The sequence below is a fragment of the Leptodactylus fuscus genome, chromosome 6 (assembly GCF_031893055.1).
Source record: "Leptodactylus fuscus isolate aLepFus1 chromosome 6, aLepFus1.hap2, whole genome shotgun sequence".
In the NCBI taxonomy this organism is placed as follows: Eukaryota; Metazoa; Chordata; class Amphibia; order Anura; family Leptodactylidae; genus Leptodactylus; species Leptodactylus fuscus.
The window spans coordinates 94,244,679-94,388,857 of NC_134270.1; the positions used below are offsets into that span (position 1 = coordinate 94,244,679).

General features: G+C 43.8%; 1 protein-coding gene across 1 annotated transcript; it reads right to left on the reverse strand.

Annotated features, from left to right (window-relative positions):
- Positions 1-26,253: 26,253 nt before the first annotated feature.
- KCNG1 (potassium voltage-gated channel modifier subfamily G member 1) lies at positions 26,254-111,276 on the reverse strand. The gene is made up of 3 exons (XM_075276819.1): positions 111,166-111,276; positions 61,605-62,409; positions 26,254-27,037 (listed from the first exon to the last, which is right to left on the reverse strand). The coding sequence occupies exons 2-3, from the start codon at positions 62,361-62,363 to the stop codon at positions 26,279-26,281; spliced, it is 1,518 nt and encodes a 505-aa protein (XP_075132920.1). The 5' UTR covers positions 62,364-62,409; positions 111,166-111,276; the 3' UTR covers positions 26,254-26,278.
- Positions 111,277-144,179: the final 32,903 nt, after the last annotated feature.

The window sequence follows — 144,179 nt, forward strand, 5'->3', positions numbered from 1 at the left end:
CCTGGGGTGTCATAGTGGACTTGGTGACCCTCCAGACACGGATTTGGGTTTCCCCCTTAACGAGTATCTGTTCCCCATAGACTATAATGGGGTTCGAAACCCGTTCGAACACACGAACATTGAGCGGCTGTTCGAATCGAATTTCGAACCTCGAACATTTTAGTGTTCGCTCATCTCTACTTATGACCTCTGAGGGAGACCCAGCTTTCTCACACTGGGCCCTACATTATGCTGCAAAATTTGTTGGTAGTCTTCAGACTTCATAATGTCATGCACACGGTCAAGCATTCCAGTGCCAGAGGCAAAGCAACCCCAAAACATCAGGGAACCTCCGCCATGTTTGACTGTAGGGATTGTGTTCTTTTCTTTGAAGGCCTCTTTTTTTTCCTGTAAACTCTTTGTTGATGCCTTTTCCCAAAAAGCTCTACTGTTGTCTTATCTGACCAGAGAACATTCTTCCAAAATGTTTTTGGTTTTCTTAGGTAAGTTTTGGCAAACTCCAGCCTGGCTTTTTTTTATGTCTCTGGGTAAGAAGTGGGGTCTTCCTGGGTATCCTACCATACAGTCCTTTTTAATTGAGATACCAATGGATAGTACGGGTTGACACTGTTGTACACACAAGGACACAGGACAGAGGTTGAGTCAACTTTAATCCATTTCAACTGGCTGCAAGTGTGATTTAGTTATTGCCACCACCTGTTAGGTGCCTCAGGTAAGTAACAGGTGCTGTTAATTACACAAATTAGAGAAGCATCACATGATTTTTCAAACAGTGCCAATACTTTTGTCCACCCCCTTTTTATGTTTGCTGTGGAATTATATCCAATTTGACTTTTTGACAATTCTTTTTGTGGTTTTCCATTGAAGACAAATTAAATGAAGATAATAATACCAAAGAATTTGTGATTGCAATCATTTTCTGGAAGAAAATGAGTATTATCTGACAGAATTTCAGGGGTGCCAATACTTTTGGCTAACACTGTATAGTATAGGCAATCTAATGATTGCAGGTTCAAGGTGCCTGTGGTATGAGAATGTGGGACTAAGAAAAAAAATAACATTAGATGCCCCTGCATCACAAAATGCCCAATTAAAAAAAAAAAATAGCAGGGAGAAATAAATAGAATTTTAGGGTCTTTTACCACGCCAAAAAAACTAAAAACTTAATGTATTCCCAAAACTGGTTTAATGAAAACTACATTAATAAAAAGTGCTAAAAGCATCAGACATGCCCACAATATTTTAACTAAAAATATATCTGGCCCTGCAAAAAAAGATGCCCTAAGCATCACCATACATGTAAAAAATATTATTAAAAAACATTGTGGATCTCAGAACATTACAATTCCAAATAAAGGGTTTGTATTTGCAGAGTTTGGGATTTTTTTAAAGGGTTAAAACATATATAAAACTATATAAATTCGGTATCACCAGAATTGTACAACCCACAGAATTTAGGTGACATGTCATTTTCACTGTACAGTGAATGCCTTAAAAACTAAATGTGCAGAGTAAGTCATAAAAAAGCAGTATTTTTCCAATTCCACCCCATTCTGATTTTTTTTTTTAATTTTCCAGTACAGCACATGAAATATTAAATGGTATCATTACAAAGTACAATTTGTTCTGCAAACATGAAGCCCTATGTCTCTGAGAAGACAAAAAATTATGGGATTTAAAAAATTTAAATTGAAAAATGTTGGAAGCAGGAAGGGGTTAATATCTGATGTGAGGCTAGTGCATAGGACACAGGGGCTGAGGGACTGCACTTCCTGATAATCTGACAAGCAAATTATCTACATAGGAAGAGACTGTACTCTTCTGGTAATTTTCATTAGTAAAAGTGTTTAAAAAAATAAATAAATCTGGTTCTTATAGGGGACACTTCTGATAATGTCAGGAAAAATGCATACGTCTGTATTATTCGTGTAAACGCCCAGGTTAAATTGTGAAACAATCCTTCTACTTACTTAATAAGTGAAGACTTAATCAATATTCAGATCATTTACTTCAGTTTCCCATAACTAAGAGCTCCATAAAGGATCATACCTCAGTGCCAGACTGTCTCACTGTCTGGCATTGACCATATATTGTCTGTTCACTAGTTACTAGGAACACTTCGCTATGTATGAAAAAGCAGTATCTGTATTCAACCCTGACCTGGGGAGTGAGCAATTTCCTAAACTTTTCAGTTGTGCAGAAAAAATGGTCAAAGCCCAAAGTAGCAAAATGCTGTGGAAAAAAACACACAGTGAAACCACAGTTTTTCTAGCATTTTAATTTATGGACGAGCACTATTAGGAGAGGAGGCGTTCCTCACCGCTCTCAGTACAGTGCTATAGGCTCTGCTGTGAGGAAGGCCGTTCCTGACTGACTGTGAAGAGCTACGGTACCGGCACCGATAGCTCTTCACCTGGGGCACAGATTGTGAAAGCCGATAGTGTGCTGAATTCGGTGCACTGTCGGCTTTCTAGCGGTATATAAAACCGCATGTGCCCCAAGTGATGAAACGTCCTCTTTAACTTTGCTATTACTGTACTGGTACTATATATTTTGCAAATATATGGGACGTTTTTGAGTTAGGAACACGTGATATTGGAAACAGCCCTTTTACCCGATCTGAGACCAGCAAACTATGCCATGCCACCTCTATCTGACCATACAAGTACTCACAGTTTACTTGAACTAGTGGTCAATGACATTGAGAAATTACTGTTTCATAATTATACTTTGGGTTCAACTCTATCTTCGCCAATAAGCCTTCTGATAAGGTAGGGGGTTTGGTTGTTTTTGATTATTTACAATATTGTAGGATGTGTTTAAATCTTTTACAAGACAAATCTGATCATAAGGTTGTGGAGAATGACTCTATTCTGATTTTCACTAATGAGCTATCCATCATTCTGAGAAAGGCCCATGCTAGAGATTTGATAGATAAAAATTTGTTTTTGTTTCTTAACCCTAGAACACCTCAAATTGCTACTTTCTATTCATAAGGGCACTTCGTCTCTCAAGGGACAATCAATCGTCTCAGGGGTGAATTCCCTTACAAAATATATTAGCCTATTTATGTTGACTACATTTTTAGGGACTCTTTTCCCTCATATGTGAAGGATAGCATGGATCTCCGAAGACTGGATAGCATAATAGTTGAGTCACATTGTTATTTGGCCAGTATTGATGTTGAATCATTATATTCACCTCATAACATCGGTCTTAGGGCAACTGAGTTGTTTTTGAGAAGCTGAGGTACTTATTTTTTGGATCATAGCTAGTGATGAGCAAGTAGTTGTCAGGATACGGAGTCGCCGCGGTCTCCTTGCTGCGCGGCGTCTCCCTGGGAGACGTGTTCGGAGTTCTATTGGGTGTGCTTAGGTCATTAAGAGTTAATCTTTTCCTTGCTCTCAGTCTCCATGTCATTAGCCATCAGGTGTGTTTTTCTGCTGCTATTTAAACTCCACCCAGGGATGGATCCTTGCCAGCCATTCACTTTGGGTTTCCTGGTCCCCCTGCTCAGTCTGATTCCCTGTCTGTTTGTATTCCATATGTTTCTTGGTTTTTAGACCCGGCTTGTATTTTTGACTATCCCTTGTCTTTTGATTTGGTACCTTTTATTATATCTCCTGGCTTGACCTCTTGCTCGTCTGACCTCGCCTTCTCTTCTGTGTCTTGCTGGGACTTGTGGTCCTCCCTGGTTACATGCTGTTTAGTCTTTTGCTTCGCATTGCATTTACACTGTGATTTCTGTTTAGGTGTGACCCCGTGACTCCAGTCCCTAGGACTTTCAGGGCCTCCTCTCCCCTTATCCTAGCCGCCGGATAGAAGTGTAGGAGCCGTGGTAGGCGCACTTCAATTAGGAAGTGCATTGGTCTGCCTCATCTCAGATATTACAGCATAGTTATAGCTGCAGGGCCTGCGCCCCCTTTTGTCATTAGTTGCACAGTGTTGCTTTCCCAGCTGTGTCACTTTAAACTGCCTGACCCTGACTCCAATCCTTACAGTAGTATTTGATCGAATACCTCGCTGGCATAGGGATGTGTGTAATCAGCCGAAAACCAAAGGGTTAAATGCTTTGAATATTCGATGTGTTTAACCCCTTGGTGTTCAGCCGATTACACACATTCCTATGCCGGCGAGGTATTCGATCGAATACTACTCGCTCATCACTAATCATAACCATTTTGTCTTGTCATTATTGGAGTTTATTATTAAGCCATAATTATTTTTTGTTTGACGGTAAGGTCTTCTACCATCTCCGGGGGATTGCTAAGGGGAGCCCTTGCGTCCCAGTTTTTGCAAATCTCCTCCTAGGCTGCTGGAAGGACCAGTTTCCCTCTAAAGAGACATTATGGAACCAGTATATCATTTCCTGGTGTTTTTATATTGACAATATTGTGATTTTGTGGTCAGGCTCTAAAAATCAATTCACTGACTTTGTGACTGCTTTAAATCAGAACCATCTTGGGCTAGGTTTTATGTATGAGATTAATGTACAGACCATTGCTTTCCTTGATTTAAAATGGTTAAAAAATGTTCATTGAGGAATATCCTCAACCTGCTTCTGAAAACCCACTTCCTCAAATAGCTTGTGGCACTGGAGAAGCCAACATCCACCAGAGTTAAAATGTGTGATATCAAAAGGTCAACTCCTCAGATTTCGGAGAGATTTTTCCACCTCTGAAGAATTTATGACCCAATCAAAATCTCTTTTTTCATGGTTTATGAGCAAAGGTTATCCAAAAAAGATAATTAAATTGGCTCTCCCTCATAAATATGAAAGAGATAGGAGTGAACTTCTTATCCCTAGAGGATATAGTTATGACCCTTATACTTGTAGAATTATTGGTACTTCTGATGATCATACATAAAAAAATCTTTACCATATCTTGACCATGGATGGTGACTTTTCAGGTGTAAAAATTACCTAGAAACCCTCTGTAACTTTCAGGAGAGGTAGTAATTTGAGGGAGCGATTAGTACATAGCCACTACATAAGACCACGATCTCCTGGATTCTCTGGAGGGATTATATGACTTAACAAAGTGATGGCTGTATGCAGGGCCGGCTCCAGGTTTTTATAGGCCCTTGGGCGACAGAGCCTCTGTGGGCCCCCTTGTAAAGGAGGGGGGGGGGGAGTCGAGACACTGTGCGTTGCAGATGAAGCAAGTGACGTCACGCAGGAGTGTGGCGTCACCAACGCCATACCTCCCAACTTTTAAAGAATAGAAAGAGGGGAAAAATGTGCCGCGGCAAATTTGGCTCCACCCACTGTTATGTTGACTCCACCCACTCATTCATTTATCATGTGCTCCCACACAGTATAATCCTCCTACAGTCACCCGTAAATTATATGCCCCCCCTCCATCTCTCCCCCAGTTTCATATACACCCTTCCTCTGCCCCCAGTTTCATGTCCCCCCCTCCACCTCTGTCCCCAGTTTCATCACGTTCTCCCTCTTCATCTGCCCACAGTTTCATGTCCCCCGTCTCTGCCCCAGTGTCATGCTGTTCCACCCCCCATCTTCCCCAGTGTCATGCCGTTCCCCCCCTCCCCTTCATTTGCCCCCCCAGTTTCATTGGGCCCCCTCCATCTCTGTCCCCAGTGTCATGCCATTCCCCCCTCCCCTTCATTTGCCCCCCCCAGTTTCATTGGGCTCCCTCCATCTCTGTCCCCAGTTTCATGCCATTCCCCCCCTCCCCTTCATTTGCCCCCCCAGTTTCATTAGGCCCCCTCCATCTCTGTCCCCAGTTTCATGCCGTTCTCTCCCCACCCCCTTCATCTTCCCCAGTGTCATGCCGTTCCCCCCCCTCCCCTTCATTTGCCCCCCAGTTTCATTGGGCCCCCTCGTTCTCTGTCCCCAGTTTCATGCCGTTCTCTCCCCACCCCCTTCATCTTCCTCACTGTCATGCCGTTCCCCCCATCCCCTTCATTTGCCCCCCAGTTTCATTGGGCCCCCTCCTTCTCTGTCCCCAGTTTCATGCCGTTCTCTCCCCACCCCCTTCATCTTCCCCAGTGTCATGCCGTTCTCCCCCTCCCCTTCATTTGCCCCCCAGTTTCATGGGCCCCCTTCATTATGTTCCACCTTAATATAATACAAAACAAACACTTACACTCACCTTCCATCGTTCCCCCGACGCTCCTCTCTCCGCTCTCACACCATTCACATAGACGATTAAAGCAGGAGCTGTGACAGCTCAGCTTCTGCTTTAAAGCCGCGGCCCGGCTTGCGTGTGTAGGCGCGATGTGATGACGTCATCACGCCTACACACGCAAGCCGGGCCACGGCTTTAAAGCAGGAGCTGAGCTGTCACAGCTCCTGCTTTAATTGTCTATGTATTCAGCTCATCGGCGTCCGTTGGACGCTGATGAGCTGAAATCGGGACAGGCAAGTGCTGGGGCGGGCAAGTGCCGGGGGGCCCCCAGAGGCTCTGTGGGCCCCGGCACTTGCCCGACTATGCCGTGCGCTGACGCCGGCCCTGGCTGTATGGCATGTATATGTCTCATACCAAAATAGTTAAAAAGCCTTGTTTTCCAATTGCATGATTTTTATAACTGCCATAGTTGTGGTGTTATATATTTTGCCCAGTAAACTTGTCCTAGAGATTATATTGGCAAGACGAAAAGGAAGTTTCAGAGGAGGGTTAGGAAGCATATAAATGATGTTCTGCATAATCGTGATAACACTTTATTAAGACGTGCATGAATTCCATAAGTGTGACCCCAAGACTTTGTATTTTATGGTTATTGAACAATTTGCCCCTCCTCCTAGGGGTGGGTGGTGACATTGATTGCTGCTTGTTACAAAAGGAATGCAATTGATATATTCCTTTAAATTGTTTACCTTTTGGCCTTAACGAAGCATTGTCTTTTGCATGTTTTCTCTGAATATGACGATATTTGTTAGTCTATCTGACTTTGAGTGACCTGCAGTGGCGTAACTACTGGGGTAGCAGCTGCCACAGGGCCCAGGACATTAGGGGCCTGGCGACAGCCGCTACCGCTGCGTCTTTTTTTCGTGGCAACGGCTGGGATCGGTAAGTGACCAGGCGCGGGCCACACAAACACTATTATACTCGGGGGGGGGGGGGGGGTGTCTCATGAGAGGTGAGAACAAATAAAGCAGTGTTACTTACCTGTCGGGATCCAGGCAGGCTTCAGACCTACTTCTGTGTTTTACTAAGCTGTGAGGCTATGACTAAGGGGTAAGCTTATCCAGAAACGCGTAGCCAGTTCTAAACAATGGGTTTTTAAAGCACTTTAGTGTGTCTTCACTGTCATGTTTGCAATGTATTTTGTATACTGGTTTTATATGGAGAATTAAAAGCTGAATTTTAAAGGATATTCCAGGAGTGCGGACCAGAATTTTTCTTTTCAAACCTGCATTGGATTTTCAGCTCTGTTACCTGGCCGTGCACCCTGAAGATCCTGGTTCATTACGGTGTATATGGTGAACCACAGCCTTATTTTTTTGGATTAAAGGTGTTTGCCCATGTTTGTCAGCACTGGAACAGATCAGATAATATGCAAAGGTGTCTACACACTGAGAGTTAAATGTGTCTACACAGAGAGATAACAGCCCTGGCTCAGATAAGGTTCTGCTAAAAGCTGTTTGATATAGTATTGAATATAAATTCATAAGAGTCATGAAACCATGTCATATATTTTAATCGAGGTTACAATCTATCTGTGAGCCAAATTTCATTCAAATCCGTTCAGCAGTTTTTGCGTGATTAAAGGGGTTGTCCCATCACAAGGATCCTATCTATACTGCTTGTTAATATGAATGTAAGACTTTTCCTAAATACACTGCTTCAGCAAAACTGCTTTGTTTGTCCACTATATCACTTTATTCATTTTTTTTTTTTTTACACATCCCTTGACTTATCTGGTCATAATTCAAGTGATGTATCTGCTGTTCTGAGGGGGGAGGGAGGAGGGGCTAAGTGCACGGGAGCGAGCCTGGAGGGGTAGTTTACCCTTTGGGGGGAAGGGGCCGCCTATACAGACCCGGCATCCGCTGTAATAGAGAGGCGGATGCCGGGGAGTGTTAGACGCCGCCACAGATAAGATAAGATATTCCTTTAATAGTCCCACAATGGGGAAATTTCAGTGATACAGTTTCATAGATGGTACAGTAGAATATAACAAGAGAGAAACACATACAAGCTCATGGCAGATAGAGAAATCCTATGAATCATAGCAACTAAAACGAAAGAAACACAGACACACTGCAGGATCATTTAGTTCTCTGTGCGGAGTGATGTTAATAATACGGCCGAATGTGGTTGGAGGACACGAGGAGGGGTCGCAGCATGTAGATATAACAGGCAGAAAAACATTTTTGCAGAGGTGGGGGACATATGCAGCTATCATGATAACATGTGGCAGTCCCTTTGGTAGGTGGTGAGATCTCCTGCTCACAGCTGATAGTTCGGTATCTTGCATCAGCACTATTGTCCATTAACCACAAAAAAAAAAAAAAAATGCCCCAAATGTCCTTCATCACAAGCCCTCCTCCTCCTCCTCCTTCCCACTGTGTTCTACTTCCCCAAAGAAGTCTGAAGCCATCCAGGTATACATGGTGCTGCTCTCTTGCCATGCTTCCATAACTCCTGGGGTAGGTGGGTGATGGTAGGTTTCCAGGCTGTAACAGAGTCCCACGTGTCCCCAGTAGAAGAAAGAAATACCAGTCAGCTGTAGCATCTTCACACATCAGCAATAGACGCCAAAAATCATCTCATTGAACGAAGAAGTCCACACTTCCATGTAGGTTTTCCTCCATGCCGCATGGTGTCCTGGGGGGATGGTAATAGGCACATGTGTAGACACAGGAAACCAGTTGAACCAGGTCTTGAGTCCATGCTTTACAATAGAAACAAAAAACTCCACAGGGTCTTCCATTCGATTTATAGCTGCTAATTCATAGTGCTAGATTCTTAGTTACAGGATTTTTGAAGACACAGAGAAAAGAGTGAGAAAGGAAAGATAAGGTTGCTCCCAGCTTGGAGCTCTGTATCGAGGCAGCCACTAAGGGCGCCAGGAAGAGGAGGAGAGTCACTATGGTCTGATGCCAGCAACATCGCTATGCTCCTGCCTTGCATGACGCCAGCAGCGGCAGGAGCGATGCTGCTATTCCGGGGGGGGGGGGGGAGTGGAATAACAGCATCGCTTCTGCCGCTGCTGGCGTCATGCAGGGCAGGAGCATAGCGATGTTGCAGGCATCTGTGCCGGCGCCTAACACTCCCTGGCATCCGCCTCTCTATTACAGCGGATGCCGGGTCTGTATTCGCATTGTGAAGGCTAGACTGGTCTCACTATCTATGAGCGTGCACGCAGGGCCAGCGGCATCTCGCCGCTGGCTTTGCATATGTAACCCCGCCCACCAATGACGCAACAAAGCAGGAAGACAGAAGATTTTACAGCAACGAAGACTGGTGAGTATGCGACGTGGGAATACCCCTTTAAGGAACAAACATACAAACTTTCACATTTATAATATAATTTATTTATTTATTATTATTATTATTTATAGGTCTGACAGGTTTCCGTCTTCTGCCAGCAGAAGACGGAAACCTAAGTACGGAGACTGAACGCTGGTATGAACCCAGTGTAAGTAGTTCCACAGCATGGGGGATGCACAAGAGAAATCTTGAAGACGTTTTTTTGAGGAGGGGATGAGAGCAGAGCGGAGTTGGAGGTCATTGGAGGATCTGAGGTTACATGTGGGCAGGTAGCAGGAGAATAGCGGGAAAGCGGGAGAATACTAAAATATTTAACCTCTCTCTTTCTTCTGGAATCTTCCCATCCTCCTTCAAGCATGCTGTTATAACTCCGCTATTGAAAAACCTTCCCTGGACCCGTCCTGTGCTGCTAACTATCGACCTGTCTCTAACCTCCCCTTCATCTCTAAACTCTTGGAACTGGTCTATTCTCGTTTAATCCGCTATCTCTCTGCTAACTCTCTGCTTGACCCCTTACAATCTGGTTTCTGCGCTCTGCACTCTACTGAAACAGCTCTCACAAAAGTCTCCAATGATCTCCTACTGGCTAAATCCAATGGTGACTTCTCTCTTCTTATTCTTCTGGACCTCTCTGCAGCTTTTGACACTGTTGACCATCAACTTCTCCTCACTATGCTCCGCTCAGTCGGCCTCAACGACACTGCGCTCTCCTGGTTCTCCTCTTATCTCTCAGACCGCACTTTCAGTGTATCATTTGCGGGCTCTGTTTCTTCCCCTCTTTCCCTTGCTGTTGGGGTTCCTCAGGGCTCGGTCCTAGGCCCCCTGCTCTTTTTCCTCTACACAGCTCCCATTGGACAAACCATCGCCAGATTCGGCTTCAGGTACCATCTTTATGCTGATGACACCAGTGACTGTCTTTCTGCTGTCTCTAATATCATGTCCTCGCTCTGTCTGAAACTAAATCTCTCTAAGACTGAACTACTACTGTTTCCACCATCTAATAGATCTGTCCCTGATATATCCATTGCAGTCTCAGGCCTTACTATAACTCCTAGGCAGCAGGCCCACTACCTCGGGGTCATGTTTGAAGCAGACCTTTCCTTCACCCCTCATGTTGAATCACTCGCATGTTCATGTCACCTCCACCTCAAAAACATCTCCAGAATACGCCCTTTCCTTACCAGAGAGACACTAAAGACACTTATTGTCTCTCTGATTCATTCTCGCCTTGACTACTGTAACTCCTTACTAATCGGTCTTCCCCTCACTAAACTCTCCCCTTTACAATCTATTCTGAATGCAGCGGCCAGGCTCATCTATTAGTCTAGATGCTACAGCGAGGCCTCTGGTCTGTGCCAGTCGTTACATTGGCTGCCTATTCATTATAGAATAAAATATAAAGTTATCACCCTCATCCACAAGGCTCTCCATAATGCCGCACCTCCCTACATTTCCTCCCTCATCTCTGTCTACCGCCCAACCCGTGCTCTCCGCTCACTCAATGACCTAACACTTACATCCTCTATTATCAGAACCTCCTATGCTCATATACAAGACTTCTCCCGAGCTGCACCACTTCTCTGGAATGCTCTACCCCGGACAATCAGATTAACTCCCAATTTTTACAGTTTCAAACGCAAACTAAAGACACATCTTTTCAGACAGACCTATCACAATTTCTAACGTAAACCCTTCCGTACTATATATAGAATCCCTAAAATTTAACCTTCCTCTGTCCCCGCTCCCACATTACCCCACATGATATGATGTCTTTTCAGGCTAACTTTATTTTTTCAAGCTCCATCCACATGTTACAGGACACCACTAGTGACGGCTCATAAAGTTTTGTTTGTGTAATGACAGTAACCTCTATTACAAATTTGTCTGATTACTGTATAAGCAATGCCACCCCTGCTACCTCTTGTGTCACCTCCTCTACCTCATAGATTGTAAGCTCTTGCGAGCAGGGCCCTCAGTCCCAATGTGTGAAATGACGTTCTTTGTTATGTATCTGATTGTATTTGAACCCTACAAATTGTACAGTGCTGCGGAATATGTTGGCGCTATATAAATAAAATTTATTATTATTATTATTATTATTAATAGGTCAGAGATATATGGAGGGGACAGGTTGTGAATGGCTTTGTATGTTAACGTTAGTAACATGAACTCAATTCGCTGGGCAACGGATAGCCAGTGGAGGGATTGGCAGAAGGGAGCAGGCGAAGAAGAATGGGAAGGGGGGGCGAGGTGAATTAAGCGAGCAGCACAGTTTAAGGTGGACAAGGGGGACAAGAGTGTTCGCTGGGAGTCCATGGAGAAGGGTGTTGCAGTAATCGTGGGAGATTATGAGGGCATGGACTAACAGTATCTAGGGTGAGGAAGGAGTGGATTCGATGGATGCTCTTGAGTTGGACGTGGCAGGAAGTGTTGAGGGTTTGAACGTGTGACTTGAAGGATAGGTCGGAGTCCAAGGTTATGGTTATCCCAAAGCATCGGAAGCATCGCAGACTTCATTAGTTCAATCATGTGATGTGATACTTTTGACATTTTACTCCTGTGGGCGCTGACAAAGTGTATTACTTTATAGAAAATGACAATAAAATTATCCTGACAAGTTTGTGGAAAAGTGAGGAAAAAATTGTTAAAAAAAATTATTAATTAAAAAAATGTTAATCTATAAATAATTTGTTGATTGCCATCCAAGAGTTGTCCATCCTTAGATATTATCCTCAAGAACTGTCTGTACTATAATGCGGATATCAAACACTGAGTGTCAGCACACAATAAAGCCTTGATTGTACTAAAAAAGAAAGATGGATGGCAGTAAAGGATGCAATTTTAACAAAACTAGCAATATTACTGTCTGAAATGCTAACATTGTACACTGGATGGCAGCACAGTATAGGACAGTAATGAAATTGGGACTAATATACCACTGTAATATTGAAAATAAACACTAAGAGACAAGCACAAAATGTAATATGTGGACATAGAAGATAGCTGTGTATATAACATTCTTAAATTGGGTGGTGAGGGACATGGCAGGTGTCAGGTCGGTCATTACTTAGATAATTTTTTATGCCTCTGTCCTGCTCACTCCATTTGAATCGTTTTTTCTTGGCTTTGTTCATCAGAGTGGGTTGCTGCATGGTTTGGGGTTCCCTTGGCACTAGGTAAGACTGAGGGCCTGTCTTTGTGTTTCAGTTTTTTAGGTATTACTATTGATAACATGAGGATGGAATGTCAGTTGCCCAATGACAATCTGTGTGTTTTAGAACTGTTCCCTATTGTAGTGGCGATAGAGGTATGGGGTGATCGGTTTAGGGAAAGGAAGGTGTGTTTTCACTGCGATAACCAGTTGGTTGTTATGGCCATTAATTCATTAACTGCTCCTCCTCCAGTGGTGTGTCTTGTCAATGGTTTGTGTGTGGCATCATGAGTTGGAGGACCTTCAAGGAAATTTCTGGTTAGCTGATGGTGTCCACCTTAATCTGGTGTGGATCGCGTTGTGATCCTTGGGGCTTCAAGGCAGAATTGAACATGCCTAATATATGATTGGGGGTGCGCATATTTGAGGTGTCAAGGTGGGGGGTCCTTGGAGTTGGTTGAAATTCCGGGGGTGCGGAAACATTGTGGTTAGTTTTCCCTATGATTAACTGTAGTATTGGTCTTGCTGATTTTCCGGTGCCTGCTGGGTGGTGTTCCGAGGAGTTTATATGTGGGTTATATGTGCCATCTGTGTGTTATGGTGCTCCTGAACCTGTGGTTAGTGGCTTGGGTAATCAGTTTGGTGGACAGATTGGCGGCCAGATTTATATACCTCCCAGGATGCATTTTTATCTCAGGAAGGTTGGGTAATACTTGGGGGTTATTTGCTTATTCATTGGTATATGTTTGAAGTTCTTTATTTGTTATGGTTGTTTTTTATAAATATGGTTAATGACATATTTGTATTGTGTTTTACTTAATAAAATGGCTGCTGTGGCCAATTAATCCAACCCCCTGTTTTTTTGTCTTTATTCACGGGATGTGTACATTGGTAACCAACATCCTCAGTACCAATGTCATGTAATACTGAAAATGAACATTAGGTGGCAGCATAGGATAGGATAATGTTGGAAGTGAGATTGCTGTGCTGTAATAAGTGGAATTAATGATGGTGAGGGGAAACAATGTGATATTGTTGGAATTAAACTTTAATACATTGTAATACTCTAATGGCCACAACAAAAGAACTTGATAAAGCACTGATTTAGTGTGATTAGCATGAGTTATGGACTAAAATTGAATAGGACTTATTTTACAGAACCTTGGTGAATGCTACACAGTGTATGGATTAGTAGGCCCTGTACACTGTGGCTCTGGCAAAGAGCTAATCAGCCATAGTTCTGGAGTTCTTGTGAGTTTACTATGACCCATCATAAGTGTATTATATTAGTGTATATGGGACTAATGAGGCGAGGTGAGGCGGTTGCCTCAGGCGGCACTTTTAGTGGGGCTGCAATTTGACTTTTTTTCTTTTTTTTTTTCTTTCTAAACCAGCCCAAGACAGGTCGCTCTGAAAACATAACTGAGCTGCCCTGTCAAGGGCGTAACTACCAAGGTAGCAGCTGCCACAGGGCCCAGGACATTTGAGGCCCGGCAACAGCCATTACCGCTGCGTTTTATTTTTTCTTTTTAATAGGCAGTTACCGGGCCCTAGTTACTTACCGAACCTGGCAGGGGGCAGGATCGGTAGGTGATGCCACGGGCCCCACAAACATTGTTATTATACTCGGGGTCTTTTCAGACCCCCGTGTATAATAATCAGAGGCTCAGGAGAGTTAAGGGAACATAAAAAAAACACTGTTACTTACCTCTCCGGGCTCCAGACAGACTTCGGGCCTATTTGTGTAACGTCCCTGACGTCACATGATTGGGGCCTGCGTCCTGGGTCATGTGACATCCTGAATATCATTGAAGATGGCCAACACCATCGAGTAGTGCAGTGGAGCCAGGGAGAAGCAAGTAACAGTGTTTTTTATGTTGGTATCCCCCTCGGTCTCCTATTATTATACTCTGAGGTATGAAAAGACATTGGGGCATAATACTGTGTGCAAGGGCCATTATAGGGCATAATAGTGTGTGTAGGGGCCACTATGGGGTATAATACTGTGCACAGGAGCCACGATGAGGCATAATACACTGTGTAGTGGTCTCTACGGGGCATAATAGTGCGTGCAGGGGCCACTATGGGGCATAATAGTGCGTGCAGGAATGCGGGCGGAGGGGGGTCGGTTGGGGTCTTCGGCGTAGATCAGGGGGGCCCCCATGTCAGAAGTTCACCACGGGGCCCGCAATTCCTAGTTACGCCACTGGGCCCTGTCCTGGGCTGGCTTAGTCCTGCGTCTCCTCTGCGCAGGCGGTAATGATAATACGTCATGACGCCTCCTGTGCTGAGACGCAGACATCTTATTGACGGGTGAAGAGGCAGCAGCGGCTCCATCAAGGGATCGCAAGGTAGGTGAGTAAGGATACTTTTTTGTTGTTTTTTTAATAGGCCACTACCTGCTGGAGTATCCCCAGCAGGTAGCGGCCTATTTCCCTACTTTCCCGTTCCTACTCATGGCTACCTCCCACTTCCCCTTCTGCTATAGGATGCAGAAGAGGGGACCAGAAGTGGTTGTGAGCAGGCCCGGGCCCGCAAACCCCAACAACTTCCACTATTATTATACTCCGCACTCTTTTCAGACCCCTGAGTATAATCATTGGAGCCCCAGGGGAGGTGAAGAAACATAAAAAACAGTGTTACTCACTTCTCCTGGATCCGATGTTACTCTTAGCAGGCTTTGGGCCTTTATGGTAATGTCCCAGACGTCACATGGAATGTCCACGTGACGTCTGGGACATTACCATAAAGGCCCGAAGCCTGTGCTAGGAGTAACAGCAGATCCAGAAGAGGTGAGTTAGCGACTCCTCCTTCTTCAGCTGCCTCCTCCCCTTCTCTGTCGTCTTCCTTCTGTGTCAGCTCCGACGCCTGCGCAGCCGGCTCTGTCAGTGAGACACTAGTAGAGCCGACTGCGCATGCCGGTCAGCGGACAAAATTTTTGAGGCCACAATTGCGCGCACGTGCAGTAAGCTCCTTGAAGTCTTCGCCAAACAGAGAGTACTGCGCATGCTCAGTAAGGTCTGTACAGACTCTCCGAAGCCTGGATGACTTCACTCGCGGGTCGAAGGTCTGTACTGACCTTACTGAGCATGCGCACAATTGCGGCCTCGAAAATATGGCCGCCGGCCGGCACGTGCAGTCGGCTCTGCTAGTGTCTTGCTGGCAGAGCCGACTGCGCAGGTGTCGGAGCTGATGCAGAAGGAAGACGACACAGAAGGGGAGGCTGCAGCTGAAGAAGGAGGCGTCGCTGGAGAGAGTTCTCTGGCAGCATTGGAGACGCCCCCATCGCTGTTTGAGCGCTGGGGCCCGCCCCCATTGCTGTGAGAGAACTCATTAGAATACCGGTAAAAACCGGGATTTCTAAGGAACAGCTGAGACCATGTCTAAAGGTAAGAGACGAATAGCCTTTCTAAAGGCTATTCCGACGTCTAAAGCAGAAAAAATAGCTATTTAGTGGTAGAATCCCTTTAATTAATTTTTTTTCATACAATTTTTTTTTCTACTTTTTTTTAACTTTTTCATGTGTCCATTTAGGACACTTGAATCAGTTGTGGGTGTAAACTGTTGCTTGGGCACACAGTAGGGCTCAGAAGGGAAGGAGCACTGCGTTTTTTAGCTTTTTGGGGTACAGATTTAGAGGGACTTTCTGGGGGCCATGTTGCTTGAGGTGACTGTAAACTTCATCTTCTCACCGGCAGGATCAACCAGGTATGTGGGGGCTCCGGCAGCCTGGGGTCACTGGCCAGACCCCAGGATGCCTTTTACTGATATCGGCACCCCCCGATCTCGCCACAGGGGGTGCCGATCTCCACCTATAGTTGGCGGATCCCTTTCGATCGCGCCGTGATGTTTCTCGGCACGATCAAAAGGGTTAAAACGTCCAGTTGGAGTGGAGTCCGACTGGACATTATTGAGGGGGGGGGGGTTAGGTGTTAGTAGCACCTAACCCCTGCCCCCCCCCCCCCCCCACCAAGGAGGTACCTAAAGACCGGACATATTTCGGCAATGGTCCAATCTTTATGGCCGGCGGTCCTTATGTGGTTAATGTCCCCCTCCAGCTGCCCCCAGTTTAATACCCTCCTCCAGGATTGAATGTCCTCCTCCAGTTGTGCTCAGGTTAATGTTCCCTTCCAGTTGCCCCAGTTTAATGTCCCATCCAGCAACCCTCACAGTTTGTTGTTCCCATCCAGCTGAATCCAGTTAAATGTCACCCTCCATCTGCCCCTCCCCAGTTTAATGTCCCCCTCTGAATCCACCCCAGTTTAATGTCCCTCTTCATGTACCCCCATCGATCTGCCCCCAAAGTGTAGCAGAAAAAAAATATACAGTGATACTCACCTCGCCCCAGTCCCCTGCTGTGTCATCAATCTCTGCTCTCCTGGAAGCTTCATGTGCGATGTGGGTAACATCATTAGATAGCACTAAAGCTCCCAGGGCTGGATCTCCCAGGGGCACAGTGGTGAAGCAGGGAGCGGACACCACTATATTCAACTCATCTCTGTCCTCAGGTGATTAGTTGAAGCCGGGACATACTTCCCGTCGATCAGGACAGGACCCGGAATCCAGGATGGTTGGGAGGTATGTGAGCATGGCTCAGTGGTTAATAATGTTGCCTTGTAGCGCTGGAGTTCTACCGTGTTTCCCCGAAAGTAAGACAGTGTCCTACATTCTTTTTACCCCCAAAACTATGTCTTACTTTCGGGGTATGTCTTATATTAGAAAAAAAATGACAGGGGTTGATGGATTGAAGCGGCGGCACGCGAGGAGTTAAGCGGTGGCCACCGACCGCTTCCATACATTGCAATGGGAGCGCGCTATTCAAATAGTATTCGTTCATCTCTAACTTCAATTGTAACTTCTTACAATTGAAGTTAGAGATGCGCGAATACTATTTGAATAGCGCGCTCCCATTGCAATGTATGGAAGCGGCAGGCAGACTTTGCCGCCGGCCGCCGCTTAAAGGGATTCTACCATTAAAAGAAGTTCTTTCCTCTGACCACGTCGGAATAGCCTTAAAAAAGGCTATTCGTCTCCTACCTTTTGCCATAGCCAGCGCCGCCTTCTTCCTGAGCTGCGTCCGCCCCTTCTGTGTTGTCTTCTTTGGGCGTCATGGATGCGAGAGCCTGTTAGAGCCGACTGTGCATGCGTCATCCATGAGGCGGCCGGCGGCAAATGTCTTACTTTTACTTTTAGACATTAACTATGTCTTACTTTCGGGGTACGTCTTACATTAGCCCACCCCGCAAAAGTCCCACTACGTCTTACTATCGGGGGTGTCTTACTATCGGGGAAACACGGTAGGTTCAAATGTAACAAGGGCAATGCCTGCAAGGAGTTTGTATGTTCTCCCAATATTTGTGTGAGTTTCCTCCAAGACTCTAAAGACCTACTGATAGGGAATTGTCAGTACTATGTTTGTAAAGCCCTGTGCTATATGGTGGCACTATATAAGGCTTGGTTCACACATCAGTATGCCATCCATCCGTTTGAATTCAGTTTGACACTTTAAAACGGACTGATACACATACTGATTGCATACTGACACCTTTTTATGCTGATGGCAAACGTTCTCCTCCCCTAGAGGACAGATAAGGGGATTAAAAGTAGAAAATTGTCAACAGAGTAGAGATAAGGACATTTTTATGCTGACAGCGTTTGCTATCAGCATAGAAAGGTGTCAGTATACAATCAGTATGTGCATCAGTCCGTTTTAAAGTGTCAAACTGAGTTCAAACGGATGGATAGCATACTGATGTGTGAACCAAGCCTTAGTAACAAAAATAGTAAAAGGGTAAACCTTTCATCAATGTCTATAATGCAGTTTCTACAAAAATGCACTACAGGCCTGCTGTGGCTCTACAGTGTTGATTTTTTTGTTTTTGTGCACGCCTTTTATTGACCACAAGGTGGCAGTCATCTTTTATACAACTTCAAAAATATGACAGAAGCTTGAAGCTTGCTGTAGAAGTGTCTACAAACATTGTGTTGTGCTTAGGTAAAATGCAACATAAGGTCTGAGTAACCGGGGTAAACAAAGCAATAATGGTCATTGTGAATAGAGAAAGCTGTGGTTTATTTCATTACTTAAAGGAGTTTTCCGGACAAAAAGTGTTTGTTTTTTTTAAATATCTGTTAGTGCTAATGGGTTAATAAATGCACCAAATACCTTTAGCTGTGTTTTGAGTGATTTCTGGAAACTCCTTGTATCTCTTGCATTTGTTTACATCAGTGGTGCCCAATACGTCGATCGCGATCTACCGGTCGATGGCAAAGGAAGTATGGTTCGATCGCGTGACATTTTTTATTTTTACTTTTTTTTGTTTGAACCAGCGCAGGAGAGCTGCCGCACTCCTTGCGCTGGTTCAGTCGTTTATGTTTCAGTGTAGGCGGCGTCATCACTCCGCCTATGCTGATATGCAGATGTCTGCCAGGAGAAAAGGATGCGGCGGCAGCAGCAGGAGCATCATCATCGAGGTCGGTAAGTATGAGAACTTTATGTTTGTTTGTTTTATAATAGGCCGCTACCTGCTGGAGTATTCCCAGCAGGTAGTGGCCTATTTGCCAACCTCCCCGGACCTGCTCACTGCCGCCCCCACTTCCCCTTGTACTATAGGCCGCCAGTGAATAGGCCCGGGCTAGGCCGGGATCCCACTACCGCTATTATTATACTCAGGGGTATTTTCAGATCCCTGAATAATAATTGGAGCCCTACGGGAGACATAATAAACAATGTTACTTACCTCTTCGGGATCTGATGTCAATCTGACAATGCTGTGGCCCAAGCCCCGCCCACTTTCCCCACCCACAAGAAGTGGGTAGTAGATCTTTTGACTTGGTCATTTTATAAGTAGCTCGCATGCTGAAAAAGTGTGAGCACCCCTGGTTTACATGCATCAGCTTCCTGCTATGTAACTTCCACACTAACCCCTCTCACCCTACTCCTCCCCTCCTTCCTCACTCCCTCCTATCCATCATACATCCCCTCCCTGTCTCTCTAGCTATTCAACCCTTCTCTACCTACCCAGCCTAAACCCTGACCCATATTATATACTTACCCTCCACACTTCTTCCTGTAAAACGCCTCCTTCTTTTGTACCGATTCTGTCTGTGTTCTTAGCACTACACAAGTGCTTGGAGAAGGAGAAGAGCATGCACACTGCAGTATCAATACAGAGTGAGGGGCCGTCTCACCGGAAGAAGTCTGGAGGGTACATCCTCTGCTCTCCCCCAATGTTTTCTATTGTAAATTCCTCTTAGAATCTTTTAGCAATATCCCACTATGTGATATTTCATCCATATGAACAGTGCAAGCAGCGAGCTGTGCTACAGCAGATTAATTCAGTGATCACAGCAAGGATGGCAAACCTGCTTGTCATTATAATACAAAGCTTTTCTCAGTCTGGCAAACAAACCTTCATACTTATTGTTACAACTGTCATATAAACCTCTCCCTGTGATAACCAGTTATAGAACATCTGTGTTTTCCAATGACTCATTCTACCCCTAATCCTCCATATGGAAGCTTCTGCACAACAGAATATTCTGCTGCAGTTTAGGATGTTCAAAGGGAATTCACTATAAAAAGTAGCGGACTGTACAGACACGCAAGGAGAGGCAAATACACAGAGGATGCTTAGGTTATATCACCACTTTATTCATCACAATCCAGGTGACTACGTCTTTATGGACAGATATCTACAGATAACATTATATAAATAATATAATTTATGGCAAAAATATGATTTCAAACACAATTTTTTATGCTTTGAAACAAAATATGCTATATTAAAGCTATTGACTGGTAAGTCTTGTTTCTGAGTGTTGTTGCTTTTTAACATGCTTATAGTGTACCGCCATCTCTTGTGACATTTCACCGTTTAAATGCACATGTAAAGCGTAAATAAAAATTTAATAAAATAGATTTATTTTTCTCCATTCACATACTGGGCTTTTTTGACAATACTACTAGTTTGCCATACAAATAGATGGTGAATCCATGCTGTCAGATGTGCCCGAGTAACCACTGACTGTTCTGTATTTGTATTAAGGTATATTTAAAAGATAACTTCAATTGTATTTTTTTTTTCTTGCTATTGAACCGAGGGGCGTTTGGTGAAAATTTATGTAACATACTTTATTAACATTAACTTCCTAGTCATAGAAAACAGAGGGTTAACTACTAATCTACTTAACAATCCTCTGCTTTCCATAAACATTTGTATTGCTACTGTAGACGTAGCATTTGACAAAGACGGTGGCGGTCACGTCAAATGACTGTACATCTGTTGTTATACCACCTATAAAAATGCTTAGATTCCCAGCTTTCATGTGTTTCAAATAATGCAGTACTAGCTTATAAATCAACCAGAGATCTAAATACACAGTTGGATATCGTAGCTTTATACGTGGCTGCATATATATGTATATATATATAAATCACATTCCCAACTGTGTCTTTAACTAGGCGATACATCCAGTCTTCTTATAGTCAGTGTTGTATTCTTTGACGCATATGAAAGCTGATAATCGAGGCTTTCATAGGACACCAGGAGCATATACGTGGTATAAAAACATACAACCAGTTGAAATGACTATCCCCCTTTGGCTCTACAAACTGGATTGAGTACCATTGTGCAGACAGACTCTCCTAGTGGGAACTTTACAGCCTGTTTTCTATTATAAGGAAGATACATAGGTTCATAAAGTATATTACAAACATGTTCCCAACACAATAGAAAAAAATAAAATGGGAGTTGCACTTTAACTTTGGATGTGACTGGAATTTAAGACATGATATAATTCAATACCATTACAAAATAAGCAAAAGATTTAGAAGTCTCTTAAATTGCAGCTCAAAAGGCAGTCAAGGTTTTGTTTATGGCTTAAATAATTTCTTTTCCAGATACAGTATTAAAGGGAGTCTTCCACCACCAAAATCTCTCATAAGCCGCTGTTGTAGAGGCTGTTAGTTTCCTAGTGGAAAATACCTTATTTGTGTCAGTGTTATCTTGCTGTTGTGCATATGAATTAGAGTTGAGTTCACATGAGATATTTGGTGTTTTTCTTGATTCTTCCATTTTTATGCCTGTAGTTGTTGCACATCAAGACCTGTCAATCATGTTAGGTGGCAGTACTAGATGGTGACCACAGGTGAATATATATGCTCTGACAAACATGGCCACTTCATGGATACACCGCACTGGCCATTTCCATACAAATTAAAAGCTCATTCTCTTGGCAGCAAGACTGCATTTGGCACATAAGGGCATGCTCACATGTCACTTACCACCAGCTCCTACATCATCACATCATCAAGTGATTTAGAATTTCCTTTAATATCACTTTGGGATGATTTAGGCTAAAGCTCCATGTAGCGAGTTGTGGAAAAAAATGCTGTGGAAAAGACCGCAGTGAAAATGCACCGCTGTTTTATCCGCAGTGTTTTTCAAAAAAAGTCCACAGAGTTTTCATCTGAAGACTTTCTATTGTATTATACCTATACAGAAAACGCCAGCATTTCTGTAGTATAATTGATATGCTGCGATTTCAGCTGCAGATTTCTTTCTGCAATGGGTGGATTGAATCAGCCAGAATCTCATTAACTTTGCTGGTACGGTAAAACATAGCATTTCTACATCGCAGGGCCTTAGCCTAAAAGGAGACTGTCACCAGTGCCCAGCATATCAATTCAGCTCCAACTGCAGCAGGTTGATTCAGGTGACCCTAACCTAAGATATTACTGTTTTTGTATATGGAATAGCTGCTTACCTTTGTGAAGCAACAGCAATGCCTTCATTGTTCCAAATCTGCAACATCTTGGCAACAGAGGCAATGATTCACAAGCGGAAATCAATGGGTATCTATTTGCAGGCTGAGTTCTGGTGACAGACTCCCTTTTAGTGACACGATAGAATAAGCGTCTATATTCTAGTAACAGATTTCCTTCAAATGTGCACAAGTCTGCAGAAGACATTGCCACCCAGATTATATATATAAGCTATTATGTTGTAAATAGCTTGTGTGCAGATCTCCTGAATGATGATTGTTATGTCAAATGATAAAGTGCTTGGCGATTTACATAGTAGAAGAGGTTGGATAAAGACACAGGTCCATCAAGTCCAAACTATATCCCTACAGCATTGACTACTGTGTACATCAAAGCATAGTAACTACTGTATGTTCTTAGATTTTCTAAACTTCACAGATTGAATATGATGAGAATTGTTTCCATTATCATTAGAGTTCTCAGATTTGTGCACCATAACTCAGTTCACACTTCAAATGCAATGCTGGTTTCAATCAAATGTGCACCTTTTCAATTTTACAGTATTCTGTATATGTAAATGTATTCTAAACAGTGGAGTCACAGTGTAAATGCATTCATTGTCTTCGTTGCTCCTATTTTGCGTATATTTTATACATTAGAGTTGCAGTCCGTGGAGTCACAGTAGACATAAATTTCTTATCCATGTGACTGCTGGAGTAGCATATCAGCGCCACCGGAGGTACAGAAAAAATGTGTATTTCACCCTGGGAGAGCAGGGTGGAAGAGAAAAGTCTCTGGAAAGTTGGGTGGTTTGCAGAGAAGTGGGTTGTTAATAAGGTTAATGGTTATTTAGAAGCCAGGTTTAGTTGGAAGTTTAGAATCCAGCAAATAAGTTGGTAAACCTTCACATAATGCTCACTGTCTGGGGAAGACAGGCTGTATGAGGGGCTGTAGGACTCAGTGTGTTTGTGGAGATACTAGGTAGTAGGCTCACGGTCTTGTGGTGAGGGACACTGAATGTGTCAACCAAGAGTTTCTGTTGTACTGTGATGTACATGCTGTGTTACAGTGAAAACATAAGAATAAATCTGGTTAAGGTCATTTTGGAACCAAATTCACTGTGTTGGAGTGAGAATTTATTGCGAGTTTTCTGATGTGCTATCCATCTTGATGAAGAGATGGCGATCCCTTGAACTAAAATAACCCCCCAATTGTCACAACCTGTAGTGATCTTAGGTTACAGCTTGTTTTATATGACAGAACACTACTCACTGTTTTGCTGGTTATTAATTGATACAACCAGCAAGCTTATAGACAAACATCCCTTCCAAGACAGTTTAGTTGAGCTCCAGTAGATTTATACATCAGATGACTGAAAAGTATCCAGTGTAAAGTTGACACCTCTGAGTAGCCACTAAACCAAGAGAAAATGGCAGGAGAATTTAAGCTACAGAATTATGAATACATATTACAGTGAGTCTACCAACTCCCCCAAGCATACATAACTGTCATCAACCGTGTTTAGACTCAACAGTTATGTACAGATGTAGCAAAGTCGCTGCAGCATAATGTCTTATCACAGAAAACAAAAAAACAATGAAAAGTCATTGGAAAAACATTTTTTTCTGAATTGTGTTTCAAATTTTTATTTCCCTGCAGTTTAACCAATTTGCAAAAGTTTGGGTTAACTCAGCTATATCTGGACTCCGCTTCTGTAGATATGGAGAAAAACAACATAAATTTATTACGTATATTAAGCAGCTGGAAGTCCTTCAGCCCTGGGAGCACTGCTCAAGTGATATGGGCGATGTCATAAGCTTTCTATGCACAGAGTGGTCCAGGCTGGAGATGGTAGGGGTCTGAGGTGCACCCTCTGTCTCATTTGCATAATATAAGGAAAATGTTTGTCTTTGTACCGTGTTAGCCAGTGGGTAGGAAATATAAAAAAAATAAAAACTTGAGAGTCTTCAGTAGTTGATACCTTTTTTAATGGCTAACTAATAATGATGGTAGATTACAACGTTTCGAAGCTCTCGGCTTCTTCTTCAGGTATATCTAAAAACAATTTCTGAAGGATGCATATTTATGTACAGAGGGACACATAGGACTAGAATTCTAGGAGGGAGGGTAGAATAAGGTTATTGGTTATACAACTAAACAATTCATCAGTTTGTGATGTTCTTATCAGTTCACAGAGTGTCTTTATGGCTGGCTGTCTCAGTTCAGTGATTTCTGTAGGATGCCATGAACCCATGTGACAGATTCATCCCTTTCTCGAGAGTGTCAAACAAGGTCATAAACTTGTACTCAGAAATCCGTCTCTGTTTCCTGGATTTAAAATTCCCTCTTAAAACCAAAATTTTCATGTCATTGGTGATATTATGATCTTCACTGCTGAAATGTTTTGACACGGGAAGGTCCATTCTTTGTTCTCTAATTGTATGGTGATGTGAATTAATCCTCATTCTAAGCTTCTGGCCCGTCTCTCCAACATACAGATTTTCAGTGGAACATTTGGTGCATATTATTAAATACACCACATTAGGTGTGTTACAGGTGAACGTACCTGGGATTTTATATTCTCTGTTAGAATTTGGTATCTCTATCTTGTCGATGGTCATTATGTGAGGTCAGGTTTTGCACCTTTTCTGTCCGCATGGAAATGTTCCTGTGTTAGTTGAAGATGATAGTGAGCTGCTAAAAACCATATTCCTGAGGTTTGGTGGCTGTCTATAGCAGTAGTGGATGTAATTTGCGTGTGATTCCTCTAAGAATCTCCAGGTGTGGGTTATATGTGATGACAAGGGGCACCTGATTGTTTTCCTGTTTGGTATTGTAGTTTAATAACTCCGATCTTGGTATTCTTGGTATTCTGGTGGCCCTGGTGATTTGGTTTGGTGATCCTTCAGAAATTGTTTTTAGATATACCTGAAGAAGAAACCGAGAGCTTTGAAACGTTGTAATCTACCATTATTAGTTAGCCATTAAAAAAAGGTATCAACTACTGAAGACTATCAAGTTTTTTGATTTTTTCATTTGCATAAGACTTCAAAGTCATTTTTCTCCAGATTACCCAAAGTTACATACATAACAAAGGTGTGTTTATCACTGCAGTGCATTCTGTAACACGGTAGTGGCAACTCAATATGCTTGGGGGATGAGGTAGACTCTTTAAGATGCATTCATAATTCCTTTAAAGGAAGTCTGTCACCAGAAGCCAGCATATCAACCCATCCCCAAAGACATATATAGGTTAGAGTCACTGGAATCAAATTGTGTTCTCCCCTTGTGAATCAATGCCTACATTGTGTCTCTGCAGCAATGGCAACACCCTCATTGCTCCAAAGAGCTAATTTGCATATTGACAATAAAATCTAGGTCTCAACAACAGAGGCATGGAGTCACACCTTTTGATTTAGGTGACTCTAAACTATCTGGGTTTTGGGGACTGACGCCCTTTAAGACAATAAAATGGGTGGTAATTTAGGATCAATTGAAGAGACAGAAAAAAATAGAATGGATTTGAATTTACAAAGTGACTCAACTTTTTATGCATTTTCACATATACACAAACACACACACACATATAGTGTGTGTGTGTGTGTGTGTGTGTGTGTGTGTGTGTGAAGACTTTAATCTTTGTGTTTGGATTACATTGAATATTGGTAAATTATGACAGTTCATCTCAAAAAAGAGGAAACAACTTCCATAAGCAGGAAATGCGTTGGACAGTTGTTTTTATTGACCATGTGAGCGGAGTACCTGGCAATAATCAGTATCACCATTGGAAGCAGCAGATGTGACTCTTAGTTTCCAAAGCAAGTGGACAATCTCCTAACTGTTTAGATCGTTCATAAACCATTACTCCAGCTCTAGCTATGTATTCTGTGTTGTACCATATCAGTCCTTTGCCTCAGATGATGCACTATCAGAAACAATGTCACTTCCACGTGACAGGTTGCCAAGCTGAGTCTTGTTCAGCAGCTGAGCCCTCCGGCAAATCATTCTCTCCTGTTCCTGTTTCAGCTCCACGTATGATCGTGAGAAGGTATGGAAGATAGATGTCACTGGAAAGGCCATCAGTAAAATTCCACTCAGAATGCTACTGAGTGCTACCACCTGACCTGGTATGCTCCTGGGCACCATATCACCATAGCCAACGGTAGTCATAGTGATTACTGCCCACCAATAGCAAGCAGGGATACTAGTGAACTCCTGAGAGTCTGCCATCTCGTTCTCAATCAAGTACAACAAGGGAGCAAAAAGGGCAATGGCTACACAGAGGAAAAGCAGCAATAGACCAAATTCACGGGTGCACCGTCTGGCAGTAAGGCCCAATGTCTGCAGACCCAGTGAATGCCTGGCAAGGCGCATAACATACAGAATCCTCAAGGCACGAAGTATGCGCAGTACAAGGCCTACTTTATCCAGATAAATGTTCCCTGATCCTGGTTTCTTCTGGCCCACAGATGTGTTGTCCACGACCAGTGTGATGTAGTAAGGCAGAATGGCCACAATGTCTATGAGGTTCAGAGGCTGCCTCAGAAATGTAAACTTGCTGGGAGCTTGAATGAATCTCAAGATAAACTCAAGAGAGAACCAACCCACACAAACCGACTCCACTATGAAGATGTTATAGCACATGCTGGAACATTCACCCTGCAAAGAACAAAGAAACAGTCAGAAAACAGAGAAAGATACCGTGTAAGAATTACCAAACATAAGTAATGAAGCATACTGCCATTACAGGGGCTCTAGGTGCTTACTAATAGTTACTGTGCGGTAACACTGACATAGCGGCAGATTCTTATCTTTTATGGACCAGTCTTGGTTGCATTCAACTATGTGACATTATTTTGACAAATCTGAGAGAATTCTGAATAAAACCAGATACTCGGACAACCTCTGGGTCAGTAGATAGTCAACATCAAAAATAACAGCCACATGTAGACATATATACGTAAGTGAAAGCACTAATGGATTACAGGTTTTTCCTTTCTTACTGACTGTGGGGTAGCCTGCAAAGAGCAATGCCGGTAATGAGGAAAAGCCGCTAATCAATCGTAAGTGAAAGAATCAGCAACCTCATCCTAGACTTACAGCGCTACATCGTACATTACAAGGTAACACCTTTCTTGTCGCATTTTCACACTTTTAAGTAGCAGGACCACAGCAGCCATTAACTATAAAAAAAAATAAGAAATGTGTAATTGTTGTGAATTAGATGTTGTCCTTGATTGGATTCAAACTCAGAACCCAATACTGCAAGGTAACAATGCTAACCACTGGGCCACCATACTGCCTGATAGGCCAGATGAGTGATAAGTCACTTTGTCTGTATCCCTAAATCTTTTTCACAAGTGCGACACTTCGGGCCTTAGATTCCGAGCAATTGATCGAGTTCCATCGGGCCCACGGGCTGGTCAATGGAAGAAGAGGGTAGCTCAGCTGGAGAGCCAGTGGAATTTCAGACTCTGCACTGTTTCTCCCAAAGTTCTCAACGACAGCGTAAGTTTTGCGCCTTTTCTTTAAAATATTAAGAGAATTGTCTATTTGTCTTTGGAATGCTTTTTAGGTTTGATGACCTTATTGGTCTGGTGTATTGGATGCACTAAGTATGGATTTCTTGTCTGGAATATTTTTAATAGTTTTTATTACTTTACTAATTGTTTTGTCTTATTTGTTCCATTTACAGTTTTTTTTCGGGATTGCTTTCGTCTCTCCAAATTTGTACCCCCAAAAGAAAAAAAATGTATAAAACTTAACCTTAAATATATCTGATTAAAATGTTAATATCCACTTTTGGCCCCCTGCTATAAATGTTTTCTCTGGGTTCTAATAACATAAACCCTATTCAAGGTCACCATTCACTCTGTGATATGATTGCATGAGCAGTATATCATATGGAGACTAGCAGGTGGTTAGGGTCGTCTCAACGACAAATATCAGACTAGCTGGCACAGATATAGTTTTATAGGTAGGAGATATCAATATCCTGCTGTGATTTAGAATTAGGCACTATAATTTACTCTGGTTTGGGGTGGAACAAGGGAATCGGCAGGTGAGCTAAAACTGGTCTGAACTAGTACATGGGAATTAGCACATAATTAACTTGGGCTATCAGTGTGACACTCACCTAGGAGTTCTTGTTAGGGGTTAATCTGCTGGAAGAATAGGCTGAAGATGACGCTGCTGACGAAGATGAAGGCGGCGCTGGAGAGAGTTCTCTTGCAGCATTGGGGATTCCCCCAGTGCTGTCTGAGCGCTGGGGCCTGCCCTGAGTGCTGCGAGAGAGCTAATTTGCATACTGACAAGAACCAGGATTGTAGGCGAACGGCGGCACGGAGAAGACAACGAAAGGTAAGAGAAGAATAGCCTTTCTTAAAGCTATTCCGACGTGGTACCTAGAAAAAATTGTGTGTGAATGATAGGATCCCTTTAAAATCACAAACACAATTATTACATGCAGATTTCATCAGCTACATGTATGTGTATGTAGACAAGAGAAAGTGATATGTTCCTTTCAATGTCATCTAGTTATCATTGTTAAGCAATGGGGGTAGTGCTCTCAAAGTATATAAAGTGTGGGTTCAAGTGTATGATAGAGTCAAACATACAGCCCCCCAACATAGATAATGATCAAAGAGTCCCAAATTTTGTATTTTATACTAGTACTAATACAACTGCGGTGGCACTGTACACGTCACATCAGCCAACATACATAAGCATAAGTTGCTCACACTCTTCCTAGGTCCATGATGGTCTGTATTTTCTATTTCAAGATGTCCCAACCATTCTTGGTCCCCAGCATGACATCCCGCCAGCATGGCATCCTCTTGGTCTTCACTCCTAGTCACTAGCAAGGCTCCCTCTTAAATCCCTGGTCTCCGAAATGACTTGCCCTCTAAGTCCAGAGTCCTAGCATGGCTCCCCTCCAATTCCTAGATCCTAGTATTGCTACCCTCTCTACTTTTTTCTTTCACTACTAACCTTGATAATAGTTATTGACTTTTCACTGACCAAAATCCAGATCTCTAAGTCTCATCTGAGCGAATACTATTCAAAATTCCCTTTTTTCGAATAGCACGCACCCATAGGAATGAATGGACGCAGCCAGCATGCAGGGGGTTAAGCCGCCGGCTGCGTCTGCATGCTGGCCACTTCCATTCATTCCTATAGGTGCGTGCTATTCAAAATGGGAGTTTCGAATAGCACTCGCTCATCTCTAAGAGCCTCAATAATATCCATTCTGTGGTGAGGCTTTATGAAACTCATCTGTTTTACATTTCCCTGGGTTATCCTGGCAAAATAAGGGCTGAAGGCTCATTTGTTTAGCTATTTTGCAGGCTTCTTAGTAGCATGTTACATTTGTGTGGTTTTTTTTTTAAAAGGGGTTCCTGAAAATTTACAGAGAGAAGTGGGAGGAATGCAAAATCATTCACAAAAAGGGGTAGATATTGTCCCAGCTACCATATTTTTGGACTACAAGACACACCACAGATATAGACAACAAAAATAGGAAAATATTACTTTCATTTTGATGCTGATTAAAACTTTTTGGGTGGTCAAAGGAAGTGGAGAGGTCAGTGTCACTCATTTTACTGGTCTAGTCTAGTGGCGCCTTTGTTGATATTCCAGGGTAGGTGACTTAGTGTGTTCTCATTGTTTGACCTCTATAGCAATCTTCTGTGGTACATGTAAGTAAATGTCTCTCCTGTTATGTTTCCCAATATTGCTCAGTAGTATCTGATTGTCCTACTTTAGCCATTTTGCTTTACTGTATGTGATTTTTATGATTTAAAGTTTTTTTTTGACATATGACATTATGCACATAGAGCTCTGCAGTAAACATACAAACACAATTCTGTAGTACGCACTATATTCAAGTAAAGCCCTGTAGCACGCACGCACGCACACTCTGCTGCTACGGCAGTATATAGTTGTATGAGGGGGAGGGCTGTGTTCTCACACAGTCTTGTTCATGCTGAAATAAATGTTCAGATTCCTTTTCTTTCTTTCTTTCTTTCTTTCTTTCTTTCTTTCTTTCTTTCTTTCTTTCTTTCTTTCTTTCTTTCTTTCTTTCTTTCTTTCTTTCTGATCTGACATCAGGACTTTCTCTGATCAGGTAAAGATCTTTATCAGTGCTGTTTATTATCATTAGCAAAGAGGTGGTTATGAGTGAGACACTTTCTAGCAAGGTTCTTTTTTGCCAAGTAGTGTGTCTTATATTCTGAAAAATAAAAGGAAGAAGAAGGTTTCTGAACTTGATGGATGACACCCAGGAGTTTTTATATAGACCCCCGACAGGTCTATTTGGGACACGAAGTAACCCATAAATCCTTATGAACTTGTAGTTTTGTCTCAGAACATTTTAGGCAAATATTGTCTTAAATAGGCAACTTTGTGCATACTCCCCAGTAAAAACAAAACAAAAAACAAGTTTGCTAGAATTCTTAATGAAAAATCAGGAGAGTCTTGGCAAATTTGGAACTGCTGCCAACTATGTGTGTTTGCATGAAGAGCAGTGGCGGATCCAGGGTTTGCTTTTATGTTGACTCCGCCCATTCTCATTCATTTTTCATGTGATTCCACACAGTATAATCCTCCTACAGTCACCCGTAAATTATATGTCCCCCCCTCCATCTATCCCCATTTTCATATACACCCTTCATCTACCCCTAGTTTCATGTCCCCCCCCTCTATCTGTCCCCAGTTTCATGCCATTCTCCACCTTTATCTGCCCACAGTTTCATGTCCCCCCCCCGTCTCTGCCCCAGTGTCATGCTGTTCTCCCCCCCTCTATCTGCCCCAGTGTCATGCCGTTCTCCCTCCGTTCATCTGCCCCAGTGTCATACTGTTCTCACACACACTCACCTTCCCTCGTTCCCCCACAGCTCTCTCCCTCATACACATATTGTAGGCGCGATGTGACATCATCACATCGCAACTACAAATGCCGGAGCTCAGCGTTAAAACAGGAGCTGAGCTGTGACAGCTCCTGCTTTAAACGCCCATGTATTCAGCTCATCGGCGTCCGTAGGACGCTGATGAGTTTGAAATCGGGACATGCTGACCCAGGGCCGGCTCCAGGTTTTTATGGGCCCTTGGGCGACAGAGCCTCAGAGGGCCCCCTTGTAAAGGAGGCGGGGGAGTCGAGACACTGTGTGTCGCAGATGAAGCGAGTGATGTCATGCAGGAGTGTGGCGTCACCAACGCCATACCTCCTAATTTTTAATGAGTAGAAAGAGGGGTAAAATGTGCGGCGTGCTCTGCGTGCCGCGGCAAATTTGGCTCCACTCACTTTTATGTTGATTCCACCCATTCTCATTCATTTATCATGTGCTCCCACACAGTATAATCCTCCTACAGTCACCCGTAAATTATATGCCCCCCCTCCATCTCTCCCCCAGCTTCATATACACCCTTCCTCTGTCCCCAGTTTCATGTCCCCCCTCCATCTCTGTCCCCAGTTTCATCACGTTCTCCCCCTTCATCTGCTCACAGTTTAATGTCCCCCGTCTCTGCCCCAGTGTCATGCTGTTCCCCCCTCCCCTTCATTTTCCCCCCAGTTTCATTGGGCCCCCTTCATCTCTGTCCCCAGTTTCATGCCGTTCTCTCTCCACCCCTTCATCTTCCCCAGTGTCATGCCGTTCCCCCCTCCCCTTCATTTGCCCCCCAGTTTCATTGGGCCCCCTCCACCTCTGTCCCCAGTTTCATGCCGTTCTCTCCCCACCTCCTTCATCTTCCCCAGTGTCATGCCGTTCCCCCCTCCCCTTCATTTGCCCCCCAGTTTCATTGGGCCCCCTCCTTCTCTGTCTCCAGTTTCATGCCGTTCTCTCCCCACCCCCTTCATCTTCCCCAGTGTCATGCCGTTCCCCCCCTCCCCTTCATTTGCCCCCCAGTTTCATGGGCCCCCTTCATTATGTTCCACCTTAATATTTAATACAAAACAAACACTTACACTCACCTTCTATCACTCACCTTCCATCGCTCCCCCGACGCTCCTCTCTTTCACTCCAGTCACATACGCGATGCAGGAGCTGTGACCTCAGCTTCTGCTTAGCTACGGCCCGGCTTGCGTGTGTAGGCGCGATGTGATGACGTCATCGCGCCTACACACGCAAGCCGGGCTGGAGCTTTAAAGCAGGAGCTGAGGTCACAGCTCCTGCTTTAATCGCGTATGTATTCCAGCTCATCGGCGGACGGACGCCGATGAGCTGAAATCGTGACAGGCAAGTGCCGGGGGGCCCCCAGAGGCTCTGTGGGCCCCGGCACTTGCCCGACTGCCGAGCTGACTGGGACCATTTTGTTAGGGCGGGGCCCCGGGCGGTTGCCCGGCTCGCCCGGCCCTGGATCCGCCCCTGATGAAGAGTAACATTATTTCTGCCTATTTTATTAAGATAAGATAAGATAATCCTTTAATAGTCCCACAGTGGGGAAATTTCAGTGTGTTTCAGCTGCATAGTAATACAGATACATGGTAATACACAGTAAATATTACAGAAGTAGTAGACACACATATGCTGAGAAAGATATACTAGGAGTCCATAGCAGCTTAGGAACAGAGAAGAAAGGAGGAGGACAATCATAATCATTAGTTCTCTGTGCGGAGTGATCTTCGCTTGGTCTGATGTAGATTATACAGCCTGGTCGCGGTTGGAAGGAAGGACTTGCGATAGCGCTCCTTCTCACACTTGGGGTGAAGCAGACGGTCACTTACAGTGCTGCCAAGTCCCATCAGGGTCCCATACATGGGGTGGGATTTGTTCTCCCGCATGGAGGTCACCACAGACAGTATCCTTACCCACCACCTGTACTGGGTCCAAGGGGCTCCCCAGGACAGAGCTGGCCCTCCTGATCAGCCTGTCAAGTCTATTTCTGTCCCTGGTTGATATACTGCTCCCCCAGCAGGCTACACCGAAAAAGATGGCTGAGGCAACCACAGAGTTGAAGAAGGCCCTAAGAAGTGTCCCCTGGACTTCAAAGGCCCTCAGCCTCCTGAGCAGGTAGAGTCTGCTGTGGCCCTTTCTGTGCAGTGCCTCCAGGTGATCAGCCCAGTCTAGTTTATTATTGAGGAGCACACCCAGGTACTTATAGGTCCTGACTAACTCAATGCATGTCCCCTGGATCTCCACTGGGGTCGGAGCACCTCTCCGTTTACTAAAGTCCACCACCATCTCCTTGGTCTTCCCAGCATTAATCCTGAGCTGGTTCCGCTGGCACCATTCAACAAAATCCCGGTTTAAGTCCCTGAATTCCCTATCGTCGCCATCAGTGATAAGGCCGACTATAGCAGAGTCATCGGAGTACTTCTGTAAGTAACAGCTGGAGGAGTTGTGCCTAAAGTCAGCAGTGTACAGTGTGAAGAGAAATGGGGCAAGAACTGTACCTTGTGGTGCCCCCGTACTACAGATCACAGTGTCAGACACACAGTCCCGGGCTCTCACATACTGAGGGCGGTTTGTCAGGTAGTCTAGGATCCAGTTGGACAGGTGATGGTCCACACCACCAAGGTTCAGCTTCTCCCTCAGTAGCCCTGGCTGAATGGTGTTGAACGCACTGGAGAAATCAAAGAACATTATTCTCACAGTGTTCCCTGGTTTCTCCAGGTGAGAGAGAGCTCTATGAAGAAGGTGGATGATGGCATCATCTACCCCAATGCCTGGCCGGTAGGCAAACTGGAGGGGGTCCAGAGCGGAGCTCACTAGGGGGCGTAGGTGTATCAGGACCAGTCTCTCTAGGACCTTCATCAGGTGGGATGTCAGTGCTACGGGTCGGTAGTCATTGTAGCCCATCGGGTTGGGTTTCTTTGGGACTGATACCACACAAGATGTTTTCCACAGTTGAGGTACCACTCCCAGCTTTAGACTCATATTGTACATGTGCGTAATAATACCACACAGCTGGTCACTGCACATTTTAAGAACTCTTGCGCTTATCCCATCGGGTCCGCCGGCCTTGTCTGCCTTAATTCTCTTAATTTCCCGACATACCAGAGACTCCTTGAGGATCAGACATTTGGATTGCGATTTACTGCCAGTCGGTGGGGGTTGGGTCTTGGTGTGTGAGGGGAAGGGGGTTGCTTGTGAGGGGGGAGTTGGTTTGGAGTCGAATCTATTGAAGAACAGATTAAGCTCATTAAGCCACTTCCTGTCTCCTTCAATCTGATGAGCTGCCATTTGTTGTTGTTTATGTCCGGATATCACCTTCAGGCTGTCCCAGACCTTTGAGACTCTACCCTCCCCCATCTGTAGTTCCATCTTCCGCCTGTAGTTGGCTTTTCCTTCTCTGATCAGTTGTCTTAGTTGTTTCTGCACCGCCCCCAGGCCATTTTTGTCCCCAGACCTAAAAATTCGCTTTTTCTCCTTAAGAAGAGTTTTAATCTCAGAGTTGATCCATGGTTTGTTATTGGAGAAACACCTCACCTTCCTAGTTGGTACCGTGCTGTCCACACAGAAATTAATGTAGTCCGTTATGCAGTGTGTGAGTCCCTCAATGTCCTCTGGAAATGAGTCTTGAAATACTTCCCATAGAGTTATATTAAAACAGTCCTTTAGAGACTCGACACTTCCCTCTGACCAAATCTTCACTGTACGGGTAACCGCCGGTTCTCTGCGCACCAGTGGAGTGTATGTGGGTCGCAGATGTACCAGGTTGTGATCTGATCTGCCTAGGGGTGGTAGGGCAGATGAGTTATATGCATCCCTTACATTGGCAAAGAGCAAGTCCAGTGTTTTGCTGTCTCTTGTATGGCAGGTTACATACTGGGTGAAGCCTGGTAGAGTGGATGCTGGGGAGACGTGGTTGAAGTCTCCAGACACTAGGAGCAGGGCATGGGGGTGAGATGATTGCAGATCGCTCACAACCGCATGGAGGACCTCACAGGCAGAGTCAGCTTTAGCAGAGGGGGGGACATAGGCAGCTAGTACGATAACATGTGATAGTTCCCTTGGCAGGTAGTAAGGTCTCATGCTCACGGCTAGCAGTTCAATATCCTTTCCACACATTTGTTTCTTAACTACAACATGTCCTGGATTACACCATCTCTCATTCACAAATATTGCGACCCCTCCTCCCTTGAGCTTACCGCTCTCCAGTGTTCTGTCCGCACGAAGAAGTTTGAAGCCCACCAAGGAGGCGAGTGTGTCCGGAGTGATTTCAGTAAGCCAAGTCTCTGTAAAAACCATCATACTGCACTCACGAAACTCCTGTTGATGTCTGGTCAGTGCTGTCAGTTCATCCATTACTTGTATTCTGTATTTTTTTAAACACTTTTCTGCTCTCTGGACTCTATTTCTAGTTCTCAGTTGTTCAAGCTAGTGGGTGGAGCAGGGCCAATTCTAAGTATTCTGCTACCGGATGCTCCTATAGCCAGCTACTGACCTGCACCACATAGAAAAGCTCATTACAGCAGGTATTTCTCTTGGTAGAAGGAAGGATGGACAGAGCACAGCTGAAGCCTTTACCTCTTCTCTCTTCCACCTCCTAGCAGAAGGGAACAGACATTTATTCAAAATATGCAAATAGATAGTCTGGAAAACTGAGGACGGCTCTGTCGCTCCAAACTACTGTACCCCACACTGCTTTAACACCAGTGCAAATGGGAGTACAAAAGTCCAGGTGAGATTTCAGCAGGGCTCTCTGGCTTTGTCACTCAAACAACGGAGGAAGGTTTATTAGTGCAGGGCGGTGCATAGTAGTTTGGAGCAATGATCCTCAGTGCTCCAGATTGCTAATTTGCATATTCTGAAATAAATTAATATATCAGCAATGAAGGAGCTGATTTTCATGAGGAAAAAGGCGTTCTATTCAGGTGAGACTGACCTATGTGTGTTCCTGGTTTATTATGATATAAGCTGGTGACAGACTTCATTTAATGGAGTTATGCAGTTTCTGTTATTAGTGGCCTATTCTTAGGATAGGACATCAGTATTATTGGGCATTCACATGTGTTACGCACGTTAAACCCATTGAAGTCAATGGGATTCTGTTTTGCAGCGCTGATTCTTACACAAGTTATCGTGCAAGAACCAGTGCCGCGTTACACCGTGTGAATGCCCCCTTAGATCTGCAGGCGTCTGAGACCCAGGCCCCCCCGGATCAGCTGCACTGCGGCAGTGTGTTTCTCAGTATTGTTTACATGCTGACCTGAGCAAAACTTGAATGGGACAATACTGCAGGATCAAAACCTGCCGCTACAGTTTGTACAGAAAGTGAGTAGAATAGCTCCCAGCATGTAAACATGGGGCTTTAGCCTTAAGTGGACAAGGACTCATAGTATAGACTGCTTCCCTGTATTAGTAGCTTTCACTATATTTAAGTTTACATAAAGCAAAAATGAGACAGTATTATTGTTAGTAATATTTGGACACAATGGTAAAAGAAATATCTATTAGTATGAGGAGAGACTGAGATTTTGCACATCTCACCCCAGTGATCATGCACATGGCAGGGACATATATAGGATTATTTTATCCTTGTCAATATTTGACATGTAATTCATTTCTTTACAGTCAGATAAGACCTGTGGCTATAGAGGTCAGTGAGTGTGTACATGTGATTAAATATGATTAATGTTCATATCAAATTTCCTATGCCTTGTTCGATGTGTTAGTGATATAACCTTTGTAGGCTGCTCATTGATTGCAACCTCCATACTAAAGGCTGAAGGACATCAGGTCACATCACTGCACATATCATCTTAGGCAGGATGGTTTACAGAAAGTTCAGTGTAATGTCATATCATTTATCAATATCTCAGGGTTCAGGCAAAATTATTTCTTATTAAAATACTGGTATATTTACATCACATCACAGCTAAAGTGCAACCCAACCCTCCCCCCAATTCTAAAGAGACACGTTTTTGGCTTACAGCTGCCTGATAAAAATACAGCTATGTTTTATTGCACCACTGTAGACCTTTCTTTTTCTTTTTCTTTACAGACATCTAAATACTTCTGTGTTAATAAAATTATTATTATTAAATTCAGATTTATGGCCCCTAAAATCCAATAGGTAATTATGTAAATACTGATACTTGGTGACTAAGGCAATGGCCATCACACACAATCTGACATCTCTGGTGTTTAATATGCTGTTCTAGCCACATACTGTAAGGGTAAAATTAGGGGTCACCTTAGGTTATGTGAAATATACATATATTGCACTTATACAGACATGTTGTAAATTCCTTGTGCTTTATAGAAGTGGAATAAACAAATTATATGTGTAGTTTACAGCGGATTCAACACATATTCCACATATACAGTGTAAACAGGCAGATGGTAAAGTGGTAGAGGGCAGGTACATTCCACTGAGATGGTTAGTATCTACAAGGTGACTGGCTGGAGTATGGGACCAGGAGTTAGGTGTTGTTGTAAACTCAGGCCGATACTCCAGTCCTGGGTTTTGCTGGCTGACTCAAGTGGTCAGCTATAAAAGCACTGAGGTTGCCCATGGGAAGGGGGTGTGGTCGTCTCTTGGAGGAGAAACCTGTTGTACACACTGCCCTGTGTGTGTGTCTGGAGGATAAAACCTTAAAACTCACCTTGTGTGTGGGTGAGGAAAGCCTGAGGACTTACCTTCTTTACATCCTGAAGTAAGGACTGTTTTGTTGTTTCATTTTTGTACCCTGCTGAAGAAAGCTCCTTTATGTTATCCTTATGCTGAAGAAAGCTGTTTTTGATTTACATTCTGTGGACTGTGTGAATTGCCTCCAATAAAACTGACTACAACTGAGAGCTGATATCCTTGCCTCCGTGTGATTGACCTAGCAACTTACCTTCTCTGAAGGTCCCGCATTTACATATGGTGGAGGATGCGGGCAGAGACTGTTGCTAGGGGCAACCACGTGTGGGAGTTAAAGTTTCCAAGCTGTGAATGTCCTGGGTGAAGGCGGCGACTGCAATAAAGCCAAACACTGAGACCATGGACGAGTTGGTCAAACAGTTGGTGCTGGCCAATGCGCATCAGCAGCGTTCCATGGAGGCAGCTGAGAGACGGCAGCAGGAGACCAATTACTTGCTAGTGGAGCAATTGGCAGCTCTCACAAAAATGGTGACTGCACAGCAAGTGGTGTCTGCAAAGGCTACAAGTTCGGTGAGTGATGTCCGGAAAAAAATACAGACTACACTACAGAAAATGACTGCTGAGGATGATGTGGAGGCGTATCTAACTGTCTTTGAACGGGTTGCAGACAGAGAGCAATTGCCTGTGGAAGAGTGGGCTGAAATACTGGCTCCATACCTGACAGGTGAGCCACAAAAAGCCTATTATGATCTCTCTGTGCAGGACTCCAAAGACTACAGCAAACTAAAGGCTGAAATACTCGCTCACTTGGGGGTCAGTCTAGCAGTCCAGGCCCAGCGAGTACATCAATGGACTTTTTGCCAAGAAAAGCCCCCACGCTCACAGATGTATGATCTCTTCCACCTGATTCGTAAATGGTTAAAACCAGAGACTCTTACACCTGAGGAGATGGTGGAAAGGGTGGCAATGGATCGCTATATACGTGCCCTTCCTGTGCCAGTGCAGCGCTGGGTTGTGCAGGGAAACCCACAAGGTGCAGACAGTCTGGTGGACCTGGTGGAGAGATATTCCACTGCTGAGAACTTTGTCTTGTGGCCAAGTAAGGAGAAATCTCCTCTGGTTAACCCCAAAGTTCACGCTGAACCCAGTAAAAGGGGGTATAAACCAGGGGGAGAGCGGAGACAGATACCTTTGGAAAAAAAAATGGAAGAGCTGAAAGTCCCTTCTAAAATGCAGCCACACCAAATAGTCTGCTGGAGGTGTCATACACCAGGGCACATAGCAGCACATTGCTCTGTGAATACAGAGCCCATGGACTGTAGTGTGGCTCACCGCTATTCCCTGTTTGCACACCCTGTCTGCAGTGCCACACCATCTCATCCTGACAGAACACAGATGTGCCAGGTGTCTGTCAATGGGGACATTGTAACTGCGCTTCTGGACTCAGGAAGTCTGGTAACCCTTGTTAGAGAAGGACTTTCCCATGTATTGTGTGTCCCTGGAAAAGGGATGGGAGTGAAATGTGTACATGGGGACATCAAAGACTATCCTGTGGCTCAAGTGTTTATAGAGACTGTGTGTGGTAATGTCTCCCACAAAGTGGGCCTGGTAAAAAATTTGTTGTATGAAATGATAATAGGACAGGACTTTCCTCTGTTTTGGGAACTCTGGGAGAGAGTGACATCTTCCCCTGTTACTGAGCCTACCAAGGTTGAAAGTGTGTCTCCAAGGGCTGAACAGGTGCAAGACGGTTTACACTCTAACTTGTTGGAGAAAAACAGTCCTGCACCTGACAATTTTCCTCTAGCAGTTATGGTAGGAGATGAGGCTGAGTCTGCAGACTCTGAATCAGCCTTGCCAGACCTTGAGGTGTCAAGGGTTAATTTTGGGACTGCACAGTTGCAAGACCCTACCTTAAAAACTGCATTAGAAAATGTGACTGTTCTAGAGGGTGTTCCCCAGGAGCCAGGGGCCGATCAGAGGTATCCTTTCTTTGAGGTACATAACAATCTGTTGTATCGTGTTACTAAAGCTAATAATGAGATTGTGGAACAGTTACTGGTGCCAAAGCCCTACAGAAAAATGGTGTTAGACCTGGCTCATTCTCATGTATTAGGGGGACACCTAGCTTCAGATAAGACCAGGGAACGGGTCTTTCAGAGGTTCTATTGGCCAGGATGTTATAAAGACATTGAAAATTACTGTCGGTCTTGTCCCACTTGCCAACTGAATGCTCCTGTGTCTCATTTCAGGAGCCCTTTAGTACCTTTACCCATCATTGAAGTCCCATTTGAGCGGATTGCCATGGATATAGTCGGGCCATTGGTAAAGTCCGCCAGAGGACACCAATACATCTTGGTAGTTCTAGACTATGCTACCAGATATCCAGAGGCCATCCCTTTGAGAAACCCCACAGCCAAGTGCATTGCAAAAGAGTTGTTCCACATATGCACTAGGGTGGGAATTCCCAAAGAAATCTTAACTGATCAAGGTACACCATTTATGTCTAAGGTCATGGGAGAGTTGTGTAAGATATTGAAAATCAAGCAGATGAGAACGTCCGTATATCATCCACAAACGGATGGCCTTGTAGAAAGGTTCAATAAAACCTTGAAGGCCATGTTAAAAAAGGCTGTGGAGAAGGATGGAAAAGATTGGGATTGTTTGCTGCCATATTTGCTCTTCTCAATTAGGGAAGTACCACAGGCCTCTACAGGGTTCTCCCCATTTGAGCGGCTATATTGTAGACATCCCCGGGGTCTCCTGGACGTAGCTAAAGAGACATGGGAGTCTGAGGCCACCCCATATAAAAGTGTAATTGAGCATATAGCCCAAATGCAGGAGAGAATCTCCCAAGTAATGCCCATAGTGAGGGAACATTTGCAAAGGGCACAGGAAGCTCAAAGAAATGTGTATAATCGTTCTGCAAGAATTAGAGAATTCAGTCCGGGTGATCGGGTTTTGATATTAGTGCCCACTGTGGAGAGTAAATTTTTGGCTAAGTGGCAGGGACCCTTTGAGATCCTGGAAAAAGTTGGGGAAGTAAATTATAAAGTGCACCAACCAGGCAAAAGAAAGCCGGTGCAAATTTATCATATAAATTTGATTAAGCCCTGGAGAGAAAGGGAGTCACTGGCCGCACTAGTCTGCCCTCCTGTAGCTACTGAGCCAGAATGCCATAAGGTGACAGTGGCTGACACGTTATCTGGTTCACAAAAACAGGAGACCAAAGAGTTCTTGCAACATAACAAAGATATGTTCTCTAGCTTGCCAGGTTGTACTACTGTGATTGAACACGATATTGTTACAGAGCCACAGGTAAAAGTCAAGCTGAAACCTTACAGGATTCCTGAGGCCCGTAGACAGGTCATCTCAGAAGAGGTTCAGAGAATGTTGTCATTGGGAGTGATTGAAAAATCAAAGAGTGAATGGTCTAGCCCAATCGTATTAGTTCCCAAGCCAAATGGTACCTCGCGCTTCTGTAATGATTTCCGTAAACTTAATGAAGTTTCAAAAATGGATGCTTACCCTATGCCCCGGGTGGATGAACTTATTGAGAGGTTGGGTCCAGCCAGATATATCACCACTCTGGACCTCACTAAAGGGTACTGGCAAATCTCTTTGACAAAAGATGCCCGAGAGAAAACTGCCTTTTCTACTCCCGATGGCTGTTTTCAATATGTTAGAATGCCATTTGGTTTGAAAGGAGCCCCGGCCACATTCCAAAGAGCAATGGATGAAATCCTTGTTCCGCACAAGAGTTATGCAGCGGCCTATTTAGATGACATTGTCATCTTCAGCCTAGACTGGAGCAGCCATTTAAGTAAAGTTCAGGCTGTCTTGGATTCCCTTAGAGAAGCAGGGTTTACTGCCAACCCAGAAAAGTGTGCCATAGGCATGGAACAGGCCAAGTATCTGGGCTATGTTGTGGGGAGAGGTATGATTAGACCCCAAAATAATAAGGTGGAAGCCATACAGAACTGGCCCCGTCCACTCACAAAAAAACAAGTGAGGGCTTTCCTAGGGATTGTGGGGTATTACAGGCGATTTGTGCCTAATTTTGCTAGTATGGCAGCACCTTTGTCAGATCTCACAAAAGGGAAAAAGTCGGTGATGATTCAGTGGTCACCAGAGGCCGAAAATGCATTTAGCAATCTAAAAATGGCGCTCTGTAGACAACCAGTACTAGTGGCTCCAGATTTTTCAAAGGAATTTTTAGTACAAACAGATGCGTCAGAGGTCGGGTTAGGGGCTGTCCTGTCTCAGGAAGTTAATGGGGAAGAACATCCAATCATGTACTTGAGTCGGAAATTGAACACTGCAGAGAGAAACTACTCTATTGTAGAAAGAGAGTGTCTGGCAATAAAGTGGGCTCTAGACTCTCTCCGATATTACTTGCTGGGTAGAAAGTTCAGGCTCATCTCAGACCATGCCCCGCTTAAATGGATGAGCAAACACAAGGGCAATAATGCCAGGGTAACAAGGTGGTTCCTGGCGTTACAGGATTTTGATTTTGTGGTGGAACATAGACCAGGGAAGGCTCATTGCAATGCGGATGCCCTGTCTAGGATCCACTGCCTCTCCGCTATAGGTGCCCAGCCCGTCGGCTTTGGGCAGAGGGGGGGGATATGTAAACAGGCAGATGGTAAAGTGGTAGAGGGCAGGTACATTCCACTGAGATGGTTAGTATCTACAAGGTGACTGGCTGGAGTATGGGACCAGGAGTTAGGTGTTGTTGTAAACTCAGGCCGATACTCCAGTCCTGGGTTTTGCTGGCTGACTCAAGTGGTCAGCTATAAAAGCACTGAGGTTGCCCATGGGAAGGGGGTGTGGTCGTCTCTTGGAGGAGAAACCTGTTGTACACACTGCCCTGTGTGTGTGTCTGGAGGATAAAACCTTAAAACTCACCTTGTGTGTGGGTGAGGAAAGCCTGAGGACTTACCTTCTTTACATCCTGAAGTAAGGACTGTTTTGTTGTTTCATTTTTGTACCCTGCTGAAGAAAGCTCCTTTATGTTATCCTTATGCTGAAGAAAGCTGTTTTTGATTTACATTCTGTGGACTGTGTGAACTGCCTCCAATAAAACTGACTACAACTGAGAGCTGATATCCTTGCCTCCGTGTGATTGACCTAGCAACTTACCTTCTCTGAAGGTCCCGCATTTACAACAGGCATGCAGTAATTCCACATATACAGGGATGCAGTAACTTCCCTGTGCTTCATAGATGTGAAATGAACAGGTTGTATGTGCTGTGTACAGTGGAATCAACACATTTTCCACACATGCAGATATGTAGAAAAATAGTGTATGATGAAATCCACAGATGTTACACATATTCAGGCATGTAGTGCCTTGTGCTTCATAGGCATGAAATGAAGAGGTTATATGTGTATTTTACCGTATAATCAACATATTCCACATACAGGCATGTAATAAATTCCCTGAACTTGGTAGATGTGGATATACAGTATGTGTAGTTGATGCAAGGTTCACACTAGCGTTCAGTTTTCTGTTCTTCAGGTTCGCTGGTGGACCCAAAAACCTATGTGCTTAAAAACCCAGCTGTTACCCGACGAAACCTGCAGGCCTAATAGACTATGGTGGGGTCTGCCCAGTGTCTGCCTGAAACCATCAGAGAAAAGTCCTTGCAGGACTTTACTTTCCACATATTTTAAGCAGAATGGGGGATGGAGTTTCTAAACAGTCACACAACGCTAGTGTAACTGCAGCCTTACAGTGGGATCAATACATATTCCACACTTATAAGCATGTGGCAAATTCCCTGTGCTTCCTAGATATGGAATTAATGGGTTATATGTATAGTATATGATAAAAATACAAATATATTCCACATATACAGGCGTAGTTAATGCCTTGTCCTTTGTAGACGTGGAATGAACAGGTTATATGGCTAGTAAAATCAATACATATTCCACATATACAGGCATGTAGTAAATTTTCTGAGCTTTCTAGATATGGAATGAACAGGTTATATGTATAGTTTATAGTGAAATACACACATATTGCACATATACAGGCATGTACTGTATTTACTATGCTTCGTAATTTTTATAGGAATAAATAGCATTGTTCAATCTTTTTGTCATGCTCTTTAGTATATCCCATTTATCAAGCACTATGGAATAAATAACATACTAATTTTATTTTAGGCTTTGTACAGATGTGACAATATCAATTTTGTGTTTGCTTTATTTTCATTAACGTGAGAAGAGAGTCTATTTTTATTCTTTTTATGTAAAACTATTTTAGTCAGCATTGACCACAGCTTATTAAGGGGTTAACTGACAAGTATTCTTTCTGATTGATAATGGGTGGGGGTCATGAACAAAAGTCCATAGTACCCCCTTACTTAGGTTTAACAAAAGTTACAGGGGCTGAAGAATAATAAATGGATTTTTGTACTCACTGTAAAATCCTTTTCTTATTGTCTTCATTGGGGCGGAGAAAGCACCATGGGTATAGCCCTGACCAATAGGAGGCTGACACTAGGAATAGCAAAAGATGTCAGCTCTGTCTCTGAGCTATAACCTCTCCATAGACACAATGCTAATCAGTTTGTACCACAGAGGTAGGAGAGAGAAATAAATAATACAAGAAAACAAAGGCGGGGTTTGTTTCAATGAATACAACAAGATAAGTATTTTACCATGAGTACAAAAATTCATCATTCTTGCTTTTTTCATTGGGCTGGATGCACTTGGAGGAGAGAGGTCTAATGAGACCTCTGTTTCAGTAGGATTATCTGGAGAGAAGCCTTAAACTTTGGACCATAGGCCCTGAACAGTCAAGGCACTGAAGACTGCACCCCAGCCGGAAAACCTGATGTTAGTGGAGATCATCTGCTAATAGAGGGGAAGAAAGGTCTCCCCCCCCCCCCATGAGATTCCTGAGGAGGAGAGCCACCAAAGGGGCACATTGGATCAGAGAGCCAGAATCTTGGATTCCACTAGAACAATCTTGCCCTGGTGTGAGTCAAGGACCATGCCCAGGAATTCTGTTGTGGTGTGCTGAGAAGGCACAAGGCAGGACTTTGTCTCACTGATGAGCTATCAGAACAGGAGAAGGAAGTCCAAGGTGATTGCCCATCTTGGAGGGAGCTTTCACCATATTTGGAATCACGGTAACTCCTCTGGAATGGAGGATGGCCACAAGGGACGTCATTACCTTGGTAAATACTTTGGAGGTGGGGACGGAGAACAACAAACTGAAAATGATGAAAGCCCACCTCAAAATGTAGAAACTGCTGATGGCACAACATGATGGGAATATGGAGTTAAGCATTGCAGATGTTGATGGATGGCAGGAATTTGCTGATCTCCAAGGATGACACCACTGACATTAGGGACTCCATGAGGAACCTGCGGACATGGACGAAGCTATTGAGCCCCTTCAGGTCCAGGATGGGGCATGACCAGGTTGGAATAAAAACCCCAGAAATGCTCTAAAGCTGGGTCGGAATAATGATTTCCTGCCACTGAAGTGTGGAGAGAGCCTGAAGAAAGGTGGCCTCTTGAGCAGTGAAATAAGGCAAAGTGGAAGGAAAAAGGGAGGAGAACTGAATGGAGTAGCTGGTCGACACCACCTCTTGGATCCAGAGGTGCCCAAGGAGAGTGGAGGAAGGTCTTCATCTAGAGGAGGGCTTAGAAGAGGGTTGCCCGGAGGACTTGGTGCAGGACTGCCAGGCAGATCTGTGCTTAAAAGAGGGATTCTTGGAGTGGGAGTGCCAAGAAGACTGTTCTCATAATCAGATATGGCCAAATGCCCATGATTGGGGAAGACCAGAGGTGGGCAACAACTGTGGCGGAAGGAGATGTCCTCTTGAGAAGTAGGATTCGGGCCCTCTGAGATATATAACATATCTCTGACCATATGGATGAGCTCCACAGATGTCACAGGCGCCCTCAGGAGAAACCGATCATGCAGGGGGAGTCAAGGTTCAACTTGTCAGAGTGGAGCCGTGAGCTATGGCCCTATCCCGGAACACCCAGAGGAAAGGGAGGAGGACAGTGACCTGTAGGATGATTTCCTGGTCCTTTGGCGAGGACGACTCCTGGAGCGAGGAGGGCACCGGGGAGGGGCCTAGAAGTTGCCAACTGAGTGGCGATGTTGGAAGAGCAGCTGTTCCAAAGTTTCTACTACAAACTAAATCTGGTTAAGTCTAGCAAGGTCGCCTATGGCCCAAGCAAGGGATGCTGGCTTAGGTGGAAGGCAGAGAGAGCAAATGGGCTCAGCCTGAACAAATGGGAATTTTTTTTATTACAACAGGAGCACGCATAATCCAGGATGGAACAAGGGGAGGATTGGGTCATTGCTGGAGGACAGGGTAGAAGGATAGACTGCCAGACCTCCGGAGAGGTGCGATCCCCATACCACTGCAGGAGGCTGCACAGAGAGGTTTCCAGGTGTTGTGTCACACAATGAAGGCTGGAAAAGTGAATGAAAACTGCAGGGGACTGAAGAGGCTGTAAATGGAGCAAAAGAAAACAAACTGGTGCAGCTCAGGAAATGAACAAACAGGAAGGAAAAGTATAAGGACCTCCCATAAGATTTCACGTGTCCACGGGATTGGAAGAGAGACAAAGGACCTCCTCTGGGCCAATGAGGAGGCTAGGAGGAGTCCTTCAAGGGGACAGGTAGGCCTACATGTGGCCTAGTCCCCCGCGAGACCAGGAATAAAAGTGGTAGTTGGCTACACCAAGTCCTGTTGGAAAATGAAAATTCCATCTCCAAAAGGCTTGTCAGCAGAGGGAAGCATGAAGTGCTCTAGAATTTCCTGGTAGGTGTGCTGACTTTGGTCTTGATATGACACAGCGGACCTACAGCAGCAGATCAAAAGAAAAGAAAGAGGACACTGAGCAGCCACAATAGTGTAGTATTTTGGAAATTGCAAAGATGTGAAGTAAATAAGTAAGCTGTAGGACCAGTTGGCCCCTCACCTGATTGGGTTGTGAAATTGTCACAACCTCAAATCTAGGTAGGATAGAAATACAGGTGGAGGGGGCAGCAAACACCACTGACAGCACTGGACACCAAAACCATGGACAACCGGCAAAGGATGAGAACAACAAACGGTCAGGGTGGTGCACTCCAGTCACAAAGGTTGAACACGTGGAGAACAGAATGTACCGCTTTATTAGGAGGCGCAACGCAGAAGCGTTTCAGACAACAAACCGCCCTTTCTCAAGAGCATAGAACTAATAAAATAAAAAAAAAACATACAGAAAAAACACTTGCACTGTCTATGGAAACTTCAGAAGCAGCTTGGATTGTGTGCAACCTCTCTACTTTTCCTCTAGTAATCTGAAAACACATTTGACCACTAAGAAACAATCCATAACTTTTTGATGATATCCTGATTTATTGAGATGCACTAGTAGAACACTGAGGGCCCAACCATATATACTTTCCTAAATGTCTGTGTTGGAACCACATGCCCATTTTTAATGTGTGTTTTTTTCTAAAATTTTCAGCCGTTATTCACTGATCCCAAACACTTTAATTAAATTCTTTAGTTTAAAACATGCACATGGGTGTAAAAAAATCCCTCCAAAAGACTTGAATTGGTCAGAACAATAAAAACAAAGTAATACTGAAGATAAAAACAGATGTGAGTATCAGCACTTAAACTGTAACTCCCTTTTTTTTTTCTGCTGTTGTCGGGGGGTGTTTGGTGACAATTTTTATAATATATTTTATCAATTCAACTTCCTTTTTTCTTATAAAACAGATTGTAACATTCTCCTTAGCAACCCACTAACTGAGTTATGCTAGAGAAAGTCCATACACATTTGTACTGTGAATATGCAGAGCCACAGCATTTATCAGAGGGGGAGAGTAGTCACTTCAAAGTAATGCCAGACAATTAATCAGAAAATAACCAAAACTGAATGTCAACCAGGATAACTGGCATGATTTTGCTCATATTGGTTATTTCAATTCAGTTATTACAATATTTGCACGGTTCTACATGCAGTTTTCATTTGGACTGGAACTGCACTTGAGGTCTCTTCAGTCTCAGGAGTATAATGATCAGAGGTCCAGGGAGGTGATCAAACAAAAAAAAAAAAAAACACTCATCACCCATCCCTACTTCATATCTCCCAACCATCCCGGATTGGGAGGTATATCCTGTATTCAACTCCTCTGCATCCGGAGAGGATGCAGAGTAGTTGTATACAATGGTGAAGCAAAAGTGGACAGGTCTTGCTTTACCACTGCTTCCCTCTGCATGCTCTGGCCCCAGGAGCTGTAGGAGCGATGTGATGAAATCACTCACATAGCGCCTGCAGCTCCCTGAACACTCCTGGAGAGTGTATCTCCCCAAGGTTTCTGACATATTTGTGGTCCAGTGCGGGTCTTGAGTAGGCCTCAGTCCCAGCTGTGGGTCATGGGCTTGTTACTAGACCATAAAAGGCTGCAGAGCCTGCACTTCAGGGCAGATCCTGGGTCTGTCCTGAAATACTGAGAGTCTGGTGAAACCGTACTGTACTACTTTGTATGGTTGGTAGTAAGCCACACGTATAGTTAGAATCATACTGTTTAGTTAGTGCTCAGACGAGCAGGGTTTTGTTTAATGTTTTTGCCTAAAATTAAGGCTGTATTTTATTTTGCTTATTTTGTACCTGAAGTGAAGGTTTATTTATTTTGCTGTTTTTCTAAATAAACCTGTTGCACCAGATATTGTGTCCCTCTCTCTGACTGGTTGGGTCTGCACCATTGTTGCTACCAAACTACCCTCCCCACAATATGTGTGGATGAGAGAAAATGAAATCTCATTCACTTTCCTGTAACTGTAAAATGCTGCATTTCTATTCCACCAAGTTTTCGCAATAGCCAAAAGTGCTGCATTTCTGTAATGTGTGGCTTCAGGCTTAGTCTACAAATAATGGTATTGCTATGGGCTATTTGCCTCTAAGTATAAGACTCCTATAGAAACCAGATTATATTGTCAGTGGAATTGATTCTGTTGGAGAGGCTTAATGCTATAGATTAAACCCTACAAAAAATAGAAGCTGTAGAAATAATAATTTTCTTTTAACTTGTGGGTTGTAATTATTTACCAGGATGAAAGTGATGTTACTAATGGCAGACAGCAATTAAGCCTAGATGGAGTGAGATCCACTCATTACAGCCATGCTCAAACCAGTCTCTAGTGCCAATATCTGCAATCACGTTCTGGCACCAGAGACAGTTGTGTCTTTCTAGTCCTACATTATTACAGTAATAGAACAAAATATTGGACATTGGCCGCTGTGTTTAGAAAATACATGAGCTTCTAACAGAAGTAAAGCTGCGTTTACACAGAAGAATATCAGATACTGAAAACTATTTTTCAAGCAATCATTGTTAATCAGTAGTTGGAAAAATTGCTCCATGAAAGAGAACTGTCATCCTTTTGTGAGAGCAGACACTGTAAAGAACATCTCTATCTATGGGGCAATTATTTTTGTTCCAATTGTCATGAATATCAACACTCATTTGCCCCACCAGTGTACGTGTGACCCTGGATGTGATCTTTAAAGGTGGACTCTACGTCCACACTCACCTATCGCAATAGGCTACAAAGGAGTTAAGTCACCCCAACAACTGCACATCCACACAACTAGCTGCCACCACGTGCTACTTACAATAGATGAGACACAGTTATATCCAGACCACTCACACAGTGAAGCTGTAACACACTGGTAAAGAAATAGGTAACAAAGGAAAGTGGTAATGACTCTCTTCAGGATTGTGCGGATGTTTGGAGCTAATGACCACCTTAAATTTTAGACTTATAGACAAAAAAGTACAGTGCTTACAGAAAAAAACTGAATAAAAAGACAAAAATACAAGTGAACATTAAAAAACAAAAAGGGAATCAATTAGAGGCCAGTCCTACTACAAGCCTGGCCATGGAGATCGGCAGGAAGTTAAGCAGACCATATGTCCAAGTATCTGACCAAGGGGTTCTATCCATCATCCCTTTTTGAAGAACCCATAATTTAGCCCCCTTTTTGGAGCCTCCCACCTCCATCTGTGGCTGTCTAATTACATTGTCCAAGTCAAGAGAGACATACCTATTTTAGGAATATGCTATAACTCTGTATGGGTTCCTTACATAAGTATGATATGCCTGAGGGGGCCTTCCCCCTGGTTCTTTCCCTATTTCTGGCCCTGCGTGGCTGCCAAGCGGGACCTTGGGCGCTTGGCCCTTTTTCTTTGTGTGATATTCTTGTTTTGTTTTTGACAAAAAATTTAATAAAAGTTGATTACACCTAAGTATGATATGCCTGGCAAGTGATGCAAAATGTTTTTACAAGTACAGGCATACCAAACAAAGATTAAATCGGACTTTCTGTCCGCTTGTGAAGTCGGACATCTTCACTTGCGGACAGGGAAGGACGGGCACGGAGTGCAAAAGAACGCACCTGATCGCCATTTAAATAAATGACAGGTGTCACGGACACAGCTAGTGTCCGCTCCTAATGTCCGTGACAGATTTTGAGCGGACACTAGGAGCAGACACAAACGGTAGTGTGAATGCCCCCTTAGAAGGACTGAGAGAGTAATCATCAAGCTGAGTTCATAACAGGAGTGTAAGGAAACACCAAAACAAGTATTAGTAGAAAGTCAGACTTCAAGCTAAGAAGTCACAACCCAATCAAAGTCAGATACTAAGGGGGGTTAATCATGAAAACAAACCAAGAACCAGGAATTAGTAGAAAACAAGTCTTTCTATAACAGGATAAAGAGCCCAACTGCATAAGAGAATCACTGGAAGATGACTGAGGTTCAGCAAAATTTAACCATATCCCACTCTGTGCAGTATTAAGTCATGCTGAGTGCATAATAGTGTGGCACTGTAATGCTACAGGCATAGGAACTGTGCCTGTGGCATAACTTCCAGCACTTGGCTGTGCTACCATAAGGAACTTATGTGTAATGCACTACAATACTTCACTGACAAGTAACAATGATTTGAACTTGTCACTTTCAAGCTCCATATCTCACCATCCACTACAGCTTGGAACATGAGACTACCATCATTTTACACACAAATTTGATATCTCATACATAAATTTGACTTGCAGCTATTTAACATGATTATAAATACAGCTTTTTCTTCAACTCTGACCACAAGTGTTCTATTAGGTTGAGGTCTGGGGACTAATCCAGCCCCTCTACTTCATTGTTATTGAACCATTTCTTTGCTAATCTCAATGCATGCTTCAGGTCGTTGACCTGCTGGAACAGTATGTGGTGTTTTTCATACCCACAGTACTCCAGCTTACAAATAAACTCATCTTGTAAGATACCTACATATAGCTCAGCAGTGAGACCACCATTGATCCTGGTTAAGAACCCAGCAACTTACTCTGTGAAACAACCGCATATCATGAGGCCTCCTCCACCAAACTAGACACTTCCTTCAACTTCTCGATTTGTAAGCCCCCTTTTCCCTTGTTTCTTCCAGAGCCTGTTGCATCCATCAGAGCCCTGTCTATTGACTTTCGTCTCATCGCTCCAAATGACCCGTTCTCAATCTTCTACTGTCAACTTTTTGAACTTTTTTTTGCAAGTTCGAGCAGACGCTTTTTATGTTGATATTGAGGTCAAGATTTCTTCACTTTTTTCAAGCCACCATTCCAGACTTGAGTAGCATTGGTTGCACGGTACTTGCATGGTTATCTGTGATCACATTATTACAAAGCATACGATCCATCTTCACTGCTGTGTTTTGTCATGCCAAAACTTATAGACCTTGTGATGAGCAGATTTTGCCTGGACATCCACTTTTTGGCTTTTGAATGGATGAATGAATGGACTTCATTTCTTATTCTTCCAACTGTCAGGGAACTCACATGATGATGCAGTATTGGCAATTTTCCAAAAGATTATTGATGAGCTGGATGATGCTGTTTCTCTAACTGGGAAATCTTCATGATTCTTGATTTTAAACCAAGGACCTTTTGCTTGGGAATCAACCCAATAACATACTGAGCGATTAGGGAATTTGAGAACAATTTGTAATTTGTAGTATGCAAGAAGAAAATTTTTTTTCTACTACCAGGAACAACACAGTAACAATGCAGTTACATGACAAAAATCTGCATAACTTTTTGCAGGTCAAATTTATGTATGAGATAGCCAAGATGATAGTATATAAAATGATGGTAATCTCATATTCCAAGCTGTAGTGGATGATGAAATATGAAGCCTGAAAGTCAAAAGTTCAAAACATTGTTACCCTTTTGCTCATGTGTGTATGTATTGCAGGTTCAAGTCCAAGTAAAAAAAGAAAAATTAAAAAGTTTACAATAAAAAATAAAGAAATAAAACCCACCTTTTACAGTTAATAAGTAGCATTATTTATTCTGTATGGTGAACGCCGTAAAAAAAAAAATAAAAAAATACTGGAATACGCATAATAGCGTATTTTGAATTTGATGCCTGCAACATGTTGCAAAAAAGGTTGGGACGGGGCAACAAAAGACTGAGAAAGTTAAGGAATGCTCAGAAAACATCTGTTTAGAGCATTCCAGAAGTTAAGAGGTTAATTGGAAACAGGTGAGTGTCATGATTGGGTATAAAGGGAGCATCCCCAAAAGGCTCAGTCTTTCACAAGCAAGGATGGGGTATGGTTCACCACTTCGTGAACAACTGCGTGAGCAACTAGTGCAACAGTTTAAGAACATACAATTTCAAGGAATTTAGGGATTTCATCAATTACAGTCCATAATGGCAAAAGATTCACAGGACCTGAACAAATCTCTGCAAGTAAGAAGCAAGGCCAAAAACCAGCATTCAATGCCCGTGACCTTCAATCCCTCATCCCACACTGCGTTAAAAGCCAATATTATTCTGTAACTTATATTACCATTATATTGGCTCATGAACACTTCAGAAAACAATTGTCTGCGAACACAGTTCGTCACTACATCTACAAGTGCAAGTTAAAAGTCTACCTTGCAAAGCAAAAGCCATATATTAACAACACCCAGAAACTCCGCCAGCTTCTCTGGACCTGAGCTCATCTGAGATGGACTGACGTAACATGTAAAAGTGTGCTGTGGTCTGACCCATCCACATTTCATATTGTTTTTGGAAATCATGGACGTTGTGTCCTCCAGACCAAAGAGGAAAAAGATTGTCCAGATTGTTATCAGCGCAAAGTTCAAAAGCCAGCATCTTTGATGGTATGGGGGGGGGGGCTAGTGCACATCTATCAAAGCACCATTATGGCTAAAAGGTACATACAGGTTTTAGAGCAACATATACTGCCATTCAAGTGATGTCTTTTCCAGGGACATCCTTGCTTATTTCAGAAGACAATGCCAGGCCACATTTTGCACATGTTACAACAGCGTAGCTTCATAGTAAAAGAGTGTGGGTACTAGACAGGTCTGCCTGCAGACCAGACCTGTCTCTTACTAAAAATGTGTGGCACATTATGAAGTCAAAATACGACAACTGTTGAGCAACTGAAGTTGTACATCAAGCAATAATGAGAAAGAATTCCACCTACAAAGCTTCAACAATTCATGTCCTCAGTCCCCAAACACTTATTGAGTGTTGTTAAAAGGAAAGGTGATTAGAGATGAGCGAACACTAAAATGTTCGAGGTTCGAAATTCGATTCGAACAGCCGCTCACTGTTCGAGTGTTCGAATGGGTTTCGAACCCCATTATAGTCTATGGGGAACATAAACTCGTTAAGGGGGAAACCCAAATTCGTGTCTGGAGGGTCACCAAGTCCACTATGACACCCCAGGAAATGATACCAACACCCTGGAATGACACTGGGACAGCAGGGGAAGCATGTCTGGGGGCATAAAAGTCACTTTATTTCATGGAAATCCCTGTCAGTTTGCGATTTTCGCAAGCTAACTTTTCCCCATAGAAATGCATTGGCCAGTGCTGATTGGCCAGAGTACGGAACTCGACCAATCAGCGCTGGCTCTGCTGGAGGAGGCGGAGTCTAAGATCGCTCCACACCAGTCTCCATTCAGGTCCGACCTTAGACTCCGCCTCCTCCGGCAGAGCCAGCGCTGATTGGCCGAAGGCTGGCCAATGCATTCCTATGCGAATGCAGAGACTTAGCAGTGCTGAGTCAGTTTTGCTCAACTACACATCTGATGCACACTCGGCACTGCTACATCAGATGTAGCAATCTGATGTAGCAGAGCCGAGGGTGCACTAGAACCCCTGTGCAAACTCAGTTCACGCTAATAGAATGCATTGGCCAGCGCTGATTGGCCAATGCATTCTATTAGCCCGATGAAGTAGAGCTGAATGTGTGTGCTAAGCACACACATTCAGCACTGCTTCATCACGCCAATACAATGCATTAGCCAGTGCTGATTGGCCAGAGTACGGAATTCGGCCAATCAGCGCTGGCTCTGCTGGAGGAGGCGGAGTCTAAGGTCGGACCTGAATGGAGACTGGTGTGGAGCGATCTTAGACTCCGCCTCCTCCAGCAGAGCCAGCGCTGATTGGCCGAATTCCGTACTCTGGCCAATCAGCGCTGGCCAATGCATTCTATTAGCCCGATGAAGTAGAGCTGAATGTGTGTGCTTAGCACACACATTCAGCTCTACTTCATCGGGCTAATAGAATGCATTGGCCAATCAGCGCTGGCCAATGCATTCTATTAGCTTGATGAAGCAGAGTGTGCACAAGGGTTCAAGCGCACCCTCGGCTCTGATGTAGCAGAGCCGAGGGTGCACAAGGGTTCAAGTGCACCCTCGGCTCTCCTACATCAGAGCCGAGGGTGCGCTTGAACCCTTGTGCAGCCTCAGCTCTGCTACATCAGAGCCGAGGGTGCGCTTGAACCCTTGTGCACACTCTGCTTCATCAAGCTAATAGAATGCATTGGCCAGCACTGATTGGCCAGAGTACGGAATTCGGCCAATCAGCGCTGGCCAATGCATCCCTATGGGAAAAAGTTTATCTCACAAAAATCACAATTACACACCCGATAGAGCCCCAAAAAGTTATTTTTAATAACATTCCCCCCTAAATAAAGGTTATCCCTAGCTATCCCTGCCTGTACAGCTATCCCTGTCTCATAGTCACAAAGTTCACATTCTCATATGACCCGGATTTGAAATCCACTATTCGTCTAAAATGGAGGTCACCTGATTTCGGCAGCCAATGACTTTTTCCAATTTTTTTCAATGCCCCCAGTGTCGTAGTTCCTGTCCCACCTCCCCTGCGCTGTTATTGGTGCAAAAAAGGCGCCAGGGAAGGTGGGAGGGGAATCGAATTTTGGCGCACTTTACCACGCGGTGTTCGATTCGATTCGAACATGGCGAACACCCTGATATCCGATCGAACATGTGTTCGATAGAACACTGTTCGCTCATCTCTAAAGGTGATGTAACACAGTGGTAATCATGCCCCTGTCCCAGCTTTTTTGTAACATGTTGCAGGCATCAAATTCAAAATGAGTAAAAAAAACCAAAACAATAAAGTTAGTCTTTTTTGAACATGAAATATCTTGTCTTTGTAGTGTATTTGCACAAAAAGGATTTACACAATGTCCCAACTTCATTGGAACAGGGGTTGTAAATATGGTATCGGCGTAATCGTAATAAACCGCCGGACAAAGCCGCCATGTAATTTTTAATGTAGAGTGAATGCCGTAAAAACAAAATGCAGAAACTAATGATAGAATTGCGGGTTTTTTCACATGGACCCCACATGAACATTAATAAAAGTTAATGAAAACATTATACGTACCCCAAAATGGCAATGAATGAAGTACAACTTGTCACGAAAAGAATATACCCTCACATAGCGAGAGAAAAATAAAAAAGTTAGAAATTTCAAAAGAATTTAAAGAAGACGGGGAAGGGAAACATGAAAAAGTCACCCCTGCGGACTTTTTGTGAAAAGCGATATAGGACAAACTATGATGCATTTCTGCCATGGTTTTTCATTGCCACCTGCTACACTATGTGATCAAAATTATCCGGACACCTGGCTGAAAATGACTTACAAGTTTGTGGCGCCCTCCATCGGTAATGCTGGAATTCAATATGGTGTTGGCCCACCCTTAGCCTTGATGACAGCTTCCACTCTCGCAGGCATACGTTCAATCAGGTGCTGGAAGGTTTCTTGGGCAATGGCAGCCCATTCTTCACGGAGTGCTGCACCGAGGAGAGGTATCGATGTAGGTCGGAGAGGCCTGGCACAAAGTCGGCGTTCCAAAACATCCCAAAGGTGTTCTATAGGATTAAAGTCAGGACTCTATGCAGGTCAGTCCATTACAGAGATGTTATTGTCATGTAACCACTCCGCCACCGGCCATGCAGTATGAACAGGTGCTCGATTGTGTTGAAAGATACAATCGCCATCCCTGAATTGCTCTTCAACAGTGGGAAGCAAGAAGGTGTTTAAAACATCAATGTAGGCCTGTGCTGTGATAGTGCCACGCAAAACAACAAGCCCCTTCCATGAAAAACACGACCACACCATAACACCACCGCCTCCGAATTTTACTGTTGGCACTACACAGATGACGTTCACTGGGCATTCACCATACCCACACCCTGTCATTGGATCGCCACATTGTGTACCGTGATTCGTCACTCCGCACAACGTGTTTCCACTGTTCAATCGTCCAAGGTTTACGCTTCTTACACCAAGCGAGGCATCGTTTGGCATTGACCTTCGTGATGTGTGGATCACCTGACCATATTCGAAGTTCGTTAGTTCCGCGGAGCGCCCCATTCTGCTCTCTCATGATGTCTAATGTCTACTGAGGTTGCTGATATGGAGTACCTGGCATTAAGTGGCAGCACAATGCACCTAATATGAAAAATATATGTTTTGGGGGTGTCAGGATACATTTGATCACATAGTGTACATGGGGTCTTAGCCTCAAGGTTTGGAACAAACTCCAGAAGATGATTAAAAAATCTACAGTAAGCAAATTTAAGGCAGAGGCCCCGCGAAGCAGAAACTCAGCTTTTTTTTGGTTACAGATTTTGTTGCGTTTTTTGAGCCAAAACCAGGAGTGGATTGAGCAGAAGGTAAAAGTAAAAGAGCTTCATATATGTTTCCCTTTCGAATTGTAGGCATTCTTGGCTTTGGCTCAAAAAACCACAGGAAAATCTGCAAAAAAAAAAAAAAAGTTTCGGCAATGTGGGGCCTTAGCCTAAACATGCTTATGATGAAAGTAGGGGTGTTATAAGATAAAAAAAAAGAAAAAATCTAAGGGGAGATTAGATGTACCTTTATTTTTTCTCTGCTGTCAACTTTCTATGTTTCTTTGTTTCTGTGTAGGTAAAATCCTGGACAAATCCTGGAAAACAACTAACGAAATAAATCCCAAATAGGAAACGCCCCTGTATACTCTCCCCTCTATATAAGAGAATAGCTAAGTAATATCAGATTACATCATGTACTATATAGTGGAGCAATTAGCAGAGGTAAGCTAATGGCCTTCATTCAGGACAACAAAGGTTTGTGTAATATTCTGATTAAAGATCAATGACATTGTCTGCCATGTGACATTTTCTGTTATGTGACATGGTCAGTCACATAATCCATATATACTCGACAGGATTCTTGAAGCGTCCTAATGGAGAGAATAACAATTACAATGTACTCACTAGCAGAGGACAGAGTTGAGAGCTTCGTTGCTTCTCAAGAAGCAGTGCAGAGCAAAGTTGAAGATGCCCTTCTTTTCCACAATATGGGAACAGCCCCAGGTCTGATAGGACAATTTCTGATATGTCAATGCAACCAAGCTGAAAGGGTTCCACAGAAGAGAACTGAAAACTACAGCCCCAGAATGTCACGTAACTACTGCAAGGACGTTCATCTCATACAGATGTGGCAAAATCCCAGATCTGATTGGCCAATCTCACTCTAGAATGACAGTAAAACAGCTGGTTGCTGCATGAAAAGGCTGTAACTTAGAAAATACAAAAAGTGCGGCCCGTGTCATACCCAATAGGGGAAGTGTATTGGGAAAGATCACACTACTGCACTACCTTTTTTTTTTTTTTTTTTTTTTTTTTAAATGTAGATTGTGAGCCCCACATAGAGCTCACAATGTACATTTTTCCCTATCAGTATGTCTTTTTGGAATATGGGATAGAAATCCATGCAAATACAGGGAGAACATACAAACTCCTTGCAGATGGTTTTTTTGCCCTTGGTGGGATTTGAACACCAGGACCCAGCGCTGCAAGGCTGCAGTGCTAACCACTGAGCCACCGTGTGGCCCCTACTGCACTACCTTTTGTTCAGGAAATACCAGAAGCATAAATGGCATGATGTCTCAGAAACATAAAGTGACAGTTACATCAAAACACACATTTCATACATGAGGCATCACAAATACACATATGTACACACACTAGCAAGGCACATAATAATCGGTAGACACTTTATCAATGTGATGTGACAAAACACAGAAAAAGCATTCACAAATTCAAGTTCTTAGCATCTGTTAACATGCTACACTACACTGATTCCAGATCAGTTGGAATTTTGTCAGAATTACATCCTTTGCCTGCTCCTGCCTGACACTGTTCTCCTAACAGTACAGAGCCTAAATAGTACATCAGGCACCAAAAATAGAATCAATGGTTGTTTGGGAACGGTGGGAGCTAGAGAAAAAATTCCAACTGTGGCAGAATTTTCCAACTGTGGCAGCGGAGTTTCAGCTATTAATTTATGTGAAGATATGGACTTGGTGGAGTTGATAAAAGGTCCTTTTTAAGTGGGAACCATGCCTCCTAGACTTCAATGTAATGTGATGGTCATCATGGTAGGTGGAGCAGTACAACATTTAGAAACATAAAAGATTGACAGAAAAGACCACTTAGTCTACTTAGCCTGCCCTTATATTATAGGCTTTTTGTTTTATTATAGACACGCATTTATCCAAGGTATGTGTAAATCCACTAAGGGCTCGTTCACATCTGCGGCCCGGTCTCCATACTTAGGTTTCCGTTTCCTGCCTAAAACACAGGCAGGAGACGGAAACCTGCAGGAGACTTTCTCACCCATTCATTTGAATGGGTGAGAAAGCTGTCCGGCCGTGCGCGGCAGTGAGCGTTTTAGGCTCTCCGCCGCGAAACCGGGTTTTATAATCCGGACACAGAGTTGGACATGCAGTACTCTGTGTCCGGATAAAAAAATCCGGTTTCGCGGCGGAGAGCCTAAAACGCTCACCGCCGCGCACGGCCGGACCCGGTCTATGGTTTCCGTCTTCTGCCATGCAGAAGACGGAAACCATAGAACGGAGACCCCAAACGCAGGTGTGAACCCAGCGTCACTGTAGATTTCCCTACCACATCTGTTCCAAGCCTCAACTACTCTTTCAGTGAAACAATAATTCCTGCAGACGTCTTGGAGCTCCTTCTTTACAGTACTGGCTCCCACTGTAAGGATTGGGTGGTACTGTCTCCTTGAACCTGATGTAGGTCAGTTACATAGTACAGCCCTCCTGTCTATCTCAATGTGGGGCGTTACACCGCAGGCTTTCACAACCAGAAGAACATCACATATAGTGACAAAGGAGCCACTTTATGGCTATCAGGCTCAGATTTTTAAAGATGAATAATTGAAAGTTGCTATAAATAAGGACAGGAGATTGCACATAACAATACAACATATATGGTAGTTTTTTTTTTTTTTTTTGGGGGGGGGGCACTGGGGAGTTTCAGTAATACCTTTTAAATTGCATGTGTAAAAATATTAAGTTGCACAAAGTCTAAAGATAAAAGAAGAAATAAAAGACTGCATCACTGCAGATCTGTTCACAATACGCTCCAATCTCCCACTCATTTTATGACGGCTTGTATCTAGATAGTGGGCCCAAGACTGCCATAAAATCGACAGTGTCTATAGTTGGAGGAGAAGGCAGATGCAGTAGTTATAAAATTTTTGCACTGAGCTATATGAGAAAAGTTTAACAGACCTCTAGTCAGAATTCCAGAACATGATGTGATGTCATAAAAGTCTGTCCATATTGTGGGATCCCTGCACTCTCCATTCATCCTCTCAGGTCTAGTTATAAACCAATAATTGGGACAGCAGACAATGCTGGAGCCCAAAGGTGAGTATACAATTAAAGACCAGTTACTTGATTCAGAAATGTGCCCATTAACTCATTCTCTAACACAGACCACCAATGATGTTTGCATTAACCTCTTCTCTCCCCTACTGACCTACTAACAAAGTCATTTCCAATTAAATAACTGAGAAAGGAGCAGTACACAGAACCCTATGAAACAAGGAAAATGGTGTAAAACTTAGAACTTGGTGTGTGTGACACAAGTATATATAGCAGCAGAACAATAGCACTCAATAAGTGATATATTTCCAATTTGGAAATCTAAATCCCTATATAGAAGTATACCACCAAATGTATGAACCTGTAACCCTTTTATGATCACTGTATATTTATTAATATATTATTTAAAGGGAATCTACCACCACCAAAATTACTTACTGTGTTTCCCCCGAAAGTAAGACAACTCCCGATAATAAGACTTATTGCAATTTCTTATATGCTAAGAAATATAAGAACTCCCCTGAAAATAAGACCTAGCGGTCTACTTGTCATTGCTTACACCGTCACATCCGATTACATAAACAAATTCTTACTGTGCTTGCTGTGCAAAGACTGTATGGAGAAAAGCATTGCAGCCGGCTGACCGTTACGCGCGGTGTTGCGAGTGTACAGAAAAGCCGGCTGCTAGGGGCCACACGGTGGCTCAGTGGTTAGCACTGCATCCTTGCAGCACTTGAGTCCTGGGTTCGAATCCTGCCAGTAACAACATGTGCAAGGAGTTTGTATGTTCTCCCCGTGTTTGTGTGGATTTCCTCCCATTCTACAAAGACATACTGATAGGAAAAAAAAAAAAAAAGTACATTGTGATCCCTATACGGGGCTCACAATCTACATTAAAAAAAAAAAAAAAAAAAAAAAGAAAGAAAAGCTGGCTGCTGCCACTGCTGTGCTGCATCCACTGTCCCTGCTGCTGTGGGATAGGCTTGGGAGATGCCCGCTGGTCATACGTAAGCATCGTATGTGGCGGTGGGTCCACTCTTTCAGCTCATCTCACAGCAGCAGGGACAATGGATACAGCGTATCGCAGAGGCAGCAGCAATGCTTTTCTTCATACAGTCTTTGCGCAGCAAGCACATCTCAGTGTAGCGCAGCTGAGGCAGCAGCACACACAGCGTTCAGCCGGCTGCAATGCTTTTCTCCATATGTTCTTTGCACAGCAAACACATCTCACGGGTAAGGACTTGTTTATTTGATCAGATAATGCTAATGTTTAATGGGGAGTAGCAGGAAAAATAATACATATCCTGAAAATAAGACCTAGCACATTTTTAGGACCAAAATTTAATATAAGACGCTGTCGTATTTTCGGGGAAACAGGGTATATAATCTTGTAGGGGTTGTTAGTGGTTGTTATAGGAACTGTTAGAGGCGTAGTAAACATATCTTTCTTGCATCAAAGTGCAGTATTGCTGCAGAGAAACTCCACATGCACCTAGGTTGGAACCTCTCTAGCTGGAGCACCAATTTCCATTGTGGTTTCTTTGCTATTTGTAGTACTGCCTAAGTTTAGTTTAATCACAGTGATTTGCTTTATGATTCTAGTGTATGGACAGATCATTTTTTTTACTCAGCGAATTACCAAATACACAGTTGTCTTACTTTTTCCTCTTCTTCCCTCAAGTCTGGCATGGTGCTGATAGAGAGATTCACTGCTGTGATAGTCACAAATAAAACAGACAGACAAGCAAAAATTTTTCCAGGTAGTCCAGACTGTGGTTTCTCCACCATATTGCGCAGGTGTCTCATGCACATATTCAGCCTGCTCTCATCCTCAGTTTCCGACCCATTTTCATTTTCAAGGAGCTCATCCTCCCGGAGGTTAAGTTCCGCAAACTCCTCCATCTTCTGGATATACCTTCTTTTACAGCACCACTCCAGACTATCTTCCTCAATTCCCCAGTACAAAAGCTCCTCTTGGAAAGATAGAGCACACATTTCACGTAGGAGTCGCAATTTTCCCACACGTAGGAAAGTCAGAATAGTTCTAAAAGCGCCAGGATTTCGATCAAAGAAAAATTCATTACAGGTCACATCATAATCATCACAAATACTTAATATCTCATCAAAGTTGCTGCACAGCTTAAGTTGTCCAAGACGTGTTAGTGGAAATTCTTCCAATGTCGTCCATGGAAGTACATATCTGATGCCTCCAACATTGATAATAGCATGGTGCTTGCGATCTTCTGGGTGGACACTATGAAAGAGGTCCTCTCCCGACTGTATGACCCTGGCCCTCTTGTAAAAGATCCCTTTTAGAGACTCTGTTTCCGTAAAGAAGTTTTGGTTGAAAGAAGTGTCAGAGGCACAACTTAGGGCACTGTAATCATAGTCTGAATTCTCTCCTCCGAGAAGAGTCATTATGGCTGTGTCACTTACATCCTATGGATATTTTACAATGAGAAAGCTGTAATGAAGAAAAAAGCAAAAAACTGAATTATAAACTGAACATAATTTATATATTGTATTATAGATTATAACAGGATAGATAAAATAGGTTGCACACACTGCTTATAGGACTTTTTTCAGTGTTGATTCCAATCTTTGATTAGTTCAAATAAGTGAAAAAGTTTGGTTGTAACAGGGATGCTGCTGACTAATGCCATGATAGGAATACTAGTGCTGTAGTTCAATAGCATGTAGGATGGATTCATTTAGTTACAGGGGTTATTCACCTTAAATAATCCTGTTTCGTTTCATGGTGTAACACCAATTCTATGTGCTCACTGGCATATTGCCTTCGCAGCAGACATAACTGTCTGACTACCTCTGTATCTGCTCCTGTCGCTTTAAGAATTAGTGTTCTCACCTGCTAAACGTCCTCCTGCCAATCCTTATCTGTCTGTATGTACTTAAGTCTCGTTCTTTAGAGAATGATTCGTGCAGGCACTGCGCGGCAAGCAAACGGACCCCATTATAGTCTATGGGGTCCGTGTGCTTTAACAGCACAGCGCTTGCAGTTGCGCTTGTATTCCGTCCGGGGGGGTCCTCATGCGGATGGAACACATAAGCTAGATGTGAACCGGGCATAGGTCTTACTTTGGCGCAGGATTCCACTACTTTAGGTAGGACTCTGTCTGTACTGTTTGGTATGCTAATCCTATTGTCTGTTATATCTCTGCTCCTGCCAGTCTCTGGCTTCTGTTTCTGAAACCTGTTGGCCTACAGTTTCTACTTATGTTACCTATTTGGCCTATGGCTTTTGTTTCTGTTACCTTTTTGGCCTTTGGCTTCTGTTTATGTTACCTGTTGGTTTATGGTCTCTACTTCTGTTCCCTGTTGACCTGTTTTATTCTGTCCTGTATTCTTTGTTAAACTCAGCTTTGGTAAGATGTATGATCTGTCCTGTTTTTAGCCATTGTTCACACTTTTTGTTTTATTTTGATGTTTCTGTGGTATATTGCACCATAGTCCTGACCTGCCTGGTGAGATGCTACTAAATCAAGACCACTTCAGGAGGCAGCGGCCTGGTAGACTCCCTACAGTTAAGTTCAAATCCCTGTATGGGGATTAAAGGGTTAAAACCGGGGATTCTGAATGGACAGCACCCTTAGAGAAGGACCCAGTTTTGTAGTACAGTGGGTCCATGATCCGCTGTTGTTCCACAAAGGTTCCATGATTATAAGCTCATCACATAGTGTGTGTCCCTCCCCAATAACCTTCAGCAATCTGTAAGGGTAAAAAGTTATTATGTAATGCAGGGACAAACCAAGGTGTCCGCAGAGAGATATTGTTTGTAGCCACTATATGCTTCAGCTAATTGATTGGCCTCAGCTAATGGCCTCATCAGGCCAACCACTGTTCTTATGCCCAATTAGGACATCATAGAGAGAAGTGCCTGGTTTAGATCCCACCTATAGTCAGAATGGAGAGCTGCTCTGTAGGGCCATCTCCCATTTTGGTATACTCAAGATGACCACAATTACGTGATCAGCCATTTATTTGAATGGCCACAATACTATACTATATTTACCTGGGGCATGGGAATTGCCTTAATGGCCACAGCTTCCCTCTGCAAAATAGCAGGAATTCCAGGAACAAGACCAGGTGTGTATTCATAGTGTGCATTCTGAAGTATGTTGCCATATTGGGCAACTGTATGTACAGCAATTACACAATACAGCATTAGTATCAGAACTAAGTTGTTGGGTCATCACCATAAGTTGAAGTCAGGATTTCAAAAAGTACCCCTTAGGGCTGTAGAAGTTCACCTGAAGACAGAATGTTTTATCACTGTAGGTAGTATTATGGTATTTGCACACTGCCGTCATACTGTCTGTTGTTTTGACCCTGTTGTTTGTCAACATTGACTGCAGTGTTATTGTAAGGATTGGAGTCAGGGTCAGGCAGTGCAAAGTGACACAGCTGGGAAAGCAACACTGTGCAACTAATGACAAAAGGGGTCGTAGGCCCTGCAGCTATAACTATGCTGTAATATCTGAGATGAGGCAGACCAATGCACTTCCTAATTGAAGTGCGCCTACCACGACTCCTTATGCTTCTATCCCGGCGGCTAGGATAAGGGAAGAGGAGGCCCTGAAAGTCCTAGGGACTGGAGTCACGGGGTCACACCTAAACAGAAAGCACAGTGTAACTGCAATGCAAAACAAAAGACTAAACAGCATGGAACCAGAGAGGACTACAAGTCCCAGCAAGACACAGAAGAGAAGGCGAGGTCAGACGAGCAAGAGGTTGAGCCAGGAGATATAATAAAGGTACAGAATCAAAAGACAAGGGATAGTCAAAAATACAAGCCGGGTATATAACCAAGGAACAGACCGAATACAAACAGACAGGGAATCAGACTGAGCAGGGGAACCAGGAAACACAAAGTGAATGGCTGGCAAGGATCCATCCCTGGGTGGAGTTTAAATAGCAGCAGAGAACACACCTGATGGCTAATGACATGGAGACTGAAAGCAAGGAAAAGATTAACCCTTAATGACCTAAGCACACCCAATAGAACTCCTAACACGTCTCCCAGGGAGACGCCGCACAACAAGGAGACCGCGGCGACTCCGTATCCTGACAGTACCCCCCCTTTGAGGAGGGGCCTCTGGACCCTCAAGAGGACTCCCTGGCTTAGTAGGGTAAGAACGGTAAAACTTCTCCACCAATCTAGGAGCGTGAAGGTCTCTGGCTGCCACCCAAACACGCTCCTCTGGTCCATACCCCTTCCAATGTATGAGGAACTGAAGAATTCCGCACTCTGCGTGAATCAATGACCCGTTCCACCTCATACTCTAGTTCCCCCTGAACGATCACTGGTTCAGGTGGGGAACGAGTGACCATTGCCGGAACATACTTTTTGAGTAGGGACTTATGAAAAACTGGGTGAATATGGAGGGACCTAGGAAGTGATAATTTGAATGACACAGGGTTGATTATTTCAGAAATGGGATATGGACCAATAAAACGCGGGGCAAATTTAGTAGATGGAACACGAAGTTGGAGATTTTTAGTGGATAACCAGACCTTGTCACCCACCACAAAGTCAGGTCCAGGGCGGCGCTTTCTGTTGGCGAAATTTACTTGATTAGCCTGGGCTTTTCTCAGCGATGCCAGGCTTTCAGCCCATACAGTACAGAGAGATTTAGCAACGTCCTCTACTGAGGAAAAGGCAAATTCATTACCTGTTCCTGAGGAGAATCTGGGGTGAAAACCATAGTTAATGTGGAAAGGAGACGACCGAGTCGAGGAGTTGACATGATTATTTAGTGCAAATTCAGCCATGGGCAAATATTCACTCCATTTATCTTGGCAATCAGACACAAAGCACCTCAAATATTGTTCTAAAGATTTATTCAATCTCTCTGTTTGACCGTTAGTCTCTGGGTGAAAGGCTGAGGAAAAAGAAAGAGAGACTCCCAACCTGTTACAAAAGGCTTTCCAAAACCTGGACACAAACTGTACGCCCCTGTCCGACACCACATTTGAAGGAATACCACGCAGATGTAAAATGTGTTGAATAAACAACCAGGCCAACAATTTAGCTGAAGGCAATTTTTTCAAGGCAACAAAGTGGGACATCTTATAAAAACGATCTACTACAACCCAAATTACCGATTTCCCTTTAGAGGAAGGGAGATCGGTAATAAAATCCATGGAGATGTGTGACCAGGGTCTATTGGGTAGCGGGAGTGGATGTAAAAGACCCGCTGGAAGTTCATGGGGCACCTTAGATCTGGCACAGGTCTCGCAAGAATGAACAAAATTTTTAACATCTCGTTGCCAAGATGGCCATCAATACGTTCGTGATAACAGATTCCCAGTACCAGCAATGCCTGGATGACCCGCCAGAACAGAGGAGTGGATCTCCTCTAAGAGCTCCAAGCGGATGTGGCTAGGGACAAACAATTTACCTGGTGGTAGCGTACTAGGGGCAGCATCCTGAGTGTTGAGAATACGGGTTTCAAGATCCGAGGTCAAAACTGCCACTACCACCCCAGGAGCAAGTATATTTTCAGGTTCCCCATCAGAACTACCACTAAGACCAAAACTTCTAGACAAGGCATCTGCTTTAGTATTCTTTGAGCCGGGACGGTAGGTAATTACAAAGTGGAACCTAGTGAAAAATAGAGCCCACCTGGCTTGACGGGGATTTAATCTTTTTGCCTTGTCTAAATATAATAAGTTTTTGTGGTCAGTTAGTACAGTAATTATATGTCTGGCCCCCTCCAGGAAGTGTCTCCACTCTTCAAAGGCCCACTTAATCGCCAGAAGCTCTCTATTGCCAACATCATAATTGGCCTCGGTAGTGGAGAACCTCCTGGAAAAGTAGGCGATAGGTTGGAGGTTGGTAAATGGTTCAGTGCCCTGAGACAGGACCGCTCCTACACCTACTTCTGAAGCGTCAACCTCTACAATAAAGGGCAATTCAGGATCAGGATGGACCAGGACTGGGGCAGAAGTAAAAAGTTGTTTTAAGGTGGCGAACGCTACCTCCGTCTCTGGTGTCCAGGAGGCAGGATCCGCCCCCTTTTTGGTCAAATTGGTGAGAGGTTTAACAATAGAAGAAAAATTTCGGATAAATTTTCGGTAATAGTTGGCGAAACCTAGAAACCTTTGAACTTCTTTTAAGGTAGTAGGTTTCTCCCATTCAAGTACTGCAGATACCTTTCTGGGATCCATACCAATGGTACCAGGAGTAAGGATGTATCCCAAAAAACCTATCTCCTGGACTCCAAATTGACACTTTGATAACTTAGCACAGAGGTGGTTTTGACGTAGCCTAAGAAGAACCTCTTTTACATGTTGCTGATGTGACTCCCAGTCCGGTGAGAATATGAGGATGTCATCTAAATAAATTACTAGATATCTACCTAACAGATCCCTAAAAATGTAATTCACAAAACGTTGAAATACCGCCGGAGCATTGCTCAAACCAAAAGCCATAACTAGGTATTCAAAATGACCTTCCGGGGTATTAAATGCGGTTTTCCACTCATCCCCGTCTCTCATCCGAATCAAGTTGTAAGCTCCACGGAGGTCAATTTTAGAAAACCACCGAGCCCCCACCACCTGGTTAAAAAGATCTGGGATGAGTGGCAGAGGATGTTGGTCTTTGACCGTAATTTTATTCAATTCCCTGTAGTCAATACAAGGTCGGAGGCCACCATCTTTTTTTTCAACGAACAAAAACCCCGCCCCCACAGGAGAAACTGAAGGTCGGATATGTCCTTTAGATAGGCTCTCTTTAATGTACTGGCGCATGGACTCGCGCTCTGGAGCTGAAAGGTTAAAAATGCGACCTTTGGGTAGTTTAGCTCCAGGAACCAAATCAATTGCGCAGTCATAAGGTCGATGTGGAGGCAAGACCTCCGCACTGAGCTCGTCAAAGACGTCTTTGAACTCGGTAATAAATTCCGGAATTTTTATATCATTTTTGATAGTACAAATAGTATTAATTTGAGAAGTACAGGAATCTCCCCATCTAACCAACTCCGAAGTTTCCCAATTAAAAACTGGATTATGTACACGCAACCAGGGTAAACCAAGAATAACGTCTGCAGCCAGTTTTTTCATAACAAAAAATGACACTTTTTCAACATGTAAACTGCCGACAAAAAACTGCACCTCAGCAGTACGGGCTAAGATTTTCCCTTCAGACAAAGGGGTTAGATCTGCTCCAGATACCTGAAATGGGTATTTCAAGGGAATTAATTCAATTCCTAGAGCTTGCGCCACCACTTCATGGATGAAGTTCATGGCGGCACCTGAATCCACCATCGCCTGACATGCAAAAGTTTTATTACCATTAACAAGAATAGCAGGGAGTAAACATTTCTCAATATTATTAGGAGGTACCTGTGTGCCTGAGTGACCCTCCCGGAAATCACTCAGGCATTGGCGTTTCCCGGCGGTGGTTTAGGTCTGGTTGGACAGTTTCTCAGGATATGTCCAGGTTTGCCGCAATACAGACACAGAGCGTTTTCTAGGCGATACTTTCTCCTGGAGGCGGATGTGGACCCCAATATCATTGGTTCTTCTTCAAGAATAGAACAAGAGGTAGGAACAGCAGAAGGAGGTATAGGTTCCGAAAGGACAGACCAGGATTTAGCTGAGGACCCAGGTTTGCTTAATTTCTCTCTACGCCTTTCCCTAAGCCTCCTATCAATAGAAATAGCCAAGGACATAAAGTCTCCTAGATTTTCAGGGACTGGATGACTTACTAGAGCATCTTTTACAGAATCAGATAAGCCTTGTCTAAAAAGGGTTAACAAAGGTCTGTCTGTCCACCCTGACTGTGAGCTCCACTGACGAAACTCCGTACAATAGTCCTCGGCAGTTCTAACTCCCTGCTGAATAGACAACAGATGGGACTCGGCCAAGGCAACTCTATTAGGGTCATCATAAATCTGACCTAATGTTTGAAAAAACTTATTTAATGAATTCCATTCAGGAGCTCCGCAGGTAGAGCCAAGGCCCAGTCTTGTGGTGACCCTCGTAGAAGGGACACCACCAGCGCCACCTGCTCTGCTTCAGAAGAAAGGAAATTAAAACGAAAAAATAAATGGCAAGATTCCCGAAATGTTCGGAATCTGTCTGGTTTACCGTCAAAACGGTCAGGCAAGAGCATTTTAGGATCCTGACGGGTATTCAATATAGGAAGAACTGGCGTTTGAATAGAAGAACCTGCAGCGGCTGATGCTGGATCAGGCAAAGCATCCAGACGCTGCGAGACTTGGTTAATTAACCCAGCCATGCCCTGCACCTGCCTTGACAGTTCGTCCAGTCGGTCAGTTACGGAGTGTTCGGCATCCATACTAAACCGCCGGGCGGTCTGCCTAGGGTAAGGGCCAGCCATTATGTAAGGATTGGAGTCAGGGTCAGGCAGTGCAAAGTGACACAGCTGGGAAAGCAACACTGTGCAACTAATGACAAAAGGGGTCGTAGGCCCTGCAGCTATAACTATGCTGTAATATCTGAGATGAGGCAGACCAATGCACTTCCTAATTGTAGTGCGCCTACCACGACTCCTTACGCTTCTATCCCGGCGGCTAGGATAAGGGAAGAGGAGGCCCTGAAAGTCCTAGGGACTGGAGTCACGGGGTCACACCTAAACAGAAAGCACAGTGTAACTGCAATGCAAAACAAAAGACTAAACAGCATGGAACCAGGGAGGACTACAAGTCCCAGCAAGACACAGAAGAGAAGGCGAGGTCAGACGAGCAAGAGGTTGAGCCAGGAGATATAATAAAGGTACCGAATCAAAAGACAAGGGATAGTCAAAAATACAAGCCGGGTATATAACCAAGGAACAGACCGAATACAAACAGACAGGGAAACAGACTGAGCAGGGGAACCAGGAAACCCAAAGTGAATGGCTGGCAAGGATACATCCCTGAGTGGGGTTTAAATAGCAGCAGAGAACACACCTGATGGCTAATGACATGGAGACTGAAAGCAAGGAAAAGATTAACCCTTAATGACCTAAGCACACCCAATAGAACTCCTAACACGTCTCCCAGGGAGACGCCGCGCAGCAAGGAGACCGCGGCGACTCCGTATCCTGACAGTTATATAAACTGATGGAAGGTTCCTTCCTTCAGTTTTCAGCATTTTAATGGAACTATTGTGTCTGTCTAAAAAAAAACCCTGTAAGCCAATGGAAGGAACTTCCTGTCCTTCTTTTAACACTGTAGTCAAAGTAGATGGATAGAAACAAAAACTCAGAAAGTATTTAGTTTGTATCTGTCATTCTGGCAGTCTAAATTGTAGTGTAACTATTTTGTGTCACCCACTCTACCTCATAGATTGTAAGCTCTTGCGAACAGGCCTCTTAATCACATTGGGAGAATTGACTATACTCTGTAATGTCTCATTTTGTCTGTTCTTGAAGCCTATATAATGTAAAGTGCTGCGGAATATGTTGGCACAATACAAATAAAATGTATTATTATTATTATGTGTCCTAAAATCCATTTTAATAGAGAAAGTTGAGGTACAGACAGAAACATCTGAGTTGTCTCGCTATCTGCAGCAAAATCAAGTTGACTGTTCAGAACAAGTAAATGCAGGCAATGATAAGTACTCATAAAGTATGATTATATATCAAGGAAACTGGGATGGAAAGACAGTGATAATAACACTCAAATGATACGGATGAGAGAAAACAATCAGAGCAAGTACCAAGTATTTTACTTTACTAAGGAGACAAATCTGTTTAATAGATTCTTATTCTAGCCAAGAGTTCTTGGGTGTTGGCCACAAACTGAAGGAATTATGAGTGGGAAGTCTTCATAGGGAGCACAAAATGTTGTCCATAACATAGTGATTAATAACCGGGCACATTCTCCAGGGCTGTCCTGATATGCCATAACTGCGGCAAAATGTCTGCATCTATTAGTGACATCACCAGTGGTGACCTTCAGCTTCTGGAATCAGGAAAAAGTTATTTATTTAAATACTGTTCTTAAAAATGTTCATTGTTTGATAGCATCAGATACAGTATTGTTTTCTGATTATAATAAAGATTTATCAAATGACATCTGATTTCTACTTTATATCTGACTTTCCATTAATATATATATACTGGAGAAAATTACAATCTGCTCATAAATACCAGAACGACCATAAATCAATGGTACAAGTGAAGATAAGAAACTCTGACATATCTTACTATACTGCCTCCTCCTCTACTTAAAAACCTCTCCTTCCCAAAAGAATTTACCTTAAAACGGGCTGCAGTAAAATATTTATCTTCAAGTCTTTGACAGATTCAGCTAAATCTGGTGAAATCTGCCAAGAATCTGATGTCTATGGTGGCCATACACAGTAGATTAACAGGAGATGCTACTAAAATAAACTGAATCTGCCAAATGATCTGAAGATAAATATCTTGTGTGTGTGGCCAGCGTTACTTAGCAGCAGCTGCTGGTAGTGGTAACATTCATAAAAAAAATGGCAATACAACCCTGTGATTTCCATATGGTCTCAGTTTTTTTGTGCAGAGAGAAAAGTAGAACTTGCAGAACTTTGTCTCCGTACTGAAAATAAGGCCTCATTCACATCTGCATTAGTAATCCGTTCACTGGAGTCCGCATAGGGACCCTCCCAAATGGACTACCAAACGTATTGGCAAACGGTGTGCAGTGAAAGCACTCAGATCCCCATAGACTACAATGGGTCCGTGTGCTTGCTGCGAGAGCTCCGCAGGGAACATGCGGACAGGAAAGTAGTTCACAATCTACTTTCCTGTCTACATGACTCGTGCAGAGATCTCGCGGCAAGCACACGGACCCCATTATATTCTATGTCGTCCATGTGCTTTCACTGCACACCCCTTGCAAATGCATTTGGTAGTCCGTTCGGGGGGTACCCATGCGGACTTCCCGAACGGATTACCAAACGCAGATCTGAACCAAGGATAAGGACTCCAGATGGACTGCAAGCAGTCCGTTTTGTTTTAACATTGAGGTCTATGGAAAACTGATTATATACTGATTACATACAATCAGTTTCTGCCTGTTTCAGGTTTCCGTCTTCTGCAGAAGACGGCGCTCACGGCCGGACACTTTTCAAACCCATTCAAACTGGGCAGGAAACGGAAACCTGCCAAACGGAGGCCCGAGGCGCAGATGTGAACGAGCCCTGACACAGTTTTCATCCGGACAGTTTGAAATCAGTTTTTGAAGATGTTAAATACTGATTTCAAACAGATTTGCCAAACGTAAATGTGAACCAGGCCTACAAGAAGTCTCACAAGTCATAGATATATGGAAGAAAATGCTTGTAGAATGAGCATTCAAATTTTTTATAGTTAGAGTAAAAGTACCTTTATATGTTTAGATGATCAATTGTTAATCGGGGGAAGGGGGGTTAGCTGTCACTCACAAATAACACTCGTTTCTGGTGCAACCTGCTCAGATAGTGAGCAGGCTGCTAGCTAGCCACGTACTATTAAGTCCATTTGCACCATGTCCCAGGACGTAATAGTATATCACATTTCGATAAGGGGTTAACAAAGCAGACCAATATTAAGCAAAGGAATTCCAAATCCACGTAGCACATTTTTCGGACTATAAAACACACTTTTTCCCCCAAACTTTGGGAGGAATGCGGGAGTGCATATAGTCTGCATGTAGTGCGTGGGGGAAGATGCGGTGACAGTGGAGCAGGGTCGCCTAAAGTAGTATCCACCTTTATTAAAGATTATATCTATAACCCTACTAATAAAGATAATATAGATCTGATCTAAGATTGAGGCCCGTTGGATAATGAGTTGCCAACTTGAATATCCAGAAAGCCTCCTTTTGTAATAATTTCCTTCTCCCATCTCCTCCATGTGCAGAATTAATTACTTTTTCTAAGGCAAAAAATTGCAATGAAGTAACATTACCATTATGGTATACCAAAAAATGTTTGGAAGCCCCTGGGGATTTAGAAAAAGTTTCACTATTGCAATCTGAGATATGTTCTTAGACTCACGTTTTCAAAGTACAAATTGTGCATCCAACATAATGTAGGTTGCAGATATTACACAAGATCATATAGATCACATATTTAGATTTGCAATTCATGATTTTTTTTCATGTTGTATTTTTTGAAACCCTCTGTATGTGTGAACATCGTTTCGTATTTACAGACTTGACATCTGGGTGCCCCATATGTGTAAAAACTAGAGATGAGCGAACACTAAAATGTTCGAGGTTCGAAATTCGATTCGAACAGCCGCTCACTGTTCGAGTGTTCGAATGGGTTTCGAACCCCATTATAGTCTATGGGGAACATAAACTCGTTAAGGGGGAAACCCAAATTCGTGTCTGGAGGGTCACCAAGTCCACTATGACACCCCAGGAAATGATACCAACACCCTGGAATGACACTGGGACAGCAGGGGAAGCATGTCTGGGGGCATAAAAGTCACTTTATTTCATGGAAATCCCTGTCAGTTTGCGATTTTCGCAAGCTAACTTTTCCCCATAGAAATGCATTGGCCAGTGCTGATTGGCCAGAGTACGGAACTCGACCAATCAGCGCTGGCTCTGCTGGAGGAGGCGGAGTCTAAGATCGCTCCACACCAGTCTCCATTCAGGTCCGACCTTAGACTCCGCCTCCTCCAGCAGAGCCAGCGCTGATTGGCCGAAGGCTGGCCAATGCATTCCTATGCGAATGCAGAGACTTAGCAGTGCTGAGTCAGTTTTGCTCAACTACACATCTGATGCACACTCGGCACTGCTACATCAGATGTAGCAATCTGATGTAGCAGAGCCGAGGGTGCACTAGAACCCCTGTGCAAACTCAGTTCACGCTAATAGAATGCATTGGCCAGCGCTGATTGGCCAATGCATTCTATTAGCCCGATGAAGTAGAGCTGAATGTGTGTGCTAAGCACACACATTCAGCTCTACTTCATCGGGCTAATAGAATGCATTGGCCAGCGCTGATTGGCCAGAGTACGGAACTCGACCAATCAGCGCTGGCTCTGCTGGAGGAGGCGGAGTCTAAGATCGCTCCACACCAGTCTCCATTCAGGTCCGACCTTAGACTCCGCCTCCTCCAGCAGAGCCAGTGCTGATTGGCCGAATTCCGTACTCTGGCCAATCAGCACTGGCTAATGCATTGTATTGGCGTGATGAAGCAGTGCTGAATGTGTGTGCTTAGCACACACATTCAGCTCTACTTCATCGGGCTAATAGAATGCATTGGCCAATCAGCGCTGGCCAATGCATTCTATTAGCTTGATGAAGCAGAGTGTGCACAAGGGTTCAAGCGCACCCTCGGCTCTGATGTAGCAGAGCCGAGGGTGCACAAGGGTTCAAGCGCACCCTCGGCTCTGATGTAGCAGAGCCAAGGCTGCACAAGGGTTCAAGCGCACCCTCGGCTCTGATGTAGCAGAGCCGAGGGTGCACAAGGGTTCAAGTGCACCCTCGGCTCTGCTACATCAGAGCCGAGGGTGCGCTTGAACCCTTGTGCAGCCTCGGCTCTGCTACATCAGAGCCGAGGGTGCGCTTGAACCCTTGTGCACACTCTGCTTCATCAAGCTAATAGAATGAATTGGCCAGCGCTGATTGGCCAATGCATTCTATTAGCCCGATGAAGTAGAGCTGAATGTGTGTGCTAAGCACACACATTCAGCACTGCTTCATCACGCCAATACAATGCATTAGCCAGTGCTGATTGGCCAGAGTACGGAATTCGGCCAATCAGCGCTGGCTCTGCTGGAGGAGGCGGAGTCTAAGGTCGGACCTGAATGGAGACTGGTGTGGAGCGATCTTAGACTCCGCCTCCTCCAGCAGAGCCAGCGCTGATTGGTCGAGTTCCGTACTCTGGCCAATCAGCGCTGGCCAATGCATCCCTATGGGAAAAAGTTTATCTCACAAAAATCACAATTACACACCCGATAGAGCCCCAAAAAGTTATTTTTAATAACATTCCCCCCTAAATAAAGGTTATCCCTAGCTATCCCTGCCTGTACAGCTATCCCTGTCTCATAGTCACAAAGTTCACATTCTCATATGACCCGGATTTGAAATCCACTATTCGTCTAAAATGGAGGTCACCTGATTTCGGCAGCCAATGACTTTTTCCAATTTTTTTCAATGCCCCCGGTGTCGTAGTTCCTGTCCCACCTCCCCTGCGCTGTTATTGGTGCAAAAAAGGCGCCAGGGAAGGTGGGAGGGGAATCGAATTTTGGCGCACTTTACCACGCGGTGTTCGATTCGATTCGAACATGGCGAACACCCTGATATTCGATCGAACATGTGTTCGATAGAACACTGTTCGCTCATCTCTAGTAAAAACCACTTTTTTTTTTTTTTTTTTAATGTAGATTGTGAGCCCCAAATAGGGATCACAATGTACTTTTTTTAATCCTATCAGTATGTCTTTGTAGAATGGGAGGAAATCCACGCAAACACGGGGAGAACATACAAACTCCTTGCAGATATTGTTCCTGGCAGGATTTGAACCCAGTTCAAATAAGTAAGTTCAGATGGGGCTTTTAGGACCGGAACCTGAGGCGAAGGCCACCTCAGGTTCTGGTCCAAAAGCCAGGTAACCATGACTGAAAAACGGTGCACTGCACCAGCATCCAGCTGCACACTCCACACCGGATTAGGCCCAATGAATGGAACTAGTCCAAAGGAGTGTGTGACTTTAGGCCGAATCGCAAGGTGAAACAGCCTGAAGAATGAGCATGTCGCTTTGGCTCCCGGAAATACTCCTCACTGGCTCCCATTGATTTCAATGGGAGCCATTTTTTGGTCAGTATTTTGAGGCGGATATGGCCTCAAAATCCTGACCGAAAACTATGTGTGAACTTACCCTTAGTGGTCCACAGTAAGCAATCCTAGTGAATGTTTCATTTCTTATAGTTCTTTTGAAAAATATCTACATATGTGGAGAAAATTCTTTTGTGGAGAAAGAAACCGCTAGTTTTATGATTTCTTGTTGTCTTGACAATCGGTAACTATTGTGCGTTGTACTTGGTTTCTTTGGGTTGCACAACAAATGTTTTATTGCCACCTAGAAACTTGACTGCACTAAGCTAGAACTACTTTTGTCAGGTCCAGACTTTTATGAAGCTACATGACATATTCAACTGAAATCCTATTATTCTAATATGGAGTCTCACATTCCACAGCATTAAGAGACTGGTCATAGGGACATTGGACTATACACTATAACAAATTGGCTCTGTACTGTGAAAAGAAGAATGCAGAATAAAGAATTTTTACTTTTGTTAATTTCTAGTTTTCATCTTTTTCTGAAATCATTGGAATCTTTTACATAGTAACTGCAAGCAGCTGAGCGATGTCATATGTGGTAGGACAGGAAGAATTAAGAGTGAATAAATTAAGCGTAACAGCATTCATACTCATCTATAAATTCAGAAAATTGACCAGGTGTCTCATATGAGCTCACCACTGACTATTCCCATCAGGTATAATCTTCATGAGCAGATGAGTGAAGCGAGCCATACACATCAGATATTGGACAGCCATGATGTAGGCATTTGATCGATGAAAGGCTAGCTGGTATGAAGGTATCCCATCATCAATAATAACTACAAATTACAAGTCTGTGCAAATTGGCTGATGGTTGGCAAACACTGAATGATCTCACCAAACACAACCTCAAGCACTTCTGCGGGGGGTTGCGATGCTCTGCTGTGATAATTATAGAGCAGGTCCTATCCCGCTTTCACAAGGCATCCCTGAGTGCCTTCCACAAAAAAAAAAATTGGACCCATCCTCGGCCTGCACACTCAGTCAGCTGATCTATATTTGGCAAACAAAAGTCTGTTGTTGTTTTTTGCAAACGGTTGTTTGTGATATTTTTATGATCAATGTATGGTCCTAAATACTTATCTTATACTGAGCCTGAGTTATAGCCTATAACATAATCCAGAGCTGCATTCACTATTATGCTAGTGGTTTCACTGTGCGTATACATTACAATATTTTGCCTGTTTAATCACTTAATAAATTTACATATTGTCAACACTTTTGTTACCAATTATGTTCAGTAATATCAATAACTTACATCATAAATTGAAAATATAGGTTAAAAGGGGTTTTCCGAGATTTTTTTTTCACAGACAAAAAAATATGGTGAAATTAATTTTTCTAGTTGACACCAAATAAAAATATCCTATCCTTTTGCAGAAATGTGTAACTAACACAATCTCTGTTGCAATCACTTCCATACTGGTCGTGATCATGTGACATTCACTGTGCACATGACATTAGGTGATAGCCACACCCACCATGAGCATGATGTCATCAACAATGAAAGCAGCATTTGTCTAAACTTTACTGACTGCCAGAGTAGCAAGGAGGAGGTGGGGGCTGGTCCTGATGACCAGACAAGCCAGCACTTGGTTCCAAGCAGTGATAAGAGGCAACAGAAGCAGCAAGGTAGACAAACACATTTTTTATTTTTACTGATTTTTAACTGTCCTAGCCACTCCTTCTCTGTCAGGCATTCTTCCATAAGTAGTCAGAAGGACTTGTGGATACCGACGAGCTGACAGCATGGTAGATGCAAAGGGAGAATAAGGGAGATGTGCAAAAGATGTGAATGCTCTATCAGTATCATGCATGGAAAACTGTATGCTTAAAATGCGTGTGTGAGTTTAAAAACAACACATGAAAAAAATGTGGTTTTCTGGTAAAATCAGTCCTTTTTTTTTTCTTACTAGCAAAACAGTACCATGTGAACAAGGCCTTACTGGGCTGTGTTGTATCATGGGACCAGATTGTGTAATTGTGCTTTACAGACATTTTCAATCTATATCTACAGTATCTATACTCACAGATACACATGCATATTCTTATAAACTATATATTTATGTAAAAATATAATGTATGTGTACACATACATAAGTATAAGGCGGGAATAAAAATCTGCTACAAGGTGCATTGGGCGGATGATGGAAGGGGCTGGACTCTCCCACAACCAGGAAATATTCCATGTGCCTGAAAATATAAGGAATAGTAAAAAAAAAAATGCCCCAAACACACAAAAAGGCACTCAGTCATGTTTATCAATTTACTAGTAGAATGTTAAAATGTTAAATTGTTGGTTATGCTAGCTAACATAAAATTTTCAGTGTCACACTATAGTATAAACTTTGAGCCTTTAGTATTCACCTGACACTGATAAGAGATGTAATAGGATGAATAGTAATACAGAGCAGCCCTCACAGTATTACTATGACCTGAAGGAGCCCCTCACAGGCAGACTTGTGGAGTTGCCCATTGCAACCAATCAGAGCTCAGCTTTCACTTTACCTCAGCAGCTTCAGTGATGAAACCTCCCTGTATAGTAAGCAATAATGACAATCTTACTATCAGGCAGAATTCGCCTGACAAATATTTCTGCTCAGTAAGGGTGAGTTCACACTGAGTATACGCCAGCTTATTCTGAATGTAAAACATATTCAGAATCAGCGGCATATAAAGCAGTTCCATTCATTTCTATGGGAGCCGGCATACGAGCGCTCCCCATAGAAATGAATGGGCTGCTTTTTTCACTACGAGCACTCCCATTGAAGTGAATGGGATGTGTTCGCGTGTACGGCTCTGAAGGAGCTGAGCTAGCTGTACACGCGGGCACTTCCCATTCACTTCAATGGGAGTGCTCGTAGTGAAAAAAGCAGCCCATTCATTTCTATGGGGAGCGCTCGTATGCCGGCTCCCATAGAAATGAATGGAACTGCTTTATATGCCGCTGATTCTGAACGTGTTTTACGTTCAGAATAAGCTGGCGTATACTCAGTGTGAACTTACCCTAAGGCTGCTTTCACTCTACAGTATTTTTCAGGTCTCTGGATAGACTTCTATGGAGCCTGCAAAACTCACAGCTTTGTGCACAAAGAAGTCTAAGGAAATGCCAAATCCATGGCCCAGAGGCCTGTGAAAAATACTGTAGTGTGCAAGCAGCCACTAAGGATACCAGATGTGTTTTGTCAGTGCATGCATGTCCGTGTATATGTACAGTGTTGGCCAAAAGTATTGGCACCCCTGCAGTTCTGTCAGATAATACTCATTTTCTTCCAGAAAATGATTGCAATCACAAATTCTTTGGTATTATTATCTTCATTTAATTTGTCTTCAATGGAAAACCACAAAAAGAATTTTCAAAAAGCCAAACTGGATATAATTCCACAGCAAACATAAAAAGGGGGGTGGACAAAAGTATTGGCACTGTTTGAAAAATCATGTGATGCTTCACTAATTTGTGTAATTAACAGCACCTGTTACTTACCTGAGGTACCTAACAGGTGGTGGCAATAACTAAATCCCAATTGCAGCCAGTTGAAATGGATTAAAGTTGACCTAACCTCTGTCCTGTGTCCTTGTGTGTACCACAATGGGCATGGAGAAAACAAAGAAGACCAAAAAACTGTCTGAGAACTTGAGAAGCAAAATTATGAGGAAGCATGAGCAATCTCAAGGCTACAAGTCCATCTACAAAGACCTGAATGTTCCTGTGTCTACCGTGCGCAGTGTCATCAAGAAGTTTAAAGCCCATGGCACTATGGCTAACCTCCCTAGATGTGGACGGAAAAGAAAAATTGACGAGAGATTTCAACGCAAGATTGTGCAGATGATGGATAAAGAACCTCGAGTAACATCCAAACAAGTTCAAGCCACCCTGCAGTTCGAGGATACACCAGTGTCAACCCGTACTATCCGTCGGCATCTGAATGAAAAGGGACTGTATGGTAGGATACCCAGGAAGACCCCACTTCTTACCCAGAGACATAAAAAAGCCAGGCTGGAGTTTGCCAGAACTTACCTGAGAGAGCCAAAAACGTTTTGGAAGAATGTTCTCTGGTCAGATGAGATAAAAGTAGAGCTTTTTGGGGAAAGGCATCAACATAGAGTTTACAGGGGAAAAAAAAGAGGCCTTCAAAGAAAAGAACACGGTCCCTACAGTCAAACATGGCGAACGTTCCCTGATGTTTTGGGGTTGCTTTGCTGCCTCTGGCACTGGACTGCTTGACCGTGTGCATGACATTATGAAGTCTGAAGACTACCGAAAAATTTTGCAGCATAATGTAGGGCCCAGTGTGAGAAAGCTGGGTCTCCCTCAGAGGTCATAGGTCTTCCAGCAGGACAATGACCCAAAACACTTCAAAAAGCACTAGAAAATGGTTTGAGAGAAAGCACTGGAGACTTCTAAAGTGGCCAGCAATGAGTCCAGACCTGAATCCCATAGAACACCTGTGGAGAGATCTCAAAATGGCAGTTTGGAGAAGGCACCCTTCACATCTCAGGGACCTGGAGCAGTTTGCCAAAGAAGAATGGTCTAAAATTCCAGCAGAACATTGTAAGAAACTCATTGATGGTTACCGGAAGCGGTTGTTTGCAGTTATTTTGTCTAAAGATTGTGCTACCAAGTATTAAGCTGAGGGTGCCAATACTTTTGTCTGGCCCATTTTTGGAGTTTTGTGTAAAATGATCAATGATTTGACATTTTTTTTCATTCTCTTTTGTGTTTATTGATTGCAAGCAAAATAAACGAAGATAATAATACCAAAGAGTTTGTGCTTGCAATCATTTTCTGGAAGAAAACGAGTATTATCTGACAGAATTGCAGGGGTGCCAATACTTTTGGCCAACACTGTATGTGTGTGTGTGTGTGTGTGTGCGCATGTGATGCATGTGTTTGTGCGTGCGCAGTGCAAGTGTCCATGCGTGTGGTAGATGTGTGCGAGTGCATGTGCTCTATTCGTCTGTATGTGTAGAGTGCATCCATCTGAGTGTGTTTGCGTGCACGTGCATGTGGTATTTATGGGTGGCATTTGTGTTGTGTGTGTCTAGAGTTGTCTGATGTTTGTGTGGTGTGTTGTAGCATTTGTGTGGTGTTGTGCTTGTGGATTGGTGTATGTGTGCTGTCTGTGTGATGTTTATATGGTGTTCGTGTGTGGTGGTGCGACCCCTTTAACAGCGACTCTTTGGCGCCGTCACTATAATCCATCCCTGTCAGTCACATCTGTTGTTTTCCCCTCAGCACTTTCACATTTCCTCTTTATATGTATAGGGCCTAACTTCGGGGGCCACAATCACTTGATGGGGGGACGCTAGCGAGATGTAACGTACGCAGTATTTAGCTCCTGTGGGTGGAGAGGGGGTGTGCCAAATTTCACTTAAATCAGGCCAGAACTGTGGATTCGTATAGAGTGGGCTACTACAGATTTTGAGTTATATACAGTACAGACCAAAAGTTTGGACACACCTTCTCATTTAGAGTTTTCTGTATTTTCATGACTATTCACACTGAAGGCATCACAACTTTTTTCTTGCCATAATACAAATTCTAACAGTTTATTCAGTAGGACTATAAGCTGTGTATCCACCTGACTTCTGCACAACACAACTGATGGTACCAACCCCGGATATAAGGCAAGAAATCCCACAGGGCACACCTGTGAAGTGAAAACCATTTCCGGTGACTACCTCTTGAAGCTCATCAAGAGAATGCCAAGAGTGTGCAAACCAGTAAGCAAAGCAAAAGGTGGCTACTTTGAAGAACCTAGAATATAAGACATATATATATATATATATATATATATATATATATATATATATATATATATATATATATATCAAACATTTCTTGCCTTACGGCCATGGCCACACTTGCAAATATGCACAGAAAAAATGCTGTGATTTCCAACATAATTGCATTTATGGAAATTGCATCTTGTTGATTACATTTAAGGAAATGCCATTGGTTTCTCTATAAAGAAAAAATTGTGATGTGTTTCCAGCATGAGTTTTCCCACAGTGTTCTCTCGCTGCAGCCGGATACATGGGACCTTAGCCTTAGTTACATTTTTGTAGTCCCGGAAAACCCCTTTGACTCTAACATAGGGCACAGAACATACCTAGACTGCTATAAATAATCATTTGCAGTTTATCAAAGAGGATTATGTTATAATGAGAGTAGAAGTAGAAACATACATACATTCATAACAAACCTGAAATTTGTGTAAATCATTCAGTGCACTTTGAATATTGCTGGTTTGTTATGCATTACTAATTTTGCAGAACAAAAATCCAACCTAAATCAATTATTATTTCATCACTATCACCTGTGCTTTCTATTGGTACTATTCTGTGGTAGATATGATTTTTTGATCACGTTTTATATCATTTTCTGTAAGGCGAGATCGCTGAAAATCATTATTTCTGGTGTTTTTTTAGGTTTTTTTTTCTCCTTCTCCAACATTCACCATGCAGGGTAAATAATGTTTCAGTTTTATTGTATGGATTGTTATGGATGCAGCAATAACAAGCATGCATCAATTTCATACATTTTTTAGGGTTTTCTTTTATATAATTCATTACATATAGGGAAAGGGCATTTTGGGGATTTATTAATACATTTTTCATAACCTTTATTTTTTCAATTTTTTTTTTTTACATATCCCACTAGGAGACCTGAACCAGCGATGTGTATTGCAGTATATAGAGGAAGTCAGCCTATGTAGGATCATCTACACAGTGGAACCCCTTGGATGCCGCGGTCATGTTTGACTGTGCCCTCCAAGGGGTTCAAACCCCCGATTGACAATCAGCTCGGACCGGAGGTTAATGGAGCACGTGTTAGAAGCTAGTACAGTATTAGCTGTAACTGACAGCTGATGTTGGCTGCTCAAATAGTGAGTGGGCGGCCAGAAAAGTAGTATTACATCCATTTGAGCCAAGTATAAAGTGCCCAAAACGTAATAGTGCGTCATGTGTTGCTAAGGGGTTAATCAAGGAAAGCAGATACCCCCAAAGGAAGCAGACATTCCCAAAAGAATCAGACACTGATTTAAATGAGCTAACTGTACAAGATGACAAATATTTAGACAGTTCTCCACAACAAAGGGTTGACAACCGGTAGTGCTGGGGTATCACACAAAGATTGGATAGTCTCATTGGCATCACTCCACTCCTGTTACCAGGGGGAATCAACCACTACATATGGCTGCAATGGCAAGGGACCTGACAGTGAAAAGTCTTTAACAGGAGTGACGCAGATCTGTGTGTGAGAGTTCATCCCTAATTGTTTTGGGTGTAAGGGGGTCTGGTTAGTGGATTGTTGTTCATGGAAAAAAAAAAATAAGACAGTCCCTGAAAATAAGCCCTAACTTATCTTTTGGAGCAAAAAAAAAAAAAAAAATAGCCTGTCTTATTTTTGGAGAAACATGGTATTCTGCTACTGACACGACTGTGTTCCTTATATAACACTGATGAAGGTGACGAACCTCCACCTTACTACAGATTTAGGAACAGTTTGACTAGACTACCGCAGAGACTGAAAGCTAGAGACAGGCTGTCACACAGTGCTCTATTGACTTGAGGGTGGACTCTGAATTAACCAAACATTTCTACCTCAGGATAAGAAACCCTAAGGGTAAGTTCACACAGGTATCTGCGACTGGATGCCGATGCAATGCATCGTCATCCAGTCGCGCACTCCGCTCCAGATTAGGCCCAAATGAATGGGCCTAGTCTGGAGAGAGTGTCTTCAGGCGGTTATCGTGAGGCGAATCTGCCTGAAAGAACGAGCAGCTCGCTTCTCGCCATTTGTTCCGGCTCCCAGAAAAAAGAACGGACTGGCTCCCATTGACTTCAATTTGGTCAGGATTTTGAGGTGGATATGGCCTCAAAATCCTGACCAAAAAAACCCTGTGTAAACTTACTCTAAGGGTGTTTACATTCTTTCATGCGGATTCGCCTCGCGACATCCGCCTGAAGACACTCTCTCCTGACTAGGCCTATTCATTTGGGCCTAATCCAGAGTGGAGTGTGCAACTGAATGCTGGTGCACTGCACTGGCATCCAGTCGCAGCCACCCGTATTTTGGTCCGGAACCTGAGGCGGCCTCCGCCTCAGGTTCTGGACCAAAAAACCCTGTGTGAACTTACCCTAAAGACTTTGCAGCTTGAAATGCTACTAACAAGACTGTGTCTCTGCTGTGTAACCACGACGATTCTAAGCCTCTAGAGCAGGGGTAGGGAACCTTCGGCTCTCCAGCTGCTGTGAAACTACAACTCCCATCATGCTCCATTCACTTCCATGGGAGTTCCAAGAGCAACAGAGCAAGTATGCATGCTGGGAGTTGTAGTTTTGCAAGAGCTGGAGAGCCATACGTTCCCTACCCCTGCTCTAGAGAGTAACGCTGAACTAGGTTTGAGTTTTACATCCCCCCCCCATCCTGTTTTATCTGCCATTTTCTTGCTGCACCATTCTTCTGTGGGACATCATTCTGGTCTGCCACTTCCCACATCTCAGCCTTCTTACACACTCACTATATTACTGGCAGAGTCTAAAAACTAATGTGTATAAAAAAAAAATGACAACACTGTTTATATATTATTTATAATTCAATAGTTAGATCCAGAAATATTTAGACAGTGACACAATAACATCTGAGAAGCAATTGAAGTGTATTCTTTCAGGTTTACTACAGGGGGTTGAAATGTTTAGGAATTGCAAACATTTTTCTAAAAGTCTCCTCATTTCAGGAGCTCAAAATTAATTGGACAAATGAACGTTACCATAAATAAAATGTTAATTTTAATACTCTGTAGAGAATACTTTGCTTGCACTAACTGGCTGAAGACTGAAACAATGGACATCACAAAATACTGGGTTTCTTCTTTTTTATGCTTTACCAGACATTTACCGCAGCAGTCTTCAATTATTGCTTGTTTGTGGGTCTTTCTCCATTAAGTTTGTCTTAAGCAAGTGAAAGGCATGCTCGGCCGGGTTGAGATCTGGTGATTTTAGAATATTTCGATTTGCTTTAAAAAACGCCTGTCTTGCTTTCGCAGTATGTTTTGGGTCATTGTCCTTCTGTATTATGAAGCTCTGTCCAATCAACTTTGCTGCATTTGGTTGAATCTAAGCAAAGTGTATGTTCTTGTAAACTTAAGAATTCATCCAGCTGCTTCTGTTTTTTTGTCACATCAATAACCACTTCTGACACAGTGCCACTGGAAGCCATGCACACCTATGCCATCATAGTGTCTCCACCATGTGTTATAGAAGTTGTGGAGTGCTTTGGATCATGACTAGATCCAAGATTTTTCCATACTTTCTTCATCCCATCAGTTTAGTACAGATTTATCTTAGTTTCATCTATCCAAAGAATGCTGTTCCTCTAAATACAAGAAAAACAAAATGCAGAGCGGCACATAGCGTAAAACCTTATAGGTGATGTAATTGTAATAAAGGTTCTTGGGTGAAATGGTGATTTCAGAGAGACGCAGAGTAAGGCCGGGGCCCCACAGGACGTAAACGCCGCGATTTGCCCGCAGCTTAGACCCTGCGGAAAAATCGCGGCGTTATACAGTACAAGCAAAGGGGATGGGATTCATGCGAGTCCCATGCCCACTTTGCGGAAAAAAAACGCAGTGCGGACACGCGGCGATTTGCAAAGCCGTTGAAGTGTATATAGCCGTTGAAGTGTATATATGGCAAACGGTATAGAACAGTCACTGTATACAGAACAATTTATAGCTCAGTGGACAAACAAATCCTCTCCCTAAGAAAGGACTTTAAAACTAGTACATGACAGTTAAAAAGATAACATTAAACCAGTTTAGATTTACTTACAGGTTGATCAGGGAGATTGGGTATACCTTATTAGCTCCATCCGGTAAAAAAATCAGAGAGAAAACAGGTCTACTGTAGCTGTGCACTAAAGGGATGGATTGCTCATGCATGAGCTACAGAGATACTGTAGCCACGCTATGCAAACACTAAATACATTCACTACATATTCCAAATAAGTGTGTGTTCATTTTTGCTGCAGTCTAGCAGCCATGGGATACCGACAGAATGCATCAGCTCCTGATTAGGCCTGGATGAATACCTAATCAGGAGGGAGTCTCGAGCCATGGACCCCGCAGCTGAATCAGCCACAGAATCCGTGGCATGAACAAGCAGGATGTTTCTTTTTTCTGTGTCCTGCTTTTTTCAATGGGAGGCAGAATCCAGGAATCTTCTCCAGATTTGGGGGTGAAATCCACAGCAAATTCCTTCAGGTTCCGATCCAAAAACCGGGTAGCCGAGACTGAAAGCCGATGCATGGCTCCGGATTAGGCCCAATGAATGGGCCTAGTCCGAAGGAGGGTGTGCCTTCAGCCGAATCGCGAGGCGATTCCGCCTGAGGAACGAGCAGCTCGCTTCTTTTTTCTGGGAGCCGGAAGAAACAGCTGCCGGAAAAAAGACCTGAGTGGCTCCCATGAGGCGGATACGGCCTCAAAACCCTGACCATGTGAAATTGCACTAAGGGCTGCGCATCTCTATAGATTCAATCAGGAAGAGACCCCGGACATCACAGGTAGTAACGGCCCATGCCAATCAGTGGCCTCGTGTACGATGGGGGCTTCTGCCAGAACACAATGATGGACTGGCAGGATTGGACCGCACTGGGAGGCACCGGAGTATAGGGAAAGGTGTATTTGGTTTTTTTCCACCTCTCCCGGCCTATTTAATTTATTTTTGTCTTGGCAATTCCTTTAGAAAGGCACAGGCAGTTTTATATACTGCTGAAAAGCCAACAGTGCGCTGAATTCAGCACACTGTCGGCTTTTCCCGATCTGTGCCCCAGGTAAAGAGCTTTCGGTCCCGGTACCGTAGCTCTTTACAGTCAGAAGTGCGTTCCTGACAGTCTGTCAGGAACGTCCTTTTCCACAGCAGTGCCTATAGCGCTGTACAGTGTGAGCGGGGAGGAAGGCCCCCTCCCTCTGCTCACAGTGCTTGTCCATAGACGAGTATTATCAGGAGGGGGGGGGGGGGCGTTCCTCCCCGCTCACACTGTACAGCGCGATAGGCGCTGCTGTGGAGAAGGACGTTCCAGACAGACTATCAGGAATGCCCTTCTGACTGTAAAGCGCTACGGTACCGGGACCAAAAGCTCTTTACCCGGGGCACAGATCGGGAAAGACGACAGTGCGCTGTTGCCTTTCCAGCAGTATATAGAACTGCCTGCGCCCCAAACCATGAAAGGTCTTCTTTAAGGATCAGACCCCATTTTTTTTTTTAAAACTGACATGTGACACTTTATATGGCAATAATTTTGACAAGCTTTAACTTACCCAAGTGATTTTGAGATTGCTTTTTCATGACACACTGTACTTCATGTTGGTGTTATTTAAAAAAAAAAAAAAAAAAAAAAAGAAATTTCATGGAATTTTAAATAATTTGAAATGCTCTGCTTTTCAAACAGTCATACCACCCACATATATTGACAAATATTATCTGCCATATCTCTGCTTTATATTGGCTTCATATTTTAATTATCATATTAGAAGACTTACAAGTCTAACAGCGATTTTCCAGATCTACAAAAAAAATTCCCAAACCCATTTATAGGGATCATTTCAGTTCTAAAGGGGATTTTAAAGGGATCCTATCATTAAAGCTCAATATTTTTCTCACTAACACATTGGAGTAGCCTTATGAAAGGCTATTTTTCTCCTACCTTTAGATGTCTTCTCCGTGCCGCCATTCAGTATAAATCCTGGTTTTCATCAGTATGCAAATGAGTTCTCTCGCAGCACTTGGGGCAGTCTCCAGAACTCAAACAGCACTGGGAGTGTCCCCATTGCTGCGAGAGAACTCTCCAGTGTTGCCTCCATCTTCTTCAGGAACATCCTCTTCACACATCTTCTTCCGGTGCAGGCTTTAAACTTCTAGGCCTTGGGCCTAGGGCAGAGTCGACAAGAATATGGCCGCTTGCCTGAAGAAGAGGAAGTCAAACTTTTGTAGTATCACATTTTTATTTTTCTGTTGACAGAGTTGACTGAGGGCTTATTTTTTGCAGGACAATCTGTGCTTTTAATTTGCACTGTTTTGGGGGTGCATATGACTTTTTGATGACTTTTCATACTATATTTTGTGATATAAGATGCTGAAAAATCATTACTTCTGTCTTTTTTTCCTGTTATTTTTTCACAATGTTCACCATGCAGGTTAAATTTCATTTCATTTTTATTGTATGGATGCAGTAATACCAAATATGTATTGTTTTGAATTCATTTACTTAAACATCTTATTTTATATAGAAACACTTTTTAAAACATTTTTTTTTACATTTTTTTTTCTTCTCATTGCTGGTTCACTAGTATACACTGAAAAAGTCTGACTTCCTCTTCTTCAGGCAGGATCAACAAGGTATGTGTCTCTAGATGCTTGAGGTCACTAACCAAACCCTGGGCTGTCAAAAATAACCAGAACTCAGCTCTGATTGCAGGGTTCTAGTACAGGTTGTTAGCATACGGGAGACTTCCATTGTTATAGTAAGGCATTTAGACCTGGGCGGCCACATGGTACTATTATGCCGCGAGTTGTGTAAGGGTTAAATATCTTTTGAGATAATTGTCCAATTGGTCCCTTGAAAAAGAGGCAACGATATATTCCAGAGCTGTAATTCCTAAACTCTTCCTCTAATTTGAATCTGACTACCCTCAAATTAAAGCTGTGGGTCTTATTAAAGCCCATATTGATGATATAACAGCATCTTGAAAATGTTTTGGTAAACAGCTAAATTGCCAAAATGCCGAAACTTGGGTCACTGTCCAAATATTTATGAAACAGACTGTATATAATTAAACAGTATTTAGATTTATTGAGCGTACACTTTTAAGCAGGTCAAAGATATGATCATTTTAACAAGTCCAATGAAATAAGCAGTACCAAATGTATCAGGCAGCTACATATCTCTCTACATCTATAGAAATTGTATGGTAATGTAAGAGGCACAGAATATGCCTGTTGTTAATTCTATGGTGAATATAAGAGTGACTTATTTCTGCATGCAATGATCCTGCAAATAAGATATACCCCTAAACCTAGTGTAAAATCTTTAGTACAAAGGTACATTAAAATTATATAAGACATTGTGTGTAGACGTGTGTGTATGTAGGGTTGGGAATGGCTATACTGCTACAAAAATATGATATTCTCAAATTAGGATACAAAAAGAAGGATGCTTTTGATCAATGCAAAAAACAACAATAACTGATGGCAAAATGTTTTGCGTTTTCCAAATCTAGAATCTGTAAGTGAGATGTTTTGAGCAAACTGTCATTTCTCAAGCACCATGTTCCAGATTGGCACAGAGCAATGCTGACAATGAGTTTGGACCTAGTTTGTATTTAGAAAGCCAGGGATGAAAAGATTTGTTTACTGTTTCCTGTTCACTTATTAGAAAGTTGACTCCAATCCAGGATGTGAATTAACGCAAAATTCACATGAATCTTACTGGCAAAAGAGGAAAGTTAAAAGGTACCCGAGTTTTCATGAACAATTGAAGTAAGTGCAGGGTCTTGCTGGGCAGTCTGTTCTATCTCTGTATAAGCCCTTATAAATGATTTCCTATCATTTTTATCCTCCTGCTAATAATCACATAATGGCTTGAAAACTATTTTCAATTGTCTCTGAAGCTGTGGGCGTTTACAATAAGGAGCAGACTGCCCCAATCCATTACTAATACTATTGTTTTTCTTCTACGTAATTCTGCCAGGAGTAATTGTACAAGAGCAAGCAAATAGCTGAGAAAAGCAGTCAGGCTGTGAGGAGAATCAACCCATCCCCTCTCCATTCACTTTGTGAAGACCTACCAAAACCTCCTCCTCCACTCACTGTGAAGAGATTTTGCTAATGTAATGCATCAATGGGCAGACCTTGGCTAGTAACAAGGAGTGAACTGCAAATTAGCTAGAGGGGAGACACTGGCAGGAACTTGAGAAGTTAAAGCAGCCACATTTTTAATTAAAGTGCATTACATTTTGGTCTACAATTATTCTCTATTCCCCAGTCCAGAGAAGTGGGTTCGGTGCTATCCCAATTCATCGGGCTCCTCTGGACACAGATGAGTTGAAGCCAGTGATGAAGTAGGGAGCCGTCTGCTCTCTGCTTCACCATCCAGCTGCTGTCTTTGCTCCCGGTGCACTGGGAGTAGGAGATGTGATGTAGTGAAATCACTTACATTGCGCCTGGTGTTCCTAGAAGACACTGGGGCCAGAGGGAAGAGTGATCGGGGGAATGGGGAAAGGTGAGTAATAAGGTTTGTTTTTTTTTCTTTGATATATACAGTGAGGGAACATGAAACTGGGGGCAATCGGGGCAGGGGCAAGACACTACGGGGGCAACCTGGAGGGTGGGGGGACATGATACTGTGGGGGAAACCTTGGGGGGACATGTCAGTGTGGAGGAATTGATACTGTGGGGGCAACCTGGGTTGAGGACATGATACCGGCGGGGATAGGGGGGGGGCAAGACACTTTGGGGGCAACCTGGGGGGGGTGAGAGTACATGATATTGCGGGGGAAATCTGGAGTGGGGACATAATACTGTGGGAGAAACCTGAGAGGGGGTATGAATCTGTGGGGAAGGGGGAACTGGAGTGAGATATTATAAGAGGAATATTGTACCGGGCCATTAGGGAGCTATTATAATGTGTGAGAACCACTAAGGGGTGTAATACTATGTGGATGGTATTGATGGAGAATTGTAATTTGTGCAGGTCAAGTATTTCAAGGTGGTGGTGATGGGGGGCCCACTTATGAAATCTTTGCATAGGGTGCAACAGTGTGTTAAAAAGGCCCTGCTCTGGAGGTCCTAATAGTCAAAGCTCTAGTGATCAGAAGAATAGACACTTGAAAGTATCCCTGCATGTTCCATGTGAAAAAGCACCACCCTGGCAGCTCCATAGAAGTGAATGGAATGCACTAGCACTTCATTCACATGGGAAATAATTCAGACATAATGAGGCACATTTATCAACGTGTTTGATAAATTTCTTTTTGGATCTTGTGAGCAAAGTTTGCTCTGAGACAAAAACAAAACAAAAACAAAAACAGAGAAGTCACTTGTTTCTGCTTCTTAAAATTCCATTCTGTCCTGTGTCTGCACCGTATTTATTATATAGCAATAGCTATGCTTTTTTGATAAATTTAGTTCATTGTGAACACCTGTAAAAAAAAAAAAAAAAGGCGCAACACACATGGCATGGAATTTATCTACAGCTTGCGCCCGACTATTAGAGCAAGCAAGAAGTTGAAAGGGCGCACAAAAGGCACAACCGTGCAAAATTTCACTGAAAAATGTGAATTTGATAAATAACCCCCAATAAGTTTACCATTCTCTAGCATTAAGTTTTTCACCCCAGCGAAAAATCTGTACTTGGCTTACCTATGCTGTCATTTATAACGGCAACCTCTGACCCCCCATAAAACTATGTCACTTAATACTGCTAATTGCTTCGAATGAAATCCAGCTGTTGTAGAAACACAAGTCCCAGAATATCTGCTTGCTCTGTTCTTTTTGGAACTCCCCATATTAGTATTATTATTATTTATTTATATAGCACCATTAATTCCATGGTGCTTTACATTTGGGGGTTTACATACAGTACACAAAATATACAGGCAGATATAAAACGAACCGTGACCGACTGGCACAGTGGGGTAGAAGGCCCTGCCCACAAGGGCTTACAATCTATGAGGGAAGGGGAGTAGAGACAGAAGAAAGTGAATGAAGTATTCTGGGAGTTGTAGTTTTACAGCAGTTGGAGTGATGAAACTTGCTTATTCCTCTCCGCACAAAGGTCACCATTGTATTCCTTCTAATTTGTAAAAGGTGTGCAATTCTATCACAACCTCAAATGATAAAATGGTAAGTATAAGGGAAGATAAGGATGGACAGAAGGTGGATTTCTCAGCCACACGTTGGTATGGCAGACTATTGGAATAGGGCAGCTTGAGTCCCTTGTGTTGTCTGGAGTTAGGGCATCACTTTGCAATCTATCATTTCAGAATATAACATGATGATTTCTTTCATTTATTTGTTGAACATTATATTTTATATCTCATCCTCACATTTACAAGGCCCTATAATGTTTGCAAGTATTTGGGCTAGAAATTCAGTTTTGTAATAGGATTTTATGAAGTAAAAGTCAGTCACTCTTCTCTCCTAAATGATCTTCTAAGCAGATTTATGAAAAATGAAGTTTGATTTGGTCACTACTTGGCTTAGTAGATCATTCAGGAGAAGAAAGATAGGGTCAGGAGACAGAGTCATCAAAATGCCAGTCTGATGGATTTACTAGTGAATGGCATTCTGCAGCTTCCTATTTTATATACATTTGGTAGCTGCAGGAGCCAAAGAGTCCAAAATTTGCCATAAAAACCTATTTTAAAAAATTATTTTTAGCCCAGAATACATACCTAAAATAAATAAAAAGATCTAAAGGTGTCTATAGACTTTCTGTTCAATATTAGTAAAATCTAGCACACTGCAGTGCAGCTTCAGCTACTGTGGGACGTTGCATACTATAAAACCTCAATACCTCAGCAGGATACGGCAATCTGACAGAACTTTAATTCTGAAGATTAAGAGCTGTTTAACCTTCTATGTCCTTGGCAATGGCTTCAATAGAAAAAAAGAAATTGTCTCAACTGTGCAGAGAAACGACATATGCAGCATAATGAACTGGGAGTCAAAGATGCGTAAAATGTGATCTTGTGTGGGATGTCTAGTTCTGTCCACACCAGCGGTAAATTGTGTTTTATACAGGGTGCTTGATTGCCTATCTCCTGACAATGGATATTATCTGAGAATAAGTAGGCAACAGGCAATCATGGTGCATCCAAATTACCCTGACCTGAGAAGTGGACAAAGTCTGACAAAACACATCTGTAGAATATTAAAAGATTAATAGGACAATAATGAAATAAAACACAAGTGTTATTAATGCTTAAGCTGGCTTTCAAGGGGCCCCACGTTGCGTAAACATTTCTAGCAAATCCCATCCACACATTGCGGGAAAATACGCACAGTGGACATGCTGCGACTTCTAAAACCACCACTGTTTTGGAATTTGCAGCATGTCAATTATACCTACGGAAATGCTGTCGGTTTCCATATAGGTATAATTGAAGCATAAAGTCTACAAATCTTTGCGTACTTTCTGTGATAAGTGCTGCAGGAGAAACAGCAATGTGTTGCCGCCTCGTTTTTCCTGCAGCACTTTTTTTTTTTTTTGACATTAAAGTTTATTAAAGGTTTTTCAAAGGGTTCTACAAAAGGGAGGGGGGGGGGAAGGCAAGGAAAATTCAGGGAAACAATGGGAAAGGAAGAAGGGAAAAAGGGGTTGGGGGAAAATAACAGGGGGAGGGAGAGGCGGACTCTGACGCAGTAGAGTTACAATGAACAATGCATTTCAAGTAATCATATTAAAAAGAGAGGACAACAAAATCCGTGATATGAAAGTAGTAGCAAGACAGAAAAAACTGTAAATTGTAATATGAAAATACAAGTAGTAACCATGCGAGAACCGGAAAATTGGTTGCAAGAAAGAGTATGAGAAATCGACAAGCATCACAGGGGAGAGGAGGGGAAAAGAGCACGGAAATCCGAGGAGTAATAGAACATGTTCCACAGAAGCCAGGTCTGGTGGTGAAGTCGATCATCAGGACGAAGCATTGGCAGCATGTCCTCCATTGTACGGATATGGAGGAACTCTTTAAGCCAGGAGAGGAGTGTGGAGGGGATTGGGACTTCCACAGTCTCGGAATGACTGAACGTGCTGCTACCAACATAAACCCCAATAACTTGCGAATAGGTTTCCGGAACTTACGAGAGAAAAGGGAGAGAAGCAAAGGGGCCAGATCATCTTCCAAAACGACTCCTGTAACTTGAAAAATAACCCCTCTCAAACTATCCCAAAAAGGGCGAAGAAGGGGACATCCCCACCAGATGTGGGCCATCGTGCCGCGGTCGGTGAGACATCTCCAACATCTATCAGAGGTAGTTGGAAAGATAGTATGGAGCAGAGTCGGGACCCTGTACCATCTAGAAAGGATCTTGTAATTAGTCTCCTGAGCCTTACAGGAGATAGAAAATTTGTGGCACATCTCAAAGGCCGATAACCACACACCCGGCGGAAAAGCCACCCACAGCTCCCTCTCCCACCACTCCACGAAAGGTGGTAGGTCACCCTCCGGATCCTCTAACAGAGAGTTGTATAAAAGAGAAACTGTATGCCCCGGCTGGGAAGTGGAGAGACAGAGACGCTCTAAGGGCAGAAGTGGTCTGTGGACATCTTGTGAGCGCCTCAGGGACAAGTAGAAATGTGATAGTTGAGAATAGTGCCAATGGGCGGCCACTGAGTCCGGCCTGGAAGCTAAGGTCAATAAATCCGAGCGAGGAAGGAGAGCAGAGGCAGATGTAACATGCTTAAGTCGTAGGAGAGGGTGGACAGGGGGACGATCTTGAAAAGAGGAATCAAACGCTGCTGGAAAGTCGGGGTTGCCCGAGATCGGAGTCAGAGGGCCCTGCAGCACTTTTTTATGTAGGGCCTTAGCATATACAGTCATGGCCAAAAGTTTTGAGAATGACACAAATATTATATTTTCACATGATCTGCTGCCCTCTGGTTTATGTGTGTTTGTCAGATGTTTTTATCACATACAGAAATATAATTGCAATCATATTATGAGTAACAAAAGCTTATATTGACAGAATGAGTTAATGCAGCAAGTCAATATTTGCAGTGTTGACCCTTCTTCTTCAGGACCTCTGCAATTCTCCCTGGCATGCTCTCAATCAACTTCTGGACCAAATCCTGACTGATAGCAGTCCATTCTTGCACAATCAATGCTTGCATTTTGTCAGAATTTGTAGGTTTTTGTTTGTACACCCGTCTCTTGATGATTGACCACAAGTTCTCAATGGGATTAAGATCTGGGGAGTTTCCAGGCCATGGACACAAAATCTCTATGTTTTGTTCCCTGAGCCATTTAGTTATCACCTTTGCTTTATGGCAAGGTGCTCCATCATGCTGGAAAAGGCATTGTTGATCGCCAAACTACTCTTGGACGGTTGGGAGAAGTTGATCTTGGAGGACAATCTGGTACCATTCTTTATTCATGGCTGTGTTTTTAGGCAAGACTGTGAGAGAGCTGATTCTCTTGGCTGAGAAGCAACCCCACACATGAATGGTTTCAGGATGCTTTACAGTTGGCATGAGACAAGACTGGTGGTAGTGCTCACCTTGTCTTCTCCAAATAAGCTGTTTTCCAGATGTCCCAAACAATCGAAAAGGGGATTCATCAGAGAAAATGACTTTACTCCAGTCCTCAACGGTCCACTCCCTGTACCTTTTGCAGAATATCAGTCTGTCCCTGATGTTTTTTCTGTAGAGAAGTGGCTTCTTTGCTGCCCTCCTTGAGACCAGGCCTTGCTCCAAGAGTCTCCGCCTCACAGTGCGTGCAGATGCACTCACACCTGCCTGCTGCCATTCCTGAGAAAGCTCTGCACTGCTGGGAGCCCGATCCCGCAGCTGAAACACTTTTAAGAGACGGTCCTGGCGCTTGCTGATCTTTCTTGGGCGCCCTGGAGCCTTTTTGCCAACAATGGAACCTCGCTCCTTGAAGTTCTTGATGATGCGATAGATTGTTGACTGAGGTGCAATCTTTCCAGCTGCGATACTCTTCCCTGTTAGGCCATTTTTGTGCAGTGCAATGATGACTGCACGTGTTTCTTTAGAGATAACCATGGTTAACAGAAGAGAAACAATGATGCCAAGCATCAGCCTCCTTTTAAAGTGTCCAGTGGTGTCATTCTTACTTAATCATGACAGATTGATCTCCAGCCCTGTCCTCATCAACACCCACACCTGTGTTAATGGAGCAATCACTGAAACGATGTTAGCTGGTCCTTTTAAGGCAGGGCTGCAATGATGTTGAAATGTGTTTTGGGGGATAAAGTTCATTTTCTAGGCAAATATTGACTTTGCAAGTAATTCTTGTTAAGCTGATCACTCTTTATAACATTCTGGAGTATATGCAAATTGCCATTAGAACAACTGAAGCAGTAGACTTTGTAAAAATTAATATTTGTATCATTCTCAAAACTTTTGGCCATGACTGTATATGAGCTGTCAACAGCTTGTACAATATAAACTGAATACATTAATAGATCTCTTGGACCTGATAAAGGTAAGAGAAATCCATATCAGAATGGCTGTATAATCCTCGTTTACTACAATTTATTTACCGTATTTTTCGGACTATAAGACGCACCTAGGTTTTAGAGGAGGAAAATAGGGAAAAAAAATTTTGAAGCAAAAACTGGTAAAATATTTAATATATGGGAGTTGTAGTTTTGCAACAGCTGCAAGGCCACATTGACAGGTGACCCTGCAGCTGTACGGGGATGCATAGAGCGTTTTTTTTGCGGGGCCAGCTGTAATTTTTAGTTATACCATTTTGGGGGATATCTATTGCTTAGATCACCTTGTATTGAAAAAAAAAACAGGAGGTGATTTAGAACTTTTATTTATTTCATATTTTTAAAGCTTTTTTTTTTTTTTTTTTTAACTATTTTATTCCCCCCCGGGGGCTTGAACCTGCGGTCACTTGATCGCAAGTCCCATAGACGGCAATACAACTGTATTGCCGTCTATGGGACATTCTGTCTATTAGTATTACGGCTGGTCATAGAGACCAGCCGCAATACTAATATAGCCGTGACAGGCCGGGGAGCCTCAGTAGGCTCCCGGCTGTCACCCGAACATGTCGGCTCCTGCGATATCGCCGCGCAGGAGCCGGCCTGCAACTTTACAGGTACGGGGCCGGTGGGGACCGGCCCCGGGGGAGAAGGGGCCACGGATACTGACCTGGCATCCGCTGTACTAGAGAGGCGGATGCCGGGGAGGGATAGACGCCGGGGCCTGAGACATCGCTACGCTCCTCTGCCCTGCCTGAAGCCAGCAGCGGGGGGACAGAGGAGCCCCTGCCGGCTTCATGCATGGCAGAGGAGCGCAGCGATGTCTCAGGCCCCGGCACCTGTAATGGCATCTATCACTTGCCGGCTTCCGCCTCTCTATTACAGCGGATGCCAGGCGCCACCTTCAGACTATAAGACGCACCCTTCTTTTCCCCAAAAAAAAACTTATAGTCCGAAAAATACGGTATTTATTACTTTTTTTTTTAAATTTTGGAGTCCAGCAAGACACTGCAAGAACTCATGAGTCTAGTATATTCATGAACTAAACTCAATTGTCTGGCCTGAGAAACAAGTATTTTTTGGTGCAGCTTGTACTGACCTGAGTGAGATTTCATCATTGGCAGGGGAAAAGGGATACCAAAGACTAGGTTAGACTAGGGGTTTAGCTCCCAAATACAGTGGACTCATAAGTTCATTCTAAAAATGCTTATTATACTATCAGGATTAATATTAATATTCCGCTAGGGCCTTTCTGGCCGGAATTCTGGTGTTTGATTGATGCTTGGGTGTGCGCTAATAGTTGTATGTTTGACTGTAAATTACGTACACACAGACCAACAAGTGTACAGACCAAACAGGAAAGCATCACCTGTACCACTGTAGGGTGGGTTCCTAGGATACCTGTGGTGCCACCTATATGGTTGTCCCAACATAGACTTTCATTGATATATGTTAACCATTACCAGGATATTAGCTTTCATTTATTGTGATCTATCATCCGCCCAAAATCCAGGGTGGGGTGAAGCTAGAGGAGTACTCCTTTGGCAATCATAAATCTATATAGTGTCTCCTCAGCCCACAGTGATTTTAATGCAGAGTGTTAATATCGGTGTACACAGTGGTGAGCACGGATTGGGGCCTGGCACCCTCTTTAGCTCTTTAATAAAAGTTACATTTTATTTTTTATTTTCTTCTTATTTGAGGGTACCCAACCAGTATATAGACAACAGTATTACAGATGGAAAGCAGGGGCGTTTTGAGTCCATTGGTGAGAAAAGTACATTACAAATGTTTGTCCTTTCATTTCATGACTAAGGCCAGGAGCTCCAAGTAACATCTCTGAAAGTCTAGAAATCTAATTAATAGCACATTTGGGTAGGACAGTTCTCTGAATTGGACTGTAATAGGGTGTTGATTATTTGCAAATTTGTTCCAAAAGTGGACGTTACTCAGGGCTGGGACTTAAATGTCCAGTTCCTGGGATGTAAATGTTGGTAAGCATGAATAATGCAAATAATATTTAATCTGCGTTAATTCAAAGCATGGCTTCTAGGTAATAATATACTGCCTCATTGAGTGTATATGCCTAAATGCAAAAGTGTGCGGTTTTTTTACGCACTGTCTCAAAATGCTGCAATATCCAGCAATGACTGTAGGAGCCTCCTGAATTTTAAAAAACGTTTTGGCAATATAATGTGTTGTAGAAGGCAACCTAACATATGTCTTGCTAAAGCATAAATCCACAAGATGCGCTGCTTGGTAACAGGAAACTAGGATTCCAAATTTAACTTTAGTTATGAATGAAAACAAGAACCTCCTGCAGAAACTCAATAGAAGATGAACAGAGTGAAGGATTTAATAAGGAGAATTTTAAACCATAAAAGTTGGAATGTAAGGGATGTAATGTTAAAGATTGTGATCCTTCAAAACGTATATTTATTACCTTCTATCACTGTATGCATGGGGAATGTTATTGAATGATTTGTATATCTTCTTGTAGTGTTGAATATTTGACGCTGATCTTCTCAACCTCTGTAACCTATCTATAGTAGAATCCTCTATATAAGTGCTATTAGTGTATAAAGGCACAATCAGGTAAATAAATTCACTTGCAAAGGCTTTATGACAGACTTTTGATAATGACTCAGTATGAATCTAGAGGGGTATTCCCATTTGGGAAACTTATGGTGTATCTACAGGACATTTTGTACAGATAAGCCGTAAAAGTCCCAGATGGGAATACTCCTTCAAGCACTCATGTTGTCTCCTACTCTAAGCTAAACAATATACTCACTAGCACGTACAGTGGAGATATTATAGATGTTCTCTTTACACCTATCCTCTGCTCTCTTTGCATTAGGTCTTATTCCTTCCACTATGTGTGTTATTGTCACATAAGGGATATCCTAGTATGTGATGTGAGTGTGTATGTCAGGGGTCAATTCACTCCATTCACTCAATCTTGCACTTGACCTTTACTCTGGATGTAAATTGAGTGTAAATGCACCCTAACATAGTCCATACATCCTAAATACATGTAACTATCACTGATTTCCCAGCTAAGTGGAAACCCCGCTAATATATACAAGCATCTCTCCAACAGCTAGATACAAACACACCTTAAAGAGGTAATGGGTTCATAGAGCAGCAGAAAGGAGCAAAAGGATCAGTGCTATACATACATGAAAATTTGACTCCCATAACACAATATTGCAAACCTCCTTGAATTAAATGGGATAAAAACAGAATAATACTTAAATGTATTTATCCTAGGAGCTCCGGAATCTACTGTAGTGAAAAGGAAACACCCAGCTCTCTCAGCTGGCTCCACAGATGTGACAACAGTTCTCAGGTCTCATAGACTGTAAAAAGGCATATTCCCAACTCAAGTATCTTATATATACTGTAAGCTTATGTAAACGGAAGACTTTTCCTAAATATATTGCTTTAGCAATGCTGCTTTGTTTTCCAGCTACATGAAATTATATATCCCATTGTTTCCACAGTGTTTCCATAGAGCCTGACCTGTGCAATGTTAAGACAGGACATATGACAGCACTCTCTGCTCTCACTGTTATCTAATGCTCTGCCTTCAGCTAGTTGCAGTTTGCTGATAAATCCTTGTCTGTTATCCCTCTAGATAAACAAAAATAATTTGAGTCCATTCTCTACAAGCATGTGCATATTATTTGATCTGCATTTATATTAGATTTCTAGTAATCATAATGAGTATTGTGATACTTCATAGTGTCCTGTTCAGCAAGCTGGGGTGAGGTGGCTTTGACTGAAGGAATACAGGAAGTAAGAAGAAAAGACGGCAGGCAAAGCTGCTGAAACAGAGAGAAGGGAATACCCCTTTAAGCTCGTGCTTAGCCAGTACTCCATGCCAGGGTGCGCCCCTCCTTACGCCCTGAAGTGGGGGATGAACAATTCATCTTAATCCTGAAAAGTTGGAGTGTGAATGGTTTCACAGAACTGAAGTCAATGACACGTCAGCCTCCTCCATGCCTGGCTGCCCAGGAAGCTATAAAGCAATAACATCTGGCAAGCACGCAGAATCCTTGTATACACACAATCCACTGAGGTGGACTGAGAACAAAAACATAAACACAACATTTACTAAGGATATATATATGACTAATATGATTAGGTAATAATACATAACAGGTATAGTTATTTGACTATTTCTAAGCATTTGGTACTTGATGTAATATGAAGCTGTTCTTCATGTTGTGGCTCCTTCCAAATATGTGACAATGGCAATACTATAATATGTCTGTCTAAGCAAACAGAAATGCAGTATAATGCACGGTAGCAGAACTCCAGCTTGAGCCTCCCATGAAGTGTAATATAGAGTTAAAGTGGGCCATTCACCACCTCCACCAGTTCAAGTTCTTAGCAACTGTTAATAGGTCCACTGATTCTGGTACAAATGAAATTTTCTCTCTAGCCTCCAATGTTCACAAGCAACAAGAGCAGTTAAACTCTGTGATGTCAGAAGGGCAGTGTCAGGCAGAGGTGTGTGCGATTCGGAGCCACAATTAGGGCAACCAGTGTCAGAGCTCAGAATCATACCCTATAGCCTGCTCCTGCCTGACACCGCCCTTCTGACAGTGCAGAGCCTAAATAGTATATGAGAAAACTAACAAAAATGCTAACATCAATGATTGCACAGGATCAATGGGACTAGAGAAAAAATGCCAACTGTTCCATGTAAAATCCCCTCTAAAGACAAGGGGGTGCTCCCTCCGTCTGGAGAAAAAAACTGTTTAATCTCAAGAGCCAACCAGGCTTCTTCACTGTAAGGACTGTGAATCGATAGAATAGCCTACCCCAGGAGCTTATGGGAATGTATAGAGTGTCATGCTCTTTCCTATCCACTGGTTGCACTTTATGGACATATGTCTTGAGGTAAATCATGACACATATACTAACTATATATGTAACTGTGCCAGAATCAAATGTTTTTAAATGATGTAAAGACCTGGACTTACTGGTGGTGATGAAAGGTCATTTTAAGACTGTAGGAAGTTGACTTGCAAATCAACTTAAATTTATGATGGTGTTGTTAATCTTCTGACAAGAAGTGACACCATATTGTCCTTTTGGTGATATCACTGCTCTCTGTGCTTCTATTATTCTCATCTTGGTAAAATGCTGCTGAGATGGAATTAACTGCTCCAAAGTACTGACATCAATGTTGGGACTTAGGGTAAGTTCACATGGGGTTTTTTTGGTCAGGATTTTGAGGCTGTATCCGCCTCAAAATCCTGACCAATAAGATGGCTCCCATTGAAATCAATGGGAGCCAGTCAGTTCTTTTTTCCAGAAAAAAAGAAGCGATATGCTCATTCTTCAGGCTGATTCGCCTCGCAATTCAGCCTGAAGACACTCTCTCCTCCCCACTAGGAACATTCATTTGGGCCTAATCCAGAGCAGAATGCGCGACTAGGTGCCGGCGCACTGCACCGGCATTAAGTCGCGGCTACCCGTTTTTCAGGAACTCTGCCTTGGGTTCCGGACAAAACAACCCCGTGTGAACTTACCCTTACAGGAACAGCTGAGCAGTGCTTCTCTAACGCAGATACTGTCAGTCCTATAAAGGTGAATGGGGGTATTTTAACAGCATAGCACATTTAACCATCCCATTTGTGAAACTATGAAGCTACAGAAACATTGTTTCCTTAGCTACTATTCACCTGTGCGTGATTTATAGGAACAAGCTAGATTAGTAATAATTGGCTGTTCCTATAGGTTCCGTCTATGGGCTGGATTTTAGGAGCAGTTATTCCCATCACGGCAGTCATTTCCAAAAATGGGAATAAGGCCCCACTTTCTGCAGCCAAAAAGATCTGCAGAAAAGAACGTGGTGAAATGCATAGCATTTTTTTTTTTCCACAGCACTTTTTATAGAAAGTCTGCAGGTTTTTTCCTCTGTGGACTTTCTGTCCCTATTGTGCCTATATGGAAACTGCCAGCGTTCGCATTTTTCGCAATGTGGGGCCCCGGCCTTAAGATGAATGGCTACCTATTCCAACATAATTTCTTGCAATATAATAATATATCACAAATAGAGATGAGCGAACAGTGTTCTATCGAACACATGTTCGATCGGATATCAGGGTGTTCGCAATGTTCGAATCGAATCGAACACCACGTGGTAAAGTGCGCCAAAATTCGATTCCCCTCCCACCTTCCCTGGCGCCTTTTTTGCACCAATAACAGCGCAGGGGAGGTGGGACAGGAACTACGACACTGGGGGCATTGAAAAAAATTGGAAAAAGTCATTGGCTGCCGAAATCAGGTGACCTCCATTTTAGACGAATAGTGGATTTCAAATCCGGGTCATATGAGAATGTGAACTTTGTGACTATGAGACAGGGATAGCTGTACAGGCAGGGATAGCTAGGGATAACCTTTATTTAGGGGGGAATGTTATTAAAAATAACTTTTTGGGGCTCTATCGGGTGTGTAATTGTGATTTTTGTGAGATAAACTTTTTCCCATAGGGATGCATTGGCCAGCGCTGATTGGCCGAATTCCGTACTCTGGCCAATCAGTGCTGGCCAATGCATTCTATTAGCTTGATGAAGCAGAGTGTGCACAAGGGTTCAAGCGCACCCTCGGCTCTGATGTAGCAGAGCCGAGGCTGCACAAGGGTTCAAGCGCACCCTCGGCTCTGATGTAGGAGAGCCGAGGGTGCACTTGAACCCTTGTGCACCCTCAGCTCTGCTACATCAGAGCCGAGGGTGCGCTTGAACCCTTGTGCACACTCTGCTTCATCAAGCTAATAGAATGCATTGGCCAGCGCTGATTGGCCAATGTATTCTATTAGCCTGATGAAGTAGAGCTGAATGTGTGTGCTAAGCACACACATTCAGCTCTACTTCATCGGGCTAATAGAATGCATTGGCCAGCGCTGATTGGCCAGAGTACGGAACTCGACCAATCAGCGCTGGCTCTGCTGGAGGAGGCGGAGTCTAAGATCGCTCCACACCAGTCTCCATTCAGGTCCGACCTTAGACTCCGCCTCCTCCGGCAGAGCCAGCGCTGATTGGCCGAAGGCTGGCCAATGCATTCCTATGCGAATGCAGAGACTTAGCAGTGCTGAGTCAGTTTTGCTCAACTACACATCTGATGCACACTCGGCACTGCTACATCAGATGTAGCAATCTGATGTAGCAGAGCCGAGGGTGCACTAGAACCCCTGTGCAAACTCAGTTCACGCTAATAGAATGCATTGGCCAGCGCTGATTGGCCAATGCATTCTATTAGCCCGATGAAGTAGAGCTGAATGTGTGTGCTAAGCACACACATTCAGCACTGCTTCATCAAGCCAATACAATGCATTAGCCAGTGCTGATTGGCCAGAGTACGGAATTCGGCCAATCAGCGCTGGCTCTGCTGGAGGAGGCGGAGTCTAAGGTCGGACCTGAATGGAGACTGGTGTGGAGCGATCTTAGACTCCGCCTCCTCCAGCAGAGCCAGCGCTGATTGGTCGAGTTCCGTACTCTGGCCAATCAGCGCTGGCCAATGCATTCTATTAGCCCGATGAAGTAGAGCTGAATGTGTGTGCTTAGCACACACATTCAGCTCTACTTCATCAGGCTAATAGAATACATTGGCCAATCAACGCTGGCCAATGCATTCTATTAGCTTGATGAAGCAGAGTGTGCACAAGGGTTCAAGCGCACCCTCGGCTCTGATGTAGCAGAGCCGAGGCTGCACAAGGGTTCAAGTGCACCCTCGGCTCTCCTACATCAGAGCCGAGGGTGCGCTTGAACCCTTGTGCAGCCTCGGCTCTGCTACATCAGAGCCGAGGGTGCGCTTGAACCCTTGTGCACACTCTGCTTCATCAAGCTAATAGAATGCATTGGCCAGCACTGATTGGCCAGAGTACGGAATTCGGCCAATCAGCGCTGGCCAATGCATTCTATTAGCCCGATGAAGTAGAGCTGAATGTGTGTGCTAAGCACACACATTCAGCACTGCTTCATCACGCCAATACAATGCATTAGCCAGTGCTGATTGGCCAGAGTACGGAATTCGGCCAATCAGCGCTGGCTCTGCTGGAGGAGGCGGAGTCTAAGATCGCTCCACACCAGTCTCCATTCAGGTCCGACCTTAGACTCCGCCTCCTCCAGCAGAGCCAGCGCTGATTGGCCGAATTCCGTACTCTGGCCAATCAGCACTGGCTAATGCATTGTATTGGCTTGATGAAGCAGTGCTGAATGTGTGTGCTTAGCACACACATTCAGCTCTACTTCATCGGGCTAATAGAATGCATTGGCCAATCAGCGCTGGCCAATGCATTCTATTAGCGTGAACTGAGTTTGCACAGGGGTTCTAGTGCACCCTCGGCTCTGCTACATCAGATTGCTACATCTGATGTAGCAGTGCCGAGTGTGCATCAGATGTGTAGTTGAGCAAAACTGACTCAGCACTGCTAAGTCTGCATTCGCATAGGAATGCATTGGCCAGCCTTCGGCCAATCAGCGCTGGCTCTGCCGGAGGAGGCGGAGTCTAAGGTCGGACCTGAATGGAGACTGGTGTGGAGCGACCTTAGACTCCGCCTCCTCCAGCAGAGCCAGCGCTGATTGGCCGAATTCCGTACTCTGGCCAATCAGCACTGGCTAATGCATTGTATTGGCTTGATGAAGCAGTGCTGAATGTGTGTGCTTAGCACACACATTCAGCTCTACTTCATCGGGCTAATAGAATGCATTGGCCAGCGCTGATTGGCCGAATTCCGTACTCTGGCCAATCAGCACTGGCTAATGCATTGTATTGGCTTGATGAAGCAGTGCTGAATGTGTGTGCTTAGCACACACATTCAGCTCTACTTCATCGGGCTAATAGAATGCATTGGCCAATCAGCGCTGGCCAATGCATTCTATTAGCGTGAACTGAGTTTGCACAGGGGTTCTAGTGCACCCTCGGCTCTGCTACATCAGATTGCTACATCTGATGTAGCAGTGCCGAGTGTGCATCAGATGTGTAGTTGAGCAAAACTGACTCAGCACTGCTAAGTCTGCATTCGCATAGGAATGCATTGGCCAGCCTTCGGCCAATCAGCGCTGGCTCTGCCGGAGGAGGCGGAGTCTAAGGTCGGACCTGAATGGAGACTGGTGTGGAGCTATCTTAGACTCCGCCTCCTCCAGCAGAGCCAGCGCTGATTGGTCGAGTTCCGTACTCTGGCCAATCAGCACTGGCCAATGCATTTCTATGGGGAAAAGTTAGCTTGCGAAAATCGCAAACTGACAGGGATTTCCATGAAATAAAGTGACTTTTATGCCCCCAGACATGCTTCCCCTGCTGTCCCAGTGTCATTCCAGGGTGTTGGTATCATTTCCTGGGGTGTCATAGTGGACTTGGTGACCCTCCAGACACGAATTTGGGTTTCCCCCTTAACGAGTTTATGTTCCCCATAGACTATAATGGGGTTCGAAACCCATTCGAACACTCGAACAGTGAGCGGCTGTTCGAATCGAATTTCGAACCTCGAACATTTTAGTGTTCGCTCATCTCTAATCACAAACTACATTCTATAACTGGTAAAATATATGCTGAAAGTAAAAGTGAATTGCTCTCTCTGAACACTAAAAGTAAAGTGTGCCCAAGTAGAACAGGTGCTTCTCGCTGAACATGGGTTTCATGATCTAGTTTAGCATGTTCTCATTTTGTTGTCAGTGTTTCTCTTGTCTCCACGGCAACTGTCCTCATCACAAGCAACATAAATAACTTTACCCATTAATGTCTGAATCATTCTTACTCTCAGTACCTTTCCAATAACACCACCTAGCAGTGCGGTCTCCAACCTGTGGCTCATAAGCTCAGCAGAATAACTACAACTCTCAACATGCTCTGAGGAACTTGAAAATGTAGTTTTTGGAACAGCTGAAGAGCTACAGGTTGCAGACCACTGACCAAGACGGTGAAGGTTTCCACAATGCTTCTACTGATCCAAGAGTCACCTGGAGTCTCCAGTGAACAGGAATAATAACCCACTAAAGCTGACACAAGACTGACAAGACATTTCCAGCAAGTAATGGCTTCAAGTGATTCCAATTATACATGCAATGAACTGCAGTCAGTAATGAGGAAACCATTTACATTTGACAAAAGTTAATTATACACTTCAAATGAGCGCAGAACTGCGAAAAATATTCTCTGAGCTTTGTAGCTCCATATTCTTCCAGAAAAGGCAGCTTTGCTTGAGCCACAAGAAAATAGCTCCAGCATAGATGAGGATGGCAAGAAACTGCAATACAAGATATAATATATGTAATGTAGCAGAACACAATGATGCGGCCTCGTGTCCTACAGATTACAGATGGGTTTTCCCACTATCGTGATCTATGTCCATATGTTCTATTCCAGCGTACAGGCGTCATAGAGAGTGTTCCCCCATTTGAAAGACATCCATATAACACTACCTTTCCCTTGCAGTAGCTGCATCAATTCACAGAAAAATCATGTTTGCAGGATTCTTAATTTCTGACTCTCACATCTCCAAAAAAATACCCTATGTCAGCTCCAAAACCGCTGAAAAGTCAATGCCACCAAACACCACTTGTGTTCTGACATTTACCCCCTTTGGTCTTTCTCTCTCTAGGCTGTCAAACAATTCTGGATTAAAGCTAGGGTTATATTTACATTCCTCATTCTGTAAAACTGTCAGTCTGTTGTTCTGATTCTACCACAAATAGAACAACAAAGTAAATAACACAAGTCTGAACAAAGCCTTACCTTTCTGTACTTTGTAAATACTACTAAGGTACAAGGCATTGAACTATCTCCACATAGGTTTTGCAGCATCTCTTGTAGGTTATCAGATCCGCCCAGTGGATCACACAGCGTTATATTCTGGTCAATGTCACATTAATTGCATGTTTTGACAGCTCACCGTGGGAGAGAACAGGAAAAAAAACCATGGTTTAATTTTTGTTTCATTGAATCATGTCATTAGACTTGTGATGATTCCCATAAACAGCCACAAAAGTGCATTTGTGACACTGACAGCTATAAGAATTTAACTCTGCAGCTCTCTTACTCTGAGCCTTGTTTACGTGATCTCAAGTAGAGGAGTGAAATATTATAAACTGGGAGAAAGCATTGAGATGAAGAGCATAGATATAACAGGAGTGTTTAAACATTGCACACAAGAGCCATGAAGATTTACACTGCGCTTACAACAGGAACTTTCTTTTTCACTGTTTAAGCAAATGGCATTTTAATAAACAAGACTGAAAAAGATGAATGTGAGGCACAGAAGTGTGGGTTCAGTTCCAAAGTCTGAGGGTGGTGCAGGGACAAAATAATAAAGTGAACAATGATTTTAACTGAAATGTACAACTGAGATTACATTCTCTTACACTCTTCTCAGGCCATGTCCTCAGTATGGCTCTATACATGCTGCATGCACCTATAGACAGTTGTATAAGCTCAATAAGAAGGTTGTCCAGTCATGAACTCTAAAATATTCAAATGGTTTGTGAAGTCTACAGTAATGTGTTAGGGGTTGTCTGCTATCTGACAATGTTGGGGCATAGACAGGGCATGGTGTAAATTTACAAAATGAGAATTACTTACCCCTGCTGCTCCATTGCTGCCTATCTCAATTGCTCTGCTCCAGTATTTGGTTACTTGGCTGCAGATCTCATGTTGACCCATGACCACTCACAATCCCTGATCTCAGCAGTACATTGGCAGGGAACAGCTAATACAGGGCACTGAAGTGGCAGAGGTGTCAACAGTTAAGTAATTTTTTTATAATTTGCATTATCCTCAACCTATGCCCTAATTTTAGACTAGGGCGACACAGTCACTTTGGCCGCGACTCTCATCAAGTGACCAAAGATTGCCTTGTCAATTGCAACTCCTTCGTTTATGTAAGTGAATGGAGCCATATTGTAACCCTCAGGGTGAAGCGACTGTAACTAGTCACAAATAGATTGAACTTGTGTAACCTTATTTTGCATTTCAAACAAATAAAAATTCAGCACAAGGCCAAGGCCCCATGTTGTGAAAACAGTGCAATTTGGCTGCGGTAGACACAACTCTGACGTTTTATACTACCTGCAAAGTGGATGGGACTCTGGTTAATCCCATCCACACATTACAGAAAATGCTGTGATTGCCAAAAAATGTCTCATTTTTGTAAATCACAGCATTTCCCGTATAACAAAACTCTGTGGACAGTGAAAAGCACCAAGCGTTTTGTGGCTGTGGCTCATTATGTGGAGTCTCAGCCTAACAGGTGATATCTCAACTGATACAATGGCAGTGATTTGTTGTAGCCACTAGATATTTGGTTCTAGACACCTCTAGAAGTGAATGATGTACAACATAGTATCACTATTTTCCAGTCTGACCTTCAGCTCCACTCTGTCCACATTGTGGATGACGGGCCACTAATGCAATATCTCCAGGTTATTGTAGGCAGCTTGTCTGCAGTGATTTCTCACCCATCTGTTATCAAGTAAATCCTCTGTAAAATCTTTGCACTGACAATAGGGAACACACAGCTGCCTACCCCCCACTCACATTTCACAGGTGAATGCAAAACAACCCTGTGCATGAGATTCCATTCATAATGTGAAGCCAAATGAGATGGAAATATACATGTATACCGGAGGTAGACACCGATACCTGCACACCACTGGGATCTATCACTACAAGCAGTTAATGACAAACAGTTTATATTGTAGTAGACCAAGATGTTCTTTTGTTAATGGAATATTTTAATGTTATGCAGCATGTGTTGCATATATTCAGCACAACCATACATTTATTTGTCCTATGATTCAACAGAGTGCACAACTCAAGGCTGCTGAATGTTAGATGCCTTGTTTCTACTGCCGCTTCACACTTTCTTCTGAAGTATTTCATAACATCGTTCTGTCCCGTTCTTTGTATACCAGATTACTGCGATCTCTGGATTTACTGCCATTCATGGTCACAGTCCATTTGTCCTGGTTTACTTTGCATCCCACTTGTATCTGATTATCTAAACTGAGGTTTTTTTGGGACAATGTCTATCATCCTTATTGCACTTTTCCTCTTGTGGGTGATGGCCCCACTGTGTCTTGTCTCTTTATGTTTTGTAAAACACTGCAGACTGAATGACCTTCACAGAATCTCACCATCAGAAATAAGATTATGAGGTTTATTCCAGTGATTTCCATGTACCACACTATACAATCACAATATTTATACAGTACTCCACTATATCATCCAAATATGTATACTAATATATATACTCCAATAAACAATTACAGTGTTTATTCTGTATTCCACAATATACTATACAGGTATCCATACAGTACTGCACCATACAAACCTTGTATCTATACAGTGCTGCACTATAAGATCCCAATATCTTTACTGTACTTGAATATAAAAATCTATTATCTATGCAGTGTCTTCCAATAAACATTTCCAGTTCCTTCCAATGATTCATTGTGTTACTTTAGAATTTAACTACAAAACAATATTGACAATCTAGTACTGAACTAACAATATAATCCTGGTGCCATCCAAGTATCTTTGGATCACTATTTTCCTATAATCCCAATGTCATAACTGTATGGCACAATACTATTCCAGTATGCTCTGTTTCCAGTACTGTACTTACTATAGGATACCATATTACTCTCAATACTACAGTGTACAGTCCCAATATCAACCCATTACTGCACTATATAGTCTAGTATGCTGCAAGTACTCAACTATATAATCTCAGTATATTCCTGGTACAATCCCAGCATGATCCCAGTATTTCAGTATACGTTGGATGTTCCACATCAGGTTTCCTCCGGATACCTCGGACATCCCATAAACTTATTGATAGGCTAATTAGCTTTCTCTGTAAGTGGCTCTAGGATGTGTGAAATAGTGAGGTTAGATTCTGTGCTCAATTCAGGATAGGGAATAATGTGACTGATGGCCATCTCTGTACAGTGCTATAGATTATGTTGGTGCCACATAACAGAAAATACCAGTATTTCTTAGTATAGTCGCAGTGTTGGACTATGCAATGCCAGAATAATTACAGAAATGCACTGTTTAATCCCAATACTTCACTGTGCAATCCCAGTATTGCACTATACAATTCTAGTACTGCACTATACATTTCCAGAATAATCCCTGTGCCTCATAATAAAATACCAGTATGATCAGTATGACTTTACTATACTATGCCAGTATTGCAATATGTATTCCCAGTATGATCCCAGAACCCAGTATATAACTTTAGTATTAAACTATATAATCCCAGTACTCCTCTATACATTCCCAGTATGATCCCTGTACCTCCTATTACAATCCCAGTACCGCAGTACACAACACCGCTATGATCCCAGTTCTCTAGAATGCAATCCCAGTCCTGAACTATGCAACTCCATTATGATCCCAGTACTCGATTATACAACCACAAAATTACACTATACAATCCCAGCATGAAACCAGTACTTCACTATAAATCCCCAATATTACTGTATACAATCCCATTACTCGACTGTACAACCCCACTATGGCACTATACAATCCCAACACAATCCCATAACAGACAAATGCAATTCCAGTATGTTCCCAATACTACCAGTATGACCTTAGTGCTTAAATACTCAATGCCAGTATGAACCCATCAGTTTCTCACATCCTTCAATCTGTATCTGACAGGACATGTTACATCTGCCTGGGAATTGCTTAGTGCTTGCCCAATTATTTCATGCCACATCTAATGAACCGCCAATAAACAATAAGTCTAAGTTTTTCCATCTGTTATGGCAGCCCCTAGATGCCAGTGCTGGCCACCAATGCCAACCACAGATTCTATCATCCCCCTCCTTCCACCATATTCACAGCTACAACGTTGCATCTTTGAGGACAAAGTCACCTTCTGTAACACACAGAGGAGAGACTGATCATTACCAATAACATAGCAGCAACCTGTAGCAGATACACCACTTGGCTGCTAGTAGACAACTTGGCACTAAAGTTCTTGCTACCCCCCCCCCCCCCCCCCCTTACCCCCTAACCCACTGAATGCATTTACTTTGACTACTACCCAACATTCACCTACACTAAGACGTGAGCCAGGGTGCAACTAATGTGCGCTACTCCTTGCCCCAAGTTTGCATCCTGCAGTCTCCACCAGCCCGCCTCACATGACATGGGACTGAACTTACTTGTTAGGATGGCGTCCTCCTGGTAACACCTGCTGCGGGTGCTGGTGCCAGGGAGGTGGCTGCACACATTGCCTGCGCTCCCAGTGCAGGGGAAGCAATGCTAACATTGTCAGAGCCAGTTCTCTGTGAGGCTGAGGAGGGAGGGAGGAGGCTCCATCACTGAACACTGAGGAGGGGCCTGAGCACTGAGCTGAGGAAAATGTGCGAGGTGAGAAAAGTCCCCGAGCAAGTCTATGCTGGAAGTGCGCATCCGGCCAGGGTCCTGTTCACATTATATGGATGTGACGTGTCGTTATCAGTCATAAGGAGAAAGTCTCTTATTAATGGCACATGTTGCACTGAGCTGTTCTGAGGTGCCTGAAAACAGCAAGAAATGACACCAAAATGGGCAGTAAAGTAGAAACTGAAGAGTGTGACTTACAGAGTTAACTGAGGTTACTCTCACACTGCCAACACACAGAAGGGGGCGCTGCATCAAAGTGAGTGAAATTCAGCCAGTGCCAAAGTGATTCTGGGCACAAACCCTGGCATCAAAGTAAGGCTGTATTCACACCAGAGCTCGCACTACATTCAGGGATTCCAAAGAATGGAAACCGCGTCCAGGTGTGAACGTAGAGTAAGCAGGCTGACACTGTTCTGTGTTTCTAATGGGCCAATCATTTCTCATTTCCAATACAGAGGGTGATCGGGGGTGTAGCTATGGTGAGTGCAGTGGTAGCAGTCGCTACTGGACCCTGGGGGGACCCAAAGGTCCACCTGCCACATAAAAAATACCAATTATCTGAATGACACAAGATCGGTAGGACCCATTACAGATTTTGTGGGGCTCAGGAGCTTCAAGTTCAGCTAAAGAAGTTGTTCCATCATCGACACTTATCCACAAGACGGGGAAAAGTGTCCAATCTCAGAGGAGGATGGGGGACTGAAAGTCTCCGAAAGCTTTCATGTGAATGGAATGCTATTGCGTTCATATGACCAGTCCTCCTGATTACTGGGGGACCTGTTGATTGGGCCCCAACGATTGGACACTTATCTCCTGTGAATAGAGAAAAAGTGTGGATAACAGGACAACCCCTTAAGGCCCCATTCACACGGGGCAAGACAGACCGGATTTTGGCACGGAATCCTCCCCAAAATCCGCCCCCTCACAATAGAGGTCTATGTAGACCGCTAGCGGAAAAAAAAGAAGCGAGCTGCCCTTTCTTCAGGCGGATTCCGCCTCAGGAAATCAATACAAGTGAATGGGAGTCGGAAAACCGCGTCGCGGTTTTTTGTGGTCCATTCGCTGTGCTGGAGGGAAAAACCGCCTGCCGGTTTTTGAGGCTGTTTTTACCAAAAATCGCTCCAAAAAACCTGATTCCTGAAGCATTTTTTTTCCGGACCTAATTCTGCTACACCAGACCTGGGCAAAGTACGGCCCGCGGGCCATATCCGGCCCTCTAACTGATTCAGTCCAGCCCGCATAGCTTGACTAGGGAGGCGTATCTTAGTGCCAGCAGGATAGTGCAAGAAGCTGGAGACACGTGTGGTGTGTGTCCTAAGGTACTGAGAGGGGAGGGAGGGGGAAAGTGAGATGCAGGGTGGAGAGTGTGTGTGTGTGTGTGTCTGTATGTGTGTGTCTGTCTGTGTCTGTCTGTGTGTGTGTGTCTCAGTAACCTGGGGCAGAGATGGCAGATGGAGGGGGGGACATGAAAATGGGGGCAGATGAAGGGGGATATGAAGCTGGGGGAGAAATGGAGGGGGGACATGAAACTGGGGGTAGATGAAGGGGGCACTTAAACTGGGGGGACATTAAACCATGGAGGTAGGTGGAGGGGGACCTGTCTGCCTCTAGTTGCCCCCAGATTAATGTCACACTCCAGCTACCCCTACGGTTTAATGTCTGCTTCCAGCTGCCCAATTTTAATGTCCCCCTCTAGTTGCCCCCAGTTTAATGTCCCACTTTATCTGCCATTAATTTATTGTTCCCCTCCAACTAACTCTACTACTAATGTCCCCCTCCAGCTGCCATCAATTTATTGCCCCCCTCCAACTACCCCCACTGGTTAATCTCCCCCTTCAGCTGCTCCAGTTTCATGTCCAATCTAGTTTCCACCAGTTTAAACTGGGGCACCAAGAGAGGGACTTAATACTGTGGGGCAGTTGGAAGGGAACATTATAATGTGGGTATATAATCAGTGGCGTAACTACCGTGGTAGCAGCTGCCACAGGGCGCGGGACATTAGGGGCCCGGCGACAGCCACTACCGTTGCATTTTTTTTTTTTTTTTAATAGGCCGTTACTGGCTGGAGTTACTCCAGCCGGTAACGGGCCCTATATACTTACCGATCCTGGCAGGGGTTGGGATCAGTAAGTGACGACACAGGCCCCACAAGCACTATTATACTCGGGGATCTTTTTGGACCCCTGAATATAAAGATTGGAGGCCCGGGAGAGGTAAGGTAACATAAAAAACGGTGTTACTTACCTCTCCAGGCTCTGGGCAGGGTTCGGCCTACTTGCGTGACGTCATATGACCCGTGACACTGGACCCTGGTCATATGATGTCACGGAAGATGGCTGACAGCGACGGAGAATGCAGGGGAGTCGGGAGATAGGTAAGTAACAGTAGTTTATGTTTGTATCCCCCCGGGTCTCCGATTATTATACTCTGGAGTCTGAAAAGCACGGAAAATTCAGCGCCATTTTCCTCCGTGTGAAAAGACCCTAAGTTCAGTCAGGCCCAAAATGCTTCTAGGCATAAAAGTTGGTATCTTTATCAATTTGAAAAGGAAATTGGTGTTTCTAAAGCATTATATGACTTTGGGCCACTCATCTCACACTGCTAACATACAGATGGTGATACCTTGTATCAAATTCAGTTATGTTCAGCCTTACCCAAACTAGTTCTAGGCATAAAAGCAGGCATCAAAGTAAACAGACTACCACATTTACTGATTTGAGTATAAAACTGTTGTTTTTAAAAGGTTAAATTACTTTGGCTCCCTGGTGTCACTGCCTCATATCATTAAAGGGATCCTATCATTCAAACGCATTTTTTTTTATAACACGTCGGAATAGCCTTAAGAAAGGCTATTCTCCTACTTTTTATTGTCTTCTCCGCGCCGCCGTTAGCCCGAGCTCCGAAATCAGAGATGTAGCAGAGCTGAGTGTGCGCTGAACCCTGCTGCACACTCAGCTTTGCTGCATCAGAGATGCGCTGAACCCTGTTGCACACTCAGCTCTGCTGCATCAGAAATGTAGCAGAGCTGAGTGTGCAGCAGGGTTCAGCGCACGGCCAGCACTGCTACATCTCGGCATAGGAATGCATTGACCAGCGTTGATTGGCCGGGTCGTCACACTCCGAAGTCTTCCATCGAGATATATGGTGAGTCGTAACCATCCCATTTCTATAGTTTCTATTCACATTAGCATTGCCTAACTGTTGTTTTAGTCTGCCATAGGATAAGAGCAATGTATAAGTGCACCAAAAAAAATTACACACAGTCCAAAACAGTTAAACAGATGATCAAAATATGATATGAACATCCCTTAATAAATTGCATTACATAGGTAGTACAATACATTCTACAAGCACTCGCTCACACTGCGCTTACTGATGGCAGTTTATTGACCTAAAACCAACTAACAACTGCCTTATTCCTTCCTTCATCCTTTACAAATAGCACCTAACATCATATTCTGTATCTAACACCTGTTGCTGGATTGTGCTCAGAGCCAGGATGACTGTGCCTGCAGTTAGCTTTCTGCCACATTAGTAAATAAACCACAAAGACGTGCAGTACAAAACAGAGATGGTCTGTTAACTCTTTAATGGTTGCTGTACTAAATATAAATTATTCAGTTTTCTATTTGGTTGTTTTTTGTCTTTAACTGTTGTGGCACAGTTAGCTGATGACGTCTATGGCATTATAGTGCCCATAAGTGTGTAACCCTATGCAATCATATGTTTGTAACCCTATGGTGTTCACAAATAAAGAAAGCTATGTGACATGCACTGCTAGATCTGTATTGGGGTTTCACTGATGGCTAGGTGCAGTGTAACCCCTTGTTCACATCTGCGTTGGTATTTCGTCCGGGGGAGTCCACATGAGGACCCTCCTGAACGGAATACCGAACGTAACTGCAAGCGGTATGCCAGCGAAAGCACACGGACACCATAGACTATAATGGGGTCTGTGTGCTTGCCGCCAGATCTCCGCAGGGATCATGCGGAAAGGAAAGTAATTTGCAATCTACTTTCCTGTCCGCATGATTCGTGTGGGCAGCGTGGGGCCAGCACATGGACCCCATTATAGTCTATAGGGTCTGTGTGCTTTCACTGCACAGAGCTTGCAGTTGCATTCAGTATTCCGTTTGGGGGGTCCCCATGCGGACTCCCCGAACAGAATACCGAACACAGATGTGAACAAGGGGTAAGTCTACCTCTATGTCCGGGCAATTTTATAACATTGGTGGACCCAGTGCAAAGGTTACAAAAGTGCCCCCCCATCACCTCAGTGGCCCTCACACAGTATATTGCCCCTTAGTGGTCCTCATACAGTGTATTTCTTCTGCAGTGGCATCACACATTAACCTGTCCTACTCCAGTGACCTCTCAGACATTATAATATAATGTCCCCCTCCATATACCCTCACAGTATAATGTCCCCCTCTATTCCCTCTCCTGGTGCGCTTACAGTAGAATATCCCACTTCTGGGTGCCCTCACAGTTTCATGCCCCCCTCTGGTTGCCCCCACAGTTTGATATTCCCCTCCTGGATACCCCCACAGGTTTATGTTCCCCCTCAAGGTTTCCCTCATTGTTTCTTGAACCTTTCCAGGTTTTCTCCACATTCTCAAGTAATTTGGTCATTACTTGCAGGGACTCTCAACCCTGCTTGTGAACATTATGGAACTTGTGAATGGAGGAGGCCCCTTTGTGTGGGTACATCTCTTCTGTAGAGAAAACCCGACATGCCTTCTCTATGGCATGTGAATTCTAAAACACCTATCACTCAGTATAGTCATTGCCCTTTCTTCTTTCTAACCCTAGGTAGATATGATTATTTTAGTGAGCTGAGTTTAGCTAACCTCCCTAGGTAGATAACGGTATGAAACCCAGAGCCTCAAATGATGAACATGGAGCTCTCAAGCAGAATGTTAATCTGCGAAACACTTCTATTTTTTAAGTAAACACATTGTCGAATAAATATATTGTTCTGAGATTTCACTCAGTGCCTGCAATGATTTTTATTACGCATTCCTGACATTTTATTATTCTTAATAATCCTTTCTGAAGAGTTATGAAATTCTCCTCTGCTGGAGTCCAGATTACAAAGAAATTTTTTCCAATATTGATGGTATTTCAATTTATTGTTATGATACAGGGAGGTATTGAAAGATACTGATAGAGACTCCTGAAACATTGTAGCAAAAGGAAGTCACCAGACGACATATACTCCTCAACACTAAGAGCCCGTGCACACGGAGTTTACGTGCGCACAATTTAGCATAATACTCGTGTATAGAATACACGTGTAAAAATAGCAGTCCCATTGACTTCAATGGAATGGAATTCAATAAAAATTTCCATTGAAGTCAGTGGGACTGCTATTTTTACACGTGTATTCTATACACATGTATTATGCTAAAATGCGCGCACGTAAACTCCGTGTGCATGGGCCCTAAAATTGCACCACCAAGAAGGAAAAGTCTTGGAATTATGGTAATCGCAGGATCAATAGACTTGTTAATGATATGTAAATTATAAAAAAAAAATTGATACAAGATATTAAAATTCTCAATTTATTCATTACCGAGTATGAGCGTCTTTTGCAGAAATACATCCACTTACACGCTTTGGAATGCTATGAGTGGAGTTATTAATCCTCAGAGGAATAATATGTGACACTGAATGCACTTGGGCAGATCATCAAGATTGGCTGCTTATAGGTCACCTTCAAATTGCTGGCCAAGACTGGAGACATTGCAAGCCATACAAGCATATTTAGTCCATCCAGGCTACTCACAGTAGCACGAGCAGCACATAGCCTGGCATTGTTCTGTTAAAAAATGGTTCCAAGGACACTTTGGAGAAATGGCCGTGCCACTGGCTCCATGACCAATCAATGTAACACTGAGCTGTTAGTATAGAGCTAGAATGTTAATCCAAGGACTCTCCGATTCTGTCCCTCTCAATTTGTGAGAAGCGTCGATAACTGGCATGTTGTCGGACAGGAGGCATCTCACAATTATCACACATCACTTTTTGAGATTTAATTGGGTTAAAAAACTTTGCTTTCAATCTGGATTTTTGCTCCTCCTAGATGCCTAGATTGGACCTAAGTGCTTGAAAATTTGATCATTTGCAGATTGTGTGGCAACTGTGATTGGTATTGCAGTTCAATCTCATTCACTTATGAAAATGAATCTTGTGCTTGCCTGAACAATCCCTTTTGGTGGGTTTACTTGACTTAGACCCCCCAGTGATCTGATATTGATGAACTGCATACCCCCTTTAATGGAAGTGACATCATTTATTTTGTTTATGTTGGCATATGCTTCTGGCTCATAAACAAAGGACCCTCACTTTTCCAAAGGCTTCTGTTATATTGCGTTTTGCATTTTTCCCTGATCAGTTTTGATAGCAACTTTTCCAGTATTAGATACGGATCATAAGTGCTCATAATCCCCTGATCCTTACTTGCAGATGAGAATGACTAACATTGCACTTGTCCAGATAAATGTGCAGATATACACTCACCGGCCACTTTATTAGGTACACCTGTCCAACTGCTCGTTAACACTTAATTTCTAATCAGCCAATCACATGGCGGCAACTCAGTGCATTTAGGCATGTAGACATGGTCAAGACAATCTCCTGCAGTTCAAACCGAGCATCAGTATGGGGAAGAAAGGTGATTTGAGTGCCTTTGAACGTGGCATGGTTGTTGGTGCCAGAAGGGCTGGTCTGAGTATTTCAGAAACTGCTGATCTACTGGGATTTTCACGCACAACCATCTCTAGGGTTTACAGAGAATGGTCCGAAAAAGAAAAAACATCCAGTGAGCGGCAGTTCTGTGGGCGGAAATGCGTTGTTGATGCCAGAGGTCAGAGGAGAATGGCCAGACTGGTTCGAGCTGATAGAAAGGCAACAGTGACTCAAATAGCCACCCGTTACAACCAAGGTAGCCAGAAGAGCATCTCTGAACGCACAGTACGTCGAACTTTGAGGCAGATGGGCTACAGCAGCAGAAGACCACACCGGGTGCCACTCCTTTCAGCTAAGAACAGGAAACTGAGGCTACAATTTGCACAAGCTCATCGAAATTGGACAATTGAAGATTGGAAAAACGTTGCCTGGTCTGATGAGTCTCGATTTCTGCTGCGACATTCGGATGGTAGGGTCAGAATTTGGCGTCAACAACATGAAAGCATGGATCCATCCTGCCTTGTATCAACGGTTCAGGCTGGTGGTGGTGGTGTCATGGTGTGGGGAATATTTTCTTGGCACTCTTTGGGCCCCTTGGTACCAATTGAGCATCGTTGCAACGCCAAAGCCTACCTGAGTATTGTTGCTGACCATGTCCATCCCTTTATGACCACAATGTACCCAACATCTGATGGCTACTTTCAGCAGGATAATGCGCCATGTCATAAAGCTGGAATCATCTCAGACTGGTTTCTTGAACATGACAATGAGTTCACTGTACTCCAATGGCCTCCACAGTCACCAGATCTCAATCCAATAGTGCATCTTTGGGATGTGGTGGAACGGGAGATTCGCATCATGGATGTGCAGCCGACAAATCTGCGGCAACTGTGTGATGCCATCATATCAATATGGACCAAAATCTCTGAGGAATGCTTCCAGCATCTTGTTGAATCTATGCCACGAAGAATTGAGGCAGTTCTGAAGGCAAAAGGGGGTCCAACCCGTTACTAGCATGGTGTACCTAATAAAGTGGCCGGTGAGTGTATATGGATCAGTCAACATTCTCTAGGAGCACAGCAGGAATATATATCATAGATGAAAGCTTTAGGAAGGTGACAGTAAGTTGTTCCATGTTGGTGAAATTAATTTCCATGAAATAACGTGATTATCTTTGTGAGATTCACCAGTTGCTTAGTAACTTAGGGCACATGTTAATGTGAATGACGTATCTTGTGCTTATAAAGATGGAGACGTTATTTGTGTATTAACTTATATGCAAAATGTCAGTGTATCTATCCTTTTAAAGGGGAAACACACATTTTGAATACTTCATATATACTTGCCCACCTGCAATATCCTTGCATTCTATGACTGCTGGGAAATCCAGGAAAAAGTTTTGCCTCGAAACAATATTTATATTTCACAAATATTCCTTATGCAAATCTAATTTTAAATTCAATTAGTAAGGGCATATTTTGAGTTTTTTTTGATGACCTTTCTATAGCCCAAACCGGGCATTTATTGAATTAAGAGAAATATCACTTACCGTATATACTCGAGTATAAGCCGACCCGAATATAAGCCGAGGCCCCTAATTTTACCACAAAAAACTGGGCAAACTTATTGACTCGAGTATAAGCCTAGGGGGGAAATGCAGCAGCTACTGGAAAATTTCAAAAATTAAAATGGTCGGAGTTTTTGGGTGCAGTAGATGCTGGGAAAGGGGAAGGGGAGGCGGTGTTTTGGTTGTCTGTGTGCCCCTTCCCTGAGCTTGAGGACTGTTTCCCCCCCCCCACTTGGAATTCAGTCTGGCTAAATATAGGGTATCTGTAGTGCTCCTATTAACCGACGGAACAGGAGCACTACAGATACCCTATATTCGGTAGACCGGGCACTTTCAGACACAGGGTGTGACATCTCTGCCTGTTCGGGTCACTGCACCACCCTCTGCTCGCGTGCTGCGGCGCAGGAGGCGGGTGCAGTTTGGTTCTTGGATTAAAGTTTTTGGTTGCACTGTGTGAACTCGGCTCTAGTTCTGTGATTGCATTTGCACCACACCTGTCTTCTGCCAATGTTGCCTCTGTCCATTAAGTGGTTAATTTGTCTTGCCTGTGATTGACAGCCTGCCTTCCTGTCAACTCCAGGGGCGGGTTCTTCCTCCATATTTAGCCTTGGTTCCCATTCACACCAAGGCTTGCTATTGCCGTGTGCATACTTGCTATTTACTTGTCCCTGTTTTGCTTACACTATTATCCTTGACCTTTGGCTTTCCTCACTGACTATTCTTTGGACTCCGATTTGGCACTGCATCGCTCGACTGTTACTGACCCTTGGCTAGCTGACATCTCGTTGTTGTTGTTGTTCGTCTTGTCTGCGTTTTGTGTTTCACGTATTCAGGGAGGGAACGTCTTCGTGGTTGCCGCCTATTACGTAGGATAGGGCCTGGCAATAGGAAGGGACAGTTGGGGGCGTCAGCTTAGGGCTCACTGTCTCTTGTGTCCTGTCCCAGGGTTCCCTAACACTGTCTAACACAGGGATACCTAATGTGTATGTGTTTCATAGTAATTTTTTACTTTTGTTCTAAAAAAAAAAAAAAAAGTTTTTTTTTTTTTTTTTTTTGCTGACTCGAGTATAAGCCGAGGGGGGCTTTTTCAGCACAAAAACTGTGCTGAAAAATTCGGCTTATACTGGAGTATATACCTATTAAACCTATTATACCTATACCTATAAAGGATTTATAGGTTCTTAAACTTTATGATCTGGTTTGCTTCCAAAACTGCATCAGAGAAACTGAATGTGTGTAACTTCTTACACTAAGGCTAAGGCTCCACATTGTAGAAAAGCTGCTTTTTTTTGTTGCAGATTTTGCTGCGGCTTTTTGAGCTAGGAGTGGATTGAGTGGAAGAGAGAAATATATGTACTTCATAGACATTTTCCAGTCCTTCTGTAGTCATTACAAGGTGAAGCAACAAAAAAAAAACTTTTCCTTTTGCAAAGCTCAGCTTGGGCCCCCTTACACAACTTCTTCTCATGACTGTCTTCTGCTCCCATCTGTAGATTACAGCAGCACTGACATTTCACCTTCCCTTCTCTATCTGGTCCCTACATGCTTCCCATTATTCCAATCTCCTATCAGAGCCCCCACACAGTATTATGCCCCATTTTTTGTGGCACAGTTCTCCCCCAGAAAATCCCTCCTGGATATATGCAGACGAAGTGCTCCTTTTAATTATCTCCTTTCTGACAGTGGAAAGTTGTGTATCGTAAATCTTCTTCTCCTCACTCTAGTCCACCAGAGGGCACTGACTGACATAAAAGGAAATCAGGTAGGTGATCAAAGAAAACCTGTGTAATCAATGCATAATGAAAAGTTCTGCACCTGTATTTACATTATTTACCATTTTAAGGAAATTTGTTTGGGGTCGGTGAAATCATAGAAATTTATATTTATAGATGCAGCAGAATTAACTCAAACTTCTAAAATTAGTTAAACTGCTAGTATCCAGTATCAGTACTTCTAACACGTGTTGGTTCGTTCCAACTACCAGTTTAGCCAATTGTATAGAAGCCTGTATTCACATCTACTGTAATATTTCTGTTTCTGAATCTGTCACATGACATTCTCATGGACTGCATTGCCTATAATGGTCATCAAGTTTCCATCATGATGTCTAACACTTTGGGTTTTTGAAGGAGTTTCTAAAGTGTATGTGAACACAACCTAAGCATAACTCATCAGTAGTACAAATCTCACTCTCAAACTGATGTTTTATTACAATATATGTACAGATAATATTTATCACTCTGGAATCAAGGCTATGTAACTCACAGAGGATTGACATAGAAAGTATAGGAAATGGAAAACAATATTATGTCTGCAAAAGTGTAATCCAGCGTCAACTTGTACACAAATGTTCATTCATGATTTTGCTCCATACTCTTTACTTCTTTATTGTATAGTTATAAGCATTATTTCCTAATTCTTGATGCAGAAATCTTCACATATTGGATGGAAAAAAATGTTCAAGGTCAGCAACATTACATTGAAATCTGCACATAGTGAAATCTACAATAGTAAAATTGGAAGATACTTTCAGAATTCAGTAGATGAGCAAGAACGTTATGTATCATACAATATTGAATGTTGCCACCATTGTCTATGAAAGATGTTACAATAAAAATTTATGATTGTGAAATTGGAGCTGATATGTATTTCCAGCAGTACCAGCAATATTATATATATATATATATATATATATATATATATATATATATATATCTCAAGCAGTCATGTCACCTGAAGAGGATGGAACTGCCAGCCAGTGACATGTTCTCCCCTAGTTATTAAGGAAGACAAAGAAGACACCCCAAGAACCTGAGACAAGATCTTCTAAATGGAAAGTTGGTTTTATTATCACTTTGTTATTTCTGCATATTTCTTGTTACATGGGCATGATGCATGCTCAAGCACTGGTAACGGTAACAATTCTGCATCTTGAATCTTGTGCATCTTCATATGTATCTAATAAATAATATAATAAGTAGTATAGACTTATATGCGGAGAATGAATAGAGTAAGGCTCACTTATCAAACCAAGCATTGGCAAAAATGGCATTCTCTATATGCTTGAAAGACTTGAGCCACTTTTCATCTTCTCATGTGCTTTTTATTTTATTTTATTTTTTTAATAAAAAGCAGGACTATCCATTCACACTGTTTGATCTACATTTATTAACTAGCACCATTTATGGCTCAAAATATTTGTATGTATGTATAACAGCATGGCAAAACATATGCTTAATATTCTGTGAGCTGCAGAAAATGTATTATGCAAATTACACCAAAGTCCCTAATAGAGATGAGTGAACACTAAAATGTTCGAGGTTCGAAATTCGATTCGAACAGCCGCTCACTGTTCGAGTGTTCGAATGGGTTTCGAACCCCATTATAGTCTATGGGGAACATAAACTCGTTAAGGGGGAAACCCAAATTCGTGTCTGGAGGGTCACCAAGTCCACTATGACACCCCAGGAAATGATGCCAACACCTCTGGAATGACACTGGGACAGCAGGGGAAGCATGTCTGGGGGCATCTAACACACCAAAGACCCTCTATTACCCCAACATCACAGCCTAACAACTACACACTTTACACACTCAATACCACCTCTCTGACAGTAGGAAAACACCTTGAAACATGTGTATTTGGCACTTGCAGTGAGGAGAGCTTGTCACCAGCAGTGAATTTGGCCCTTGTAGTGAGGTGAGGTTGGCACCAACATTTGTTTTGAAAATCAGGGTGGATTGAGCCTCTAACCAGCAGAGTTTGGGCAAATTCATGGTGGAGGGAGCCTCTAAACACCCCAGTTTGGGCAAATTCATGGTGGAGGGAGCCTCTAAAAACCCCAGTTTGGACCAATTCATGGTGGAGGGAGCCTCTAACCAGCCCAGTTTGGGCAAATTCATGGTGGAGGGAGCCTCTAAAAAACCCAGTTTGGACCAATTCATGGTGGAGGGAGCCTCTAACCAGCCCAGTTTGGGCAAATTCATGGTGGAGGGAGCCTCTAAACTGCCCAGTTTGGGCAAATTCATGGTGGAGGGAGCCTCTAAACAGCCCAGTTTGGACCAATTCATGGTGGAGGGAGCCTCTAAAAAACCCAGTTTGGACCAATTCATGGTGGAGGGAGCCTCTAAACAGCCCAGTTTGGGCAAATTCATGGTGGAGGGAGCCTCTAACCAGCCCAGTTTGGACCAATTAATGGTGGAGGGAGCCTCTAAACAGCCAAGTTTTGGGAAATTCATGGTGGAGGGAGCCTCTAACCAGCCCAGTTTGGACCAATTCATGGTGGAGGGAGCCTCTAAAAAACCCAGTTTGGACCAATTCATGGTGGAGGGAGCCTCTAAACAGCCCAGTTTGGGCAAATTCATGGTGGAGGGAGCCTCTAAAAACCCCAGTTTGGACCAATTCATGGTGGAGGGAGCCTCTAACCAGCCCAGTTTGGACCAATTCATGGTGGAGGGAGCCTCTAACCAGCCCAGTTTGGACCAATTCATGGTGGAGGGAGCCTCTAAACAGACAAGTTTTGGGAAATTCATGGTGGAGGGAGCCTCTAACCAGCCCAGTTTGGACCAATTCATGGTGGAGGGAGCCTCTAAAAAACCCAGTTTGGACCAATTCATGGTGGAGGGAGCCTCTAACCAGCCCAGTTTGGGCAAAATCATGGTGGAGGGAGCCTCTAAACAGCCCAGTTTGGGCAAATTCATGGTGGAGGGAGCCTCTAAACAGCCCAGTTTGGACCAATTCATGGTGGAGGGAGCCTCTAAAAAACCCAGTTTGGACCAATTCATGGTGGAGGGAGCCTCTAAACAGCCCAGTTTGGGCAAATTCATGGTGGAGGGAGCCTCTAACCAGCCCAGTTTGGACCAATTAATGGTGGAGGGAGCCTCTAAACAGCCAAGTTTTGGGAAATTCATGGTGGAGGGAGCCTCTAACCAGCCCAGTTTGGACCAATTCATGGTGGAGGGAGCCTCTAAACAGCCCAGTTTGGACCAATTCATGGTGGAGGGAGCCTCTAAACAGCCCAGTTTGGGCAAATTCATGGTGGAGGGAGCCTCTAAAAACCCCAGTTTGGACCAATTCATGGTGGAGGGAGCCTCTAACCAGCCCAGTTTGGACCAATTCATGGTGGAGGGAGCCTCTAAACAGCCAAGTTTTGGGAAATTCATGGTGGAGGGAGCCTCTAACCAGCCCAGTTTGGACCAATTCATGGTGGAGGGAGCCTCTAAAAAACCCAGTTTGGACCAATTCATGGTGGAGGGAGCCTCTAAACAGCCCAGTTTGGGCAAATTCATGGTGGAGGGAGCCTCTAACCAGCCCAGTTTGGACCAATTAATGGTGGAGGGAGCCTCTAAACAGCCAAGTTTTGGGAAATTCATGGTGGAGGGAGCCCCTAAAAACCCCAGTTTGGACCAATTCATGGTGGAGGGAGCCTCTAAACAGCCCAGTTTGGGCAAATTCATGGTGGAGGGAGCCTCTAAAAACCCCCAGTTTGGACCAATTCATGGTGGAGGGAGCCTCTAAACAGCCAAGTTTTGGGAAATTCATGGTGGAGGGAGCCCCTAAAAACCCCAGTTTGGACCAATTCATGGTGGAGGGAGCCTCTAAACAGCCCAGTTTGGGCAAATTCATGGTGGAGGGAGCCTCTAAAAACCCCCAGTTTGGACCAATTAATGGTGGAGGGAGCCTCTAAACAGCCAAGTTTTGGGAAATTCATGGTGGAGGGAGCCCCTAAAAACCCCAGTTTGGACCAATTCATGGTGGAGGGAGCCTCTAAACAGCCCAGTTTGGGCAAATTCATGGTGGAGGGAGCCTCTAACCAGCCCAGTTTGGACCAATTAATGGTGGAGGGAGCCTCTAAACAGCCAAGTTTTGGGAAATTCATGGTGGAGGGAGCCCCTAAAAACCCCAGTTTGGACCAATTCATGGTGGAGGGAGCCTCTAAACAGCCCAGTTTGGGCAAATTCATGGTGGAGGGAGCCTCTAACCAGCCCAGTTTGGACCAATTAATGGTGGAGGGAGCCTCTAAACAGCCCAGTTTGGACCAATTAATGGTGGAGGGAGCCTCTAAACAGCCAAGTTTTGGGAAATTCATGGTGGAGGGAGCCTCTAAACAGCCCAGTTTGGGCAAATTCATGGTGGAGGGAGCCTCTAAAAAACCCAGTTTGGACCAATTCATGGTGGAGGGAGCCTCTAACCAGCCCAGTTTGGGCAAATTCATGGTGGAGGGAGCCTCTAAACAGCCCAGTTTGGGCAAATTCATGGTGGAGGGAGCCTCTAAACAGCCCAGTTTGGACCAATTCATGGTGGAGGGAGCCTCTAAAAAACCCAGTTTGGACCAATTCATGGTGGAGGGAGCCTCTAAACAGCCCAGTTTGGGCAAATTCATGGTGGAGGGAGCCTCTAACCAGCCCAGTTTGGACCAATTAATGGTGGAGGGAGCCTCTAAACAGCCAAGTTTTGGGAAATTCATGGTGGAGGGAGCCTCTAACCAGCCCAGTTTGGACCAATTCATGGTGGAGGGAGCCTCTAAAAACCCAGTTTGGACCAATTCATGGTGGAGGGAGCCTCTAAACAGCCAAGTTTTGGGAAATTCATGGTGGAGGGAGCCTCTAACCAGCCCAGTTTGGACCAATTCATGGTGGAAGGAGCCTCTAAAAAACCCAGTTTGGACCAATTCATGGTGGAGGGAGCCTCTAAACAGCCCAGTTTGGGCAAATTCATGGTGGAGGGAGCCTCTAACCAGCCCAGTTTGGACCAATTAATGGTGGAGGGAGCCTCTAAACAGCCAAGTTTTGGGAAATTCATGGTGGAGGGAGCCCCTAAAAACCCCAGTTTGGACTAATTCATGGTGGAGGGAGCCTCTAAACAGCCCAGTTTGGGCAAATTCATGGTGGAGGGAGCCTCTAAAAACCCCCAGTTTGGACCAATTCATGGTGGAGGGAGCCTCTAAACAGCCCAGTTTGGACCAATTAATGGTGGAGGGAGCCTCTAAACAGCCAAGTTTTGGGGAATTCATGGTGGAGGGAGCCTCTAAACAGCCCAGTTTGGGCAAATTCATGGTGGAGGGAGCCTCTAAAAAACCCAGTTTGGACCAATTCATGGTGGAGGGAGCCTCTAACCAGCCCAGTTTGGGCAAATTCATGGTGGAGGGAGCCTCTAAACAGCCCAGTTTGGGCAAATTCATGGTGGAGGGAGCCTCTAAACAGCCCAGTTTGGACCAATTCATGGTGGAGGGAGCCTCTAAAAAACCCAGTTTGGACCAATTCATGGTGGAGGGAGCCTCTAAACAGCCCAGTTTGGGCAAATTCATGGTGGAGGGAGCCTCTAACCAGCCCAGTTTGGACCAATTAATGGTGGAGGGAGCCTCTAAACAGCCAAGTTTTGGGAAATTCATGGTGGAGGGAGCCTCTAACCAGCCCAGTTTGGACCAATTCATGGTGGAGGGAGCCTCTAAAAAACCCAGTTTGGACCAATTCATGGTGGAGGGAGCCTCTAACCAGCCCAGTTTGGGCAAATTCATGGTGGAGGGAGCCTCTAAACAGCCCAGTTTGGGCAAATTCATGGTGGAGGGAGCCTCTAAACAGCCCAGTTTGGACCAATTAATGGTGGAGGGAGCCTCTAAACAGCCAAGTTTTGGGAAATTCATGGTGGAGGGAGCCCCTAAAAACCCCAGTTTCGACCAATTCATGGTGGAGGGAGCCTCTAAACAGCCCAGTTTGGGCAAATTCATGGTGGAGGGAGCCTCTAAAAACCCCCAGTTTGGACCAATTCATGGTGGAGGGAGCCTCTAAAAACCCCAGTTTGGACCAATTCATGGTGGAGGGAGCCTCTAAAAACCCCAGTTTGGACCAATTCATGGTGGAGGGAGCCTCTAAAAACCCCAGTTTGGACCAATTCATGGTGGAGGGAGCCGCTAAACAGCCCAGTTTGGACCAATTCATGGTGGAGGGAGCCGCTAAACAGCCCAGTTTGGACCAATTCATGGTGGAGGGAGCCTCTAACCGGCAGAGTTGGTGGAAATCAGGGTGGAGGGAGCCTCTAACCAGCAGAGTTGGGGGAAATCAGGGTGGAGGGAGCCTAGTATTAGCAGAATTGTGCAACGCTTATGGTGGATGAGTATGAGGATGCGGAGGAATTGGAGAGGTTGAGTACAGACATGGTGTTTCATGTTGGGGTGCTTTACACAGGTGGGCACAAAAATGACGGCTCTACCCAGTGGTGGTTCATTTTTATCAAAGTGAGCCGGTCGGCACTCTCAGCTGACAGACGGGTGCGCTTGTCAGTGATGATGCCACCGGCTGCACTGAACACCCTCTCAGATAGGACGCTGGCGGCAGGACAGGACAGCACCTCCAAGGCATATAGGGCAAGTTCAAGCCACAGGTCCAACTTCGACACCCAATACGTGTAGGGCGCAGAGGGGTCGGAGAGGACAGGGCTGTGGTCGGAAAGGTATTCCCGCAACATGCGCCTATACTTCTCACGCCTGGTGACACTAGGACCCTCCGTGGCGGCACTTTGGCGAGGGGGTGCCATCAAGGTGTCCCAGACCTTAGACAGTGTGCCCCTCGTTTGTGTGGACCGGTGAGAACTTGGTTGCCTACTGGAGGAACTGCCCTCCCTGCCGCCAACGTCACATGCTGGAAACATCTCCATCATATTCTGCACCAATTGCCTGTGGCAAGCATTGATGCGATTGGCCCTCCCCTCTACCGGAATAAAAGACGAGATGTTGTTTTTATACCGGGGGTCAAGGATAGCAAAGATCCAGTACTGGTTGTCCTCCATGATTTTGACAATACGCTTGTCGGTTGTAAAGCACCCCAACATGAACTCAGCCATGTCTGCCACAGTGTTAGTTGGCATGACTCCTCTGGCCCCACCGGAAAGTTCAATCTCCATTTCCTCCTCATCCTCCATGTCTACCCATCCGCGCTGCAACAATGGGACGATTCGAAGTTGCCCGGAAGCCTCCTGTATCACCATCACATCATCGGACAACTCTTCTTCCTCCTCCTCCTCCTCCTCCATTAAACGCAGTGAAGCGGACAGATGTGTGGACCTACTCTCCAGCTGTGACGGATCGGATGCTATCCCTAACTCCTCTGTGTGATCTGAGTTATCCCTGATGTCAATCAGGGATTCTCTCAGAACACACAAGAGCGGGATTGTAAGGCTCACCATCGCATCCTCAGAGCTCACCCTCCTTGTGGACTCCTCAAAGACCCGTAGGATGTCACAAAGGTCTCTCATCCATGGCCACTCATGGATGTGAAACTGAGGCAGCTGACTTTGTGGCACCCTAGGGTTTTGTAGCTGGTATTCCATCAAAGGTCTCTGCTGCTCAACCACTCTATTCAACATCTGAAACGTTGAGTTCCAGCGTGTGGGGACGTCGCACAAAAGCCGGTGTTGTGGCACATGCAGGCGTTGCTGGAGAGATTTTAAGCTAGCAGCGGCTACTGTCGACTTGCGAAAGTGGGCGCACATGCGCCGCACTTTCACCAGTAGCTCTGGAACATTGGGGTAGCTCTTTAGGAAACGTTGCACCACTAGGTTGAAGACGTGGGCCAGGCATGGAACATGTTGGAGTCCGGCAAGCTCCAGAGCTGCTACCAGGTTCCGGCCGTTATCACAAACGACCATGCCTGGGCCCAGGTGCAGCGGCTCAAACCATATTGCCGTCTCATCGAGGAGGGCATCCCTCACCTCGGAGGCAGTGTGCTGTCTGTCCCCCAAGCTGATCAGCTTCAGCACAGCCTGCTGACGTCTACCAACGCCAGTGCTGCAACGTTTCCAACTCGTAGCTGGGGTCAATCTAACAGCGGAGGAGGAGGCGGTGGCGGAGGAGGAGGCGGTAGAGGAGGAGGGGGGTGTTCTTCTCGTGTCCCTGCCAGGAATGTTAGGCGGGGAGACGAGGTACACCGGGCCAGTTTGGGAAGCAGTCCCAGCCTCAACTACATTCACCCAGTGTGCCGTCAGTGAAATGTAGCGTCCCTGTCCGCATGCACTTGTCCACGCGTCGGTGGTCAAGTGGACCTTTGTGCAAAGCGCGGAATTAAGGGCCCGCCTGATGTTGAGTGACACGTGCTGGTGCAAGGCGGGGACGGCACACCGGAAGAAGTAGTGACGGCTAGGGACGGCATAGCGAGGTGCCGCAGTTGCCATCAGGTCCAGGAAGGCGGGAGTTTCAACAAGCCGGAACGCCAACATCTCCTGGGCCAGCAGTTTAGCGATGTTGGCGTTCAAGGCTTGCGCGTGTGGGTGGTTAGCAGTGTATTTCTGCCGCCGCTCCAATGTCTGAGAGATGGTGGGTTGTTGTAAAGAAGCGCCTGATGGTGCCTTTGATGGTGCAGGAGAAGGAGATAAGACAGGAACAGGGGAGGATGAGGGAGAAGTCAACAAAGTGGCGGAGGCAGATGAAGTGGTGTCCTGGCTCGTCCTCTGGAGTGCATCGCCAGCACAGTCAGCAGTGGCAGTGGCAGAGGCAGAGGCAGTGGCAGAGGCAGTGGCAGTGGCGTGAACGGCAGGCGGCCTTTGTCCTGCCGTTGCTGCCTGCCACTGATTCCAGTGCTTGGATTCCAAATGACGGCGCATTGAAGTGGTGGACAGGTTGCTCTTCTCAGAGCCCCTAATCAATTTCGAGAGGCAAATTGTGCAGACAACACTATATCTGTCCTCGGCGCATTCCTTGAAAAAACTCCACACCTTCGAGAAACGTGCCCTCGAGGTGGGAGTTTTTCGGGGCTGGGTACGAACTGGAACATCTTGGGAGATTCCGGGTGTGGCCTGGCTTCGCCTAAGCTGCTGACCTCTGCCTCTGCCTCTAGCTACCCTTTTTGGTGCTGCACCTGCCTCAACATCCACACTACTTTCCCCGCTTGACATCCCCCCTGTCCAGGTCGGGTCAGTGTCCTCATCATCCACCACTTCCTCTTCCAACTCCTGTCTCATCTCCTCCTCCCGCACAATGCGCCGGTCAACTGGATGCCCTGACGGCAACTGCGTCACATCATCGTCGATGAGGGTGGGTTGCTGGTCATCCACCACCAAATCGAACGGAGATGGAGGAGACTCTAGTGTTTGAGCATCTGGACACAGATGCTCCTCTGTTAGGTTCGTGGAATCGTGACGTGGAGAGGCAGGTTGAGGGACAATGAAAGGAGCGGAGAACAGCTCTGGGGAGCAGGGACAGTTTGGGTTATTGTTCTGTAAAGCTTCGGAATTTTGGGAGGAAGGAAGACAAGACTGTTGGGTAATAGGAGGAGAGGAGGCAGAGTCTGACTGGCTGCTGGACAATGTGCTGTAAGCGTTCTCTGACAGCCATTGCAAGACCTGTTCCTGGTTCTCGGGCCTACTAAGGTTTGTACCCTGCAGTTTAGTTAATGTGGCAAGCAACCCTGGCACTGTGGAGTGGCGCAATGCTTGCTGCCCCACAGGAGTAGGCACGGGACGCCCTGTGGCTTCACTGCTACCTTGCTCCCCAGAACCATTCCCCCGACCTCGCCCACGGCCTCGTCCACGTCCCTTTCCGGGAGCCTTGCGCATTTTGAATTCCTAGTTAGAAATTGGCACTGTATACCAGTAGTAAAAATTGTGGGTGCACGTAACCCCAATATATTCTTTGAATTACCAGTCAGAAACTGGCACTATATGGCAGTAGCAAGAAATGAGGGTATTTATAACCCCAATATATTCTTTGAATTCCCAGTCAGACAATGGCACTGTATACCAGTAGTAAAAATTGTGGGTGCACGTAACCCCAATATATTCTTTGAATTACCAGTCAGAAACTGGCACTATATGGCAGTAGCAAGAAATGAGGGTATTTATAACCCCAATATATTCTTTGAATTCCCAGTCAGACAATGGCACTGTATACCAGTAGTAAAAATTGTGGGTGCACGTAACCCCAATATATTCTTTGAATTACCAGTCAGAAACTGGCACTATATGGCAGTAGCAAGAAATGAGGGTATTTGTATTCCCAATATATTCTTTGAATTCCCAGTCAGACAATGGCACTGTATACCAGTAGTAAAAATTGTGGGTGCACGTAACCCCAATATATTCTTTGAATTACCAGTCAGAAACTGGCACTATATGGCAGTAGCAAGAAATGAGGGTATTTGTATTCCCAATATATTCTTTGAATTCCCAGTCAGACAATGGCACTGTATACCAGTAGTAAAAATTGTGGGTGCACGTAACCCCAATATATTCTTTGAATTACCAGTCAGAAACTGGCACTATATGGCAGTAGCAAGAAATGAGGGTATTTATAACCCCAATATATTCTTTGAATTCCCAGTCAGACAATGGCACTGTATACCAGTAGTAAAAATTGTGGGTGCACGTAACCCCAATATATTCTTTGAATTACCAGTCAGAAACTGGCACTATATGGCAGTAGCAAGAAATGAGGGTATTTATAACCCCAATATATTCTTTGAATTCCCAGTCAGACAATGGCACTGTATACCAGTAGTAAAAATTGTGGGTGCACGTAACCCCAATATATTCTTTGAATTACCAGTCAGAAACTGGCACTATATGGCAGTAGCAAGAAATGAGGGTATTTGTATTCCCAATATATTCTTTGAATTCCCAGTCAGACAATGGCACTGTATACCAGTAGTAAAAATTGTGGGTGCACGTAACCCCAATATATTCTTTGAATTACCAGTCAGAAACTGGCACTATATGGCAGTAGCAAGAAATGAGGGTATTTATAACCCCAATATATTCTTTGAATTCCCAGTCAGACAATGGCACTGTATACCAGTAGTAAAAATTGTGGGTGCACGTAACCCCAATATATTCTTTGAATTACCAGTCAGAAACTGGCACTATATGGCAGTAGCAAGAAATGAGGGTATTTGTATTCCCAATATATTCTTTGAATTCCCAGTCAGACAATGGCACTGTATACCAGTAGTAAAAATTGTGGGTGCACGTAACCCCAATATATTCTTTGAATTACCAGTCAGAAACTGGCACTATATGGCAGTAGCAAGAAATGAGGGTATTTGTATTCCCAATATATTCTTTGAATTCCCAGTCAGACAATGGCACTGTATACCAGTAGTAAAAATTGTGGGTGCACGTAACCCCCATATATTCTTTGAATTACCAGTCAGAAAATGGCACTATATGGCAGTAGCAAGAAATGAGGGTATTTATAACCCCAATATATTCTTTGAATTCCCAGTCAGACAATGGCACTGTATACCAGTAGTAAAAATTGTGGGTGCACGTAACCCCAATATATTCTTTGAATTACCAGTCAGAAACTGGCACTATATGGCAGTAGCAAGAAATGAGGGTATTTGTATTCCCAATATATTCTTTGAATTCCCAGTCAGACAATGGCACTATATGGCAGTAGCAAAAATAGTGGGTGTATATAGCCCTAATTCTATTGCTAGGGGACTTGCAGGGTATTTCTGGGGTGAAGGTGGGGGGGCACACCGTTGGAACGGGTATCGGGGGTATATATCGGGTATACGGGAATACACTGACAGTGTATTCCATTCAGGATCCTGGGAAAGCTGGGTTGCGGCGATTGAGCCCGTCAGTGCCACGTTACACTGACAAGCTTCTCCCTGGAATTTAGCTCTTACAAGAGCTGTTGTGGTTGTCTTCTCCTTCCTATCCTAGCCTGTCCCTGCCTACCCAGAATCTAAGCCCTAGCTAGCTGGACGGAAACCTCCGTCCTCGGTGAATTGCAAGCTCAGAATGACGCGAACCTGGGCGGCGCTGTTCTTTTAAATTAGAGGTCACATGTTTTCGGCAGCCAATGGGTTTTGCCTACTTTTCTCAACGTCACCGGTGTCGTAGTTCCTGTCCCACCTACCCTGCGCTGTTATTGGAGCAAAAAAGGCGCCAGGGAAGGTGGGAGGGGAATCGAGTAATGGCGCACTTTACCACGCGGTGTTCGATTCGATTCGAACATGCCGAACAGCCTAATATCCGATCGAACATGAGTTCGATAGAACACTGTTCGCTCATCTCTAGTCCCTAACATGCTCTTCCTTTGTAAAGCGCTAGTCTTACACTATTGTGCTATGTAACTGTATAAAGTAGAGGGATGCCTCTATTCTCATTTATCTGTATTCTGTTATTGAGTGTTGCTGAGGTTTTCACATTTTTTACATTATAGGTATTCACACTTGATACAATAATGATACATTTTATAGGACCATAAAGTAAATATATACGTAAGAAGGTAAGTTTATATACACCACTGCAGGGAACATGTGGTGTAAATATGCAACTAACAGTCTAATCATGTAATATGTATGAGAAGGATGATGGTAAGATGCTCGCTGATTATACTGCATGTCAATTTTATACTGGTTGCTGTGGTTTAATGGGACATTGGAAGTCTATAAGAGCCAATGAACTGCAGTCTGGGAACTCTGCCAAGGTTCTGTTTTTCCTTTCTTTTTAAATCCATCTATTTGATAAAAAATAAAATTGAGCAAGTTGCCATTCAGGAATAATCAGACATTTACATTATGGACGCTCTGAGCTTCTTTATGTTCTCAAATGTGCTGGTTTGTTAAAAAACAGATTCATTTAAATTCTGTTTAAAGACAGTGATTTTTTTTTTCATCCTCAGAGCATTAGCGTATACATTAACATCTCAGTTCAGACTGAGTTCTGTCTGTAAAAAAAAAAAGACAGAAGCTATAGCCTTAAAGCATACCCCCAGTATAAACAATGTTTCATAAATGAATAGAGCAGACGAAAACAAGAAACTTTGTAATACATGTTAATAAGGAGATCTGTTTCCTTCAGTAAGCTGTTCACCTGCTTCTTATCTTCAATCTGACTGCTTTGTTTACTTTATATTTTTCTCCATGTACAGCCTCATACATAGAGAATTACCTCAGGATGAGTTCACACTAGCGCTCAGTCTCTTTTCGTGGATTCCGTCCCCAATTCCGCATGAAAAATGCAGAGTGAATAGCCCTACAAGCAGCACTTTTCTTTCCGCATTTTTTCAGGCAGAAACCTAGCACAACCCATGATAGTCTATGGGGTCCGCAGGTAACTGCTTTTTAAGCAGATTGGGTTTCCATTTTTTGGGTCCCCAACTGAACCTGAAACCCGAACTCTAGTGTGAACTTAGTGTCATTCTGTGTACTAGCAGCATCTTATTTACAACCTAGAAGTAAGACTAATATGGAGAAAGTAACTGCCTGAAAAATAGAGAAGAAAACATTTCTATAATAAGATATATTACAAAGTTTATTATATACACCTGTACTATTAAAGGGATTCTATCATTCAGATCTAATTTTTTGTACCTAACACAGGTACCTAACACTAGGAATTTGTTACGACCCGATCTTTGCGCTCTCGGCCTGTTTGGTTCAGGCATGGAGTGTCCGGGCGGCATTCGGCGAGTGAATCACCTGATGCGCTGCAGGGGAGTGTTCACACTAGGCATGCGGTTCCTGCAGTAGCACTCAAGCATGGATCACATGATGAGTTGCCTTGTGGATCAGTGCCTGGTGTGTCTTGGCCTCAGAAGGGGCTAATTTATTCTGAACCTGATGCTGAGGGTGTTGTTGAACATGCTCTCATTAATCTACAGCAGGGCTCTGATAATGTGGAAATTTATTGTCAGAAATTCAGAAAGTGGGCTGTTCAGACTACGTGGAATGATTCCGCGCTGGAAGCCATTTTCAAAAAAGGGTTGTCTGATCCATTTAAAGACTTCCTGTTGGGGTTTCCTAAATCTAAATCTTTGAAGGAAACTATGTCTTTAGCCATACAGGTACACCGCCGATCACGCCAGAGAACAAGCAACTGGGGGTTACCATCTATAAACAAAGATGTTCCCGAGCCCATTCAAGTAGATAATTTCAGGACCCCCGAACATCGGTTGGACTATCGGCGTAAAAATAAAATGTGTTTTTATTGTGGAGATCCAGGTCATTTTATCTCGCAGTGTTTGAAACGCACTCCAGTGAAGCCCAAACCAGAAGTTTGTCCTTGGCCAGATTCTCGCCTTTTCTTGTCTGTGACGTTTCCTGAATTTAGTTTGTCCTCCCCGTGTACTACTAAAGCCTTAGTTGATTCTGGGGCGATGATTAATGTTATGAAATATGATTTTGCATGTCAGTACCATTTTCCTCTTACTCCAGTGACTTAGAACGTCCCTCTGGCGGGTATTGATTCTTCTTCTATTGCTGGATCTAAGTCCAAGTTTAGAGTTAAATTGAGAATGGTTACTGAAGGGGTACGTGAGGAGCTTTGTAATTTTTTGGTGTTACAGGGTCTACAATGTGAAGTCATTTTGGGTACCCTTGGCTGAGAGCTCACAGTCCAGTGTTTGACTGGCAATCCCAGAAATTAACCAGTTGGGGTTGTAAGTGTATGGGTTCTACCCCTATTCTCCCTAGAGAGGCTATTGTCTCTGCTATTTCTCTGGATCTGCAGAATCTTGTTCAGAGGGAACAAGAGGGTCGTCCTGATATCTGTCCCGAGGTCGATGCCCTGACTGGTAGAATGAATTCTATTTAGGATAGGTCTCTAAAAAAGCTGGAGAAATCTCAGGAAGCGGCCCAGAGGTCCGCTAATCATGGGAGAATTGCAGGGGAGAACTTCAAGGTTGGTGACAAAGTTTGGCTCTCGCCGAGAAGTGTTCAGATGAGAGTTCCCTCACCTAAATTTAAACCCAGGTTTATCAGCCCGTATGTCATTTCACAAATGGTCAATCCAGTCTCTTTTTGGTTGAGACTTCCAGATTCATTTAAGATTCATGATGTGTTTCATAAGTCTTTGCAGAAAAACTTTCTTCCTCCTTTGGTTCCTGCTGGTTCCCCACCTGAGGCAGTTCTTGTGGATGGTAATCTAGAATTTGAAGTGGAGAATATTTTGGACTCTAGATGGCATGGACGCAGGCTGCAGTTTCTGGTTAAATGGAAAGGCTATGGACCAGAAGGTAATTCCTGGGTTTCAGCTTCCAAGGTGCATGCGGATAGACTGGTGCAGGAGTTTTTTTCGGAGATTCCCAGATAAACCAGGTGCAGTCTTTGAGGGTTCGATAACCCCTCATCAAGGGGGTGGTCATGTTACGACCTGATCTTTGCGCTCCCGGCCTGTTGGGTTCAGGTGTGGAGTGTCCGGGCGGCATTCGGCGTGTGAATAACCTGATGCGCTGCAGGGAAGTGTTCACACTAGGCATGCGGTTCCTGCAGTAGCACTCAAGCATGGATCACATGATGAGTTGCCTTGAGGATCAGTGCCTGGTGTGTCTTGGCCTAGGAAGGGGTTAAGTCCTCTGTAGTGCTGAGGCTTATTACAGGCTGTGGGCAGTTCTGAGACCTGCTCTTCCTATTTATATCCGCTGGGCATGTTGTCTGATGCCGGTCTTAATTCTTCAGTGCCTGGTCCCAGACATGGTCTTTCTGCCTGAAGTCTGCAATATCACCTGCATCTGAGCCCTAGCCCATCCAGTCCTTGTTGCCTGTTCACACTATCCAGATTTGGCTGAGTATTGAGCTCCTTCTCCAAACATAGTAGTGAACCCTAGGTTATTTCTGCTGTTTGGAGGTTCAGATTTTTTGTTAACTTTTTTGTGTGTGATACTAAGTTCTGTTTATTCTGTCCCTTTGCTTTAGTTCAGTTTTCCTGTGTTTCACATTTATTTACTTTGTGTTCTCTCAAATTCACCGTGTCCAGTCGGACCTCTGTGGGGGGCTTTTTCTGTATCTGCTTCATAAATGTGAAACTAGTCAGGGGTTTCTGTTTCTCTATTAGTTTAGTTATCTCTCCGGCTGTGTTCGCGCCCACTCAGGCAAATTAGTTGGGCCCATGGCTACTTCTAGTTGTGCAAGGCAGGGTATAGGAGTATCTACACTAGTATTCCAAACTGCTCATACTTCTGCTTTTTGTATGTTTTTTCTTTAACCTGTCTGAGAAGTTATGTCAGGGGCCAGTCCATGGTCAGAGATCCTTAGACTATAACAGGAATAGTCTTAAGAAAGGCTATTCATCTCCTATCTTTAGATGTCTTCTCCGCGCCGCTGTTCCATAGAAATCAAGTTTTTTGCCAGTACGCAAATGAGTTCTCTCGCAGCACTGGGGGCGGTCCCCAGTGCTCAAACAGCACTGGGGCGTCCCCAATGCTGCAAAAGAACTCTCCAGTGCCACCTCCATCTTCTTCAGGAATGTCCTCTTCACGCCTCTTCTTCCGGCGCAGGTGGTGAAAGTTGTAGGCCTCGGGCAGAGCTGACTGCACATGCCCGTGGCTACAAGAAAAATGGCGGCTTACACAATAAGTGGGAAAACTGGGATTTCTACGGAACGGCGGCGCGAAGAAGACATCTAAAGGTAGGAGATGAGTTGTCTTTCTTAAGGCTATTCCTACGTGTTATGGACAAAAAATTAGATCTGAATGATAGGATCTCTTTAATTTCTGAAAAGTTGCCTACACACATGGACAAAATTGTTGATACCCCTCCTTTAATGAAAGAAAAACCCACAATGGTCACAGAAATAACTTGAATCTGACAAAAGTAATAATAACTAGAAATGACCAAACCGTGCAAACCGCACTAAATTTGTCCTCCGCGCATACATTGAAAAATCTTCACACCATCGAGGAACGTGGACTGGATGGGGGAGTTTTTCTCGAGTGGCTAGGACAGAAAACATCTTGGGCCTTGCTGGGTCTGCCCTGGCTTCTGTGAAGCAGCTGTCCTCTGCCTCTGGACATGCCTCTGCCTGTAGCCACCTTTTTGGGTGCTTTGCTTGCCTCCAGATATACGCTACTTTCCCCGCTAGACATCAACTCTGCCCAGGTCGGGTCAGTCACCTCGTCGTCCATCACCTCCTCTTCCAATTCCTCAATCTGTTCCTCCTCCTGCACACCACACATGAGAACAGCCTTCCCTGATGGCGACTGCGTCTCGTCATCATCACTGATGACAAGTTGCGGGGCCAGAACCACAAAATCGCCAGGAGATGGCGGATGCTCCAGGGTTTAGGCATCAGGACACACAAAGTCGTCTGTTACCTCCTGGGATTCGGGAAGTGGTTGAACAGAGTGCGAGATGGCAAAAGGACCTGAAAACAGCTCGTGGGAGGGGGAAAAGGTGGGATGACTCTGCTGGGAAGTTTGGGCATGTTGGGAGGAAGGAGGGGCAGACTCTTGGCTAGCAAGATAACTGGAGGTAGTGGCTGACTGACTTGTGGAAAAGCTGCTGGAAGCGTTATCTGCTAGCCACTGCAACACCTGTTTCTGGTGCTCAGGCCTGGTCAATGTTGTACCCTGCACCCTGATTGATGTAGCCATCAAGCCAAGGATTGTGGAGAAGCGTGATGCTGGCTGTCCCCCCCAGTAGCCATTGGATGTGCTGTCGCTTGACCGCAACCTTGCCCCCCAGCTGCATTTCCACGTCCCTTTGCGGTAGCCTTGCGCATTTTGAGATGTATACAAATGTTAATTTTTTTTGTATGAGTGAGTTCACAAACTGATGGATTGTATACAAATTTATGATTTTTTTTTTTGTATACAGAGGATAGATATATTGGGCCTATATACTGCCGTGTATACTGGTTGACAGTATAGATCTTTCTTATCAGCCCTATGGGACAGGTATACAGAATATACCACTGGTGGAGAATTTGAGCCCTAAAAAGGGCTTTTGTGAAATTTCTGGAGATGAGTGTATATACTAGTGGTGTATACACACTGTTGAAGTAGTTTAGCTCTGAAAAGAGCTGTGGGCTTTAATTTTTCCTGCCTATCCAAACCTAAATCTTCTCTAGCCCTCAGCACATCTCTCCCTATCTAACTCCAAACCGCAAATGACATGAATTTGGCTGCCACTATTCTTATAAATCAGAGGTTACCTGATTTCGGCAGCCAATGACTTTTTCCTATTTTTTTCGATGCCTACGTTTTCCTGCTTCCTGTCCCACCTCCCCTGCATAGTTATTGGTGCAAAAAAGCACCAGGGAAGGTGGTAGGGAATTAGAATTTTCACTGTGTTTACTGCGTGGTATTCGATTGGAATCGAATATCTCGAATAGCCTGATATTCGATTGAATACCTACTCGATCGAACGGTATTCACTCATCTCTAATAATAACCAAATTACATGTTGACAAGCCACAAAGCTTCTGGGAGAATGTCCTTTTTGAGAAGGCACATGAGCTCTATGTTCACAGATGGAAAAATGAAGCACATCTTGAAAAGAACACTGTCCCTACTGTGAAACATGGAGGAGGCTGTAGTATGTTCTGGGGCTGCATCTGGCACAGGGTGTCTTGAATCTGTGCAGGGTATAATGAAATCTCAAGACTATCAAGGGATTCTAGAGAGAAGTGTGCTGCCCAGTGTCAGAAAGCTTGGTCTCAGTCACAGGTCATGGGTCATGCAGCAGCATAGTGACCCAAAAAACATAGCTAAAACCCCCCAAGAATGGCTAAGAGGAAAACATTGGACTGTTCTGAAGTGGCCTTCTATGAGCCCTGACCTAAATGCTATTGAGCATCTTTGGAAGGAGCTGAAACATTCCGTCTGGAATAGGCACCCTTCATACCCGAGACAACTGGAGGAGTTTGCTCATGAGGAGTGGGCCAAAATACCTGCTGAGAGGTGCAGAAGTCTCATTGAGAGTTACAGGAATCGTTTGATTGCAGTGATTGCCTCAACAGGTTGTTTAACAAAATATTAAGTTAAGGGAGCCATCATTTCTGTCCAGGCCTGTTTCATGAGTTTTATTTTTTTTAAAAAAACATTCTGTTGAAGCGAAAAGCAATATCTGACTATCGTTTGTTCATTTTCATAAAATTTATATTTATTACTACTTTGGTCAGATTCAAGTTATTTCTGGGACCATTGTGGGGTTTTCTTTCATTAAACGAGGGGTGCAAACAATTTTGTCCGTGTGTGTGTAACTGGATGAATACTTTAAGGGCTAGTTCACACGTGGGCAAAGGGGAGTTTTTTGACAGCGGATTTCGCTTCAAAATCAGCCCCTTTACAATGGAGCCCTATGTGAACAGCTAGCTTTTTTTTTCCGCTAGCTTTTTTTTTTCCACTAGCTTTTTTTTTTCTGCTAGCTTTTTTTAAGCTATAAACTCACTGAACCTAAAGATGTTGTGTCCACCTATCAAAACACTTATCACTGAAATATACTAGGAGGACCCTGGTATACTGTATAAAACTTAACCTTTAATGAAATAAATAATTAAAAGTATCAAAACACGAGTGGTCACTATTTCTTGTCACACTCCGGACCAACAAAGTTGCCGTAGCAGATGAATATTTGCCTATAGACTTTGGCATAACATTCCCACTCACTACACCTTCTGAGGGGAACAGATTACAATTACAGGGGAGGGACTCTGGCTAGCTCCCATCAACTAGTAAAGCGTGTCCTTTGATTAAAGGGTCAGCGCACCTTACTGGCATATATGGAATCAGCATAGCTTACTGGCCCTTCCTCCCTGTAAATAGCATGTCATAGCAAATCCTATGGGAGTTCAATATGATGGCGTAGGATTCCAAATGAACCACTCAGTCTTCTCCAAAGCACTCGCACCTGAGGATACTGGCCTAATGCCACACCAACAGGACTCATGCCAGATGAAAAACTGAATCAGGCATCAGAGCGGTCACGCTGCGGTCACGCTACACAGTTTTATCTATTGTTGCAGTGAATACCCTGAGACAGCCCCTGATGATACTTTGAACAGTGGAAACGCGTAGGGCAGAACCATGATGACAGGGCTATTTAGTTACATGTCAAAAGTAGCTTCTCTATGGGGAGTTTAGTGGATCCAAATTCAGTTTTTCATCTGGCACCCTGAATGCCCGCCCACCGTGCACGTTCGGTAAGTTTATCACATTCTGTTTTAGGGTTTTATTTTAAAAGGGGGGGGGGGCAGTTTAATATAACTTTTACGGTGCCTGAATAGCCTTTTTAAAGGCTATTCACGCATATGTGGGGCTCGATCAGCATGATTTTGCTGATAGAGCCCCTTTAATAAGATGGTGAGACAAGTCTCCCAGCCTTCTTATATCTCCCAAGTATAAATTTCAGCTCTGCTCATTCTGAACATAAAACTCGTTCGGAATGAGCGCATAAAAAGCAGCTCCCATTCATTTCTATAGATGCCGGAATTCACGCGCTACCCATTGAAATGAATGGGAGGCTTTTTTACCTATTGCTTTCAATGTGATACGCACGTATCACATTGAAAGCAATAGGTAAAAAGCCTCCCATTCATTTAAATGAGTAGCGCGCGAATGCTGGCACCCATAGAAATGAATGGGAGCTGCTTTTTATGTGCTCATTCTGAACAAGTTTTACGTTCAGAATGAGCGGAGCTCAACTCTGTGTGAAACCTCCCTAAGACAAAGAGTTCAGAAATGCAAGCAGCTCGGAGCACTCACTTCTATCTGAGAGCAGGAAGATAGGTCTCATGTGTGGTGCAGACACAGGAACAGCTACAGACACAGGCTCGCTCCTGTGCACTTAGCCCCCCCCTTCCTCCGCCCTGAGAGCAGGCAGCTATGTCACTTGGTAAATGAGCAGATAATCCCAAGGGCCATAGAAATGCAGTGTCAACAATGAAGTGAATAAATTAAGATAGTGGACAAACAAAGCAGTTTTGCTGAAGCAGTGTATTTAGGAAAAGTCTTACATCCACATTAACAAGCAGTATAGATAGGATCCTTGTTATGGGACAACCCCTTTAAGTATGGGGTACTCACAGACTTTTGTAACATGACAGTTGTATGGCAGCTATTCTGTGACACTTGCAGTCCATAAAAATACAATTTAATGTTATCCAGGTTATTTCTATAACTAATGGCCAGTTGCTGAGATTACCGTATTTTTCGGACTATAAGACGCACTTTTTTTCCCCAAAATTTTTGGGGAAAAGAAGGGTGCGTCTTATAGTCTGAAGGTGACGCCTGGCACCCGCTCTAATAGAGAGGCGGAAGCCGGCAAGTGATAGACGCCATTACAGGTGCCGGGCCCTGAGACATCGCTGCGTTCCTCTGCCCTGCATGAAGCCAGCAGCGGCAGGGGCTCCTCCGTGCCCCCGCCGCTGGCTTCACGCAGGGCAGGGCAGCGATGTCTCAGGCCCCGGCGTCTATCCCTCCCCGGCATCCGCCTCTCTAGTACAGCGGATGCCGGGTCACTATCCGTGGCCCCTTCTCCCCCGGGGCCGGTCCCCACCGGCCCCGTACCTGTAAAGTTGCAGGCCGGCTCCTGCGCGGCGATATCGCAGGAGCCGACCTGTTCGGGTGACAGCCGGGAGCTTAATGAGGCTCCCGGGTCTGTCACTGCTATATATTAGTATTGCGGCTGGGTCTATGACCTGCCGTAATACTAATAGACAGAATGTCCCATAGATGGCAATACAGTTGTATTGCCGTCTATGGGACTTGCAATCAAGTGACCGCAGGTTCAAGCCCCCGGGGGGAAATAAAATAGTAAAAAAAAAAAAAAAAAAAGCTTTAAAAATATGAAATAAATAAAAGTTCTAAATCACCTCCTGTTTTTTTTTTCAATACAAGATGATCTAAGCAATAGATATCCCCCAAAATGGTATAACTAAAAAGTACAGCTGGCCCCACAAAAAAAAACGCTCTATACATCCCCGTACAGCTGCAGGGTCACCTGTCAATGTGGCTTTGCAGCTGTTGCAAAACTACAACTCCCATATATTAAATATTTTACCAGTTTTTGCTTCAAAATTTTTTTTCCCTATTTTCCTCCTCTAAAACCTAGGTGCGTCTTATAGTCCAGTGCGTCTTATAGTCCGAAAAATACGGTACTCACTGCCCTGTACAGAGAAAATAAGAAAAGTGCATCTGTCTTCTTGATCTGGTTATTATCTCAAATAATGGGTTCCCAGTGGGCTACTCCTTATTAATTTGTACTACTCACTGTCACCATTCCCCATTAAGGTACACTAACTTGGAAACCCTCTATTGCCCAGAGTAGTGAGTGACAGCAAATACCATTTTGAATATGAGCAATGTAACAACTTTAATATAATAATATCCACTTCATCTGTGAACTTTGTGACATTCCCTGGTCACCTTGATCTTTTGGAATTGTTATTGATTCGTAGCCATAAAGACATTGCAAGACGTCATTTTGCTAATCTGCATTTAATTTAATGCAAACAAAGCCTTGCGCTGGCCTTTAATGTGGTGATCTTGCCCATAGGTTTTCCTTTTAGATAAAGAGGCCGCTCTTTTAATGAGTGGAAATTATAGCAATCGCTGGTATTGATTTTCTTTCTGAGGATTTGCTCAGATGGAAGAGGCGGTTTAATCCCATCTTTATTTTCTTATACTCCTGAGAGTTATTCCTTCTATATATTCTACTGTTTGAATGGTAGATAAGATGCCCAGGGTGAATCTATCAAGAAAACTTACTCATTTTTCTTATCCACTATCAGAGAAACCTATGCAATTTGTCATCAATATTCCTGTCTTCTTGTATGGAGAACATGTGTAGAATAGAGGTCAGGCTGATTATAAAATC

What these genes read in the sequence shown, in the direction of transcription:
- KCNG1 (XM_075276819.1), bottom strand. Translation starts at nt 62,363, where the DNA reads ATGACTCTTCTCGGAGGAGAGAATTCAGACTATGATTACAGTGCCCTA. An exon ending in TGAGGGAAGAAGAGGAAAAA is followed by an intron (nt 27,038 to 61,604) that starts GTAAGACAACTG and finishes TGTTCTTTGCAG; the next exon opens with GGTGAATGTTCCAGCATGTG.